The sequence below is a fragment of the Neopsephotus bourkii genome, unplaced genomic scaffold (genome assembly GCF_033783945.1).
Source record: "Neopsephotus bourkii isolate Nb327-2 ecotype Australia unplaced genomic scaffold, CSIRO-AGI_Nbou_v1 NB_1293, whole genome shotgun sequence".
NCBI lineage: Eukaryota > Metazoa > Chordata > Aves > Psittaciformes > Psittacidae > Neopsephotus > Neopsephotus bourkii.
This window is the reverse complement of record NW_026901777.1, coordinates 1,014,510-1,157,498: the sequence shown is the minus strand read 5'-3', so window position 1 is coordinate 1,157,498 and position 142,989 is coordinate 1,014,510. Positions and strand designations below refer to the sequence as shown.

General features: G+C 40.1%; 8 protein-coding genes across 15 annotated transcripts; 4 read left to right on the top strand and 4 right to left on the bottom strand.

Annotated features, from left to right (window-relative positions):
• Nucleotides 1-28,334: 28,334 nt before the first annotated feature.
• Nucleotides 28,335-68,941, bottom strand: SENP7 (SUMO specific peptidase 7). 3 transcript variants are annotated; one of them, XM_061366044.1, is made up of 22 exons: nt 68,898-68,925; nt 58,499-58,696; nt 58,006-58,116; nt 56,789-56,986; nt 52,493-52,608; nt 51,547-51,716; nt 50,228-50,588; nt 49,497-49,654; nt 48,416-48,562; nt 46,908-46,941; nt 45,921-46,094; nt 43,616-43,878; nt 42,390-42,523; nt 41,066-41,182; nt 40,009-40,128; nt 37,691-37,783; nt 36,583-36,794; nt 36,111-36,163; nt 35,754-35,791; nt 35,455-35,523; nt 33,920-34,070; nt 28,335-28,586 (listed from the first exon to the last, which is right to left on the bottom strand). In XM_061366044.1, the coding sequence occupies exons 1-22, from the start codon at nt 68,903-68,905 to the stop codon at nt 28,449-28,451; spliced, it is 3,063 nt and encodes a 1,020-aa protein (XP_061222028.1). In that variant the 5' UTR covers nt 68,906-68,925; the 3' UTR covers nt 28,335-28,448. The 3 variants fall into 3 exon arrangements, with proteins under 3 accessions (XP_061222028.1, XP_061222029.1, XP_061222030.1); XM_061366045.1 differs by lacking the exons at nt 58,006-58,116; nt 58,499-58,696 and having other exon boundaries at nt 68,898-68,941; XM_061366046.1 differs by lacking the exons at nt 56,789-56,986; nt 58,006-58,116; nt 58,499-58,696 and having other exon boundaries at nt 68,898-68,941.
• A 1,634-nt stretch (nt 68,942-70,575) lies between these two features.
• On the top strand, nt 70,576-74,441 carry LOC133219048 (putative protein FAM172B). Its single transcript, XM_061366051.1, is given in 2 exon segments — nt 70,576-70,853; nt 73,129-74,441. Coding segments are annotated over 2 exon segments (1,083 nt in total). The 5' UTR covers nt 70,576-70,820; the 3' UTR covers nt 74,179-74,441.
• Nucleotides 74,442-75,439: 998 nt separating this feature from the next.
• Nucleotides 75,440-76,976, bottom strand: TXNL4B (thioredoxin like 4B). Its single transcript, XM_061366052.1, has 3 exons — nt 76,721-76,976; nt 76,241-76,392; nt 75,440-75,806 (listed from the first exon to the last, which is right to left on the bottom strand). Exons 1-3 carry the CDS (start codon nt 76,850-76,852, stop codon nt 75,641-75,643), a joined length of 450 nt encoding a protein of 149 aa, XP_061222036.1. The 5' UTR covers nt 76,853-76,976; the 3' UTR covers nt 75,440-75,640.
• A 315-nt stretch (nt 76,977-77,291) lies between these two features.
• Nucleotides 77,292-80,438, top strand: TRMT10C (tRNA methyltransferase 10C, mitochondrial RNase P subunit). 4 transcript variants are annotated; one of them, XM_061366050.1, is made up of 2 exons: nt 77,292-77,308; nt 78,526-80,438. In XM_061366050.1, the coding sequence occupies exon 2, from the start codon at nt 78,557-78,559 to the stop codon at nt 79,802-79,804; it is 1,248 nt and encodes a 415-aa protein (XP_061222034.1). In that variant the 5' UTR covers nt 77,292-77,308; nt 78,526-78,556; the 3' UTR covers nt 79,805-80,438. The 4 variants fall into 4 exon arrangements, with proteins under 4 accessions (XP_061222034.1, XP_061222032.1, XP_061222031.1 ...); XM_061366048.1 differs by lacking the exon at nt 77,292-77,308 and adding an exon at nt 77,404-77,491; XM_061366047.1 differs by lacking the exon at nt 77,292-77,308 and adding an exon at nt 77,634-77,812.
• Nucleotides 80,439-86,946: 6,508 nt separating this feature from the next.
• On the top strand, nt 86,947-93,157 carry PCNP (PEST proteolytic signal containing nuclear protein). The gene is made up of 4 exons (XM_061366030.1): nt 86,947-88,392; nt 89,766-89,840; nt 90,346-90,401; nt 91,360-93,157. The coding sequence occupies exons 1-4, from the start codon at nt 88,315-88,317 to the stop codon at nt 91,487-91,489; spliced, it is 339 nt and encodes a 112-aa protein (XP_061222014.1). The 5' UTR covers nt 86,947-88,314; the 3' UTR covers nt 91,490-93,157.
• A 6,132-nt stretch (nt 93,158-99,289) lies between these two features.
• On the bottom strand, nt 99,290-117,107 carry ZBTB11 (zinc finger and BTB domain containing 11). Its single transcript, XM_061366031.1, has 11 exons — nt 116,719-117,107; nt 114,256-114,491; nt 113,365-113,596; nt 111,415-112,217; nt 108,891-109,070; nt 108,173-108,409; nt 107,675-107,819; nt 103,858-103,975; nt 102,485-102,643; nt 101,889-102,064; nt 99,290-100,522 (listed from the first exon to the last, which is right to left on the bottom strand). Exons 1-11 carry the CDS (start codon nt 117,026-117,028, stop codon nt 99,996-99,998), a joined length of 3,123 nt encoding a protein of 1,040 aa, XP_061222015.1. The 5' UTR covers nt 117,029-117,107; the 3' UTR covers nt 99,290-99,995.
• A 3,197-nt stretch (nt 117,108-120,304) lies between these two features.
• RPL24 (ribosomal protein L24) lies at nt 120,305-124,263 on the bottom strand. Its single transcript, XM_061366029.1, has 6 exons — nt 124,195-124,263; nt 123,985-124,060; nt 122,649-122,759; nt 121,448-121,584; nt 120,976-121,039; nt 120,305-120,430 (listed from the first exon to the last, which is right to left on the bottom strand). Exons 1-6 carry the CDS (start codon nt 124,197-124,199, stop codon nt 120,350-120,352), a joined length of 474 nt encoding a protein of 157 aa, XP_061222013.1. The 5' UTR covers nt 124,200-124,263; the 3' UTR covers nt 120,305-120,349.
• Nucleotides 124,264-124,374: 111 nt separating this feature from the next.
• On the top strand, nt 124,375-139,532 carry CEP97 (centrosomal protein 97). Of its 3 annotated transcripts, none has more exons than XM_061366032.1 (12): nt 124,375-124,602; nt 127,871-128,013; nt 128,694-128,852; nt 129,222-129,323; nt 129,906-130,019; nt 131,269-131,435; nt 132,658-132,822; nt 134,571-134,701; nt 135,273-136,026; nt 137,145-137,220; nt 138,276-139,362; nt 139,416-139,532. In XM_061366032.1, the coding sequence occupies exons 1-11, from the start codon at nt 124,548-124,550 to the stop codon at nt 138,990-138,992; spliced, it is 2,583 nt and encodes an 860-aa protein (XP_061222016.1). In that variant the 5' UTR covers nt 124,375-124,547; the 3' UTR covers nt 138,993-139,362; nt 139,416-139,532. The 3 variants fall into 3 exon arrangements, with proteins under 3 accessions (XP_061222016.1, XP_061222017.1, XP_061222018.1); XM_061366034.1 differs by lacking the exon at nt 124,375-124,602 and adding an exon at nt 124,855-125,107; XM_061366033.1 differs by lacking the exon at nt 128,694-128,852.
• Nucleotides 139,533-142,989: the final 3,457 nt, after the last annotated feature.

The window sequence follows — 142,989 nt, the reverse complement described above, 5'->3', positions numbered from 1 at the left end:
TTACCCTCCCAGTTCCCCTCCCCAGACCATCTGCAGCATCATTTGAGAATTCTGAAGTTTTAGAATGGCCTTTTAATGCTGTTGAGACTTGCTTGCTGATTGTGATGGGGATCACCATGTTGGCATGCATACAGAGTGTATTTTGCTCACGACCATTTCGTCTGTTTTCAAAAGTTAAGCAGAGTCAGGTTTGGGTCTTCTCTGGGGTTAAACAATAATATAGGAGAACCAAGGGATTTTCTCCGAGGCTGGACAGTCATGAGCGGCAGGGTGTGTGGGATAGTATGGGCAAGTATCTAGATCAGTGGGCCCCTCCAGTACTTTGGAATTTCACCACCGAACAACTGCAAAATCCAGAAGAATTAGTAAAACACTTAAATGAAGTGTGTGGTCATTCTGGCCATACCAGAGACGGACAAATCATGGCAACGTGCTGGGGCTTAGCCTATGCTTACAGAGCCTTGTTCAATGCTTTCCAGCACCTTCAAAAGGAAAATAATGTCCATGGATCTGAGGGCAAAGCAACAGTCAGCACAGCTACTCCAGCTCCAAGCACTGCAGCTACACCACCCCCAGGGACAAGTACAGTCGTTACTCAAACCACAGTGATAATCACTGCAACTAAACAGAGGACCAATTCGTACCAATATCAGTTGCCCCTGTACACAAAAGAAAAAGCAAAAAAGAGGCAAGAAGGGTGAATCAAGATGAAGAAACAATGTATTCACCACCCGGTCTAGCATCTGATCAGGAGTCATCACCACATGACGAAGAAGAAGAAAAGGTGACTTCTCGACCGCGGACCTCAACCGAGTTACGGAATATGTGAAAAGATTTTACCTATCAACCAGGGGAGCACATCATCACCTGGTTGCTCTGATGTTGGGACAATGGGGCCAAGGGTCATGAACTAGAAGGTACAGAAGCCAAGCAGCTGGGATCACTTGCTAGAGAAGGGGGAATTGACAAAGCAATTGCAAGAGAGAAGAAGTCCCTCAGTCTTTGGAGGCGGCTCTTGGCAGCTGTGAAAGAAAGGTTTCCATACAGGGACAATGTTATGAGTCGTTCAGCCAAGAGGACTACTGCAGACAAAGGCATCCAGTCTTTGAGGGAATCAGCCATCATAGAGATGAACTATCACATCAAGCCGAATAACGGGGATATACCCATAGATCCAGATGAAGCTGAATGTACACGACCCATGTGGTGAAAACTTACACGGAATGCACCGTCATCGTATGCCCATTCATTGGCAACAGTAACTTGGAATGACATAGTACCACTAATAGTGGATGAAAAGGTTCATAAACTCTGCGAGTTCGAAGACAATCTCACCCCTTCCATCATCTCAGCTGTGGAAAAACTGTCCCAGTATCTCAAACAATTGAGGGACTATATATCTGATTTATCCAGCTCCTCACGTGTACACATCTCAGCTATTAACAAAAGGCATCCTACTGTTCGAGAGAGGAGATACAAGAGGTATACGCCATGGGCCACCCTATGGTTTTACCTGCGGGATCACTGAGAAGACATGAGGAAGTGGGATGGAAAACCTACTTCAGTTTTGGAGGAACGGGTCTGTGTGAATTGAAGAGGAGAGCAAGGGCCAAGACTGATCGTCCCATGAGAGCTACAGCTTCAGTCTCTGGTTAGCAGTTTCCCAGGTGGAGTGGAAGAGCTGATTTTACTCCAGCTCCTGTGATAACTAAAAATAATCCCTTTAAACATGACTTAAGTGTCCAATGTTGTGATGACTATTAGAGGGGCCCTGCCTCCAGCCACGTGGAGGTAGGGGACAATCGGATTTGCTGGACTGCGTGGATCAGATGGCCTAGCACATCAGCCCCACAGAAGTATAAGGCTCTAGTAGGTACCAGTGCACAGTGTACCCTGATGCCATCAAGCTGTCAAGGGGTGGAAGCCACCTACATTTCTGGAGTGACAGGAGGATCCCAAGAGTTGACTGTACTGGAGGCTGAAATCAGCCTGACTGGGAGGGAATGGGAAAAGCACCCCATTGTGACTGCTCAGAGGCTCCATGCATGCTTGGCAAAGACTCCCTCAGGAGAGGGTACTTCAAAGACCCAAAAGTGTACTGATGGGATTTTGGTATTGCTGCTTTGGAGACAGAGGAAATTGAACAGCTGACCACTTGCCTGGTCTCTCAGAGGATCCTTCTGTTGTGGGGCTGCTGAAAGTCGAACAACAAGTGCCAATTGCGACCACAACAGTGCACCAGCAGCAATATCACACCAACCGAGACTCCTTGATTACTATCTATCAGCTGATCTGTAGACTGGAGAGTCAGGGAGTGATCAGTAGGACCTGCTCACCCTTTAATAGCCCCATATGGGCAGTGTGAAAGTCTAACGGAGTGTGGAGACTAACAGCAGACTATCGTGGCCTGAATGAAGTCACACCACCATTGAGCACTGCTGTACCGGACATGCTAGAACTTCAGTACCAATTCGAGTCAAAGGCAGCCAAGTGGTATGCCACGATTGATATTGCCAAAGCATTTTTCTCAATTCCTTTGGCAGCATAGTGCAGGCCACAGTTTGCTTTTACTTGGAGGGGCGTCCAGTACACTTGAAACCCACTGCCCAAGGGGTGGAAACATAGCCCTACCATCTGCTATGGAGTGATCCAGACTGCACTGGAACAGGGGCAAGCTCCAGAAGACCTGCAATACATTGATGACATCATCGTGTGGGGCGATACAGCAGAAGAAGTCTTTGAGAAAGGGAGGACAATAATCCAAACCCTGCTGAAAGCTGCTTTTGCCATAAAATGGAGTAAGGTCAAGGGATCTGCATAGGAGATTCAATTTTGGGGAATAAAATGGCAAGATGGGCGTAGACAGATCCCACAGATGTGATCAACAAGATAACAGCAATGTCTCCACCAACTAATAAGAAAGAAACATAAGCTTTCTTGGGTGTTGTGGGGTTCTGTACAATGCACATCCCAAATTACAGTTCAATTGTAAGCCCTCTCTATGATGTGACCCTAAGAAGAATGATTTAAATGGGGCCCTGAGCTACAAAAAGCCTTTGAGCAAATTAAACATGAGATAGTTCATGCAGTAGTCCTTGGACCAGTTCGGACTGGGCCAGATGTAAAAAATGTACTGTACATCGCAGCTGGGGAGAATGGCCCTACCTGGAGCCTCTGGCAGAAAGCTCCAGGGGAGACTCGAGGTCAACCTCTTGGCTTTTGGAGTCGGGGATACAAAGGATCTGAGGCCAGCTATAACCCAACTGAGAAAGAGATACTGGCAGCCTATGAAGGGGTTTGAGCTGCTTTGTGACTGCCACTGAAGCACAGCTCCTCCTGGCACCCTGGTTGTCCGTGCTGGGCTGGATGTTCAAAGGCAGGGTCTCCTCTACACATCATGCAACTGATGCTACATGGAGTAAATGGGCTGCACTAATTACACAATGAGCTCGAATAGGAAATCCCAGTCATCCAGGAATTCTAGAATTCATCATGGACTGGCCAGAGGGCAAAGATTTCAGAATGTCACCAGAGGAGGAGGTGATATGGGTGCTGAAGAGGCCTCACCATATAATCAGCTGTCAGAAAGTGAAAAGCAGTATGCCTTGTTTACTGATGGGTCCTGCTATATTGTGGGAAAGCATCAGAGATGGAAGACAGATGTATGGAGTACTCAACGACAGGTTGCAGAAACTGCTGAAGGAGAGGGTGAATTGAATCGGTTTGCTGAGGTGAAAGCCATCCAGCTGGCCCTGGACATTGCTGAACGAGAAAAGTGGCCAGTACTTTATACTGACTCATGGATGGTGGCAAATGCCCTGTGGGGGTGGTTGCCACAATGGAAGCAGAGCAACTGGCAGCACAGAGGTAAACCCATCTGGGCTGCTGCACTGTGGAAAGATACTGCTGCCAGGGTGCAGAACCTGGTGGTGAAGGTACATCATGCAGATGCCCATGTACCCAAGAGTCGGGCCACTGAGGAGCACCAGAACAACCAACAATTGGATAAAGCTGCTAAGATTGCAGTGGCTCAGATGGACTTAGATTGGCAACATAAAGATGAATTACTTTTGGCCCGGTGGGCCCATGATACTTCAGGCCATCAGGGCAGGGATGCAACATATAGATGGGCCCATGATCGAAGGGTGGACTTAACAATGGACACTATTGCCCAGGTTATTCATGAGTGTGAAACATGATGTGCTGCAATTAAACCATCCAAACGGGTAAAGCCTCTTTGGTATGGAGGATGATGGCTGAAGTATAAATATGGGGAGGCCTGGCAGATTGACTATATCACACTGCCACCAACCCGCCAATGTAAGCGCCATGTGTGGAAGCAACCACCTGATGGCTGGAAAACGTACGCTGTGCCCCACGCCACCGCCCGGAACACCATCCTAGGCCTTGAGAAACAGATTTTGTGGTGACACGGCACCCCAGAGAGAATTGAGTCAGACAATGGGACTCATTTCTGGAATAAACTTATAGACATTTGGGCCAAAGAGCATGGCATTGAGTGAGTATATCGCATCCCCTACCATGCACCAGCCTCTGGGAAAATCGAAAGGTACAATGGGCTGTTAAAAACTACACTGAGAGCAATGGGTGGGGGATATTTCAAGCATTGGGATACACACTTACCAAAGGCCACCTGGTTGGTCAACACCAGAGGATCTGCCAACACGGCTGGCCCAGCCAATTCAGAACTTTTACATATTATAGAGCGGGACAAAGTTCCTGTGGTGCATATGAAGAATTTGCTGGGGAAGACAGTCTGGGTTATTCCTGCTTCAGGTAAAGGCAAACCCACTTGTGGGATTGCTTTTGCTCAGGGACATGGATATACTTGGTGGGTAATGCAGGAAAATGGGGAATTCCGATGTATACCTCAAGGGGATTTCATTTTAGGGGAAAACAGCCAATGGACTCAATTGTATGCTGTTGCCTGCTGTGTAATACTTTTATACCCATCAACCAGATGTCTTCAGGTCACCAGTGACTAGCCCTGACTTCCCTCCAACCATCATCCCAACAGAGAATGAAGTTTGATAGAACCAGACAAGTTCTGCAGTAAGGGAACGATCAGTATCAGCAGGCAACAATCCAATACTGCACATAGCCTCTCCTGCTCTGAAAGACTGGTACAAGAGATGGAGCCTGACATCATGGACCAGATGGACTCAGCAGCTTTATAGGGACTGGTCCATGCACTAAGATAGGAGTGCACTGAGATAAGAGTGATCGTATATTGAAAATGTGGGATCTGAGCATGACATGAATGGTATAGAATAAGGGGTGGATAATGTCCTGGATTTAGCAGTAATAGTCATTTTCCTCTTTCTTGGGAGCTGATGCAGTGCTGTGTTTTGACTTTTGAGCTGGGAACAGAGCTAATAACAATGATGTTTTAGTTTGGCCAAGGACTTTGTGAGCCTCATGCTCTGCCAGGGAGGAGGGGAAGCCGGGAGGAAGCAGAGACAGGACACCTGACCCAAACTGACCAAAGAGGTATTCCATACCACAGCATTTCATGCCCAGGATGTAAGTGGGAGTTACCCAGAAGGACACAGGGTCTTCTGGATCGGACTCATTTTTCAACAGGTGGTATCATATTCTTTTCCATTGTTATTATCTCTTATCATTGTTGTTGTTGGTGGTAGCAGTGGTGATTTGTGTTGTACATTGGTTGCTGGACTGTTCTTATCTCAACCCATGGGAGTTGCATTCTTTCAGTTCTCCTCCCCATCCCTCTGGGAACAGGGAGGGGGGAGCCCCCAGGGGGGCAACACACTAGCCTCGACTGCTTCCAGGCTGGCACCACTCACTGGGAGTGAGTGCACAAGCCGTCTGGCTGGGTTTAAACCACGACAATAAGTAGTAGCTCATGTAATAAATAGTGTTTGTTTATTAGAAAAAGAGACTTCAGTCAGTCAGTCAAGGCAGCTTGCAGGTGCCATTAAAACCAAACCTGGTTATTAGGGACTTTACACATCCTTTTAATACAGGTAGTCTGTACCCAGCAGCTTTACTCACTGGTACTCAAAGGCCATTGACAGCAGAGGTCAGCATAGTCCTGAGAATTTCATAGAGCAACGAAACCGATATGCCCCAGTGATGGGTGCCTTGTCCAGAGCTCTGTCCTAGAGCAGCCTGAGGGGCTGGTTGCACCCACCTTTCCCCAGCCTGGGTCCCAGAACTTAGCCACTATATCTTGTTATTTCCAGATCTTCTATTCAATAACTTACAAGAAGAATTTGTGAGAACCAAACCATAAATGCCAAATGAGTATTCCAATGACCAAGGCCTACAAACACGACATGCTGTCCCTACATATGCATTCTTTTAAAAAAGGCATCAAATTAACACATTCTCATCCAATTTTGTAGTAAGCTAGCAAAGCCTAATTGGCTTTGAACAACAGCCATAGCATAGCTGGCTTATTGCTTAATTCACCTAGTTCAGAACAGATGACTCTCTCTTTATTGCAACTCATATCTTTCGTGAAATAAAATAACTTTAAAGATTGCCACGAGGATGATCAGGGGACTGGAGCACCTCCCATATGAAGACAGGCTGAGAAAGTTGGGGCTGTTCAGCCTGGAGAAGAGAAGGTTGCGTGGAGACCTCATAGCAGCCTTCCAGTATCTGAAGTGGGGATATAGGGATGATGGGGAGGGACTCTTCATTAGGGACTGTAGTGACACTACAAAGGGTAATGGGTTAAAACTTAAACAGGGGAAGTTTAGATTGGATATAAGAAGGAAATTCCTGTTAGGGTGGTGAGGCACTGGAATGGGTTACCCAGGGAGGTTGTGAACACTCCATCCCTGGCAGTGTTCAAGTCCAGGCTGGACAAAGCCTTGGGTGAGATGGTTTAGTGTGAGGTGTCCCTGCCCACGGCAGGGGGGTTGGAACTAGATGATGTTAAGGTCCTTTCCAACCCTAACTATTCTATGATTCTATTAAATACTTTAAATGACTGTTTAAATAACCTGACTTTCCACCATTGATTCTCAGACAAAATCTCCCACTGGGTTCAACAGCTTTGGGAAATAATAGCAGGGTGTTCCCTTTACATTTGATTGCTACATAATGCTGTGAAGCTATTGCAAAAACAGTTAAAACTGTAAATTACAAATGAGTTGCTAACAGAATTATCAGTCACCATTAAAACTGTGAAAATGATGGTCTACAGTGAGTAAGAGGAGAGATAGCAGGGAAAGCTTAGTGAAACAGAAATAGATTTAACCATGTTCAATTCAAAACGAAAGCTAGAAATCCACAAAAAGGTGTCAGAAACAACTTAAGGGTCCAGTTTTTCCAGGAGAAATCATCTCCACAGTAGAGGTAAACTCTCAACATGGAAGTGTTTCTTCAGTGTGTACTAAGCAGTGATATCTAGAAACAAGGTGGAAAACAGGAAAAACAAGGAAGAAGCACGGCTTTGTAAAGGAGCTGATCAGACAAGGATGATGAGGATGAAACATCGATTCTGAGCTCTGCCTGGAAAGAGATGAGACAGGCTTCATGGCTTATCGTTTCTTTGCTGTGCTAGGTGTCAGAGATACTGTAAAGGAAGATTAAGGCTAGAACTGGAGGAGAGTGACCAGGGAGCTTAAGAGATGAAAAGGAGATGAGACATGACTGGGAGAAGTAACTGGAGCTAATTAATCTATTTGCATATGACTGGTGAAGGTTTGGTGGGTTTTGGTGCTTTTTTAAATTGGAGGAGGCTAAAACTTGCAATGCAAAAAAGAAAGAACCAAAGTCAATAGGATAATAATAAGTGTGGGGATAGGAAAGAACGTGAAGGAAATCTGACATAATGGCTCAAAAGAAGGCAACAGAAGAAATTCTTTTTTGCATCCGTGAGGAGGAATCCTAGTCCCTGCCACTGAACAGCTAGTCTGTGCTCTAAACACACACTGAAAGAGAGCTGCCGGTGGGCTGAACAGTCAATGCTGGGTCAACACAATTGCAGGTTTTGTATATTGTCCCAGGAGCTTTTTGCGTTGACTGTTGGTAGGTGAGTACTTCCTGTCACAGTTTTGGGGATTCTTGGAGAAACTGTTTATCTTTTGTTTCTTAGACAAAGCTTTACTATAAGCTCCTTTCCACAGCTAACTCTCAACTGCTGTTTCTCAGCCCCACCAAAAGGCGCACATGCCACAGATCTCCTTCTCACCAGCAACCATTTCCTGAATAAAGAAGTATGAGAGCTGGGACTAGAGCTGGTCTTAAGCTCCATGTGATATCCAGTAAAAAGTGTGTCAAAAGCAAGAGAAATTGATTTTTTTTATTTACATGAGCCTAAGCCATGCTGGAGAGGACATGACAATATCTCTAAGTGTGTAACAGTGATTACCAGGGATTAGAGGAAAAGGTAAGAAGTCAAACCAAGAAAGAAGGCTAATAAAGCGTCATTTAATTACACTGCTCAAAACAGAAACTCCATGCTACCACAAAAAATAACCTGAGAGCAATCATTTTACCAAGTTATTTATAGAGAGATGATTTTCAGATATGCTGAAGCCCTTTTGAGAGAGGCAATATTCATGGTATGCAGCACTTCCAAAAATTGAATTTCATATTGCCATCTACCACAAAGCAACACAGAAAGACACTCTAGAATAAGAGTGCCAGAAGAGGTGGCAGATCAATGTGGCAGTAATAACCAATATATACCAAAGGAAAAGCAGAAATACTTTGATCAGCTGCTGGCTCTAACTTAAATTCTTGAAATTAGCCACAGATGGCTCACAGACACTGGAGAGCAGCAAAGACTAGAAACAAGTGGTATTTAATGAGGCATGTAATGGTGAGACAAAGAACTATGGCCAAACATAGTCAGTAGTAGTGTTAGCAATTAAATCTGCACTCTGACTTATGTATTCAAAAATGCAACATTCTCAAGGTGGCTGACTGGGGGATGGGATAGAAAGCTCTTGCCTTCAGTCTTTGATTCAAATTTGAGTTCAAGCCTTTATTTCAAAAGAAGTCACTCGACAGATTCATGACATTTTTTGTGGAGCACAGTGGTGACAGCACTCAATATCCTTTAACACAGACCAATCTCCCATCAAATCAACCCAAAAACCTTTATCCTTTTATCAACTGTGCTGAAAGCAAAGAGAAGGATGAACAGTCTTTGTCCATAATAGTGCAATGTTGAAGGGAATATATCCATCTACAGGAGAAAGAAAACCTAAATTACACATAAAGCATCTGACTAAATCACCAAACACAAAGCACTTTATCTGATTCTGTGGTAATGCTGAAGGAGCATATACCCAAAAATGCAAAGCAGCAGTGGGAGCTTAGATGCATCATCTTGCTTCCAAGAATTATCTTGATTTCTTTTAATAAACTATCGATCACTGCCAAAATCCTTCATAAATCACTAATACATTTACTGTGAATATATTCACATTATTATTCAAATATTCAATTATTCAAGTGTTATTCACTGTGAGCATTAAAAGGTCACATTAATTTTAATTGTCTCCATCTTTTGTCAAGTCTTCTAAGGACAAAACTACCATCAGACATCACAGAGGCAAACTTTGGCTAGCATCCACCTGTTGAGACTAACATGCAGACTCTGAAAAAAAACCCTCTCTCCATTATCCACAAGAGTTTTCATACTCATCCTCTAGTGCACATTCCTAGCATAGGAGTCCAAAAAAGGCAGAAAGGCAGAATGTCAGCATGTCCATACTCACAAAACATTACTGATTGTATGGGCTCATATATTTAAGAGTTATCATAAGTGTCATAAAAGTACTCATCCATTAATTTGCAAAAATAGAAGACATTGTAATCTTAAGATGATCCATAAATCACCATACATTTTAAGACAGCCTTTTATCCAGAGAAATTAAGATATCTACTGTATATTAGATGTGCACAAAGTTAAGCACTTAATTTTAAAATGCAAACTCCTGAAGAGACATCTTCATGTTTCAGTTGAGATAGGCTTCTTTAGTTTAACTTACTATTCTTTTTATTTGTTTTAAGCTAAAATAAGCTTGTTTCAACTGAAACAGCAGAAAATACATGAAGATATTCAGCAATTTTATATTATTTTACACTTGTACCCTGATCTTAAGCTCTGCAGCTCCCTACAGTGACAATGCTATCAGTTGCCTTCAGAGGACACCAAAGCTTTTTATATTCATAACCACACTTATTTCAGTCAGGCTGCAGCGCACTAAGCATCACAAATCTACGGCAACTTATATCAGTCAGGTAATTCTGCCATTTGTCTTGATAGCATCAGAAATACAGCTGAGAACTTTCTGCTTCAAAGTGCGTTTGGATTAAAGGGATCTCCATGTGCAGTTCAGAGCAGGAAAACTGCTACACACCACAGAGGGGAATGCACCACAGCCTGTCTTATATCACGCTGCCTGTGGCCTTTTCAAGCAAGGAGTCTGGATGTCATCTACTTGTCAGGAACATACCTATTTAAGCCAACATCCTCTTTGTCATCATTGCCTTTCTCTCTATTAGATTAGCTAAAATTTGTTTTTGGAAATGGTCTCAGAACTATGGATCCAAGCACTGGGATACTCATGCCTGTCCATTTTAAGGGCTCTCCATGTTACTGCCCGCGATATGCCAAGTTGCATGTTGCAGTGAGACATTATGCCCTTGCTCATGAAAAAACACTAACCAGCTGCTGAACCCACCTTCACAATCAGATTTCGATGCTCCTCAGACTGACTGAAGTTCATGCCCATTTCAAAGATGCTCATCGCTCCTTCCTCACACAGGCTCATCCAGGTGTGGTATTCTTCACGCTCTGGCAGTCTATCCCAGAACGTCTTGAACACCTCCCAGACTGTTTCCTGACACACTGACAGCACAAGAAAGGTCTGGTGTTAGTACAAAGAGAATGCCTCTATGGCATCGGTGGTCAGGATAGTATTGTCCAAATGTTCTATGGTTTTTAATACATTAATACGTAGAATTCAGTGACTAGACAGCTGCAGCTAAATGTCTAAGGAATTAGAATCATAGAATAGTTAGGGTTGGAAAGGACCTTAAGATCATCTAGTTCCAGCCCCCCTGCCATAGTCAGGGACACCTTGCTCTAAACCAAGGCCTCGTCCAACCTGGCCTTGAACACCACCAGGGATGGAGCATTCACAAGTTCATTGGGCAACCTATTCCAGTGCCTCAACACTCTAACAGGAAAGAATTTCCTCCTTATATGCAATCTAAACTTCCCCTCTATAAGCCTGAACCCGTTACCCCTTGTCCTGTCACTACAGTCCTTAATGAAGAGTCCCTCCCCAGCACCCCTATAGCCCCCCTTCAGATATTGGAAGGCTGCTATGAGGTCTCCACACAGCCTTCTCTTCTCCAGGCTGAACAGCCCCAACTTTCTCAGCCTATCTTTATTCGGGAGGTGCTCCAGTTCCCTGACCATCCTCGTGGCCCTCCTCTGGACTTGTTCCAACAGTTCCATGTCCTTTTTATGTTGAGGACACCAGAACTGCACACAATACTCAAGTGAGGTCTCACAAGACCAGAGTAGAGGAGAAGGAACACTTCCTTTGACCTGCTGGTCACGCTCCTTTTGATGCAGCCCAAGATATGGTTGGCTTTCTGGGCTGCAAGCGCACACTGAAGCCGGCTCATGTTCATTTTCTCATTGACCAGCACCCCCAAGTCCTTCTCCGCAGGTCTCCTCTGAATCTTTTTCCTGCCCAACCTGTACGTGTGCCTGGGATTGCTCCGACTGAGGTGTAGGGCCTTGCATTTGGCATGGTTAAACTTCATGAGGTTGGCATCAGCCCACCTCACAAGGGTGTCAAGGTCCCTCTGAATGGTATTCCTTCCCTCCAACGTATCAACCAAACCACACAGCTTGGTGTCATCAGCAAACTTGCTGAGGGTGCACTCAACCCCACTGTCCATGTCACTGACAAAGATGTTAAACAAGACCAGTCCCAACACCGATCCCTGAGGGACACCACTCATTACTGGTCTCCAGATGGACATTGAGCCATTGACCACAACTCTTTGCGTGTGGCCATCCATCCAGTCCTTTATCCACCAAGTGGTCCATCCATCAAATCAATGTCTCTCCAATTTAGAGACAAGGATGTCGTGTGGGACAGTGTCAAACGCTTCACACAAGTCCAGGTAGATGACATCACAGAATGCAGTGACTAGGCAGCTGCAGCTAAATGTCCTATTTTCCACACTCATACTACTTTCCTTCATGGCTTTTTTACTGAAAAGAGAGCAAGAGAGAGCACACTTGTTGTCTAAAATCCATCAAGAACAACAATATTTTCACTGAGTCAAACTACCCTTGATCAGTGGGTCAAAGTTTCAGAAAACTTAGAAAACCAAAATAGTATGGCAAATGTCCTCAGAGAAAGTAGACCTGAAGCTTAACTTAATAAGAATAATAGCGGCACTGATCAAAGTTTTAGGGACTCAACCAGTAGTAATTCCTTTGGGCTCACCTTTACACAGAACTTAAAGATTCAGAAATTATAATTACATTAGTAATTTGAAAAATGAGGATAACGACCCAATAACATACTAAGAAATAAGTTAATCTTTAACCCTACTATATGTATGCACTGACAAAGAACTAGACATCTCTGACTGAACAGAGTGTGTGTGAATTAAGGGTTAAATTCTCTTGTACTATGCCAGCTGCTTTAACCTCCCAATCCTGCACATGTGCTCTTTGCCAGTCAGAGGAGTTGATCACATAATGCCCAAGGAAGAACCTTCTGTGACCCAGGATAACTGGAAGTAAGGAAGGTTTGTAGGATTTTCCTTGTGTCTTGGAAGAGAAAAACATCAAAAGGAGAACAACTCTAAAAATCACTTGCAGAAAATGCCAGCCTGGAGTAGTGGCAGACAAACCTGCTGTTCAGCCTTAATCAGATTTCAGTATTTATATAGTTTGTATGGTATGTTATACTATATATACTAGTATACAGTTATATACATAGTTCAGCAAAGAAATGCTCTGCATTCAGGATAAGTCCTGACATCGCAAGAAAGACCCTCTGGGAGACTGAACATGAATCTATCTTTAGAAAGTCACTCTCTTCAATCTGCTTAAAAATCAGCTCCAGGCTGCCAAAAAGCAGTACATTACTGCTATTTCTTCTTCATTCTCTGTGTTCTGAATTACAAAATTGGTTAAATGTACTTGCATAAAACTTAACACATAGAACACACATGGAAACATACTTTCATGTAACCAAGAGATGGACATTTTTCTTAAATGCAAAGGCTTTATAAATAACAACCTTAAGGAACTGATTCACAGGCAGTAGCACCCACAAAGCTTGGCTGATTCTGGCACACTTGATTGCACCATACAGAGAAAGCTCTCTTTTCTCCACCCCTAATTTCAGTTTATCAGAGCAGTTGAGGCAATTTCTCCATTGTGAAATTCTGCAGATACACAGATATCTCTCATTTCCATGCCACGCTCCTGACAGTTTTCCTGCATGAAGATAATTAGCCTTGTAGCTCATTTGATATGTATGACTAAAGAAGAATACAGACTTCAAACTCTGCATTATTAACTCTCAGCAGCACATTACTGCTCTAGCACCCCTCCAGCTTCCAGGTAGTTAACTATCTGTAATACACAGTAAAGAGTATTGGAGATGCTTCCAATCAGTTTTGCTTATGCTTCTTTATTAATCAGAAAAAAATAGCCAAAATCACAAGCATCCATCCATCCTCTGACTTTCCGCCTCAAGTTATGCTTGCTTTCTCAGCAGCTAAGGAAGCAAATCTTTGAGGCAGGGACTACATTTCTGTATGACCTCTGCACAGACCTCAGGCAATGAAGCCATAATCCTGCTCTGGATTTCTGGATCCTGCTGGAGTACTAATAAGTTTCCTGAATCAGAATGAGATCTGTAGTATTGTCCTGGGTTCAGCAGTAGCAGTCATTTTTCTCCTTCTTAGTAGCTGGTGCAAGTGCTGTGGTTTTGAATTTCAGCCTGGAAACAGCACTGATAACACTGATATTTTTAGTTGCTGCTCTGTAATGTTTACTCTGGTCAAGGACTTTCTGAGTCGCATGCTCTACCAGGGAGGAGGGGAAGCTGGGAGGAAGCAGACAGGACACCTGACCCAAACTAGCCAAAGAGGTATTCCATACCACAGCACGTCATGCCCAGTGTATAAACTGGGGACAGTTACCCAGAAGGGCTACATCATTGCCAGAGTCAGGCTGTGTATCGGTCAGCGGGTATGTTGTATTCTCTTCCCTTCTTATTTCCCTTATCATTATTATCATTGGTGGTAGCAGCAGTGATTTGTGTTATACGTTAGTTACTGGACTGTTCTTATGTCAACCCATGGGAGTTAGATTCTTTCGATTCTCCTCCCCATCCCTCTGGGAGTGGGATGGGGTGGGGAAGAAGGGGGGTGGGGAGTGAGAGAACAGCTGCGTAATTTTCTGAGTCATGGCTGAGCCTAAACCACGACAAGTATTCTCTCTACCATCACACTCATAAGGGCAGGGCATCCAGGAAAGACTAAATCTAAAATCTAGTTTAAAATCTAGAAGCCTACACTAAAGAATATAATTTGCTTTCATTTCTTTTGGCAGTACTTGTATCCTGCATTCTGATTGATGGATCTTTCAACTGTACAATTGCATTGTACACCAACAATGCTGCAATGACATTATTCCCTGTGGGTGGGGTAAGACTTCAGCAGGCTATCAGTAAGAGTTGAAGCTGTGGCACCAGCTTGCAAACATTGCAGTGGCACTGTCTAAACTCACAGTTTTCAAACAGCAACAGGCAAAGAACTGACTTTCCAGTTGCAAGCAGTAATTGGCAGTAATAATTGAAAGCAATTTTCCTTAATGCTCTTAAATGTTTAATCTCTTATATTAAAATAAATGTGATGAGACAGTTTATTGCCTGAATACAAGCTGCTGTTCTATGAACAGTTGTCCCAGTCAACTCCCAGTAGATTATGGATTTGTTGTGAGTCCTTTCATTTGGAATTAGACACCTCACTGAATTCCAGTCCTAAAGGTGTTGTGCCATCTGTGGCTCAAAGCCCGTTAACCAGACCTAAGCTGTCAGAGCAGGGTCATATTTTCTGTGGAAGGAGGAAAGGAGATTCAGATAAGGAGTCACACTGTGTCCTCTTTAGCCTGTGTCCTATCCAGCCATTTCCATGGCCACGAGCAGTAACAAGCTGAACAACATGGTGCAAATGGCTTCAGTATTCAGAAGGAAAAGGTTGGCCCATTTCTTCCTCCTGATTAGTCTGAGAGTGGTGGCAAGGGAGTTTTTTCAAAGTTTCTTATCAACAGGTTCTGAAGAACTCCCATATAAGAAAAACATGTTTTTCATAACCTGATTATAAACATTCTGAGACTCTGTAGACAAAACTCATTGACATTAAAATGTAAACAATGTTAAACAGCACTTGACTGGAAGCTTCAGTAAATAACTATATTTTACTGTATAAAAATAATTCACTATATTTCATTCTGACTTTCCAGCAACTTGCCAGTATTTAAGCTACATATGCTACCTACATGTGCTGACAATAAATGAAGTAACTTTTGACTAATATTTAAAATAGCATTTTATTTGAACAAAAATAGAAATAAAAGAAAATGAGAGGGGGACTAGAGGGACAAATACAGGAACCAAACAAGTTTACCAGTAAGCTTTTTGAGTAGCAATATAACTTTAAATTTTAAATATAAAATGTTTCAAGTAGATAGGGAATGGAAAAAAGTGCATCATCAGAGCTTACAACAAACTGTCAGGAGCCCAGCAGTTCAGAGTTATGACTGAAGCTGCTAATGTATTCACACTGTTACTATTAAGAAAAAGAAATCTGCTGTACAGACTTTGTGTTATGATTTTTCCAGGAATCAGACTAGCTACAAACCCCTTAAAAGCCAACCCACAGAGCAGCCAGCCCTACCAGGATCAGGAAAGATCTCCTGAGCAGACTCAGCAGTGCAAGCCATGTGCCACCTGAATAACCGATCAGCCCTCAAGGCACGTGCGAAGCCTGTCTTTATGGGTAGATTTCACACCAAACTTTCACTGCCTTGCTGCAGGGATAGCCACAGGCACAGATATATAGGACAGAATTAGCAACATGAAGCCCTGGAGGAGACTGGTTTTGTGATGAGGTCTCTAATCCCTGGAAAACAATACTGATTAAACGCATCAGAAAATCAAGCTGAGAACCTTGAAGCTACACATGGGTGAGAAGGTAAGCTCCTCTAGAAAATTACTTCCTTAATCCCATGGCTGCAGTAATAAATAACCTGTATTTTAGTGTTAACTGGTCTCACTGTTACTCTGCAGTTTTCCTGAGAAGAATTCCAACATTAACAAAATGAAGACTTATGAGATAAAGAGAGGCTCCCTGCTACAGAGATGCAATCGTTCCAGCTCTCTACAGGAAAGGAAGCAGGCATGCAGAAGACATGTAACTGACTGACATGATAAACCAGAAACTCAAACCAAGAACGAGAACCAGACGACTTGTTCTGCAGTTTTTCTCCAAAGAATATTTTGCCTGCATATACAACATTTTGCATGTAGTCTATCTTTAAATGCCTAAGAAATGAGAAGTTATTTAACTCATCACTGAGATAATCATCTTCAAGGTGAGAAAGGAGGTAGGAAAAATTGAAAGATCAGCATGTTTGGCCCATGTGCTTGTGCAAACTTCTACTTAAGCAAGTGTTATAGACACTTAGGTAGCCAAGGTCTTGACTTTTAAAGGTTGTAACAGGTTTAAAAGCCTGCCTCAGAAAGGCAGGTAGTGAGACCATGTCAATCCCAGCATATCTATTCTGGAAGCCAAAAAGCCCAGCCTCTGGGAGCTTATTTGCTTCAAATGAGATGCTTACACACAATTAATATTAATAAATAATAGAGAATATCCTGTAAAGCTCCAGATAAATTGTGGTTTAAGCAAAAAAAAATCCACACAGACAGGCATAAGATTTTTCAGGAACATCTGCAGGAAGTGGTGAAAAATTTCTTTATTTGAAGCTTCCTTCCCTAACAACTTCTCCATTGTTTTCAAAACCTCCTTCAATGATCTGTGATGCAGTGACCTCTCTCGCTGTCTCTCTCTCTGAAATTCTCCTGTATGGCTACCTTTCATGTACCTGGAGTGGATACAGCGTATCTGTGGCTCCTGTGGCCAGATTACCATTCAGTATGCACTTATCTCATGTAAGAGACAATTAGCCTATTACACTCAGTCTGTGCTCAGGGATTTCTGAGGTTAACAGAAGGAGCACCATATGACAGCACTGGGCACCTTGTAGGGGGCAGGGTGGCTTTCTGGCCATTTGTGTAACTGGGCAGTGCTGGAGTTTAATCCCAGTTAAATCCTAGTTAAGAGTTGAAACATGTACAGTGACTAGGAGCACTGAATCAGGCTGAATATTCTATTTTGAGGCAACATGAGACCAACTCCTTCTCCTCTCTAACGATTTCTTCTGAATTGGCTTTCTAGATAGAATATATACTACACTTTCCACAAGAAGCCTTATCAAAAGTCACATGGCTGAGACATCGGTGTCTCAGACTTGACTCTTTTCTGAAAGATTCCTCAGTGAATTCTAATAGCACTGGAAGAACACTATAAAAACAAGAACCTCTGCTGTTTAGTTAATGTGTACATAACATCTATTTTTCTTAGAATTCAAATTGTTCTATGAGAGAGGATTAGTATTATTAGTATTTATTAAACACTATCTGTGGTTGGAGGGACTGAGAGTTTTTATAACATGAGTTTAACCAGAAGGTAATTTTTTAGCTCAGAACAGCTATCATAAGGTAGCTTATGACAGAAAACTAAGTTTCTTGGGTAATAATGTATTTCTCATGACGTGGTATTTTATTATGTTTAAAAGCTTCATCTATTTTTTTTAATTAATGTTCTTTATCAATTACTCATGAAACGTACAGTCACTTACCTCTGAGCCTGAAATATTTCAGATGGTTGGCAATAGCCTGCTCAATAGATTCATCAGGGCAGATCTTAACTCCACTGGGAAACAGAATGGATCGTTTCCTTCTTAACAGCAAATGCTTGTTGACCTGTTCAGCCTCCATGATGCCATTAAGCTTTTTCAACTCAGGAGGCAGAGAAGGGTTTGCCAAGTGCCAGTTACTGAGCTGAGGGGTTGGTAGAACATCTTTAGCTTGTCCTGCTTTTGTAGCTGAATAACCTTCTGCTGTAAAAATTAAAATAACACATAAATTTCTCAGATGAGATAGCGATGCCATCTTATGTATCTTAATGCCATTGCTATGGTCTTTGAAAGACATAACTGCTTTCTTCTCTTAATAAAACCTGTCTGTATGACTGTACTATTATAGACAACCTTAAGCTTTTTACAGCATCCCATCAAATGGCAACACAATCTAAAGCTCTAACCCTTTGACTGCCAAATGCTGTGTGTTTAATTTCCCTTCTGTGATTTGCTTTAAGCCAACGGGACTATACTTGTGAATAAACATGTATTTAGAAGCTTTCAGGACCAGAAATTAAAGAAATTATTAATTTTTATACTTTCTGTCCACATGAAACATTTATACCCCTTGGAAAAAGAAAGCTACTTGAATTGACAGCAGGTACATCTGTCACTACGACATAGATCCCTACACGAGTAGAGCAGCAAAACAAAGGGGGGAAAAGGGCTCATAAGCCTTTTTTAATATTATTATTTAATTTCCTCTTATAATAGTCGTTCCACATCACTCCAGAGGAAACTTTACCTCTGAGAGGAGAATTTGTTTATTTGATTTTAGTCTGACAGTCTAATTCTTTATCCACCACAGCTGGCAGTCAGCTAACCTGAAATCAGTTAATTCAACTTTCTTCTTTTACTTTTTCCCTGGAAATCATGCCTAAAGAAGAATCACAACGAATCATTTATTAGAGAAAGAACAATAATAAGTATATGGCATTTTTCATCCCACAGATTATGGGTTTATTCCGATACTTCAAAGTCAACAGCGCCTTTGATTTTGATGACTGAAGGATAAAGAATGTGGTTGTTTTAATGGTATGTTAGTAGTCAGCTCTAGTGCAGAAGTCCACCATCAGATGGTACATCAGAAGGACAAGAAAACTTTAAAAAGTCAGTAATGCAAAAGCTCAATCTTTACTCAAACTGATACATTTTCAGTGTCCATCAGCAGAAGACAGAATCTCACTTTTTAAGATTTAATACAAAATTATTAGAGAAAATAGTAAAAAAACTTACCAGTATTTAATGTCTCTCAAAGCTGAAAAAACTTGCCTCCTGTGGGTACATTCTACACGCAAAACAACACAAATGTACAATAATACCTCCTGGAAATCACTCCAAGTATTCCATATTTACACTGATATCATGGCATGGTTTTGACCAAACATTTCTCTATAACCCCCTTTGTTATAATTAAAGCAGAGAGGCATTTTTATTTCTACACATCGCCATAGGTAAACTTTGAAAACAAGTATATATATATATGTAAGACTTCTGCATTACCTGTAACTATTTGAAGGTTGCTTTTAATTCCCAGAGCTGGAAGGCAAAAAAAGATTTTCCAAAGGAAACCAAACATACTTGTGTAAAAACAAACAAACAAACAAACAAAAAAATCCAAAACAAGCCCAAACAATATGCACGGAAAAAAAAAAAATCCTTTTCAGCAGAAGAGCTGTGGTATTTAACGTATCCGGGAACCAATCGAAAGCATTGTCCTTTTTGAAAATACCTTGATGTCACATATAATTACGTTTGGAAAAAAACATTAAGTAAAAAAGTCAATCAAGACATCCTGGGCATGTTCTTTTCAAGGACAATATTCCGCTTCAGTGAAGAAGCAAGGAAAGGTGATGGAAGTAAACTTCTTGGAGCTAGCAGATGGACCGAGACAATTTTTTAATTTTAATCTGGCCAGCTAAGCTCTTTACCAGAGCTTGTCATACCATTAAGAGACAGTCCAAGAAGGACAGCACCTTTCACATTTAATTAACCACGTTTTTAAATTGGCCTTTCAATTACGCCCTTTTTTTAAATCACACTGACCACAAAGTGTCAGAGGGAGCACACTAGTCTCAAGTGAAAGGTCTCAGTGTGTTTTATCTTCTGCTTGTATAAATAGATGTATCTAATAAGGCAGTGACTCACTTAAACACTGGTGCTTACGTAGATAATACCAAAGCAACCTTTCTGTAGGACTGTTCCTTCTGGTGACAGAGGTAATAGAGTCCTGCTGCTCAAGTTTGTGCTAAAGGAGAAAATTTTGTGCCGTTACACCACTGTCCCTCACATCCTAGAAGCAGTGTTTCCCCCAGAGATAAAGCCTGGGCAAGCTGCAATTCTTTAATTTCTGTTCATGTGTTATCAGACATAAGTAGCAGGAAGAAATTAGTACAGAAGTACCTGAAGAGATTTTTCAGCTAAGTGCTGCAAAAACGACAGAATGAAGGAAAGAAGCAGCATTCTTAGCTCCCTTCCTGTCCAGGGTCAGCTCATTGTGGAAACGTGTATGGAAGCTGCCTTGCAATGGCAGCCTGCATTCAGACCAGTAGAAAAACCCCATCAGCACTCTCTCCTAGGTGTTGTTACTCAGGACTTGCTGGTTACTGACTTCAGATCACTCTGACCAAACTGCTGATTTGTCTTGAAGCGGCTATTTTTGGTAGAGGTTTTGTGTGAGTATTTCAGAGCTGGATTCCCAAGGCTTTGCCAGTGATGCGGTCTGCAGAGTATTTGCACAGAGCTCCTTAGGTACACAGGACCAACTCATCGCTTCTAGCTGCTCTGCTGAAGTCCCAGCAGTTCAGCTAACACTGGTAATTTCCAGTATTACTCACAGGAGACACAGGAATCAAATAAACGTCCCTTTGTTTTTAGGCTCTGTCTCCTGACATCTAATAGGCTCTTGTTGGTATTTTTCAGTTGGATTTTTTCATTTTCACATATTTTCATTGGGTTTTTTTCCCCACAGGACTACTAAATTAAACTTGAAGTTAACCCACCAGGCTGCTTTAACACCCCCAGTGTTCTCAGAATCAGATATTCTGTATCTATCAAACCAGCTAACTACAATACTAGCAGCAACACCAAGTACAGTACAACACACAGGAGCTGTCCTGATGGTATGAAGCACAGGAACAACATTGCAGTGGTGCCCATAGTGTTTTGAAGTCCTAGTCAGCATCAGGTAGACAGAGGAACTTTCGAGGCTAACATGGGTACCTGTATTACAATCCTGGATTCAACAACACGGACCAGCCTTTACTGTTTTAAACCTCTGCAGAGACTGGTGCTTTCAATACGGTGAATTTTTTTGCTTCTGTTACCCTGCAAAAAAGGAACTGCATCAAGATACGAAAAACTATACATGCTTATAAAGGCAAAGTCTAACTTACCTCAAGAATCATGTCAACTAATCCTTTTAGAGCAATCCTCAGAACACATGGGCTTCATGAAAATTGAAAGCCAATTGAAAGTTTTCCTGGAGAATCCTCATATTTACAACATTGCTGTTTTTTTCATAGGCAAAGAATTCAAATGCATTCAGAATGTGAACAGTAGAAAAACTATCTGCTTTATATCTCTGTCAAATTTTTTCTTTTCTATGGTATGGCTATGTCAGCTTCTGTATGATTACATATTTTAAACATAATTAAAAATAATTAAATAATTCTTCATTTCCAGCAGCCAAATCATATCTGCTTTCAAAAAGTATTCAGGAAATTATATCCTTGATAGGGAAAAAAGGTAAGGATAATCCTAGCGATGTAACATGACAAGATCACATGAGTACCTCCAAAAATAAAAAGGCAACTTTCTGACAATTTGTGTCTGAAAAGGACATGCACTTTCATACTCCAAATGTGATGAGCTGAATTACAGTTCTACACAAGGTAATGGTCACTGAAATTCTGTTATAGAGCACATACTGTCCCAGATAACATAATCATTTTTCAAATTCAACTTCTTAAAAAAGCAAAATCCACTCATCTATAACCAAAAAATGCAAAATAAAGGTATACTTTGGTGAAGATGCCTTTAATGAAGAGCCACATGATGGCAGACACTCCCTGTATTTCACCGTTACCACTTCTTTTTTGTGCTCATGGAAAGGTCCCTGCTAAACCATCTCCCATGGACAAGCAAGGACTGAGACTGCTTAGCCTTCCAGCTGAGCAAATTCAGCCCACCATCACCTGTTGTACCACCACCTCTTCCACCACGTGATACTACTGTATTCAGAGCAGAAAAATCAGGAATTGAGGTCACCCAAATTAACACTAATTGAATACAATTCACTTCCTTGAAACCAAGATTAGAGAGTGTAGGGGGAAAAGCCTTAAAAAGATCGGTTTGCTTTGAAGCATCATGCCGCTCCACCATTTCAGTTAAACAGGGATAAATACATGAAATGGAGGGACAGGATATGTGCAAAAAGGTCCCTGACTCAGTCTGGTGCCTTATACATCCTAAAAGTTATCTTTGGGGAGTTCTAGCAAGGAAAAAAGGAAGCATGAAGGTACTTACAAGTGTAAATTTTTCCACAGACACCTCCTAGCATTCACCACATCTTTGTTAAATGTGAATGGCTGGAAAGGAGTGGGTTATAGCTCATGGGTGAAGGCATTTCCCAAGCTAGTCACTCAGACTGTCAAGACTGTTAGCCTACCTACAGAAAAAAACTGTCAAGCTCTTGAGACAAAAAGCAGCCTTGCTTGCCACAAGAAGCTGTGAACTAGATGTGTGCCTTTATAAGGACTGGAGAACAAATACTCATAGAACCATAGAAGAGTTAGGGTTGGAAAGGACGTTAAGATCATCTAGTTCCAACCCCCTACCATGGGTAGGGACACCTCACACTAAACCATCTCACCCAAAGCTCTGTCCAACCTGGCTTTGAACACTGCCAGGGATGGAGCATTCACAACTTCCTTGGGCAACCCATTCCAGTGCCTCAACACTCTAACAGGAAAGAACTTCCTCCTTATATGCAATCTAAACTTCCCCTCTAAACCCATTATCCCTTGTCCTGTCACTACGGTCCCTAATGAAGAGTCCCTCCCCAGCACCCCTATAGCCCCCCTTCAGATATTGGAAGGCTGCTATGAGGTCTCCACGCAGCCTTCTCTTCTCCAGGCTGAACAGCCCCAACTTTCTCAGCCTATCTTTATTCGGGAGGTGCTCCAGTTCCCTGACCATCCTCGTGGCCCTCCTCTGGACTTGTTCCAACAGTTCCATGTCCTTTTTATGTTGAGGACACCAGAACTGCACACAATACTCAAGTGAGGTCTCACAAGACCAGAGTAGAGGGGCAGGATCACCTCCTTTGACCTGCTGGTCACGCTCCTTTTGATTCAGCCCAGGATACAGTTGGCTTTCTGGGCTGTGAGCGCACACTGCCAGCTCATGTTCATTTTCTCATCGACCAGCACCCCCAAGTTCTTCTCCGCAGGGCTGCTCTGAATCTCTTCCTGCCCAGCCTGTAGCTGTGCCTGAGATTGCTCCGACTGAGGTGTAGGACCTTGCATTTGGCATGGCTAAACTTCATGACGTTGGCATCAGCCCACCTCACAGGTGTGTCAAGGTCCCACTGGATGTTATTCCTTCCCTCCAGTGTATCAACCGAACCACACACCTTGATGTCATCGGCAAACTTGCTGAGGGTGCACTCAACCCCACTGTCCATGTCCCTGACAAAGATGTTGAACTAGACCGGTCCCAACACTGATCCCCGATGGATACCACTTGTTACTGGTCTCCAGGCGGACACTGAGCCATTGACCACAACTCTTTGCATGAGGACATCCAGCAAATTCTTTATCCACTGAGTGATCCATCTATCAAACTGATGTCTCAAATTTAGAGACAAGGATATCATGTGGGACAGTGCTCAATGCTTTGCACAAGTCCAGGTAGATGACGTCAGCTGCTCTACCCGTCCATCAGTTCCATAGCCCCATCACAGAATGCCATCAAATTGCTCTGGCAGGATTTCCCTTAGTGAAGCCATGCTGGCTGCCACGAACCACCTTGTTGTTTTTCATGTGCCTTAGCATGCCTTCCATGAGAATCTGCTCCAAGATTTTGCCAGGCACAGTGGTGAGACTGACTGGTCTGTAGTTCCCTGGGTCATCCATTCTCCTCTTCTTGAAAATGGGGGTTATATTTCCCTTTTTCCCATCATCAGGAATTTCACCTGACTGCCATGATTTTTCAAATATGATGGACAGTGGTTTAGCAACTTCATTTGCCAGCTCCTTCAGGACCTGCGGGTAGATTTTACCAGGTCCCATGGACTTGTGCATGTTCAGGTTCTTAAGATGGCCTCAAACCAGATCCTCACCTACAGCGGGCTAAGGTCTTCATTCTCACAGTCCCTGCATCTCCCTTCCAAGGCTTGGGTGGTGCGGTCAGAGCATTTGCCAGTGAAGACTGAGGCAAAGAAGTCATTAGGAACCTCAGCCTTCTCCAAATCCTTTGTAGCCAGTTCTCCCTATAGCTTCCAGAGGGGGCCTACATTGTCCCTAGTCTTTTATTTGCTACATACCTATAGAATCCCTTCCTGTTACCCTTAACATCCCTAGCCAAGTTTAATTCTAACTGGGCCTTAGCTTTCCTAACCTGGTCCCTAATTTCCCAGACAACATCCCTGCATTCTTCCCAGGCTTGTCCTTTCTTCCACCTTTTATAAGCCTCTTTTTTTCCCCTCGAAGTTTCCTCAGCAGCTCCTTATCCATCCAAGGAGGTCTCCTGGCCCTGCTGCTGCACTTCCTTCTAGTTGGGGTGCAACACTCCTGAGCTTGTAGCAGGTAAACCTTGAATACCCACCAACAGTCTTGGGGCCTCCTGCCCTCTAGGGCTATAACCCATGGAACCTTACTAAGCAGGTTCCTGAAGAGGCCAAAGTCTTGCGGTCCAGGGCAGTGAGCTTGCTGCACACTCTTCTCACTGTCCTGAGGATCTCAATGTTGACCATCTCATGATCGCTGCAACCAAGGCTGCCCTGGAGTGTCACATTTCCAACCAGCCCTTCCCTGTTGGTGAGCACCTCCAGTTGGTCAAGCATGGCACCTCTCCTTGTCGGCTCCTCTGTTACTTGAAGAAGGAAGTTGTCTTTCACACAATCGAGGAACCTCCTAGATTTCTTGTGCCAGGCCATACTGTCCCTCCAACAGATATCAGGATGGCTGAAGTCCCCCATGAGCCCAAGGGCCTGCAAGTGTGAGGCTGTTCCTATCTGTCTATAGAGGGCTTCATCCAGAGAGTCCTCTTGATCAGGCAGACTGTAACAGATCCCCACAGTAATGTCTTCCATAGCTGTTCTCCCTTGAACCCTGACCCACAAACTCTCTGTTACCTGATCACCTCTCCCCAGACAGAGTTCTATATTCTCCAGCCTATCCCTAACAGAAATAGCAACTCCCCCTCCCTGTGTGCCAGGCCTGTCTTTTCTAAAGAGCCTGTAACCTTCTATCCCAACACTCCAGTCACAGGAGCCATCCCACCATGTTTCTGTAATACCTATTGTACCATACCCCCATAGACATGCACACATCTCTAATTCCTCTTGTTTGTTCCCCATACTACGGGCGTTTGTATGGAGGCATCTAAGCCCAGCTCCAAATGAAGCCAGCTCATTGGTTGGAGTGGATGAAATCTCTCTACATCATTCCGAGCACTTATTATAGGTGCTGGCAACTGACTGGGAATGTTGGGATGGAATGATGCCCTCCTCCCCCAACACACCTGGTTTAAAGCATCCTTGACCAGCCTGACAAGCCTCCTACCAAAACGGCGCTTCCCGAGCTCCATCAGCCTCCAGTAGATCTGGCCTCCCAAATTGAGTCCTGTGTTCTAAATGCCCAAACCCCTGACTATGGCACCACTGTTCTAACCAGTTATTAACCTTCCAAATCCTCCTAGCCTTTTTAAGTTCCTCCCCTTTATCCTGAGAGTTGATGAAAAAAAACTATCTGAGCTCCACAGCCCCTAACCACCTCTCTCAGGGTTCTATAGTCCTTCTTAATGTTTTCCGGCCTACTGCTGTCTATGTAACTAACACCCACATGAATGACTAGAAGTGGGTAATAGTCAGTGGGACTTACTAGACCAGGAAGCCTCTCAGCAACATCACTCATCTGAGCCCCTTGTGGGCAACACACCTCTCTTGAGCCTGGGTCTGGCCGACAGATGGGTGCCTCTGATAAAAGGCACTCACTTTGATAGAAATTTGGGTTGAGACACATACTGTACATACACCTTAAAAGCAGTAAACCAGCCTATCTTCTGCTTAGCTCACTGGCTATTTATGGTAGCTGGGAGAAGAATGATAAGAATTACATTCAACAACTTCTGGATATAATTTTAATATCAAATGTATTGGCATTTTCATAGCACATATCTAACAAATCTACAAAGGCAATCCTTTAATGTATAAAACCAATTTAGAAAAGTTTATACACGGATTTTGCTTTTACATACCTATAAACAAGTCAATCTAAAAAAGAACAAATTATGATAAAAACTAACTTTACCATGAGAAAAAGACCAAACTAGTTTTCAAAAGGAAACACCGTAATTATTTATAATTAAAAAGGTGTAGAGAAAGGGCAAACATTTCCACATTTTATTCTTCATCAGACTTACAATAAATACACAAATTTTCCCTGTAAGTAATGATGATGTTGTGATTTAGGTGCTGAAAGCCACAAAAATTCTGGGATGAGAGGGACAGATGGTGTGGGGATAGTGACAAAGTAAAGAATTAAAGTAGAAGCAAAGACAAAAAATATACAGTAGTTGCACTAGGCTGCTCACAGCTATACAGAAGGTAACTGCTCAGCAAATTTTGTTTTAAAATCGTCTCTTCTCTCCAGAATGTTTCCTGGTTTGAGAAACAATGGTGGTGGTTTTCTGGATGACTGTACTGAACCTGAAGTAATAACTGGATTTTCCAAATGCTAGGTTTCAGATTTGTATTGAGGGAAAGTGCCCTGAGAATTCCACAATGCTGTAAAAATGTTCACATCTTTGGATTGCCCTCAATTTTTATTTTTAACCCTCCAGCCTACTTCCAGCTTTAAGAGTTCTGGGTTTGTAAATATGTTTATGACACAGGTGGTTTTGGTGTTATCTGATACATGCTCCTTATGAAGGGTGTGACAATACTTAAGTTTACTTACAATGGGGTGTTCCCCAGTGAGAAAGCATCGTCTTAAAACAGTAACCTTCTATCGCGCAGTAACTACAGAAAAAAAGTGTGCACATAAAAATGTTATTAAAGTTTAACATGATGGCTGTTTGAGGAAAAAACTTCATAAATATATATTAAGACACTAACTTGCGCTACTTTATCAAATCAAGTCTGAGTTCAAACACTCAAATATTCAGACATCTTTACTCAACTCTCCTGAGGAAAGTATAAATCCTGATATCTTATGTGCAAATTATGTATCTTAAAGACATTATGTAGAACAGAATAACCTTTTTGAATTAATTTGCCGTACTTTTCAGTAAAACACCTCAAACTTTTAAGGTTGTTGAGTTACAACCTTCTCACCTCTCTAATGCAAGCGATGCAATAAGATTCATAAAAACAACTCCCCAAATCAAGGTGAATAGGATTAAAAATGTACTGCATACATGTATTGCATTGACAGAAAGATTTCCTCTAAAAACTGCTAAGAAAAAAATAATAAGATATTTTTCATAAATCCACTCTAGACTTTGACAGATTTTAACAGTCATTCTCAAGCAAATGTTTTCCACTCATGAAAATGACTTTTCATGGTGAAAACGCTAGGGAGGAGAAAAAATAAAAATAAAAAAAAAAAAATCAAAACTCATCAACCTCAAATCTTGACACATACAGACTACTTCTGAGAACAGAAACAAAAAAAAAATACGTCTCTAAAGAGAGTCGATATTAGATCCTTAAATAAAACCAATACATTGCATTCACTGTATCTGCATGAGATCCAAAATTAAAAGAGAGTATAGGGTCAAAATCCTGTCTTTAAGCCTGACTTCTATATAATCATCCATGTTCATACAGAACTGTAAAAAGCAAGCTTCAAAAGATTAACATTTTTACCTCCTTGTGGTGCATATGTGTATGCAGCTTTCATATTCCAAGTAAACAATCAATTACCAATCCATATGTATTAGCTTAACTTACATATTTATGCTTTTATCTACAACCTCTCCGCCCCTGCAATTCATTCTATGGCCACACTACCCAAATGAAAAAAAAAAAAAAAAATTAAGTAAGTACACACTGAACAAACAGTTCAGGTTCTTTTGTTTTGTTTTTTAACTTGCAAGGTAGAAAGAGCCCAAATGCTGCTAAGCAGAGTTCTAGGTACTTAATACAGCAATGCTATTTGCCAGGCATGGCTTATTTGATTTATTAGCTGCTGCTGCCACTATGCTGTTGAAAGTGCAGTTGCAAGATCAAGTCCCGAATTTCTTCTCTTTTGCTTCTGATGAGCTGACGAGGGAACCACTTCTCCAGATGCACTGGCTCTTCAAAGTTAACTATGGGATTCTGGTAACAAAAAAGGAATACTTAAAACATGAATTTCCTAAAGCAACTTTTTGAAGAAAATTTCAAATCCTTCCATTACTGCTGAGACCATGGAGGCATAAACAAGTTTTCATGAGACAGTGACAGGCTTCAAAGTCAAATTCCAGTTCCTCCATGGTAATGACATATATACACACCCTTACCAAAAGCTACTTACGATAAACACCAAACAGGTTATCACCACTTCTCTTAAAGATACACTAGTACCTTTATAAGCTCATATTCAAGGCAGGTTGCATGAATTCTGATACAGTTAGACATAATTAGGTATCTAACAAGGGACAGGTGCACTTTGGTCACAACACACACATATACAATTGCACTATAGAATCATAGAATAGTTAGGGTTGGAAAGGACCTTAAGATCACCTAGTTCCAACCCCCCTGCCATGGGCAGGGACACCACACACTAAACCATCTCACTCAAGGCTTTGCCCAAATTGGCTTTGAAGACTGCCAGGGATGGAGCATTCACAACTTCCTTGGGCAACCCATTCCAGTGCCTCACCACCCTAACAGGAAAGAATTTCCTCCTTATATCCAATCTAAACTTCCCCTCTGTAAGTTTTAACCCATTACCCCTTGTCCTGTCACTACAGTCCCTAATGAAGAGTCCCTCCCAGCATCCCTATAGCCCCCCTTCAGATATTGGAAGGCTGCTATGAGGTCTCCACGCAGCATTCTCTTCTCCAGACTGAACAGACACACCTTTCACAGACTGTCTTTATTTGGGAGGTGCTCCAGCCCCCTGATGCTTGTGGTCCTCCTCTGGACTTGTTCCAACAGTTCCATGTCCTTTTTATGTTGAGGACAACAGGTGAGGTCTCACGAGAGCAGAGTAGAGCGGCAGGATCACCTCCTTTGACCTGCTGGTCACGCTCCTTTTTATGCAGCCCAGGATACGGTTGGCTTTCTGGGTTGTGAGTGCACACTGCTGCCTCATGTTCATTTTCTCATCGACCAGCACCCCCAAGTTCTTCTCCACAGGGCTGCTCTGAATCTCTTCTCTGCCCACCCTGTAGCTGTGCCTGGGATTGCTCCGACTCAGGGATAGGACCTTGTACTTGGCATGGTTAAACTTCCTGAGGTTGGTATCAGTTGAGGTCCCTCTGGATGTTATTCCTTCCCTCCAGCGTATCAACCGAACCACTCAGCTTGGTGTCATCAGCAAAATTGCTGAGGGCGCACTCAATCCCACTGTCCATGTCACTGACAAAGATGTTGAACTAGACTGGTCCCAACATTGATCCCTGAGGGACACCATTCGTTACTAGTTTCTAGCCGGACATTGAGCCATTGACCACAACTCTTTGCATGAGGACACACAGCCAGTTCTTTATCCACCGAGTGGTCCATCTATCAAATTGATGTCTCTCAAATTTAGAGACAAGGATGCCGTGTGGGACAGTGTCAAATGCTTTGCACAAGCCCATGTAGATGACATCAACAGCTCTACCCCTCTCAATCAGTTCCATAGCCCCATCATAGAAGGCCATCAAATTGCTCAGGCAGGATTTCCCCTCAGTGAAGCCACACTGGCTGTCACCAACCACCTTGTTGTTTTTCATGTGCCTTAGAAAAATGAATTGGATTTAGCCCCTACCATGGGAGAAACTCTTAAGGCCATACAGCAGGTGAAAACTGGCAAGGCAGCTGGGGTTGACGGACTCCCACCTGAAATATGGAAGCACAGAGGCCAAGCACTTCATGCTAAATTTCATGAGCTAGTTATGTGCTGTTGGGAACAAGGCGAAATACCATCAGACTTTCGTGATGCAATCATCGTCATTCCGTATAAGAAAAAACGTCTCAAGTCAGACTGCTCAAACTACCGTGGTATAACTCTGCTCTCCATTGCTGGTAAAATTCTTGCAAGAATACTATTGAACAGACTAGTACCTGCTATCGCAGAAGAACTTCTACCTGAAAGTCAGTGTGGTTTCAGGGCTAATAGAAGTACCACAGACATGGTATTTGTTCTCAGACAACTGCAAGAAAAGTGTACAGAACAGAATAAGGGGCTATACATAACTTCCATCGACCTCACCAAAGCTTTTGACACTGTCAGCAGAAAGGGCCTGTTGCTGATCTTGGAATGATTAGGTTGTCCCCCCAAGTTCCTCAAAATGATTATTCTGTTACATGAGGATCAGCAAGGCCAAGTCAGGTATGGTGATGCACTCTCTGAGCCTTTCCCAATAACCAGTGGTGTGAAACAAGGTTGCATTCTCGCACCGACTTTATTCACAATCTTCTTCAGCATGATGCTCCAAAGGTCTATGGCAGACCTCAACGAACAAGACGGCATTTATATTTGGTATCATACTAATGGTAGCCTTTTCAATCTAAGGTGACTGAAGGCCCACACTAAGACCCTAAATCATCTTGTCCGTGAACTGCTTTTTGCTGATGATGCCGCCCTTGTTGCCCACACAGAAGCAGCTCTGCAGCGTTTTAACATCTTGCTTTGTGGAGGCGGCTAAGGTTTTTGGGCTGGAAGTCAGCTTGAAGAAGACAGTAGTCCTCTACCAACCTGCACCGCAAGAAGATTATTGCCATCCCCATATTACCATCAGCAAGTCAGAGCTTAAGACAGTTCAGCGGTTCAGCTATCTGGGAAGCATCATTTCCTCGGATGCCACGATCGACAAAGAGATAGACAACAGAATAGCAAAGGCATATAGAGCCTTCAGAAAACTCCATAAAAGAGTCTGGTGCAATAAACACCTGAAGAAAAGTACAAAGATCAGTGTTTATAGAGCAATTGTACTGTCTACTCTTTTATATGGATCTGAATTATGGGCCATCTACTGTCATCACCTGCGATTCCTCGAACACTTTCATCAGCGCTGCCTCTGTACAATTCTAAACATCCATTGGACTGACTATGTGTCTAATGTCACTGTCCTCAAACAGGCAGGGGTCACCAGCATCGAGGCCATATTGCTGAAACTGCAGCTGCGCTGGGCAGGGCACGTCTCTAGAATGAAGGATCACCGCCTCCCCAAGATCGTGTTTTATGGTGAACTTGCCACCGGTAGCCGCAAGAGAGGTGCCCCAAAGAAGAGATGTAAGGACTCCCTGAAACAATACCTTAGCTTCGGCCATATTGACTACCATCAGTGGTCCACCTTGGCCTCCAATCAGGAGACTTGGAGGCACACCATACATAATGCCGTTGACTCCTTTGAGAGCTCACGAAGAACTAGTCTCGAGGAGAAAAGACAATGCAGAAAGAATCGTGCCCCACCTGTACCACCCAAGGAGACCTTCTGCTGTGCTTTTTGTAGCCGGATTTGCCTATCCCACATTGGCCTTCTTAGTCATCAGCATGCTTGTAGTAAGTGTGGGTAAACCCCTTCCCAAATCTTCATTCGTGAAGTCAAGCCATGAAATGAGCATGCCTTCCACGAGAATCTGCTCCAAGATTTTGCCAGGCACAGAGGTGAGACTGACTGGTCTGTGGTTCCCTGGGTCATCCATTTTCCTCTTCTTGAAAATGGGGGTTATATTTTCATTTTTCCAGTCATTGGGAATTTCACCTGACTGCCATGGTTTTTCAAATATGATGGACAGTGGCTTAGCGATTTCATTCACCAGCTTCTTCAGGACACGTGGATGGATTTCATCAGGTCCCATGGACTTGTACACATTCAGGTTTTTAAGATGGTCTCGAACCAGATCCTCTCGTACAGTGGGCCCAAGGTCTTCACTCTCATAGTCCCTGCATCTACCTTCCAAGAATTGGGTGGTGCGGTCAGAGCCTTTGCCAGTGAAGACCGAGGCAAAGAAGTCATTCAGAAATTCAGCCTTCTCCAAATCCTTTGTACCTAGTTCTCCTGAGAGCTTCCAGAGGTGGCCTGTGTTGTCTGTAGTCTGTTTATTTGCTACATACCTATAGAATCCCCTCCTGTTATCCTTAACATCCCTAGCCAAGTTTAATTCTAACCGGGCCTTAGCTTTCCTAACCTGGTCCCCAGCTTCCCGGACAACATCCCTGTACTCTTCCCAGGCTGCCTGTCCTTTCTTCACCTTAAGGGAAGGATCAAGCATACAGCAGATAAATATGCTGAGGTTTTGTTGCCTTATGCATGTGGCTTTCTGTCATGAGCTGGTCTGTCTGATTAGAGACGACAAAGAAGCAAGAACACTGCTAGCAGTTATAGCACGACATAAAGAAGGGGAGAATTCGGTGGTTAAAAGTCCCCTACTGGGATCAGGGTCCTTGAACATGAGGCTGCTTCTAAGCTGTCTGTAAAAGGCCTCATCCACTTGTTCTTCCTGATCAGGTGGCCTACAGTAGATCCCCACTAGTTTGTCACCCGTATTAGTTTGCTCTTTAACGAGCTTTCAATTGGCCCCTCATTCAACCCTAGGCAGAGCTTCACGCATTCCAGCTGCTCTCTCATACTAAGGGCAACTCTATCTCCTCATCCTCCCAGCCTGTCTTTCCTAAAGTGCCTGTATCCACCCATCACAGCACTACAGTCACGTGAGCTATCCCACCATGTCCTGTGATCTCAGCAAGATGACATTTATTTCCCATGCTGTGTGCAGTAGTGTACAAGCACTTTGGAACGGCAATTTGTTCTACTATGGAAGAAAAATCTGTCCACTGCCCAAGGTCCTACACACAGCTTTCGATACTTAGGACTCTCAGACAGACCATGGACCACATGTATAAGCATCAAACCAGCAGAGCTATTCAAAGGACAGAGCAAGAGGACAATGCACTGATTGTAGGGAGGAGGAGTTGGGGACACCGTAAAAACAAGTAACTGAAGTCCGGCATCTGCAATCTTTTAAAGGTATGTGCTGAACAGGAAAGAGTGCTCTGTGAATTTCCTTTGAAGGATTCCACCCTGCCTCTCTCTGCAGAATTTGCTGCCACAGAGCCACTCAATGCAGAAGCTGACCACAGTTTTAGAGGCTACAAGATCAGATGCACAGAAAATATGTCTTAACACCTGTAGACCAAAAATGGGTAAAATAAATATACCCCAAATACATCCACATAGTTAGGGGTATTGAGTGTGTCAATATAAAAGCAACATTAAACTACAAGGTCAGAAATGTCTGCCAACAAACTCAGATAAAAAACTGTTTTCCACTTAAAAGACTCCTGCCATTATGGGTTTTATTGAAGAATGGGTTGTATTTCCTCTTCCTCAAATATCTTTAACACCTTTGAGGCTGAGCATCACAGGCTTTTGTGTCTGGCTATTTCCCTCAGAAACAGGGTTTCTGGGTTTAAGTTCATTTTGAGCAAAAGGGAAGGTAGTTTCCATTTGTACCTCAAAGAAGCTTTCCACATATTGCAGCAAATAGACCCCACAATCACTGCTGTTATCTTGTTTAGGCACTCTGGGATACAGGTCAATCATTGTTGATTTACTGAATTCTCGATGCATTTTTCGTTTAGCTTCCCATTCCACTTCAAGGTACCTACAGAAGATTTTGAAGATGGGATTGAAAGGGTCTAATTTTCAAAGGCAACAAACTTTTCTGCTGACTTTAGTCAGAGTTGCAAAGGCTCAGAGCTTATAAAAAAATCAAACATAACATCTGACTTTAGGGAATAAAAAAATATACACATTAAGTCAGACCTTGTGTTTGATTTTTAAAAGCCCAAAGTCCTTATTAACAAAAATCAGCTCAAGGAAACAAGAGGTCACGAAACCCCTGCATCAGTATCCTTAAACTGTTTCCAGAGTAAAACTGCAAACTGAAGGAATAAGAGGTCTGCTTCCCAAAATACCCTGATCTCACAACTCCACAAATCACCCCTGTTTTCTGACTTTTCATGACATCTCTCTGAACTCCAGTAAACTACCCTCTCTGGAATTTCAATCCCAGGAGCAGCTTAAAGCATGGAACACTAAGTTAATGCATCCCACAGAGATTTAGAAAGAAACAAAAAAATAAATTAATTTTAAAAACTGCATTTTTTTTCCCTCCCAAGACACATACAGTGGGGAGGCTTCTCTAGGGAAAAGTGGCTTCACAAATATTTCTAATTCCCACCTAACCATTACTTTGCGTTTTGAATAATTTACTTTCACCAGAAGGAGGTACTATTTGGTTTACAGATTTTTGTTCCTTTCAGAAAAGTGAATACAACAAAAAACAAAAAGAAAACAAATCTGTTTAGCTTCAAAAAATTTAATATTAGCACCTTTAAAAAATGTGAGTCATTAGAAGTATGTAAAAGCAGTGAAACTTTGAAGACATTCTTCCAATACTTACATACTTATCACATAAAAGACTGAATATGTATTTTACTCTCACGTTTCAAAACAAATACTACTATTCCAATACAACTACACGGACACATCAAGCTTCTAGACAGCTTCAGCCTAGTTTTTACTTTTTTGTACAGATAGGAGTGGATTTAACGCTAATTCTGTAAGCTCCATCAAAAAAAAAGATTACAATCAGCCCTTCGGAAAATTAATTTTCAAAGTATTCATTTTAAACAATCTGGTTTTCTACCCTCAAAAACACCCTCTATTACTGAACCAAAGGGGATTAAAAAAAAAAAAAAAAAAAGCGCCCCAAACTCCCTCTACTTCTTTTTTCTATTTTTTTTTTTTTTTTGTGCAGCTTCAGAAAAACTGTCCACTTTGCAATTTTTTGCATTATATCTGTGCAGCAGAACAAAGACAGGCTTTTCACACAAGCCTTTGTATTACTTTTACAATTTTTTTGTTGTGACTATGGATTTTCCTTTAGCATCAGAAATGTAAACCTTTATAGAAAAAAGTATTTTGAGCATAGAAATATGACCACCAGCATCTCTTGCTAATAAATAGAAAATGTAGTTACTTACTCTCTCAAAACCTGAACTGTTTTCTGCACAGAAGCAGCTTTCAAAGAGTCTAAGATGAGTATACAAGGCCTGGACACAACAAAAACAAACAAACCAACAAATCATTATAGTCTTTCATTACCAACACAACTGAAGCGAATATTTTGTTTGAATACAACTTAACAAGAGCATCAATATCTGAACACATGTGGAAAAAAATCGGAAAGTTCCTACAGCTGTGGCTTTATGACACGTATCTTACTCAAGAATTTCTTAATATAATTTAATGATACAATTTTAGTGTGAAAACAGAGACATACCTTTTACAAATCTGTCTTTTGGAATTGCTTAGGGAGATCTGGGAGAAAACAAAATAAAAGAAATATTAAAAAACCTTCAGCAATTATAAACTCTAATATCTCCATAGACTTAAAGGTAAAGCCAGAGAGGTACCCATTTCAGAAAGGGAGAAACTAAAAAAAAGAATTTTTAAAAACACACGAAAGCATAGCATAAGCAACACAGTTAGACAAAGGAGGACTTTGGGCTAATTCAAAGTGCTTGCACATGCATGGCAGCTGCTGCAAGAAAGATGATGCAAAATCATTTAGTCAATTCTCAGAGCCTTCAGAAATAGAGCAGTACATGTTTCCTCTGTCAGTAGAAAAGATACTTACTTTAGAAATAGCTGAATGCAGGACTGAAGCAGAAGCAGCAATTTCATTGCCACCTAGTTCAAGAGAACAAATTAAAAAGTCTTAAGAAAATATTTTCTACCTGAAATATTTCCATTTTCAAATTCAAGATTATTAGTATTTGAAATACAATAGTGAAGTATAAACTATTTTTGCTTCCCTTCTGAATGTTCAAATAGCAGAGTTACTGAGGGCTTGCCTCCCTGATAGAACTCTCGGAATCCAAGAACTTTCCACTTATGATGGGATTTGAGCCACTGGTTTTACATGTCCCTTCCAGTATTTTCCAGACAACAAGAATGAAGCACAGTCTTTCCTATGCATAGTAGTACAAAACCAAATTACATCCATCTTGACATGAAAGATGTTTTTTTAGACATCTTACACCTCCTTCATGGTTAAGACAACATTAGAACCAGAAGAAAATTATGTCAAGCCATGTAAGATTACCTACCTTCAGAGGATAAATTTTTGTTAACAACCATTTCTTCTTCATCTTTGCAGTTACCAGGAATGGCCAACATTGAACCAGTTCTAGTGTTGTCACTCTCTGACCAAAGTGGAGATTGTTGTGGCTGGTGACATAATAAACTCTGATGGGGACACTCCTCATACAAAGTTTCTTCTAACCAAGGAAAACAGATAACTGCAATGTACCAATGAGACCTGCCCAGCAGTGGAGAGAGGGGGAAAAAATTGTCAAAACAGTGTAACATCTGGTTCTGCAAAGGATATGAGAAGTTTTTATAACATTCAGAGCTCATGGACAACTGTTCTGTGACACATAACCACTGTTGCCATGTTTCTTCATGGCATCTCATACTTATCCTCTAATTCATTTTACTTTGCATTGTGGCATAACAGCAAAATTAAGTATCAATTCCTTAAAAGAAACCCCAAAACAACAAACCCATCACTGGAAGGTGGGGAGAGAGTACTGAAATAATATATGATCCCAGTTTTGAATATAACTGAAGGCAGGGCATGCTTCTAGCCTCATCACTTTCTGCAGCTGTTTTGCACATATAACTCTCAATGACTATTCAGTTTTACCGGAGTTGCCATCTGCAGGTCAGTTATTCAACCAGGCTAGGGTACAGACCTTGCAAGTACTACTCCTAATCCATTAACATTACCAGTTGCTGTGATTTCTTCACAGAAACATTACTTTAGTGCACAGAAATCATTATAATGACACACAAATGATATTAAAAAAATCACATAAGATCATTAGATTTTGAAGATCTCAAAGAACATGTGTGGAATGAGTAATTTTTAAGTCTCTTCAAAAGTTAGATTTTCTATTTAGTCACCTATTTACTGAAAACTGAATCATAGAACTATTCTGTGATTTCTATGATTCTGTGACAAATGCAGTTTTCAGTAAAACAAAAAACAAAGATGCAAAGTTTACTGAAGGTGACTTCAAAAATCATCTTCAAAATCTAATGAACTCATGTGTTAATCTCCAGTGATCTTGAACTTACAGACACAAATCTATCACCACAACATTCAAATATATAAATCTCTAAATATCAGGTGTGAAAAATAAATAGACTTACTCCTCATTCACAGGCACAAAGATATAATCTTTACTGAAGATGTTTATATGACGAGTCCATGTTCTTACTCTTCTGTGTCTTCTCTGTGCCGCTCTGCAGAAACCAAATGACAACTGTTGTTCAGATTTGTTCTTTTGCAGCTAAAGCAAAGCATGGGGATTAGTACTCCTACATCTTCCCCAATCCCTCAATACGTTTCTCACTTACTCTTGAAATTTCCCTGACAGAGAAAAAAAAGAATCTGCACACCGTTAAGCCCACGTGACTAACAAGCCATTTCTGAACCATCTTAAACTCTTCCGGAAAAAAAACAAACCATCCATAGAATTGAAAGGATTTCTTGCAGTTACTTAACCAGTAAGTATTATTTTCTACACAAAATGCAAAAATCTCATCTAAACACCAGCCAGTGTAAAACAGATCTATAGCAACTTACCAACATATATAAATTAAAATTCACAGTACCACTTTGAAGGCCTATCTAAACAACCTTATCTTTTGAAGGAAAAAGCTAAATACAGTCATGCAACACACCTGTAGCAAAGCCAGGACTAAAGCACACTCCCTCCAGTCCTGAGCTTTAGGTGCTGGAGCACATTTCATTTCTAGTCCTACAGACATAACGCATGAGGACAGGTTACTAGGAGAATAATAAAAAATTAAGAAGAAACCTAAATGTGTATTTTCAACTTTCTTAGGCTGCACAAGTTGAAATAGGAATGAACAGTTTATGAAACTTTGCTCCAGTATCATCTGAAAGCAAAATTCACTGTACTCAGGAGATAAACCTATTCCCATTCTGATTCCATCTTGATTGGCAATTAAGAAAGGCAACTTCAGTGCGGATTCAACAGGAGAAAATGAGTAATGGAAAAGCAGTGGGACTCTGCATGGGCCAGCATTAAGTGAAGACTTGCCACAAAAGCTTCTTCTGCTACATGACTCTATAAGCACTGGGAATAGAAAGGGGAAAGCACCTACAGAAAGAGTTCTCATCTACTGCCTAAGCAGCATAAACAAAGGGAAGAAAGGGTCTTTAAGTAGCTACAGCAGATTAAATTAATTACATTTACAACAGTACAGAGCCCAATTTCCCCTACCCATTTATCAAAAAACTCCACAGAAACAAAACACCAAACCACCTGTAATCACCAGGTAAGTATCTAAGCCCAAACAAAAAACCAGAACTTCCAAAGCTATCTCTTGATCTGGAGCAGCTAAAGTCCTTGAAGTATGGGGAATTACGAGTGCCATTCCAGTTCCTTAAGAAGGTTATGGAGAGCCCAGCCTTGCTAGAGGAATCAGATCAAGCCACAACAGCAGCCTTAACATGGATAGTTTTGTTTCCACCTCAGAATATTCAGGGTCAGATGACAGTAAAACAATGGAAGACATTTTCTCAAGCACAGCTCCCTGAATTTTTGAGACATCTTTGAGAACATTACAGAAGTTGCATTCCTTTTCCCCTTAATAGCTTTCAACTAGCAGTGACTGCAACACACACAAGATGGCACACCTCTTTGGGCAGGTGGCCATCAAGTTTGTCAGCAGAACGAAAAACCTGGGGAATAAAAGAAGTTAAAAAAGGATAAAAGAAGAAAAATCACTTCAGGGAGAACTGGGATGAGGGAAATATAACAAAACAAGCAACAACTCTGATAAAATGAATGATGAAAACAGAATGAAAGTTGCTGGCAGATCGTCATTGTAAGTGAAGTGGCAGGGCAAGCTCCACTCTCAAGCACCAGTATAGAGAAGAAATGGAAAGTGTTCTAGAGATTGTTTTTATAGAATCTTAGCTGGAAACGCAAAGCGATACAGGGTTCTTGAGCTGTTAATGATACTTTTTCTGTGAAACTCTCCAATTCCACTGTTCAGAAGTGTTAAAAACCAAATGTGCAAACATGGTGTGTAAAAAATCGTCTTATTAAAACTTCGGACAAGAATTTATTATCAATATGTATAATGAAATATGTGATAAACCTAAACATATTTTTAGAAGTGCAATTTCTTGTAATTATGCATACCTTGCAAAAATGCATATACTAAAAAGATCAAAATACATAAATAATTGTCTGAAAATTCAGATAAGGTTGGAGAAACGTGGTAACATTTTCATTTCCATTCAGTATGAAACACATGCACGTTTAAATGAAAAACATCAATATGCTTAAAATGAGAGTTACATTTAATCACTAGCCCCTTGCACAACAATGATTGCTATTTAATGTGCTAACTAGAAGATGATCTGCAGAACTTCCAAGTGGCATCGACTGACAGCTTATTTCTGCACATAACAGTGTCTAAAATGAACTTACGGAACTTTGAGATCTCCCTCAGAATTTTTTTCTGTCCTGGTCAGGCACTTATAGAAGAAACTGCTAAAAATGTGTGTGCGGTCAGCAAGATGTTTTGGCACCTTTTCCAACAACAGGTATCTACCAAACAAAAAGGAAGGAAATTACTGAATTCCTTTTCTAGAAAGTACCATTACTTTCTGATTAAAAAAAAAAAAACATACCAAACAAAAAAACAAAAAAAAAACACCCCAAAAAATCCCAGAAAACCAACAATCCTCCCCCCCCCCCCCTCCAACCAACTCCACAACTATTTTAATGACTTATCATACTCAGGTTAATAATGCTTCTGAATTTACTTTTAGGGTTAGGTTTCTAGTCTTTGTTATCCTTTAGATAACAAGTTTTAACTGGCTTCTAATTGCTCACAGTTACAGCAGCCATGCTGCATGCCAAGCAAAATGAAACTCTTGCAGACAGCCTTCAAAAGAGCCAGCATTCTGCTTAGGTTTAAGTCAGCACAAAGAAAATAAATCTCAGCTTCAGAGAATTGCTGTCCACCATGCTGGTTCTGGAAAACTTGCTTTCACAACTAACTTTAGGAAGATGGCACAAAGCAGGTATGCCAAGCACAGCTAACTCAAGAAACTTCCACAATTAGCTGCAGTGCTTTCTGCAGGAGTTGTACATCAGAATTCCTGACCTCTTGTGTGGAATAGGAAAGGATGCTTCATTTCATGTGAGCTTAGTAAATAAACTACTAGTATAGACCCTCTACTTTGCTCAGCTGCCTGCTTAAACCTGCTCAGCACTTTCTGTTCTGTGAGGTAACCAAGAGGCTTTTTTCCCCACACTATTCTGTCTGGATATCACAGCCCTTTAGAGGGATAAGAGGAATGAAACTGAAACAATTGAACCTGCTGAAAATATACAGATCTTTACAAGGAGTCCAACTTACAAATTCATCATGCTGTTACTTCTGAAATTATTGTATCATATTTAGAGACCAACATTACAGTAGTTCGAGTCCAGATTAGGTCACATAAAGAAGGGTACAATTAAAGCTGTGATTACTTACTTAAGATAGAAATCAATAATGACATCATTGAGAAACTCTCCATATTCTAAGCACTCTAGGTCTTCTCTTGTGACTCCCAGTCCTCCTTTTGCAGGTGGGGGTGGATAAATAATTAAGCTAGAAAATACAAATCAAAATCATGTTGTAAGAGTGACAAGCTGACATTATTTTTCACATGTAGAAGGTTTTCTAGAAAATGTGTTAAAAGTGGTGATTTTCAAAACTGTTGACTAACTCAAACGTCCTTTCCCATTTCTTATTCCAACGGTTGAGAGTTACAAATTAAATGTGCACCCCAACGCACACTGAAATTTTGAGAAAAGTTTTTTAAAAGATTATTTTTTTACCTTCATCTTGGTTTTCTTTTTTTTTTTTGATAGAAAGTAATTGACAAATGGCTATATAAAATGGAAATAAATTCTAGGGAACATATTCTCGAATAGTATTAATGAACAGTGACTTTTTGTTCATCATGAGTCCAATAGGACTCCCACGTTTCCAAGCAGGAAACTTGGGTTTACGCACCATATGTACTGTTAAGTAGACTGAAACTGCTCAAGTTACCTCTACTACTAGTATTTAAAATATATTTTAAAAGCTGTACATTAACAAATATATTACTTAACTGGAATGACGAAATGAGCAGTTTTGCTGTTGCAGAAACAAAAACAACTGCTATACTGTCAGTGACTGAAGAAGGCAAGAGTTCTTAGGAGCAATTTACTCCAGTAATGTTTGCTGTACTAGAAGCACAAGGGCTAACAGGCTAGTGCACACCAAACTGAGATACGTCAGTACTCTCCTAGTACCTTGCTGCATTACACACCTCTGTGTTCTCATTTTCTGTCTTTAGCTAACCAAGCTCCTGTACTAACTAGTAAATTGTATGACAAACTAGTTATAAATAGAGAGCTAGAAGAATAAAAGAAAACATTGTTTATATTAAAAAAGAAGAAAAAGACTCAGCTGAAGTTTAAAGTTTTGCCATGATATAGACTTAGATGGAAACTCACAGAAGCCATGAGGTCCCTACCCTCCCATTGATGCATCCATGATATGAACTTGTAGTCACAGTTAAGGTATTCTGACTTCTGTGAGATTTTCTGTCATCCTGTAACACATCCATTTTGTCTGTTAACTATTAGGACGGAAACAGGAATAACTACATTCATAGTCGGTGGTATTTTAGATTTCTAGAGCATCTTTAACATAACACTTTCAAATAAACTACAGAATAGTAGTTGAAGCCAAGGTTTTTATTCCAGCAATTTGTTTATTCAATTTGTTATATTTTCATCTTCTCATTTATATGAAATACACATACTTCTTAACTGCTCCAGTTTCTCTTACTTCTTTCCATTCTTCATTCAGGGCAGAGGACAGAGAGATAGAATAGCAACCACTATTCTGCTTATTTGCAAGGACATAACTGGGTCTGGTCACTTTTGGTTTTGATTCCTATCAGAAAAAAATCCAAACAATAATAATAGGAAAAATCATATGTAAATGATTTATGTATGTAATATGTAAAACAGAACACACAATAAACAATCCTGAAGCCCACAGCAATATCCTGCATCACTGAAGAGGAATCCTGCTGGAGAGCAGAAGTGTACACATCACAATTTAGGCAAATATGCCACTAGTCATATAACTAAAAAAGTTATATCCCTTTTAAAAAGATGACAGTTCTTCCTCTGTTCATAACCTCTCTCTAAAATTGTTTAAGTATATTCAGCCAACTGATACAGAATTGGCTTTGGCGAAGAAACTGGACCTGTTGGACCTGAACAGATGGAGAAAAGTATCAGACTGTCTTAATAGGAGCTGTGAATGCTTGGAAGATTTGAAAATCTAGTTCTTTACCAATCTGCCTAAAGATGATGTAGGACATGCTAGCTTGATTTTTAAGTTCCCAGTTTCATAGCCAGATTGATCTATTGTCTCTGTGCTTTTTTCTGATGGGATCAAACATATGTAATTTCTGAAGTGACAAGGATGTGGGGTTGTGTTAAGACAGTACTCCTCAGAGGGAGGTGTATTAACACAGTACCTTGCACAACTCCATCTTTCCAGCACCATTAGGAATTATTTAGCATTTCAAGCTGTGACTGGCCCAGCAGTACACCATCTAGAGGTGCCTGGAATGAGCAAGATGCACAGCTCCTCCTCTGCTGCACCCCTTCACTTCTAGCTCAACTGAAAAAAAAAGCTCCATCATTCCATACTTGATTAATTCCAAAACTGCTGCCCTGGAGACACCACAAGGGCAGAAAATCCCTGCCTGGTTCTAGGCATAATCAACCATGAGCTGACCTAAACCTTCACTATTTGCCACTTACTGACGAGGTCTATACACTATCCCTTTGTGGACACAATCTAGTTTACTGCAAACCTTGCCCCACTGTGCAATAATGAGACAAATAACATGAGAGAAATAACAAACATGATTGATTTCTTTTTTTTTTTTTTAGCTATGGGAAGAAGGTGTATCTAAAATTTACTAAAATGTGTGAATGCCAACAGGTGGTGATGAATCAAACAACTAACCTGAACTGCAGGCTCATAAGCATCTGAGATATTCTGTTTTGGTATACATTGCTTTAGTAGATCCTTACTGTAATTTATAAAAGAGCTCTCTTCAGGAGAAAGGTCCTTAAACAAGGATAGTGCTTCCTTCAAAGACAAAAACTCAAGGAGATCTGGTGCTCTGTTCTTCTTGCTCACACCTGTAATCACTTCAGTCAGTCTGTCTTCTTCCCATTCTGCGAGTGGTTGGGACAGTTCAAGAAATACGAATTCGCTAGATTTAGCTGGAGAGGGAATGCGTATTAACTATTAGGTTGGATGATAAAAACTTGTTTGCAGACCCACAAAGGAGCACTGAGAGACAATGGCAGGAGCAGAAGCCAAAGTAATATGCTGCCAGCTTCCTCTGAGGCCATCAGCCAACCAAAGGCCCACCTCCATAAGCCCAGTGGAGCACAGGAGCACAATGGCCGGTAAGAACCCAAATTAAGGACTGGGAGAAAGGGACACCCAGTCTGGGCCCTTCCTAGGGCTGTCCCCAGAGACCCTGAGGCTCAGGGTCCAGACCTGAAACCCATCAAGACAAGTCAACACCAGATCACCTTTTAGACTAAGGAGAGATTGTGCTGAGGTGTACGGCACACATGATGCAAGACCAGGGAAGAGCATTTTGAGATTGGCCAGGACTTCTTATGGGATATTTAAGGGAAAAACCAAAGGCAGGCATTCAGATGATTTGTAGAGGAACAAGTATGGGAAAATAAGAGGGCTAAAGGCATAAAAAGGACCAGTCGCATATAAATACTTTGCTAGTCATTACACTTGTCTGACATGCCCTGCACATTGATCAGCAGTCTATCCCATCTTCTCATTTAATTTCTTTCTAACCCTCTCCTGGGTGAACTCTCTATTTGAGGATGTGTGGGTGTCTCTGAACACAGCAACTGAACTGCAAGCGAGCACAGCTGCTAGTGGATCAAGCTGAACTAAATGAATAGCTGAAGTGCCTTGGGAGGCAGGAGGGTGAGCAAGTTCCTAAGGGACAGCTCTCACTGTGGGACTCACCATGTACCTCTAAGGATGAGAGCACAGGGGGGGTCAGCTACTGGGACCAGGGGAGCCCTGGCCAGCTATGTGCCTGTGTGTGCATGACAGCTTGTACAAGCAACTGGCAGTGGCTTGTATGTCCAGGTGCCAGCAATGGGAAGACTGGGATCCAGGGCCAGCAACTGAGCAGACAAAGTGTCTTTTAATAGCAAATTTCAATAATGCAATCAAGAATTACAAAATGGTTAGGGTTGGAAAGGTTCCAACCCTATCCATCCCCTCTGCCATGGGCAGGGATGCCTAGACCATGACACCCAAGGCCCTGTTCAACCTGGCCTTGAACACAGCTAGTGACAGAGCATTCACCACTTCTTTGGGCAGCCTGTTCAGTGCCTCACCAGTCTCACAGTAAAGAATTTCCTCCTTGTATCTAGCCTAAATCTCCCCTGTTTAAATTTAAACCCATTAGCCCTTGTCCTGTCACTGCAGTCCCTGATGAAGAGTCGCTCTCTGGCATCCTTGTAGACCCCTTCAGATACTGGAAGGCTGCTATGAAGTCTCCATGCAGCATTCCCTTCTCCAGGCTGAAGAGACACGACTTGCTCAGCCTGTCTTCACACAGGAGGTGCTCCAGCCCCCTGATGGTCCTCATGGCCCTCCTCTGGACTTGCACAAGAGCTCCATGTCCTTCTTATATTGGGGACACCAGAACTGCACACAGTGCTCCAAGTGGGGTCTCATGAGAGCAGAGTAGAGGGGCAGGATCACCTCCTTCAACCTACTGGTCCACTCCTGTTGATGCAGCTCAACAGATGGTTGGCCTTTTGGGCTGCGAGCACTCACTGACGGCTCATGTTAAGTTTCTCATTGATCAACACTCTTAAGTTCTTCTCTGCAGGGTTGCTCTGAATCACTTCTCTGCCCAATCTGTATGCAGTCTTGTCAAAGATCAAATCAACCTTTATCTGCCAATCCTTTCAACCAGCAGGTACTTTTCTCGAGAATTTATTTTAAAGGGGGAAATACTTTATACACAAGCCCAGTTTCAGAGGGCCTCCTCGCACAGATTACAATTGAACCGTGTTACAAGGTCTTTTTGTTAAATAGAAGAGATTGTGAATCACATTGTGGGGTTTTTATTTCCCCAAGTACAACAAGGCATTTTAGAAAAGCTTACAAGCTTTCCTCAGCATTCGGAAACACAGCCGTAAAATAACTGCTTTATTGGTATGCCATATATTCAACCTTTTTATTGCATTTAAGGAAAAAGATTACTTACATGGCTTGCTCATGACTAACTTTCCTAATTGGGTTTCAATCTTTTCTACAAAATCCACAGACAACCAAAGGAAAATTATCGTTGTTGAAGAACAGCCACTGTCACTTCTCCACATACCAAACCTTCTCAGATCCAGAGTATCTACTGTCAGGTTAATATTCTTATTAAGAGCCACTGTAGAAAATAAAGTTTTAAATATCCATATCTTTCATTGTCATAGATAAAGTCATACATGTTATAGTAATTACACACTAAGACGTATGTATTAAAACAGTACTTGTAGATTTTATTCTTGGCATTACATAAATTGTGAGAATCTAATACTTAGATAGGCTATATCAAACTATGTAAGATGAAGTTACAAAATTGCAACACCCAAAGCTAAACATCTAAATGCTATTCTTCATGGAATAAAACATATGGGGTTTTTTGCTCAGGATAATCACAGTTAACGCCTACAAATACAGGAAAATTATTGCAAATCATGACTTCCTATTAGTCAATCCAATTCAGAACTTCTCACCTTCTCAGAACCTTCTTCTATGGGATAGAGAAACCACACATCATCTTTGGAAAATTGACTGAATGAAAATCTACAGTTATATCCGTCTTAGCTTTACTCAATTTACATTATTGTTTAATAAACCTAAGGGTCTAAAATCCTAATCTGAAAAGACTGAGGTTTCACCTCAAAAACATAGTAAATATAGTGATATTTACTATAGTTCAACACTTAATATATGCAGGGATGTGGGAGGAAAGGCCATTAAAACTACAAATTCACCTTAAAAGTGTAAGAAGCTGCTAAGCTATTAATGTTTACAGTATAGACAATAATATTTTTATTTACTGAAAAATGAAATTTTAAAAACTGTCTTTGTGAAGCAAATAAGATTATAAATTACTCATAAGTAAATACAAAGTATTTTAATGCAATACTTTAATGATATAGAGTTAAGAGAAGGCTAAAGAAGAAAATTCTCTTACCCTGAAATGGGATCACAATATACTTGATTGTAAACTGAAATAAGATTAAAAAAAAAATTAAAAAAAATTAGTTTGCTTTCTACAAATTTATTAAAACAAAGTAGAATTGTTAATTATCTGCATATCTTTCCTTACTGATAGCCAAATAAACTGAAAATAACATTGCAGAATCATTTAGGTTGGAAAAGACCCTTAAGATCATAAAGTCCAGCCGTTAGGTAATACTAACAAGCTCAATATGTCTAGTACGAGAATTAATATTGCCTATTTGACACTCCTACTGCAACACATATTGCAGAATCTAAATGACAGCCAAGTAACTTCCAGAGGTGCTGAGCACTGAGAAATAAGCAGAAAGTTGTGAAGCCTACAGGCTTAAGAAGAAAAAAAATCATGAACACTTAGGACAAAAGGAGGTTAAGCACCCCATGATCAAGACCACTACCTACACTATTTGAATCAAGGACACTATACAAACAATCCAACACTGGGGTATATTTTGCTATTTAGATTAACCTTTGAATTAAAGGCCTTTGAAGAGTCTGTTTACACCACTGCTATGTTAAAAAGACTTGGCTAAATAAAGAATGCTTTTCACTTTGACAGAATGTTGTCATACACATTGAGAGGGTTTTTTTACGTTACCACAGTACGCACAAAGTTTTTTTTTCCCATGGAAAATTTTCACTTTCTACCTAAAAGCATTGACTCTAAAAATATTTCAACTCATCACTCCAATTATTCTGGCATATCAATTCCGGAAATTTCCATGAAATGTTGAAATGTTCTCACTGCTGGATGAGAACTACTGCACAAAACTGCTGTTTAGTGCAAAGCTAAAACTATTATTACAATCCAAGATTTCAAAATGTGTTACTGTAAGAAAAAAAAAAAGCAGACATGTTCAAACATGTCTTTTTCTATTGCAATATACAGAATGAGTCTCATCAAAGACCTGTTGGAAGTCCTGCAGCTGGTACCTTATTTGAAGTATATTTCTACACCTTGTGAGTAGCACATTGCCTATGTACTAATGCTTTTAGTATTAGTTTTGTAGGTCTTTAAAAATACAAAATAAGCATTTTTCTGGTTATTATAACCAGAGCAAGGTCAGCACGTAGTATATATTTGAACTCTGATCACTATGGACTACTTTATTCAAGTATCTGTACTATTTCTGAGAAAAGTAATTGGTGATTATTTCAACTGACATTAATTCTAACATGGCCATTATTTTCCATTAAGATTCACTAAAAGCTTCATCAGTATAATTTCTGTTCCAGTACAGCATTTTCACAGAACCTTTATCTCTGAAAACTGGACCCACACATAACCCCAGTTAGCTTTTCAACTGACAGCAATCCAAACATACAAGGTAATGGAGTACATACTCCGTTGTTTAGCCAAAGCAAAACTCAGTGCTTCCACACTAAGTACCACTAGCTTTGCTTAAGTAGAATTTTAATTTTTAAATATTCTCAAAATTTCGCTGTAACAAAACAACTCACCCTAGCAGGACCTGTTGATAGCCAGTTAAATTTCCCGATGTAAAGACTATCAAATTTCACTGCCAACGCTGGGTTTGTCTGTTTTCTAGGTGTGCTTCCAGAAGGTAAACTGATAGGACATTTATCTTCAATTGACTCTGTTATAAACTGGGGGGGGGGGAGAAATAAGAAAATATATGTATTTAGTAAAGGGCTTCAAATGAGATACTTCCCTCTTGAACCTCAGGAATTTTCTTTGCGTGTACTCCCAAAGCCAATTTACATATAAAAATCCCATATTAAAAAGCTGTAAATATTATTACAATACCCTTAAGGGCCTAACAGTATCTTGCTTCACCTCTAAATTTCCCATTGCAAGATATAGCCTGTGCTCTTTACTAATCTAGAGCCAAGTAAAACCTCAAAACACAGCAACAAAAAATACCCTCTTTTGATATCAAAGGTACAGGATCCAATTCAGTGTTTATGATCAAAATGATGCATCTGTATGAAGAGGCAGCAATGGCTCTTCTGGCTTGTTTCAGGATTACGGAAGGCAAGCCAAAGCCAAAATGGGGCAACAACATTTACAGCTAGTTTTAGATTCAGTGCTAGCCACACAGGAATGGGAACTTTACCCTATCTCTGTCTGCTGTCAACAAAAATCCTTGAACTCCATGCACTGAATTAGAGCAGAGGACTGAAAGACAAGAAGAAACTGCAGACTTGAACTTGATCAATATAAAACATTGTGTGAAAAACAAAACCAAAACCCCCTTTAACAGACATACCTTCATCATGTCTACCTCTAGCTCAGGTTAGTATTTGATCCTTCCTGTTTGTAGTATTAAACATTCCCAAATGTTTATTTTCAAACTATGAAATACACTGTATGTTGCAAAAGCACTTAAGCTTCAGATCCAGAGATCTTCTCTGAAGACTGTCCAGAATTCTATCTGTGAATTACTGCAGCTACTGTTTGTTGCTGGGACTAATCGTATCTGCTCTAAGCATTTCACTTTTGTCCTAACACGCAAGAAAAAAATAAACACTGAAGAAATAAAGGGTTGGCATAACAACATATAGGCCAAAACTGGAGTACCTGCTCTGTGTGACTTTCCATCTTTTCTTCCAACTGCTTTGCTGAGAAATTGAAGTCAGACTGTTGGTCTGTTTTTTTACTATCAGTGATATTATCCTGAAGCACCTCAGTGCATTTTGGTTCAGAAGGTCTATCTTCATCATCACTGGAAAGGACAACTAAAGAGGAAAAAAGAAATATGCACATACTTCACAATGCAGACTTCAGAATACTTCATTCACTATAGATTTCAGATGAACAAAAAATTCTCTCTTGTATGTAATATCAGAATAGATTGCTCAAACTAGTCTGTGAGCTTGAAAGCAAACACAAGTACTGCTTTGTATCTTCATTAACACTCTTTACCCAAGATCCTCCAAATTATTCAACTATTAAAAGAAAGAGGTCACAACACAGCTGTTTCAAAGAAGAAAGAGTATTCTTCCCCATTTTAAGCAACATTAAAAATTACAAGCTTAATTTTCCATAGCCACAAAATCAGCTGCAAAATAAGGACTGGAGTTTGAAAATCCTGACGTCTATCCTGTTTCACAAGTACACAACCCTCTACACTTCAGTAGAGGACATTGGCACTAAGCACTGCTCTCTAACCTGCACAATGCATTCTAAACAATATGAACTCCGTCTTCACTCTTTTGTTTCTCATGTTTCAACTAGTCAGTCATACATGAGTTCTCCTGGTACCTAAGTGTACCAGTAGTAATTTTCAGCAGCACAGATACAGTACATACTTGGATCAACTGAAACAAGTTGCCGATTACCCCTGTAGAGTCTGTTCCGCAGCTTGCTGAGGTACTGTGATGTGTCCATCTTTAATTTTCTGATGGTACTAACTTGTGGTGAAGCCACATTCCCACTGATGTCAGACAGCTGTTTCTCTGACAAGTTTCTGGACAGAGACTCTGAGCCAGGTTCCTCCAGGCAGCTGTGAGCAGGTCTTAAGTGGTTGTGGGTGGAAGCATCTTTATAGTCTCTCTCTAATGGCTGGGGAATACCATCTGGCACCAGAATTGCATCAGATCTGCAATCTTGTCCATCCTCACAGAGTGTGCTGACGCCAGGAGGCTGAGTTGAACTTGATTGTTGCTCTTTCTAGAAAACAGGTGTCAGAGACAGGATATATGTTTATTTCTTGACATTTCTATGATGGTTCAGATTAGTGACCACTGAGATTTAGATATGTGCTAGACAAAATAATTATAGCTTAATGTAACTGCATTCAGAGCTCAAGTCAGTAATTTCTCCCCGTATTCCAAAGGCTGTTACATAAGGCATGAGGGCCAACCTTTTAGAAGTCTACTATGACCCTCTTTCAAACTAACCAAGAAACTATTTGTGATTTTTGAGCAGCTCTCACTGTCTTGACACTGGAAGACCAAGCACGAGTGATGCTCATTACCTTGCAAATGTGTGGCTTTGTCAGCTGGGTAAACAGGACTCAGCAACTGTCTGTTTTTAATGGGATTTAAATCAGAAGGTTAGAGATGCCTTTATTATATTCAAATGCTTGAATATAAATCACAGTTTGTACTGGTCTGATTGATTCCCTCGGTCATTTCTTTTTTTTTTTTTTTTCCCCTCCTTCCTTTTAAATCTTAATGACAGATAAGAATAAAACTTTAGGGAAGAATACAACAGAATGAGAAGGTGGGACAAAGATGACATCTGCAAGATTTCCATAACCCCAGGTATACTTTGTAATTTTTTTATCAAAGTCCCTAAGAAGTTCTACGCCATCTGTGAAAGAAGATTCACTTAAGTAGCTAGATGCCTTGTTTCCAAGATTTTTTTACTCCATGCTCCTTGTCTAAAGAAAACACTCATCTCTCGCAACCTCTCTCTTACAACAAGCTTATTCTGATGTTGTGGACAAAAAGAGTTACATATAATTGCTCTTCTTGATGCACCACTGAGCTACTTCCCCTCAGCAGCTATGACAGCATCCCTGGATACCCTAGTTATTAGTACAATTATTTTATTTCAGATGTTGCTACTGTTTCTACTGAATTGTGTGTGCTTGTGTGTACACAAACACACATATGCAACTTACAGATAGCAGAAGTGATTTTTCTGGAATGTGTGCATTACAATCATCAGAAATATGGCCACTAGATCTTCTTTTCCTTTTCTCAGAATCAAAAGAACCCGCCTGCTTCTGACTAAGAGTGGTGCTGTTCATATTTCTGCTCCTCTTTTTCAATTCATCATAGCTCTTGTTTTCTGTGTCAGGAAAAAAAAAAAAAAAAAGTATTTTAATGGGTTACCCTTAAAATCCTTACCATTTCTTCATAAATGTTATGTCTTAAATAAAATGCATGGAAGCAGATACCTTCCACAACAATTACTTCCTTTTTTTAATTGTGCATGGCTGCCAAAATATATTCCCTAAAATAATTCAGGAAAGATTATTATTGCACCATTAGTTAAGGTAAGGGTATAACCAAACTCCTAGCTCCCTTTTGAGTAAAAATTACCACCCCATACTTAACAGTCTTTATCTTCTGCTGGATGCAATATTCTCCATTTCCTGTTCTAAATCTGCAAGTATTACTAACCAGCATAAAAAAAAAACAACAGAAAACTCTCCCTGGAGACTCAGCCTAGAGTTTACCATTTTTCAGCAGTAATACACTGTCATATAGCGTAAACATTTAAAAAAGGTTTACAAACCATTTGAGCATTCTTAATGTATTACATTCTTGAATATAAAAGACCTATAAAATCCGGATTATAATGGTGCACTGAGGCTGCCCTAAGTTTCCTTTTTCTTCCACAGATCTTATTCACCATAGCTTTATTCCTATTTAAAATCAGCTATTCAATATATTTTACCATATCTATGAACAAACTCCATGCATTTTGAGAAAACGCATATACTGCATACAACAGCTATTTTATTTCTGTGCTCTCCTCATAATACTCGACACACACAAAAAAATATTTCTAACACTCTCCAGAATTGATATTTAAATCACAGATTATTACTAACTACAAACCTTTCTTCTGCAGTTCCTGTCTTCTAGAATTGAGGACATTATTTTTTTCTAGTTCTTTAGAAGCCTTGGTCAATTTACAGAGATCATCATCTGTCTTCCTCAGGCAATGTTCAGATCTGTAAAGAGTATTAACTATGACTTATCTTTAATTTTGAAAGAATACTGAATAAAAATCCCAACAGAAACAACCGTTGGTTAGACCACAGACTTCTGCCTTTCTTGTAACCATGTGGAGTGTGGCAAATGAAGTACAAGCCAATTCAGTTCCAGTTGCAGAAATACAGATACTCTAACATTATGAATGAAAAAGATGCTTCTAGAAAGATGTAACGTATGAAAATCTGACATGCCTGACATCAGACACTGAAATATTATTTTGTAAAGCATGACTGCAGCAAGAAAACATAACAAGGAAAAAAGAGAACAATGTCAGTTGAGTGTATCTTTGGCTTTGTCATTAATACAATGGGAATGAGGCAATGTAGAACATTTTTAACTTAGATTTAGAATGGCTTATAGAATCCACTGAGTAGGTTCCTGCAATGAGAAAATATTTTACATAGAAATTCCTGATCACAAGGGCCTGAAACAGCAACTTTGAAGGAGGTGAGAGGGGACAGGACATGAATGAGGAAGAAACAGAAAATGGTTACAGTACCAGAAACTAGGCAAACTACAGGTGTTTAGTTGAGTTTGTAGTTTTATTCTAAGAAGGTTACATAACAAAATAATCAGTTGAGGGGGGTTGGAGTTAATTTTATTAGTTTGGGGCTTCTGGGGGGTTGTTTTTGTTTTGTTGGGTTTTTGTTTGGTTTTTTGGGTTGGCTTTTGTGTTGGTTTTTTTGTTTGGTTGGTCGGGGTGGTTTTTTTTGATTAAGAGAATATACTTGTAAAGAATATTAACTGGATGGAGCTTTGAACAACCTGGTCCAGTAGAAGGTGTCGCTGCCTGTGGCAGAGAGGTTGGAACTAGATGAGCTTTAAGGTCCCTTTCAACCCAAACCGTTCTATGACATTCAGGAGGTAATGATCAACTCAATAGTATGACATCCTCACATTTGAGGTCTGATCTTGTAAACATACTCTTAATTTTTCTGGAGGCTAGTTAGAGCTGACAAAAATCTATGTAACTGGATTTTGGTTTCTAGTGTATGCATTAGGGTAACATTTAGCTGTATGCTTATGTGATACTTTCTCACATGAACTTCATTACATTCAGTATGCAAGATTTCTGAAAATTTATCAGGGTTTCAAGATAAAAGAAACTAACCCTTGTGACCTCCACTTCATTTTCTGTGAGACTTGAAAAATGAAAAAAAAAATAAAGAAGATCTCACAGATAAAGCAATTTAATGTTGCTCTGGAAAATCTGTTTCATTCCTCCTTTTGTCACCTCACTTAATCCAAAGAGATTTTGTGTTCATTGTTTTGTTTTATAATCTGCCTAACTCAGAATGCTGCAGTCTCTAATTTGCAAAAAGATAAACCAATCATCATGATGACTGAAATCACTGACAGCTGAGCTTGGACTCACGAAGAACATCACTGACTACGGGAAAGAACACTCTTGACATCTCAATCTAGACAGCCAAAACTGTTGGACACTTTCTGAATAGGTGCCTGTTCTTCAGTGCCATACCTGTAGATTAGAATACCGGTACTCTTTGGGAATACTGGAAAGGCAAATAAATTCCAAGTCCAATCAAATACAGTGTTCTGACACCATAGCAGTGAACAGTATATAAAAATTATGGAGAAATTACCAAAGAATCGTTAACCGAAGAATCATTAATTGGCCAATATGTAGAACAAGTATTTGGTAAGTGTTATTATTCATTCTGTATGTTGAGCAAGTCATAGTCTTCCATAGATCAGGCAGCTCTAGTTCTGAAATAACCTCACTACAGAAAACTGGATTTTGGAACCCACATTTCTCTCTCAACTTACATATTTGTACGCATAACAGCTACCTAGATTTGACTACCTTAAAAGGACATACAAAACCATTATGTGCTTTTTAGCATTTGTTTTACAGCAACATCACAATTCAGGCATTTCATCAACAGCAAACATTTCAATAAGAATGTTTCAGCTAATAGACTTCCATGAATATATTTACTTTATACACAAATTCTGCACATTTTATTTTCACTTCTAATCTTTGCTGATAACTCAGTTTAAAATGCACTTAACAGATATATGCGTAACCTTAGAATCTATATCACTATTTACTAAAGTGTTCTTAACAGCCATAAGAAACAACACTTTAAACCCTCAAATTTCTTAACATTTAAAACCCGCTTCAAATTCATTAGTTATATTGGTAAGTCAGTGGTGACTTAAATGCATTTTACACTCAGTTGCAATGAATGAGCAATGCAAAATCCACCAATTCTGTAATACCAAAAGCAAAAAAAAGGAAACAGGGAATTTGCAGTAAGTTCTACTGGACAGAGAAAGATTAAATTATTACCACCCTGTTCTGATCACACACAATTCTTTAATCTTAAATTCCATAATACAAAACTGGCACAATTTTCAGTAAAACAGAGCATGCATTCTAGCTACTCTGACAATACAGAAGAATCTCTGTATGACCATGCGCATACATATGTCTAATGCATATAAGGGGAAGCTTTTACTCTCCTCTGAAAGAAGAGATACCAAAAGAATCAGTGCCAAGACCTTAGTTACAGACAGGTGACGAAGATTAAGTCATGTCTTTGTTGAAACAATTCCTAAATTCACCATTTCCTATATGGTATCTATTACAACTTGCAGTAACGTGCTGGTCACTGGGGATGGGTGGAAAATCCTGCTAATGACAAACTTCTTACTTTATATACTAGAAAAGCACAGGAACAAGGTATTAATCCTTCAAACAAAAAATTACTCCAAATCTAAAGCAAGTTGGAATTACACCAACTACTAAAAAAATTTGACTAATTGACTAGTTCAAACCATTCTTGTGCTTAACATAAAACTCAACAGCCAACCTTCAGACATGAGCTTGAAAACATATGCAACATTTCCTCAGATTTAGGGGGCTACATACATGAGTTCATGCTTTCCTCTTGAACAATGCATTACCTCCCATCATCCAGAACACCATTAAGTGGAAAAATTGGTTATTAACATTATATATCTTAAAGACTTTGTAGTAAAACAAAGAAAAAAAAAGAAAAAACAAATCAACCAACCAACCAAATAACCAAACAAACAAAAACATCAAAACCCACAACAATTCAAACAAATTCCTCCCACTTTAGTCAGCCCAAAGTTATAAATATTTATTAGCAACAAATATAAAACTTCTAAAATGAGAGTCTACTGAACTGTTCTAAATCCCTCATTTAAATTGCAGCTTTGTCACATTAATTTAAGCAGCAACGGGGATCCCAATAGGAAAAAAGAAAAGAAAAAAAGGAGAAAAAGAAAGGAATTCTCACTAATTTAGGTCCTCTAAAATGTTCTTGTATCAGAATGAAGAATATGATTTGCTTTTCTCAAGAATTTTTAAGATTTATTTAACCCAGCATCTGTTGATTATTGCTACCCTCACAAATAATTCTTCCTTTCCTTCCTCTTCCTATTTTCTTCCCTCAAATTTCTTGCTATTTCTTCCTGTGGATACCTTGCTGTTGAGCAAAGAGCTATAAAAGACAAGAGCTTACTCTGTATTCAACTGCCATCTTAGACTGAAATAAGCATTATACAATTCTAATATCTTATTTCTGCTACTTTTATATGCCAAGCCTTACTCTGATGCTCAATCAACTTAAACGTAGGAAGAAAAGAGGAAAAGTAGATGTTACACAATAAAAGGACACACAGCCCTTAAACAATGGCACTCTGAGACTGAGACCTCTGGTGGATCTGTGTGAAAATAAATGAACTATCACAGAGAGGAATATGTAAAAATTTTGCAAAAGAAGCTATTTGAAATCATGCTGGAACATATTAACAGCAACAGGAAAGCAAGATTTTGGTTCTGGACACAAACCCAACTTAAATGCATTTGAATTACTTGGCCATCTCCATGGATCAAAATACTGATCTATTGTAAACAGAAATTCATTACAAGAGAAGCAGACTATTAACATCAAGTACAGCAAATCAGAACAAATGGAATGTTAAAACTGCTCATTGGAGCAGCATGTTAGTTGTTAGTTTGCACTTAGGAAATTGATCTCCTGATTCAAGCCAAGAATATAACAAAACTTGTTTCAGAGAAATTATTTTCCATTGTGAATTTATGTCATTTCAGGAAAACTGGCAAAATCAGCAGTAACATACCTTTCAGATAGAAAAGAACTTTCATGAGGAGAATTTAATATCTGACATGTCTGTAGGCTGGCAACAGATGATGAGGGTAGTTGACCCGACTGTAATTTATCAGCAGCAGATAAATTTGCATCAATTATTACATGGCTGTCAATGTATTTTCTTCCAACTTCCGTCCTCAGGACATTCGTCAAGATAACTTTCGGTTGCCTGCCACATATATAACAGTAAATCATAAATACTGCACTGCAATCTAGAGAAAGAAACTTCGTAATCATCAAACATAATTATTTGCAGTCCCTTAGAGACAAAACAAAATTCTACCAAGGAACTTAAATCCAACGTAAGCAGATAAACACACAGAAAAAAAAAAAGGCAACAAGAGACTAGGGTAAGAAAAACTAGCCATATAATTTCACCTTAGCCAGGTACAATTCATACTGCACATAGTCTCTAACGCATAATTTAAGTATTGTTTAAAAACTGAGAAATGTTTATCTCTAGCTTTCACGCATACTTATCTATACGCATTTATTAGAACTATGGAGAAAACAGTCTTGATTTTCCTCTGAACAAGAAGCCTCCAGTAAAATACACTGAATTTTCTCAAGCACTTACACAAAAAGGTAGCATTAGATTTTGTTCACCTCTTCAACTTTCAGATGGCATTCTACAGTATAGCAATAGCAAGGCTCAGAAAAACAAGCAAGGGTTAAAGAAGACAAGCATCAACAATAAGTTAACCAGAAATATGAAGATGCAACTGCTCACTTTAGCACACATATATAATAGCAGCACAACTTATTTTACATAATGCCGCTGCAGCCAGCTTGTTGTACAGCTCTTGATTTACACATTCTGCATAAGGATGTAACATCACAGCCTTTTTTGAATCTGTTGTAAACAAAACTGTTGTTTGGGTATTGACTCTGTAATTCTTCTGTCTTGTATATTCACACACAAAACACACTCCAGCACAGACTGTGTGATGTCTGGAGAGCATTCAGATCTCCTCTTGCACTGAGATGTAAATTTGCTTTAAATCAGGAAAAAATCTTACAGACAAGATGTTGCAGAGGCACACACATGATAACCAATAAGGATAATGATTGAGAAGAAAGGTCTAATATAGAACACTAGTGTAGCCTGGATGTAACCTCCAATAAAGGAAGTCCCTAAACTGCTACCATTAGGAGCTCAGAGAGAAAACTCACTCACGGTAGCCATACTTTTGCCTGGTATCTGCAATTTGGCCACTGTGTGGAGGGGAGAAGGAGAGTACTGAACTCGATATGCTTTTTTTCTGACCATTTATGTCAGTTTTACTATTTACATGGAGTCTGAAACAGTAACAGTAAAAATACACTTTGATAACTTCTCTGAGAAAAAAGACAATTTAACACAAGTGTATCCTTTTCACAAGATAAAAAAAATAATAATAATAATTTGAGAACTTAATGGCTAAATCAGAATTAATTGGTCTTGTTAGTACATGACCACCTAGAAGCCTTTCTATAACAGGGCACACTACAGCATGCCTGGCACCATCTCTCTCAATGATTATCAAAAGGAACCAGTCCGAGGGAATTGAATCAAGTCAGATGACATGAGAATGAAAATATGGTTCATGAACAAGACATCTGTGGTACAAAGAACACTTTCTCATGAAAAAACAACTGCAAGGAAAATTATTTTTATTGACACAAGGTAAAGACAACATACCTTCTAGACAGAAAAAGGCTTTGGAGAGTAGGGTTTAAAATTTGCCAAATCTTTATGCTAGCAGCAGATGATGAGGCTGGTTGATCTGACAGCAGCTTGCCAGCATCAGAAAAATTAGCACCAGTTTTAGGCTGCATCTTTGTGTATTTTCGTCCTATTTTTGTCCTCAGGACATTCGTCAAGATAACTTTGGGTTGCCTGCCATTTAATAATAAATTAATAATAGGGTGCTGAGAACTGCTAAAGTCACACGGATTCAACAACATTTTTCTACAAGTTTACTGTCTCTGTATCAGACCTTGTATCTTCACCAGAATTATGTTCACTTCTCTGACAATTTACAAAATGGTTCTCTTTGGAGAAGAGGAAACACAAACATCTCTTGATCAGGACAGCCTTCCAAGGTTTTTTTCTTGTGGCATCAATGACTAACACATCCATATGTGATTCTGAAGAGGTAAATGTTCAGTGCAGACACATGGAAATCTTGGTGCATCTTTTTATTGCAAAATGTTAAAAATGGTGTCACTATGGTATTACAAACTGTCCTGAAAGTGTACACTTGAGCATTTGCAGGATATGGAAACAAGGACTCATATTGTAGCATCATATTTGGTAATCATGATAAATATTGGTTCCCATATCACAAATTAGCTTATGTTCTTCTTGTGGAAGAATCAAGAAGCTAATACATCCTCTTAGTTCTGAAGCTCCAACTAATTTTTATTGAATTTTGGTGAAGAAACAGCATACAATTATAAATTACAAAGTTAGTAAAAACTCACTACACTATTGAAGTTCTTCAAACAAGTATTCATACTTTGCTGATACTGTTAGACTGGTACTCAAGTCTTTGCATAAAGAATTAATTGTGCAGCATGACCAGTAATTTGGAAAGTTTCCTTATAAATTGGTAAGCATTATATATCATAGATAATTTGTAAGGATTGACTTTATTTTCAGATGAGACCTGGAATTGTTTTTGCAGGGCTGGTCCTAAGCAGACACTGAAGTTCAGGCTCATTTGACGATTTTAAAAAATTACTGAGGCAAAAAATTGCTTTTTTGGATTGTATGCTTTGCTTTACAAACTAAATTGTTCATACTGCAGAGCAAGAATCCTTCCTTTATAGGTACAGAAAACCTTTTACTACTCACATAGTTCTTATATGCATGCTACAGCGACATTTATTAAGCAAATTGCTGTTACTCTTCAGTGGATTGAAAGCAGTGCAAGCAACTTGCCAGAAATTACATTTGTCCCACAGACATGCTGCATTCAGCTCAACAACACGGTTATGTGGTACCTTGTGGTAAACAAATGTAAGTATGGCATAAAAACTGCTGGAGAACAGCAGGATATACCTAAACCTAAAAAAAAATAAAAATAAATCTGGAACCACATTACTAGTGAAACACACTGAACTTGTGGAAGACGTTTAACATCATCATTTATTTTGCTCTTTCATTAGTTGCTGCATGGTGAGATTTCTTTTCCTGTTCACTTTCTATGTTAACAAGACACATAACCCCTCACTGAACTTGAAAAGACAGCAAGGTTCCTATGCGTAGCTTGGACAACCTGCATGTACGATATGAATGCTGGTCAATCTTACTAGATCTCTGTACCACTTAATACCTTAACACGCATGCAATTAGCTGCTTCCTCTTTGAGCTCTGCTATGCATATCCTAGACCAGTGGTCTTCAAATTTCATTTTTTTTAATCATACATCTCTATCACTAAGTATATTTTGAGCATATAGCTTCAGTATGTTAAATTTTTATATAGATGTATTAATAATATACATTAGGAAATAAATAGAAATTTTTAAAAGGATGCAATAAAGATTAAGTAAACTACCCATTAATTGTGCAAAATATATTTCCTTCCTGCATCCCAATGGATTGTCTTGCGCACACCACACCTTGGAGACCACTGTCTAGACAAAGGACAATAAATCTAAATGGTTCCCATTCAAAGCTAAGTAACTTGAGTTTAAGTGAAGGCAGTTTCCTCTAATCTCCTTGACTTCTTTTAGAAGTTTTCCAAAGAAAAAATAAGTGGCAAAGACATAAAACTTTGCTTCAAAATAAAAACAAAAAGCTGAGGGATTACTAAAAAAAAAAAAAACGAACAAAAAACCCCAAAACCCCACAAAAACAAACCAAAAAAGCCCACACAAAAGACCCCAACCTGAATAAAGACAATCTGATGCCAAGAATCTGGACAGAGGTGAAAGTGTTATATAACAGATTGGCCCTAATTAGCTGTTGGGGGAAAAAAAATAAAGTAATCCAGGGTTTCTGAACTGACTCTATGAAGGCAATGAGAAGCCACACGTAAAAGAACAGTCGCATTAGATGACTGATCCAAACTACAGAATTGCTTCAGATTTAGGCAGTCAGGAAAAGGCAGGTATCCATTTGTTCTTTTACCTATACCTGTTACTCTGTAATAACTAAATCCAAAATTCAGCTACATAAGAACCTCTTAGACCATTAAGAAAACTTGCAATTAGTAAAACAGTTAAAGGCTATTACAAGGTGAAAGTCATTAAGTCATGCAAATTCATCTTGGGACACTAGACATTTCAAGGCCAGGCTGGACGAGGCCTTGGGTAATATGGTTTAGAGTGAGGTGTCCCTGCCCATGGCAGGGGGGTTGGAACTTGATGATCTTAAGGTCCTTTCCAACCCTAACGATTCTAGGATTCTATGATTTACACTTCTGCTTTAATTTCCTCTTTAAAGATAAGGCCCAAACTACTTCAGAGGTCCAGTTACTAAAGAGCTATAGTGGAAAGACATTCTGTCTTTTGGGGTACCAGAAAAGATGAAGCAATGAAAAACTAAGCCACATATTTCTCCTCTTCCTCAAGAAGGACTCAGAATTACAGATCAAACTTTGAAGTATTTAAATGGCACTTTTCCAATTTTCTTCCAAATACAAAATGGTTGCAGAAGTGGGCCATACTAATACAAAGATGTGAATCGAACTTTCTTCTTCAAAAGAAACGAAAGAAAACCAGAAACATTTTAGAATTATTCCTTTAGAGTACTAAGAGATAACAAAAATGTGTTATTCTCTATGGAATACTTCCGTTCTCCTACCTAGAATCATGCTGAGCCTAATAGTTTATTTTCCAAATAAACTAAATCATTTCAGTTTTCCTTGTTCCACCTCATAGAAATGCTAGACATTTTTTTTTCTATTTGTCAAACACAAGGTGCCATAATGAAATTTCACTAAATTTAGAGTGAACCTGAAAGGTAATTAGTCCAGTGGGAACATACATGGTTACAGACTCTATTTTAATTGCGTGATTGGGACTTGTAAAGACAACATAAAAAAAGATTCCAAACTGTAGGGACTTTAACAACACCATTATGACAGAGAAAGCCCAAAGGAGGAGTTAAAGGAGTCAGAAACAAAATTTCCAGTGAAACTGGATTTCATTACATATAGTTTGTTGGCCACCTTGGAAACTCAGGTCTGACATTCTTCGCCCACACTCACATCAGCATAGACCTTGGCAAGCTTCAGGGCTGAACGTTATTCAGTTTATTTGATTGTTATTAGGTACAGAATTTGTAATGTTTTCCACTCCCTTGCTTTAAATGGATTTATACATTTAGCAAGTATTTTATACATTAAGCAAGTATCCTTGTAAAAATGATCTTAGAATTAAAAAAAAAAAAAGACAACCCCCAAAAACACACGTGCAACTAGCTTTGCACTGGAAATCTGCGCAAGGAGAGAAACTTTTAAAAAACAAGAAAGAAAACCATGTACAACTGGCTATTCTTAAAAATGTCACTGCCAGGCTAAGGCATCACTTCTTATGTGGCATTAGTTTTTGACTGAAGACCTTGACAGGACAACTGGTTATGACCTGATCTTCAGAGCTTTACAGTGGCATCAGAGCTTTCAACAGTTTCCCTTTCTAAAGGGGGAATGGTATCTGGCAGCATTTCTTGAAAAATTCTGTCATTAAGACTGAGCATAAAATAGATTCAGGAAAAATATCTACAATTGAACCAACCTGTACATATGTAAACAATGGCTGAGACAGAGATCCCTGAATTACCTGTTAAATTGTCCACTTGAATAAAGTGAGCAAGTAATGCAAAAGACACTTCAAAAGACACAAATTGGTGTCAAGCAGAAAAAAAAAGGCAAGTAAAGTATACATTAAAAGCAAGTCCCACCAGCAGACCCAGCAAGTAAACTGCACAAAATTAAGACTGGAGGCATCTTGGTGAAGAAAAAACAAAGGTTCCTAAAGCAAGCACCCATCATATCACTTCTTATCTACCTCCACAAAACTGAAAAAAATACCTAAGCAAAGGTAATGAAAACATATATGGCAAGGATGAAGCAGATGGGGGAAAAAAAAAAAAAATAAAAAATGCTATTAGCTGCTCCTGCCAAGTCTATCACAGGGAAAAAAACCCAAGTATTGTCCTACCTTCCAAAGCAAGGGACCAAAAGCTATTAATTGTACCCCTTTGGGGAAAATGTTTGACCTCTAATATAGATGAAACATGCTTCCCTAATCATTTGAGATTAGCTCCTATCAAAAAAGGATACTGTTTTTGAAACAACAGAAGTCAATAGCAACTAGTAAATTAAGTAAATTAAGACTTATTTACTGCTTTTCATTGCAAATGAAAAAAGGAACAGAGAAACTTTTGCATTTGAAATATTCTCAACATGCTACTTCACCTTTCCTCTTCTGAGCACTGTTACCAGTTCTGACTTTTGCTCAACAAACACCACCTCTTCAGAACCTGTGTGCTCTTTCTACTTATTAGGAAACAAGATCAGTGTGCTGATCTGACTTAATGAGAAACACTGAGTACTCATGTGGAAAACTTTGAACAAGTTTTTTTTGCGTATGGTAAATTAAGTTCATTTTACAAAGTACCTTCAGCTAGTCTGTAAGCATACATCCCTTTCTGAGGAAGTGAAAATGCACAGGTTTGATATCTGAATGTTAACTGTCTTTTTACAGTCTAAATCATCTCTCACTAATGTGCTAGTAAGAATTTTGGTTAAAATGATGGAACATCTACGAATGCTACTTGAAATTCTCTCCTCTTAACATACGTAACAGATCCAAAAGTAACTCAGTGTTGAAAGGTCAGTTCAAAGCTTACTGAAAGGCCTTCAGAGATTCACATCAGGTATCAACCATTTCACAGCTTAATTAAAATTCAGGAAACTGCAATTAACACAGCTTTTATACTTGGCTAGGTTGAGCCACTCCCTCAATCAAAATTACTGAGAGAAGCATTTTGAAGTAACTACATGTTAACTAATAGCTATGCCTCTAAGGAGGTATGAAACATAAATTCAGAATCTTTTATAACTTCAACTCTTCCCTGCAACAGTTGGAAGCATTCTGAATATAAACATCAGGCTTAACAATGACTATTCATAGGTTGCAAAATACCAAATTCAGTGTCAATCATTTACTGTCATTAAGTATTTTCATTACCTGTGTATTTTGTTTTCAACAGCCTCTTAATAGGAAATCACTTATGATCAAGTAATCTTCCAATCAGAAAATGGACAGAGAATGCATACTCTTCTTTGTTTAGAGTTGAATGATTTGTGGAATAAAAAATCGCTTCATTAAGATAAATATAATTCATTTATTCACAAAGTCATTATATTTCGTAGCTGTTAATGAATCTAGTTCTACATTTTCATTTCTATTTGTCAATGTAGTTGACACTTGGCTTCAAAATTTTCTCAGATAAACAATTACTTAGTTGACAGCTTCACAGAAGATGATTTTGACTAATTTGTCATCCTCTCAAAGTAACTGAGATACCTGCTCTTGGCAACAAAGTATAAAGAAGTGGCATATCAGCAGTCTTATTTACTCACTTAGGTGTCTTGACTGTAACAAGGTGAAAGACATCTAGCTTTTTATGGCCTTCCCCTACCAATCATCATATTGCTCTGATTGCTGTTTATTTGTTTTTAAGAGGTGGCAAAGCCAGGTTAACATCGGTGGACTACAGAGCAAAAAGTGACAGGGAAAAGATAATCTGGCAAACTTCTTAAATATCCTAAATACTTAGGGCTAGAATGATAATTTACACTTAGTAACGAACACCTTTCAGTATTCCCATCAGGTCAAAAAGCACTAATTCCTCTAGTAACTGTTGCACTAACATTCCAATGTAGCAGCCTTGTGTTATGTTAAAACAAAGAAAAAGTTACAGATGCCATTAAATCACTGAAACATGATTCTCTAAAGGTTGAGAAAACCATCTGTGAGACACAATTAGCTAGAGAGCAGATACCCATCTTCAAGAAAGATCAGGAAACTCTTAATATACATAGAACCAATTTTAAGATGACTTCTTACCCAATAAATTCTTCATCATTAGAGCTGTGTCTGTTGCAGTCCTTTTGCTTTTTTCCTTTTATGTAATACTTTCTGTTGCTGGCACTTAATGTGCACTGAAATAAAACAAATAAAACTGGCAGGTTCCAATTTGTCAAAATAGGTGTTACACTAAAAAGAGGGAACAATGCCAGACACTGAAACAATGCAACTGATGCAAATAAGCAGAGCCACAAAGAGCATATACAACAACTTTGGGAATAATTAGTTTGCTTGATTTAAAGCACCCACATACCACCTGACCTTGAATGGAACTTTCTTCTCCTAAACAAAATTGACAATACAGAACATTTCAATTATATCCCTATTTAAACAAGAGCTATCCTGAACAGGGACTTAAGTATTAGGCCTGTTTTACATAATCACAAATATGCAAGATAAATGCATGGAATTAAACAAAGCGGAGGTTAACCAGATTAGTTACATTCCACTCAAAGATATAAAATTCAGATAAGGAAAAGCAATTTGAATATTTGGTACTTCAGTGGCAAAAACTACAACAGCAAGACTTAGGTTTTTTTTCAAATTCTCTTACCTTATCAGAATGTATTCACATTTTTCAAATTAAGTGAAGCCCCACTAAGCCATATAGTTATTTCTGCAATTCCAGAAACTTATCTCCCTCTGCCATTACCTCCTAAACATTCCTCACTTTTTTTCAGTTGAAAATTATGCCAGTCAGGCTGAAAACAAACTTATTTTCATTTCTGTTGAAGAAAAAGCATCTGAAAAATTTATGCCCATGCATAATTTACAGTGAGGACTGAAAGGCGCATCCCAAGTCAATCTTTTCCCTGTCATATAAGGACTGACTCTAATGGAAAATACCCTCATTACTACAACAGCTGGGAGCAAGAAATTCTTTGAAGGTGCTCTCACCTCCTCCCACCTTCAAACATTATCTAGTACACCTCATAGCACTTAGTCTTTGAACGTTAGAAACCTATATGCCCAAATCACTAAAAGCTGCACAAAATCTCTATGACAACATGGAGCAAACTCCAGCAACACTAAATACAACTAGAACATGCTTTATGGATAAACCAGCAATATTTATTTTAATTATGATACTTCATGAGCAATTTTTTTTTTTTAAGTATAAGACTAGCCAGTGTTTAAAGCATACAAAGCCCTCTATTACATGGGAAAATCTGAAACATATAGACACAGATAGGAAAAATGAGAAATGGAAAATTAGACAGTATATGCAAAACAAGGAAAAAGATTACTTCCTTTTTTTCCCAGTTCACCAGGTCTAATCACTGTTTTTATAGAGGCAGAAATTCCATGCAAGTGCTGCCTGGCTCCACCTAAAAGGCTGTTCCTTGTAACCACAGGAGACTTATTTCCAGCTTTAAAACCTGACTGTAATTGGATGCTCTGCTCACTTAAAGTATTAAAAGTACAGAACCACACAATGGGTTTGTATTGCAACATGCTCAAAGGACCAGGCCTACCAAGAGACCTGGATCACATTATCACCACTATCATAAATCAAAAAAATTCCTAACTTCCCTCACTAGGTTTTTGATACTCCTCTGTAAGGGAGCCTCTTTGTCTATTCCATGATTCTGAAATCACTAAAACCTACAACAACCAGCAACTCTCAATGCTGAGCTGAAGGAGTCAAGAGTAGCAAAATACTTTTCCAACACTTAGCATTTTAAAAATGTTTACTGCATCTAGAACAGATTTATAGAATCAAATATTCGTTTCCATAAGTGACTGAGACGATAAAGACATATATGATATACAAACGATAAATGCCATATAAGTACTTTTACAGTCTTTTGGTCTTAATACTGAAATCAGCTACTTCTGTCACCTAAAATTCTGTCAAATGTCATACTTCCTATTTTCTCTTAATGTTTAAGCTCTTAGATAAAAATAATGATTAATCAAAAACTCAATGTAAAAAATATTTCCATACCGTAACAGGAAGTTTGATAAGTGAGCTAAATATAACCTAAAAATTCAGAAGACATCTAACTAACTTTTTATATATATATGTAATATATATATATAACTACATATATCTAAAACATATATATATTTGCCTTGAAATTTGTAATTTTCAAGATAATTTTGGGTCAGCTGAAGACCAACTCTCTTTTTAATTATTTAATTCTGCAGTACAACACTAAGACTCCTGTAACTGTATGCTTGCAGGCAGACTTCAGATCTACACACTTGTCTCTTTCCAAGACAGTCTGGGTCAGATATTGATCACAAGGCAACATTCAGTATTGAAAAAAATCCATCCTGCAAAACAGAACCAAAACCCCACACAACATTCGCCTATGGACTTCATACTTCAAAGAACTTCTCTTTATGTCTTTTAAAGGGTAGTCCCAATGGTGGGAGTCTGTGAACCTTGCCAAAGGGGACTGAACTTGGGCATCCTCTGATTTGGTTTTTGTTCTCTTCGTTGGTGTACGAAACTGAAAACAGATGATGCTGCACACAAGATGAAACTAAATTATCCACTGGTATTGTGAGCTGACATAGTGCCATGTACAAAGTTTTCTTAACTGTCAGGCAAATTCACCAACTTGCAAGGGAAGCACTGACCTGTAACTTTAATTTACATGCATGGCTCATCGATGCTTTATCCCTAAATCATGTGCTGAACAACATGAGGAGCTAGCTTTAACACATGAACTGTTTGAATAAGTTCTTATTTCAGTAACTTCACAACTTCAAAGGAGTGCCCAAAAGGTGACAACCAATCTACTGGCACTGACCATTTCTTAGTTCCCTCTGATTTGTTTTCACTCTAATCATCTCATCTTAAAAAATTATAAAGAGAAGACAAAGTAACTGAATGCCATGATGAATGTCACATCAGGCATGTCCTAAAAAAAAATTAAAAAAAAAAAAAAAGGAGAAATCAGGATGAAGAGCAAACATATAAGAGTACAAGTATTTTGATATGATAGCTAATCATAAATACACTATGTTCTCAAAATTGTATCAACAATGGTATCACCTACTGTCATTGCCAACCTTTGCAAAAACAGAACCAGCATTTCAAAAGTAAGGGGTTCCACTATGAGCTTCCTCAGAATACATTTATCCAAAATTTTAACATGTGTTTAAAGTTACAGAGGTTCAGATGACCTCTCTAAAAACATAACAGAAAACACTGAGAACAGATAACACTGAGAAAGGTCAGACACACAAAAGACACATACAGATGGACAGACAGAAAGGGATAAAAAAGCACAAGATACATTCATCAGCAAAATTCCCACTGTACAGTATCTTCCTAGTGCCTGCAATTAATTTACGGAACAAACATGAAGTCAAGAGGTAACCAACAGAGGTCTGTATGTATTGTAAGTGCAATTTACACAGTTGCCTCAGCTTTCCCCTTATAGAAAGGGACCACCCCAACACATACATGTGCATATATGCACTTAGAATCCTCATCTCAACCAGTAGTACTTTTCTGAAAGCTCCCACTTGTAGGAACAAAGGTCAGAAAACACACACAAAAAAGGTGCTGGAAACAGCTGATTTCTAGAACACTAGACAGTCCAAACCTTACCTGATCTAACCAGTTGCTGTGCCTACAGTTTTCCACCAAGCTTTCACTGCTAGAAACCACTACTAATAGGGATATTTTAGAAAAATTAAAAAAAAAAAACAAAAAAAAAAAACCACAAAAAAATCAAAACCTAAACACTAGCGTAAGAAGTCTGAATACGTCTGTGCAGATAATAATGTTATGCAGCTCCTCCACTTTTAATTCTTTAGATGTTAGTTTAGGTCTTAAAGTGTTCTCAAAACCACACATTCAACAGTAGACATTACTACTGACTGCTACCAGCATAAAGCATTTCTCTTGAAAGAGTGCGCCAACAACGCAAAAGCTGGACCACTGGAGAATGAATTTGGTTGTGCGAATACATCAGAACAGCCTAAGACACCAACAGCCCCAAAGTAAATTGCTGCAAATTATACAACACTTACACTGACATTACTTGAGGATGCTGTTTTTCCTTCCATAATTTTCTCTACTGAAAAAGAAAAAATATAAATAAGCTTAGCAATTTTTTATTTATTCAGAGGGAAGCAGGACCACAGTAGCAGGTACTAAGCAAGAACATGAAATTAATTTTTGAGCAAGCTAGTACAAAGAAATTCATTCATAGAATAATTTCTGTTGGAAAGGACCTTAAAGGTCATCTAGTCCAACCCCCTGCTACTGGTAGGGGCACTTTCCACTGGACCAGGTTGCTCAAAGGCCCATCCAGCCTAGCCTTGAACACTACCAGCTTCTCTGGGCTATTTGTGCCAGTACCTTTTCACCCTCATCGTAAAAAATTTCTTCCTTATATCAAACATAAATCTATGTTCTCTCAGTTTAAAACCACTGTCCCCTGCTCTGCCACTACAAGCCCTGGAAAAAAAGTCAGCCACAATACAAGAGAAACATATGACTAGGAAGTTCATATACTTTTACTCAGCTCAGCTATTTTTCAGCTCTCAGCCTCATCCCCCTGGTGTGGGGAACAGCAACAACTACAGCCTGTTAAAGGAAAGCCAAAGCACTGCCTATCTGGACACCTGTAAAGTGAAGAAACTGACAAGCGACGGCCCTCTGACAGCCCTGGGGGGAAGCAGAGGCCGCATCCAGGGGCGGCACCACCCGGGCTGTCAACGTAGGAGACCGCCCCACCGCGCCAGTGGCTGCCGCCGGGCCGAGAAGTGGGACAAAAGGGGTCTGCCGGACACCCCCGCTTCCTCAGCTTCCCCACCGCTTCCCCAGCTTCCTCCTCACCCAGGCGTCGGCGTTTCCTGCTAGGTAGGGGACAAGCTGTTCACTAACAAGCGGCCAAGTACTGATGGCCAGCAACTCCGCTGCCTCCTCAGCCTTCTCACAAAGAAGCAGCAATGCCGCCACTCCACCTTCCCTCTCCGGTGTATCGCAGCTCACCCTCCCCCGCCTGCCGGCTTTACCAGCCCGCGATAAAAACCCTGTCCAGGACGGACGGCCAGCCAGCACAGATGCTGTCAGCCAGCTTTATTTCTGCTTTACCTCCATCTCAGCACCTAGAAAACAAACACCCATACTACTCACCAGCGCAGCTGGTCTTGTTTATGCAGGCCCCGCCACCGTCACTGCCTGCGCAGCTTCTCCGGGTACTTCCGGGCTGAGCACCACCTCCGCCCGGTTCGGTAGAGCCGCCCGCCCGCCCGCTGCTCCGCCCAGTAACGGCGGTAACCGGCGCCCCCTCACTCGGATCCGCCCTGAGGTGCTCCCCGCGCTCCCCTCATGAGCTCCGTCGCTCAGCCGTATCCCGCCAGCTCTCGCTCCCCAACCCCTCCCACCCTTCTTCTCCTCAGGATAAGGTTCGCCTCGCTTCCCCCCACCCCCTCCAGCTTTTAACTACTTTGCGTTTAGTTCGCTATTAAGCCTCTGAGGGAGAAAAATGTAATCCACGTGGAGTAAATGATAGTGTTACGCTATGGGAGTCTTCCTGCAGCCAAGTGGAGACCAAGACCCATCTGTTGGGTTTTGGTTGGTGGTTTTGGGTTTGTTTGTCTGTTTTCAGGGTAGCTTCAGAATTGTTATTTTTTCTTGTAACTTTGAGTTTTCCTTTTGTTTTGCCTTTATTATTAAGTAATGGGAAGCTGTCCCTGACTGTTTTTGACAACTTTTCAGTTTCACACCCTTAGTTGTAACTTATGGTCAGATGCGAAGTATGAGATGTTACCTTGGAACTTGGAACTGTCTGAACGGCTTTAAGATGACCTTAACTATCAGCAACTGATACATTTTATAAATATGCCCATAATAAAGTACATAAAGTAACAAAACCTGAACTAAAATGGTTTATTTTCTTTCACACAGAACTGTCTAGAACCTCAGGGTGAAAAAGATTTCCATCTATGATGATGACAGATTTTACAGAAGAGCATACGGTAATGTTAGGCTTCACTACAGTGGTTTTAAATTTAAAATCTTATGAAGATTTAAATTTGGTTTTAAATTTAAAATCTTATGTCCTGAAGTAGTGTTTGGAATATGCCAATTGCTGTAACAAACACTAGCTGAGTATACAGCGGAAGCATTTTACACTCCAACCAGAAAAGTAGGAGGCGTTTTTCCTCCACACTCAGTAATTTTTTAAAAATCAAAATAGCAATTGTAAAGACTGCCAGAATAAACACCCTTACACATTTATGTATACATACACATTATATGTGTATCTATATGTATATATATATGTATATATATGTGTACCTATACACATTTATGTGTAGATAGTGAAGGACAAGCAGCAGTCAACACTGACTTAGAATGCAGATTTATAAAAAAAACCACCCAAAAGTAAATTCATTATGCAGCATTTAGAGTACCTGTAGAGCATCTAGAGCAATCTGTAACTGCTGCTTTTCAGTTCTGTAAATGGTATTATTTCAACAAAATCAGTCCTCCAGACTAAAAAGTAGGTGAGTCTAAGGTGCTATTCAAGTGAATTCTTTAGTGATAAACTACTATAAATTACTTCAAAACTTTTAAGTTCACATCCTGAAGGCAATTTTAGGAAGGGAAGTCATATCTATGCCTGATGTAACACTCTTGTTTGTTCCCGCCTCCTGAAATCCTCATAAAACTTTCACAATGCTGTGTAATTTCTTCAAGTAGATGTTCAATATTACATACACAGAATTTAATTTGTAATCATGTATCCTTGTTTTGGTTTGGAACTGAAAAAGCAATGTTGCTGAAGTAAGAGCGTAGTAACTTCCTGTTCATAGTATGTTGGGAAACTAGTTTCTAACCTTTAAGGGGTGAGAAAAGGGCCCTGAGAAGTGCTGGACAGCATACCATTCCATGGGGAAACTGCATTTATCTTTTCCCACTTGTTATGGAATGCTTCCTCTGTGCTTCAGTTTTATCCACAGACATCTTTTGTTAAATCGTGTCCACTTTTCTACTTTATTGCATAGGGAAAACAACATGAATTCAGGTAGCTTCTTCTCTACTAAATATGATCTCTTTTGTGTAAATTGCCTGTATTTCAGTGGTATAGCAAACAGACTGTCTCTCCCATCTCCTTTGTGTCTTTCATGCCTTCCCGCAGAAAGAAAAATCATAGATGAACACATGCACTTGTAACTTCCTTGTGCTGTTTCCATTCCAAGAAACTGGCAAGACCGTAAATGGTTTAGCTACCATAGAATCTGATTTTTTTCCCCTTTTCTATATGTAGTTATTTTATGAGATAAAAAAGGAGAAGGTACTATTTTCTAGCCTACTCTCTATTAATCAGAAGACAGGAATGACCTTGGAGAGATGACAATATCTCTGCCCCAATGGAGACTGCTCCAAAGGAAACCTGAATCCCGTGCAGGAGTTGGTTTCCAACTCAAGTTGCTTACATGAAAATCTTCAGATTTTCACTTGCTGTCCTCATAACCAGCTTTGCTGATATAGTGAGTTTACCGTTGTTTACTGTGTTCTAAAAACCTCGTTATTTCAGTAAGAAAAATTAAAAGGTATATAGTAGCTTGTACCAATGTCTTTGCCAAATATAACTTCATATAAACCATTGGCCAAAAAAAAAAAAAAACCACCAAAAAACACCCGAACCTGTGCTAAGATGATAAATTAATTTTTAATATTGTTATAATTACAGGAATTTGATTCTTACAAACATCTGCTGTTAGGAAAAAGTCCTACAGAACCACAACATGTTTACCATTCTACAGCCAGTGACAGTATGATGAAGACTTATACAGAAAATAGGAGTAAATGCTTAATTTTTGAGTTGCACGGAAACCACTTCTGGGTATAATTCTTATCAGTTTATCAGTCATGTAAGCTGAAAAATGATCTTAGCTCGAACTAGAGATCTCAGTCTAATCTCATGAAAGTTTGCTGCATGGACTTTATCTTCTTTTGTTCCTGCATCATTGTGGCTAGCTTATTCTGTCATCCATTGTACAACTTCAATGTGGCAAGTAACTGAAGAGACTATTATTAATGTACTGCTGTTGGAGTCTAGTAACTGAAATCTGTGAGAGCCTTTACAAGCAGCTGGTTTACTACAGCCTACCAAGAAATAGCCAGTATCAATAAGTATTTTGTTTGTAACCACTTTCAAATCTGAATTCTTATACAATAGGTTTTCCTTATATAGGTGTCATAGGAGGTCTATCACTATAGTAACATAGTCTTCTTAATTTGTAGTGGTTACAAAGAAAGCACAAACTAAGCTTGAGGAACCTAATAGAGGGGTCAGAGTATCAAGAGGAACTGAAGTATGACTTCAACAAAAAAGGGGAACTGAGGCATCTGGATACAAATGAGTCCTTTGTTTTCAATTATTACAAGAATGCACATGAGCAGAATCATAAACGCTATCAAGTTTTGGGACACCCGATTACCCAATATGTTTATGAGCTCCTGGAAAGAGTCTGCATGCTGCAGAAAGTTTATATTCCTACCAATGCTACAGAGGATGAACCAAGAAATTTCTTTTTTATGAGTGAGAATGCACTAACAAGTTCCTTTAGCCTAACTGTCCTTCTTCAAGACCGTGGAGTGTTCCGTGCAGGACAGTGGGGGCAAAGGGTAATTATCAGCGAAGGCCTGGGGCATGGAACACAGACACCATTCATCAAAATGGCCCTTGAAAGCCATAGGGGGGTCATTGTACTGAATCCCAATGACAACTTCGTTGATTTGGAGACTGAAAAGGAGAGGTTAAGTTTGTCTACCAGTCAAGAGGCACTGACTTCAATGGAGTCTACCTGGTGGGTCCCCAAGAGGGGCAGCTGCAACCCTGAGGAGCATACCATGTACATATGGGATCACTTCATTTCAAAGAGTGCAGCCAAGAATGTGGCCTTCATTGCCCATGGCTATGGTGGCTTGGTGTTTGTTGACTTGCTAGTGCAGTGAAAAGGGGAAGTAATGAGTAAAGTGTACTCTGTGGCATTCATTGACTCCATGCATAACGTGTGGCACCAGACTAGAAGTGATCCACAACTACAAGAATGGATACAGAAACACTGCTGTGAATGGGTGTCAAACAGTAAGCCTCTAGATAAAGCTATGGGTTCTGTCATGAAACTGAACTGTCGTACTGTCTCTCCTGGGACAGAAAAGTATGGTTTAGCCCCCTCCTGCTGCTTACATTCCATCTTCACGTACCTGAAGAGCACTCTGAAAGCCAAGATTGCAACAGCTTCTAGACAGTCACCTATTGCAACTAGAAGCAGAACAAGTAAGAAGTGAGGCAATAAAGGTATATTGATTTGGTTTTGATAGTGGTCTCTTCCTTACATAACTGCCCCTGCACCTTTCAGTCATCTAAAGACCCTCATCTCACTGTGGAGCAACTTACAGTTCTAAGTTTGAAGCTAGTTTGTTTCTTTTTGAGAAATACACAAATCCAAGTTAACTATCAGGAAATAAGTTCATTGTTGAAAGCTGTAAGCCACAACCCTTCAGTTAGCCTGTGAAATTTAAGTCATGCAAAATAAAGATGTTAAGGTATAGCAACTCTCATCTCTATCATTTAAAAGAATAAACATTCTGCAGTTATGTCTGCATAATCAGATTAGACTATCAGGAAAACGCTTGCATAAGTACATAGCTTTCATTAAAAGGACAAATCTGGAATACCAAAAGCATGTAAAAGATCTATTTCCTTCTCACTATAGAGTGTTTAAAATCTTTCAAGAACCTGAACATCCACCTTCCTTCTTGAAACACTTTACTGATAAGTTGAACAATACTTCAGGGAACTACATACTACCACCAACTAAAAAAAAAAAAAAAAAAAAAACCAACCAAATAAACCAGTGAGATTACTGGGCATGAGCTGCTATAGAAACACAACACTAGCAACCTGCTATTACCAAGCTGATACAAAAGGACATTGCTGTTTTCCCTCAGCTGTTTAATATTATACAGAGGTGGGAAATAAGAGACAGTTTTTAAGTGTCCATACTCCAGGTTTGCAATTTATACATACAGAAGGTCAAATAACCTTTAAAGTGAATGTAAACAAAATTGTTATTCTGAATTTCCAGTTTAATCCTGTGGGAACTGAAAGTATTCAGTGGCTGAAAAAGAGCTCTGATGGATGATAAAACCTTGTCCTACACCTTCAGTTCTCAGCCAGAAACCCCAAAATGTTTAACAGTAACACTGGGTATCACAGTGTGTAAACTTCTCTTTTGTGTTCATATCCATTTCAGATTTCAGTCACCTCTAATCCTGTTTGAAAAAGCTTCTATCCCATTGTCCAGTAATGGGGAAAAGTGTAAAAGTCAGCTGAATGCTCTTGAGAGTAAGCATAGCTTTTTAATAAAGATAAGTTTACTGCTACAGTATCTGATTGAAAATGTACTAACTAGATGATTAATAGACTATGTGGTGGCTTAGTTCACTTAAAGCTGTACTGCAGATGCCATCATCAAGGATGCATACAATCTGCCTGTTTTGTAGGTGCTAGTCAGCATGCAACTCAAAGAATAGTCACTTGTGTGAGTTCTAAACATGAATGTGTAGCTTTATTCACGAGAGAAGTATGAGGTGACAGAATGTCTGTTTTCAGAACGAGACCAATATGATCCGTCAACGTAAACATTCAAACTGTCCCACGGTGCCAGAGGTGGCTAAACAGGCTTGAAGAAAAAATGGGTTCCAGAACATTCACTATTTCCAGAATTCTTTATCTCAGGTTAACCCATTAAATTCCTTGGTAGAGAAGGTCATATTTAGGAATGTTATTGGGATCAATGGGACTTCTCACAATGAGTTTTCCATGCATTGCACCACGGTAAATCACTTCAATCAGATCTATAAAGTCTTGCTTTGTTTTGAAGCTTCCTACAAATTTGGTATGATCTGGAGACCTAAAGGTAAGCATAAGACAAAGGTAGAATTGTAATGCTAAAGTGTTCAAAGCAAAAACACCTAACAAGAAGATGTACAGTGGCATCAGGGGCTCTGATGTGGTCATTCTGAAAGAATGAACAGCACTGGTAATGGCATAGCCAAATCAGGAGTATACTGTCACCACTAAAGTCCAAAAAGGTGCAGTGTCATGCCCAAGACTTTAATCATACTATATTTTACAGTCAGGCATGTTTCACAGCTGGCATCTACTTAATGCACCAGCATTTGAAATTGAAAATAAATCTTTCTGGCTTCCTACAGCATTCTCAGTGCAGATGCTAGTATAACAGCATTACAATTTTCAAACGTTACCTTCCCCTGACACGGTAATATAGAGAAAGACTAATAATTCTGAAACTTATAATAGATAATGCCTGGTAGGATAACATACCCATAATCAACCTTCATGTGTTGTCCATTGAAGAAAAATACAGTAGATGGGATATAACTGATGTCAAAATACTGGGTGTACACTGGAACCTTGTTCACATCCACCAGGTAAATCACTGCCATTTTACTTAGGTCGTGAGCTGTCTTTGCAAGCTGAAAAGAGTGGGAAAATTCGATGACAGACAGACTGAGACACAAGAGGAAAAGGGTGGCAAGCTTTACAAAACCCATTTCTCTTACATCTTACCAGCTTAATCAGAGCTAGAGTATCATCCCTTACCTACTTCAAGAACTTTGTACACCCGCTACATCAATGTTTTCTTAATTTTCAAATAGCTTTATGAATATAGTATTATCTCAGATTTGTTGTGAAAATTTTCATGAGACACCATATTAGCCAAAAGTAACATATCACAGTCACTTGTATGCAACAGTGAAGTTTTACGGAACTAGTAACGTTTAAAAAAAAAATATCTCTTACAATATCATCGAGCTGCAGGCAGACAGCATCGTTATCTCTTCCAAACCGGAGAACCAAAACCTTCTCAGCCACGATTTTTATTGCCTGATCCACTTCCCTCTTACAGGTCAATTTGGGCAGCACAAAACTCATCCCGACAGGCCACAGCTACAACCGAAAACCCTACCTGAAAGGAAAAAAATCCAAACCCAAAACAAACAAAAACCCCGTGAAAAATAAGTGAAACCTTTCTATGCTCTTTTAAAAAAGAGAAATTCCTGACCACCCCATCAGGCTGACAACCCGTCGGGCTCAGGCGTTCGCCTGACGTCCCAGCCCAGCATGGCGGCTGGCCCTGAATCTACGCCAGACCCCGCAGCAGGGCCCGAAGGCTCCCTGTGGAGCCCCTGTACCGTCCTTTCCCGCCAGCCCGGGCCTGTCCAAAGGATCACCATACTCCGCAGGGCCTCGCGCTGTGGGAAAGAGGAGAGAGAGCCGGAACCTTAGGGTGCAGCAGCGGAACGCCGGGGACAGCCAACAACCGCACCCGAGAGAGAATGAACGGAGGACTGGGCCCTCCCCGCGCACGCGTAGGCTGCTCCCCGTGAGGTAAGCGCGACATGGCGGAGTGGTTGGTCCTGCCGTAAGACCGCCGTTAGCCGCGTCCGATCGCCTGTTCCTTCCCTTCCTTCCCTTCCTTCCCTTCCTTCCCTTCCTTCCCTTCCTTCCCTCCCTTCCCACGCGGGACGAGACGGACGCCAGGCGGCTGGAGCGCAGCCGCAGCTCTGGCAGGTGCGGGCGCAGCCGCTGGAGGAGGAGGCCTCTCTCGCCACGTGTTTCTCGCCACCGAGGGTTAAGGACGAGAGACCCGCGGGTCTGGGGTGCTTGAGGTACCCCGTTCTGCGCCCCGCAGGTGATCATGGGAGCGCCCCTTCGCTTCCCTGACCTGTCGTGCCGTGCTACCCACCCCAGATGTCCCCGGCGGGCGCTGGTCAGGCGTGCGGGCGCACCACGGGGAGCGGGGCGCGCCGGGGAGTGCTGTGGTGCGTACGCGGTGCTTGGAGGTGTCGCCAAGCCTGTTGCGGTTCGGTTCAGCTGTGGGCTGGTTTGCAAGTTGTTACGGTTGTTTATTCTCCACCTCCTGGTTAACTGTCCCTAAGATCAGGTCTGATTTGGTTCATAGTGCGGTGTGAATGCAGGCACTGCTGAGGGAGCCGGGAACAAGGGTCTCGCAGGACGTATGAGTGCCTTCAGTGTCAGTAGCATTAGTAGTTTCAGTGACCTGCACTGTGGAAAAGCAAACGAGGAAGAACCTTGGCGCAAGTTTGCAAATAAAGCTTTTCCAAAATACAACGGTAGAAGCTAAAATGTGATTTTCTGTGAGACAGGATTGTTCCAGAAAATGTTACAAAATGAAGCACCTTGTGCATTTTCATAGTTAGGTAAACTAGGCCCGCACCTTGGAACTATGTATTTTCGGTCTCCATGCAGCGTTTTGATTGTGAAGGGGTTTAGGGGTTTATTTGTCAGATGATACAGATAATTTAAATAGATCTCAGACAATACTTAAAGGTTGGTTGACCACATTTTGAATTGCAGTAAGTGTTGCTGTTACAAGCAGCAGAGCTGACTATGTCTATTTGCAGCAGTGCCACAGACGCTGTTTTTATGTAGAAAACGGTAGAAAAGCAATAGTGGAAGTAGGAATTTCTGGTATTTCCCAAGAAGTTGCTGTCTGTCAGTCTTACTAAGGATGAAGATCTATGTGTGGTGGTGCTTTTTCTGATTTCTGACAAGATTTTTCCCCTCTTACTGTTGTTTTGCAGATGAGCATTTGAACACAGCACATGTCTAAGTATGCAGTCTGCCAATTTGCTTCTGAAAAAAATGGTAAGAAGTTCTGTCTTCCCGTTTGCTGCACAACATGGGATGAAAAAGGATTTGTTTCCACTCAGTAGAACTCTGAGTTTATCACTTTGCCTGAAGCAGGACAATTCATGCAATCCCTCAGAAAAACTAGATTTAGATGCGTGGAAGAAGGTAATGAAATCTGGGTTGCAAGAAGAAGTCAATGAGACGGTCTCTGAGTGTAAGGAGCCTGCCACTTTGGCTGCTGCACGTGAGATGCTGGAGATGTGGAGATTAGCTGGCAAATCAGTTCCAGAATATATCACTGAAGAACAACTGAAAACCTTTATGGAATGTACTTCCAAGTCAGCTCAAAAGAAATATTTAAAATATTTGCATCTCAAAGAACTTCACAAGAAAAATGACAAAAGAAAGATGGAAGAGAAAAGGGAAAGGAGGCTAGAAGCACAAGAGCAAGCTTCAGAAACTGGTATGACCAAAAAGAATTCATTCATATGTTTGTGGGCCAACTGTATGGACAAAGTATGCAATTGGAGGGCTGCACAGTCGATGGTCTTTGGACAGCCACTAGTATTTGACATGTCCTTTGAAAAAGATATGTCTGTCCGAGAAGTGGCAAATACAGTGAAACAGATAGTACTGAGTGAAAGTACCAATCGAAGATCTATCGATCCGTTCCACATCCACTTCTGTAACTTCAAAGACAATAGCCTCTATCATAAGGAATTTATCAAGCATTACAGGGAGGCATGGGGCAAACTGCTTATCACTGTGACAGACCATTGCTACACAGAAGTCTTTCCAAAGGAAAAGCTTATCTATCTGACTGCTGATTCTCCCAAAGTAATGAAAACATTTGATCACAGTAAAATCTATATTGTGGGGTCAATGGTTGACAGGAACATAAAAACAGGGGTCTCTTTAGCACGAGCAAAGCGACTGGGGCTGGAGACTGCGGCCCTTCCGTTAGAGAAGTACTTGCTCTGGAATACTGGTGCGAAAAATCTCACACTGGATCAAATGATGCACATTTTATTAACCTTGAAGGACACCGGAGACTGGCAGAAGGCTCTCAAATTTGTTCCGAAAAGGAAATACTGTGGCTTTGTAAACAAGCCTGTACACGAACTGAAAAAAACCTTAAGCCTGATCAACACTCTTAAACTTGGAAAGAGGCAGGAAGAAGTACGAAAGCAATTTGCAAAGAACTACTTTAAGAAGCAGACACAGAAGTAGAATGATGGGGAAGAGAATGCTTTTTGGTTTTGTTTTTTTAACAGGCAAACTGTGCCCTTGAATGCTCTGATTTCTCAGGACTTCTGAAACTCTATTCAGCTCTTTATCTCCAAACATGCCTTTGGTTAAGTTTGAAAGGGCTGTAGTTAGTAGGCTTTTTTTTTTTTTTTAATTACTTTGGTATTCCAGCTGTTTAAATGTATTCACATGTTTGAAATTCTGTAAGAGAAATTACCTGATCTGTTCTAAAATCTGCTCTGTACAAAGAAAATCAGTCTGTTCAGCTGGACCGCGCTGGGACAAAGGTGAATCAGAAGGTGGTTCTTCAGAGAATGTCTCGGTGCTCTGGGTTTGCCGTGGATGGAAGCTACTCACAGGTGAACCTTATTCTGAAAGGCTGGTGAAGACAAAAGACATTTTTCTCCATTACTTCCTGAAGCCTCTTTTGGTGTGCAGATGAATTCACTTTTGACAGCTGAACTAAAACAATTGAAACCTAGCATGAGTTTGGGAGTTGCACAGCTTGTTTCTGGGGGTTCTGTCTGGCATGAATGAAGTCTCTGGTGAGGGGGTGAGTCAAATATCTTGACCCTACCCAAATAAAAAAAAAAAGACATACCTTTGTGTAAGACTTTTATCCATGAGTGCCTGTTTTCAGTCCATGTAATACAGATTTCCCAAAGCACTGAGCTTATGAGATGATAAACAGTCTTATTATGAAATACATAGAGGAGCAGAGAGCCTTTAGTACTCCTCACAGCAGAAAATGTGTTGATGGCTGTCTCTGTGAAGATCTGCATTCAGGATGCAGAGCTACAATGGACATGCTGTTCAATACAGTTCTTTGTGCTGTCTGTAGAACACGGAGGGGATTTTTTTTTATGGGTGCTTAAATGTTTTTTGAATTAGTCTGACTGCCCTGATGCTTGAAGTTAATGATAGCAGGTGGTGGGGATTGTCCTGAAAATTTGAAGAGTAGACCTGAAATACATGAGAGGTTGGTGGTGATCCACTCCGTCTCACCTCTTGCTACACAGGGTTGTGTGGAGGGGGTGGAAGGCAGAGGACGTGCTACCCCAGTATTGCTCATCACCACCTGTTAAGCTCAGGGCCCTCTAGACACAGAAAGCCCCTGGCTTGGAGAAAGACCCACTTCCTTTGAGCTGTACGTGGTTGGGTAGTATGCAAAGCTACACCCCAATGTAGTGCTTCAGATGCTGCTAGGTGTGGCCTCCCCACTCCCTGCAGAACCCTGGGTACAAGGACCAGCCACCTTTCTCGGGCAGCCTATTTTCCTCACAGGAAGAAGAGACAACATGGAGGCATGCTGCTAGAGCATGCCTTCTGTTACTCCATAACTACAGCCACTACTGATCTTTGAACAGATTAGTGCTTTGGGGAGGAGGAAAATGCTGCCATTGCTCACTGTAGTTCGTGCTGTTTTCAGGCCTTATCAAGAGGAGGGAGGCTGGTATTGATTTGAGAGAAAATATCTGGCCCTCTGGTTGCATGCCTGCCTTATACTGATAACCCCGTGGGCCCTGTCCATCTATAAGTCTCTATATACAGTTAAATATTGACTCAGAGAAATCTCCATCAGCTTGCCAACAAAGTCAACGAGCAGGTATTCTTTATTGCAGCGCTGGGAGACACGGGGGATTGCTCCTCCTAGCGTATCTCTGCCGAATTGCTAATCAATCAGTCCTCGTATAGTCACTAAGCATACACATTCATTATGTACATGCATACTCATGAGGTTACTTTATCTTGCTTTGCGGAGGCGGTTGAGGTTTTTGGGCTGGAAGTCAGCTTGAAGAAGACAGTAGTCCTCTACCAACCTGCACCGCAAGAAGATTATTGCCATCCCCATATTACCATCAGCAAGTCAGAGCTTAAGACAGTTCAGCGGTTCAGCTATCTGGGAAGCATCATTTCCTCGGATGCCACGATCGACAAAGAGATAGACAACAGAATAGCAAAGGCATATAGAGCCTTCAGAAAACTCCATAAAAGAGTCTGGTGCAATAAACACCTGAAGAAAAGTACAAAGATCAGTGTCGATAGAGCCATTGTATTGTCTACTCTTTTATATGGGTCTGAATCATGGGCCATCTACCACCATCACCTGCAACTCCTCGAACACTTTCATCAGCGCTGCCTCTGTACAATTCTAAACATCCATTGGACTGACTATGTGTCTAATGTCACTGTCCTCAAACAGGCAGGGGTCACCAGCATCGAGGCCATATTGCTGAAATTGCAGCTGTGGTAGGCAGGGCACGTCTCTGGGATGAAGGACCACCGCCTCCCCAAGATTGTTTTACGGTGAACTTGCCACCAGTAGCCGCAAGACAGGTGCCCCAAAGAAGAGATATAAGGACTCCCTGAAACAATACCTTAGCCTCGGCCATATTGACTACCATCAGTGGTCCATCTTGGCCTCCAATCAGGAGACTTAGAGGCACACCATACATAATGCTGCTGACTCCTTTGAGAGCTCACGAGGAACTAGTCTCGAGGAGAAAAGACAACACAGGAAGAATCGTGCCCCACCTGTACCACCCAAGGAGACCTTCTGCTGTGCTTTTTGTAGCCGGATTTGCCTATCCCACACTGGCCTTCTTAGTCATCAGTGCACTTGTAGTAAGCGTGGGTAAAGCCCTTCCCAAGTCTTCGTTCGCGAAGTCAAGCCATGATGATGATGATGATGATGATGATGATGATGATGATATTCTCCTAGAAGGTTTCTCCCGCATGTGCACAAAAATGTGGTAGTGGTCTTTAGGGGTCGTTTATTTCTTCGAACAATCTTAATTACTTTGCTGTTCCTTGAACTTTCGTCCTGGCAGCCTCTGAAGCATGCACAGTAGATAAATGCTTATGCCAGCTTTATATTAGTTTAGTACCACCACTGACATAATTGAATGATTTCTCCCCATCCTTCTACTTATCAGGTAACTCAGATACAACTCATCCTGAACAGCTGCTAGTTTGTTTTGCTTACCATAAATTTTGTGTAAGGTTACTGATAGCGGAATAGACTCCACAACTTGGTTAAAGTTGTAAAGTAGGTATGCTTTATTCAGCTGAAGACGCACGGGGGATTGGTCCTCCAAAAGGCATGCGTGCCTCAGTGCCGTTTTCCTTTTACATTTATCCTGTAAAGTCATACATAGGTATTAGGTCGCACAATACGCCTATACATATTCATATTCTATCCCCACTTCGTATTACAATGAGCTAAAAGGCGCTCCACACATGCGCAGTGCCTCCTGGTGGTCTTGGGCAGGGGTCTTCAGATGAAGTAAGTAGTCATCCTCTTGTGGGTAGGAGTCTTCAAGATGAAGTAAACGAGTCTTCCTCAGGCTTGAACTTTTTACCTCTGGTCCTCACGCATGCTCTTTAGGAGCTGGATGGGTCTGGTCCATGTCTAGCTGGTTTAATGGGCTATTCCCTTCGCTAGGAAGCCTTATCTTAGTACTGTCTGATAAGGCAACTGCTGGGCTTGTCAAGCCAGCCATGATTTAAGCAGTACTCCTTGTACAACCCCCCATTCTCCTCACTAGGAGGTTTTGTTCTGGTATTTGTCTGATAAGACATCTGCTGAGCTCGTTAAACCAGCTATGGCTTAAGCAGTACGCCCCTGTACATTTTGACAACCCCCCTGTACATTTTGTCTAACCCCCTTGTACACAATAGGCCACATCAGTTTCAGTTACAAAGTCCTAGAACTACGTCAACTACGATAATTTATTTTCTACAAGGATGATCACTAAGCAGAATTATTTTACTTACTTATAATAGATTATATTTCAGCCTATATTTCTTTATTTCAATACCCCTTTAACTCAGACTCAGCAGGCGCCGCACCCGCTCCCGCGTTCTCGCTTTTCCTGCCGGCGGAGAAAGCGCAACTTCCGTCTGTGTCATTCCAGCTGCGCGTTGGAGGGTGGGGCCGGTGGGAGGGGGCAGTGGGGACCGCCGCGGCGGTGCGAGTGCGCTTGCGCAGCGCGGGAGGCGGAGGCGGGGAAAATGGCGGACGGCGGAGCTGAGGGGGCGAAGGCGAATCGGCAGCAGCCCGCAGGAGGTGAACATGTAGTGCCTCTCGCCGCGTACCTGCGGGGTGGGCGGGTGCCCGGGCTGGTTCCCCAGGGGTGGGGGAATCCTGGTATGGGCCTGGGGCGGACAATAGCGGGTAGAGGGGGTGGCCCGGCCTCAGGGGGCTACGCTGGGGGAAAAGCTAAGGATTGGCCCTGCCCTCCCACAGGCTTGAGGATTAGCCTGAGCCGTAGAGGATCTTTTTAGAAAAGGGGATGGTTCCTCCTTGCCTTATTTCTTTCCTTCCGAAAAATAAATTAAAAATAAAATAAAGATACACGGAGTACTTACGCCGTGTATTGAGAGAAATCTGGTTATTGCTGTTGGCAAGGATGAAAACAACGCCTTAAGGACCAGCGTTTAGCAGCTGTGGTACCTTTTAAAAATGAGTACGGTGAATATTTCTTATTTGTGTCGTTTTAAGCATCTTGCTTTTTTTGCTTGGCATCAATGTGCAAGTTTTCTGTTTGGTTTTATAGTATTTATACTATGACTGCACATTCCTGTCATTTTCCATATGACTTACTATGAGATCTGGAATTTTTGATAATGTTTCTTTCCTTCCTTTCCCCAACTTAAAATCTAAATTGCAAATATTAAGGGTTTGGGGGGGGTTTATTGTTTTGGTTTAGAATGTTTAGGGCTTGCAAGGACCTTAAGATCAGGGTAACCTGTTCCAGTGCCTCACCACCCTCACAGTAAAGAACTTTTTCCTTATATCTAAGCTGAACTTCCCCTGTTTGAACCCATTACCCGTTATCCTGTCACTGCAGTCCCTCATAAAGAGTCCCTCTCTGTCATCCTTGTAGCTCCCTTCAGGTACTGGAAGGCTGCTATGAGGTCTCTGCAGCCTTCTCTTCTCCAGGCTGAACAGAACCAATTTTCTTAGCCTGTCTTTGTATGGGAGGTGCGGGGCATCATCCTCATGCCCCTTCTCTGGGTTTTGTTTGTTTTGGGTTTTTAAGTATATCTGTAGGCGGAGAGAGCATCTGATCTGTTGAAAACTTAAAACAGGATTGTGTATCGATTAGTATAGGCTCAACAGTTAATGTTATTTTTTATAATCACTAAAACATGAACAATAATACTAATTTTTTTGTAGTTTCTTGACTTTTGGTTCTCTCTTGGCTTTAATGGGGTTTTTTATATGTGTTCTTTTCAATTTTATTTTTTTTTATTAGTAATACAGCAACTGGACAGTATCATTATGTCAGTTACCCATACCACTTTGTCTGCTTTTTTGGTGTGCTGGAACATGGTCTTAATGAATTCTGGTCCATTAGATCTAAGGAGGGATACTTACTCCCTGATGATTCTGGAAAGCAATTTAGAGTGTTTAACGTAGACCCCACTGATCTTGGCAAAAGCCAAAGTTAACTTAGTTGTGGCTGGTTTGTTCCTGCTGCCACCAGTGGTCACACTCCATGGGGCACTGTCAGTCTTTGCCACTTAAATCACCTAGACAGTGAAAGTTGTCCCCTGTTGTGGTTTAACTCAACCAAACAGCTTGTTAACTCACTCCCCCCCCTTCTTGCCCTCCCCCTACTCTTGGAGGGACGGAGAGGAGAATCAAAAAGAATGCAACTCCCACGGGTTGAGATAAGAACAGTTTAGTAACTAAGGTATAACACAGATCACTACTGCTGCCACCAATAATAGTAATGATAAAGGAAATAACAAGGGAAGAGAATACAACACCCCATCACCAGGCGACCAATAACTTGCCCCCCAGCCCGATCAAGCACCGACCGATACCTCCTCCAACCCTGCAGTCCACTCTCTCTAGCCCCCTTCCGGGTCACTCTCCCAGTTACATCCAGGGCATGACGTGCTGTGGTATGGAATACCTCTTTGGTCAGTTTGGGTCAGGTGTCCTGTCTCTGCTTCCTCCCAGCTTCCCTCCTCCCTGGCAGAGCATGAGGCCCACAAAGTCCTTGGCCAAACCAAAACATCATTGTTTTTCAGCTCCGTTCCCAGCTGAAAGTCAAAACACAGCACTGCACCAGTTACCAAGAAGGAGAAAAATGACTGCTACTGCTGAACCCAGGACATCCCCTTACATAGTTTTATTGAAACTCATCTGTGAAGTAGGACAGCTTCTTATTGCCATGATCCATGGAAAGAGCACTTAGTCAGACTAGTTTTTAAATAGTACTGGTGTTTTCCACAGGTAAAGCATCACCTCCTTAACATCTCTAGGAAATTATAAAGAAGCCTTAATGTCTTGAAAATACATATGCATTGGCATGGGAGATGCCTGATTAATGGGTAATACAGGCCTGCTTTTCTGTTCCCTGCAGAAATAGAACGGCACAATGACTCTCTCCCCACGTAACCCCAATTGTCCTATGCCCTTTATAGCTCCTTCAGCAAGTATTTTTCTCAGCAGTCTGCAGTTTGTCCTAAGTGGAGCCTGATAGAAGTAACGTTCAGAATGCAGTGGAGATAGGAGCTGGTTTTGAAAGAGAAGCTATTTATTATTTTGGTAAGAAAACAGATGCGGGTAGATTGTATTTGGCTTCATCTCGGGCTTAGCAATATTCTGGAATTTGCAGCCGAACAAGTAAGCTGTAGTTTAACTAGCTTCAAACTAGCATTAGCATAGGAACCTCCACTGGTACAGTGTGCCCTGAGATATGGGCTGCTGTTATTTTATCTTATGAAAAAGATGACTTTTAGGCCCACTCTCCCAGTGCCTCTAAGGGCAGTGAATCGTCTACCTGCCCTTGAATCACCTTAGAGTCTCTAGTGCTGTAGGCTGGACTTGCAATTGAATATTCTTTTAATGTGATTTAATGGACTGCAGACTGCTGTTTTGGAAACTGTGCTAAGAAAACAACCAGTACCCAAGATCACTTGTGTAAATTTTGCTTTTTTCTTTCTTCCTTTGTTTGGCACTTTTATATCAATATTTTCTGTGACAGATTTCTAGTGGTGCAGATGAGTACCATTTTTTAATAGTGAAATTGATTGCAGGCTGGATTTTGGGTGGTTTGTTTTGGTTTTGTGTTTTGTTGGAGTTTTTACTGTGATCTGCTATGTTTCCAAAGGTGATTAATCAGTCTTCGTTCAAATCACTTCTTATGTTGCTAGCTGGTAGAGTGAGGTAGAAAGGTTATATTCTGTTGCTTATGATTTGGGAAATAGTAGAAAAGTATGTATAGATGGTGTCCCAAGTTTTTCTTTCTCCTCTTGTTTGTTTCCTTTTTTTTTTTCTCAGAGCTACAATCTTGTTGACCCTGAGTTCAGACTAGCTACTCTCCTACTGCTCTATCTTACTAAGTAGGTTTTTGCTGTTAGAAAGCAGCACAAAGAGCTTTCTTCCCTGATGGTCTGAATTTGCTGTGCATGGAGGGTCCTCTTCTCCACTTGGTACAACGGGGAACGGGTACTAGCTCCAGTTTTTCTTAGACTGATAGCATGAGCACTTGTCTGTCCATTCCCCACTGCATTTAACCCCCTTCTGCTACTGCAATGATTTGCTTATTGCAGCAGCAGAGAAATGTAGCATTTGCTATGTTTAGAATGAGTTTACTGGGGACACCTTTGTCCCTTGGTGTAGCTGAAGCCAAGTGTATAGGAATGAAAACATGATTTGAGTGGTGTTTTTTTTTTCTCTGTGGATCATTTTTCAGCTGCTATGTTTTCCATGACTTTAAACAAAACCAGAAAAGATGAAATCTATATATATGTTTTTCTAGTGCTGATTCCCTCCTCAAACAGAGCTTGGCAGATATATTACAGATGAGATGCGGACAAGCAGTGACTTGAAACATGACTGAGAAATCCGGCCTCACTGTAGTCACTTCCATGATTTTAGAGTTGTGCCAGACAAGCCTAGAGACTGGCATGGACATGTTTTTTTATAAATTCAGTAGAATTAATTGTAGCTTAGATTATCTACTCTAGATTTGGAATTGGGATTCCAATTATGAAAGCTTATCTATGGTAACTTAAACCCTAAAAAGATTTAGTCATCTACCTTTAATTTACTACGTGAACTTTGACTTCCATACTAAATAAAGAGATGGTGCTTCAAGATTGTTTTCCTGGCTCATACACAAGAAATTCTTTACAAGTAGTGGAGTATTTGCAGTTTCTTCTTCTCTTTGTGTTTTGCTGTCCACTAGATGTACATTGGTGGAAACTGCTGTCACTAAAAACACCTTACCTATTGCACCCAAAATATAATGCTTTTTGAGGTTGCTGCTCCCATCAATCTGCTCAGTAAAAATAGCTCATCTTGGTAAGTTGTTTCGACTTCACCAGGACCTGAAGAAGAGGCAGAAAAACCTGTGAAAACTAAGACTGTTTCTTCCAGTAATGGAGGAGAAAGTTCGAGTCGCAGCGCAGAGAAACGGGCAGCTAATGAAGAAGCTGAAGACTTCACCACAAAGCCTGCTCCTGCCAAAATGTCCAAGTTTGGATTTTCCATAGGCAGTCAGACAACCAAGAAGGCATCTGCAATATCCATCAAACTGGGAGCAAATGTAAGTTATCTGAGGGTTTTTAATTTTAGTGAAACTGAGGCAAAAGGGGATGCTTCCTTGCAAAAGGAAAACCTTGAATTACACGAGGTTAACTTGGGTAACATTTAAGAAAGCATTGCCGGGCCAGCTGTTCATGCCTGTGTAAGTATTTCAAGACAATTAATACCAGGTCATTTGTCTCAGGAAGCATAAGACTTGATTGAAATAAACTGTAGATCTTTGACCGTACAGAATAATCTTGTAATGAGATTTGATAGGTCTGGAATAATTTCCTGTGGGAAATGAGCAGGCTTGTTAAACTATACAGGCTACTTTGAAATGAGTGCTGGGAGCTTCATTGCATAGCCTGCTTAAAGCTACAGGAAAACTAGTACTTTCCTATGTGGTTTAATAAGCCATCTTCCACTCCATAGATCTTTGGGGAGGTATAGTTTATGTTTCATGACTTTGCCTGTTCTTTACAAGGTTAGTGTGATTCATTTATACTCTATGCAAGAGATGAGGCTTTGTTACATAGGTTTCTAAGAATTCTGATCCCCTTTATTGTCCAGTGGAAGTTATCTTTGCACTTGTTTGGGTATGAATCTGATGCATGTTACTATCGAAGTAGTCCTCTGCTAGCTTGGGCAAGGACAAGTCAGATGCTGCTTCTCTGTTTAGTACAGTTAATTTACACTTCCCACATAGCGCTGTGATGGATATGTTATAGATACTTGTCTGGATGAAATTCAGACTGTAATTATGAAAGGCTTGCACCTGCAATGCCAGCATTTTAGAGATCTGCAGAAAATGAAGAGAATGTTCTGTTACTTTGATACGGGCGGGAACTGCAGACTGGCACATTCAGGGGTCTGAGTGCAAACGGGTCAGCTCAGACTTCAGAAAAATGGACAAAGCTGCCTTCTCTGAGCCACTGACTTGTTTTAAGCAGGAAAGCTGTTATCTTGTTAAAAGACGAAATATTTATCTTCCTGGAATTGATGGATAAGAATACTCCAAAAGAATAATGGAAACAGTGACATAGTGAAATTCTGAATATCACAACTTACTCGGGTTCTGATTTAGTTGCTCATGTCAAGCTCCAGTGGCTGCATATGCCTGCAGTGTGCAAGAAAGTTACGGCTTGCTTATGGGAAATTGTAATGAGAGGGCTCAGTCTGCTGTTCAGAGTGTCTCTCCCAAATAGCAGCTGTTTTCCTTTTTCATTAGGGAGAAAATGTTATCTGCTTGTTTCTATATTGTTATCTGCCTGTTTCTATAACAAAAACACTTCCTCTTCCCCTGCTGTTGCGTATTTCAGTGAAGATGTTGACTTCATTTTACTAAAATACCAAGGGTAGCTTACTTTACCTTTGCACTGTTTTTTTTTTCAGAAGCCTAAAGAGCCTATTCCAACCCTTGCTCCAAAAACCCTTTCCGTAGCAGCAGCTTTCAATGAAGATGAAGATGTGAGTAATAAATCAGTGATCAACACAACTTAAAGTACCGTTGGTGTGGGTTAGAGCTTGTCGGAGAGAGTGGATCATTTAAGGTTCTTTACATACATGTCAGGGATTTTCAACCCAGAAACATCTCCTGTGTTTCACTTTAAGAATATACAACTTTGTAGCTCTGCACTGGCTCAAGAAATCATTAAAGTGTTCATAAGTTTTCCCTGAAAATGAGGTGCCCACATAATTTGAATTAACGGTTGCTTTCTTTGGACTTAATAAAAAGGGAGGGTGAAGAAAAGTTGTGCTGCTTCTGTTTTGCTTAATATGTTATTGTCATGTTACTGATCCTTCTTACACAGAGGTGAGCAAAGGAACTTGTATTTCTTTATGTCAAACCTCTGTTTTGTCCTAAGTCATTTTGCTTTTCCATAGGGCTGTACTCTGTACTTTATCTTGTCAGGCATTTGAAATGTTCAAAAGGTAGTGCCCAGCCACACTTTAATCTCCTTTCTGTCTGTAGAGTGAACCTGAAGAAATGCCTCCAGAAGCTAAGATGCGCATGAAGAATATTGGAAGGTAGGTCAGCTTTTAACTGTGGTTTTGGGAAAGGGTGAGTGCATAAAAATACCTCCTGCAGCATGGATCAGATCTTGCAGATGGCTTAGAAATATAGGAAGGTCGACTAAGATCAGAAAGGTTTTCTCAAGAAGCAAGAAAATGTTAATACAGTTATTTTCAAATGTTCCGCTGTAGGTTAAGGTAGCACATTTACATTTGCACTTTGAATCCTATTTGCCTTCTTTTTGAGGAGGAGAGTGTTTCTATATTAAATAGAAGTTTGTGTTCTTCTTGGAAAGGTAATGGGTGGGAGTTCCTGCTCGCTGCTAAACTTTGTCTCCTAGTTGCCTGTTTTATAAATTGCCTTGAAGTAGGATAGTCTGGTCAGATTTTTAAACTTCTGTGCAAGGGGAAGATCAGAATCATCTCTTTCAGAGAAACAAAGAATAACTTGTTTGCTTTTAACACAAATCAATGTAATTCTTCTGCTTGTCTGTTTATTTTAGGATTGCTCCTATAGTCTCAAATTTTTGGTATTTTCAGAGGAGGCTTCACTTAAGTTAGGGATGAATTTTGAGCATGTATATTTTAAAGGTGTTTATCATGACGGATTGCTTTTAAAATCAGTCCCCTGGAGGTTCACTGCTGTTCAGTGGGATTTCTTTTCTCCTTGAGCAATTTTGAATCCTTGATTTTGTAGTGCTTTCAACAAATTCTTCAGAACCAGCAGCAGTTACTGCCCCTCCCACTTCCTCTGCTGGCCCATCGTTTTGCTCTGTCTTGATGTGCCACATAAAGATCAGTTCTGTGGCCAAATTATAGGTGCTAATAGAGAGGACTCCTCATGTAAGGGAAATAAATGCATGGTAGTTTCTGGTGGCAGGTTGGACCTGAAATTGGTGGTTTCAGTGTCATGTTGCACAAACTGCTATAGTTGAGCTGACTGTCTTAACTGATCTTGTTTTACTTTCTACAGGGATACACCAACCTCAGCAGGACCAAATTCCTTCAACAAAGGAAAGCATGGGTTTTCTGACAACCAGAAGCTATGGGAACGAAATATAAAATCTCATCTTGGAAATGTCCATGACCAAGAAAATAACTAAATGATGTGGATTGAGAGTTGGGTGTTTAGGGGGAGGGGAGGGTGTAATGTTAAAGGAACAGTTTCCTTTTTTAAGAATGTTATAAGACTATCTTTGGAGCCACTTTTTTAAGAGTTTGAGTGGTACACTAATAAATGAGTTTGAAATTAGAGGTAATTTATGTTTTGTATACAGATTTCAAGGCCTTTGCTAATTTTGTAGTTCCATGTGATTAGTTTCAAAAGGTTACAGATAATAAAGAAACTGGAGTGGTACCTTTTTAAGATTTTTTTTAATTTTTTTTATTCTATTTTTCTGGTTTTGGTCAATGAGTAGTTAAGGTGGATGAAAAAGGTTACTGTCTCTTTAATCAGGTTAACATTGAATCCTTTTGCATTCTCACTTCTGGCTCCCTCTTTATAACAAGAGAAGCAGTTGACTCTGCAGTACTTCTAAAGAGAGTCAGCGTTGTCTTGTTGTAGAAGTGTTAGTGGACTATTAATTTGAATATAAACTTATGCAGGAAATAGAACCTGGATTTTTTCCTCCCTGCAGTCACCTTTTGTTGTGTCTCTGCAAACTAGGAATTATGTTGCTCTGAGTGGCTCTGGTAACTAAGCTCTAATTTTAAGACTTCATGTAGGATGTGTTACCTTCTGTGGCCTGTTTCATCCTCAGGATATGGGTCTTGTCTGTATATTAGATACAGTTTGTAAAGAATATTCACTACAAAGGTAAATCAGTATTTTCAGTGTGCTCCTCTTAAATCGTTAGCCTCAAGTAGTACTTGTTAGCATTTCAATGTGGTACACAAAAGCCACCACCAAAAAGACAAGCTAATGTACATTAAGCTTCACGTTTGGTTGAAATATTTTTCTTTCTTTAAGATGCCTAGAAGGAATAAAAGCCACACCAAAATCGGTAACTCACTGCTTAAGTATGAAAAAATGAAAAGATGCACTTTCCCTGTCTTGCCATTTGAAAAAAAATGCCTTGATGCTGGTGACCACAGTGGACACTATCAGGTTAGAGAAGATTACTGTATTTGCATTCCTAAAGCTTCTAACAAGAGTCAACTTCAGAACTGAAGCTCAGCCTTTTCCTACCCACCTGCCTTTTGTAGCAATTGTCAACGATGACATTAGTTTGCTCAGTTTAATTTCCTACCTGTCATACTGCAGAATGGTGCTGTAGGATTTCAGACCTAATAACAAGTGTATAAATTTCAGTCTAATTTAGATTGTATATTAAAACATTTTACAAGCAGAACTAGTTAAACGGAAAGTTACCAACAGCAATAACAACCCCTTCTCTCCAAACAAGCATATGGTTCTTTTTTAATTCAAATACCTGATAGTGTCAGCTACTAAATTAATTCCAGCCTGGAACTGGTCATGAAATTCAAAATGTTAATTTCTTTCATCCTCCCTTTAAAAACTTTCATAATGCTAAAGTTGAACCTGCGAGTGCAGAAAGGAAAATGCATCTTGAAGTGTATTTTTTACTTTTAGTATTATTATTTTAGGAAAGCTCTGACCATTTAGACTTTTGAGTTTGTAAGTTCTAAAACATATTTTTTTGTATTTTTGTATTGTACGTGTAATCTTTTTTCTTTTGAAGTCTGATGCAGTTGAATACCTGTAACTATTTTCTTTTAAAGCCTTGTTATAAACGTAACATAAAAATGTATACTTTTTTTTTTTTTTCAGAGCAGAAATCTTTGGTTTATTTAGAACAAAAACAACACTCTCAAAACTGACTTTCAGGACTTCCAAAACTGATTTGAGCATTACTGGAACTAGGCAAGGCAAAATGAAGCATTTTACTTTTCACTTCTTTTTATCACCTGTGGTTATGTTTGTCAAAATAAATCCCTTTAAGATAGTGGTAATTCACAGTGAATAACTGTTTTATCTTGCTCCTTAGTAGTTGCTTGATGCTGTCTTGGTCACTTGTATTAGGAAAAAGCAAAACGAAACTGAGTAACAATAAGAGGAGGACTGAGACCTGTTCGTTCTTAGTCAGCCTACTGCCACCATCTTCCACATCTTTGGCTGAAGTAGACATTCCTGTTAACATAATTTCCTGGTGCTTCAAAATCCTTTATGAAGTTGCTAGACAGAGAAGCAGACATGCTAGGAAATGCCTTCCGTGCAAGTGAGAGAGCAAAAGTTATATTTATCTTGCTTACTGCCATGGTCAATAAATAATCCTAGGCCTTGTGAGAGACTGTGGCAGCTTCTACATCTCAATAGGGATCCTGTTTCAGTGCGTGAGTTCTGTTCCTCAGTGCTTCATGAAGAAAATCCATCAGGATGGCCTCAGTCCACTCAGGACCAAGTGTCTCACAAGCTAATTTTGTAGCTACAGGGATGTCTGCTGGTGTTTAATGTCTGATGCTTGCAGGAAAGAACTGATCAGAGAAGTGTCATCAAGGCACATGCTAGCTAGAACTCACTTGAAGTTTCAGGCTTTTGTTATAGTAACCATGGATTTTGCATGAAGGTAGTCTTGTATTATTTTTTTTTCTAAGATGACTCGAAAATTCTAAACCTCAGGGTAGGCTGCTTGGTTTAGCTGTCTTAAGTGCTTCCAGGAGATCTGCTGAGACCTTTACCTGTTTAGCACAGCAAGGTATGTGTATATCTAGCAGTGGTTGAAATGTCTGCCCGTTTAACTTGTGCAGGTTTACCTCAGAAGACTTACGCTTTCTTAGCACTAAAGCTTTGCTTAGCATCTGAGCAGCTTGCAAAACATCCAAGATACTAGATGAAGATGTAAGTAGTTAGGCAGTAACCTTCTCTGTGTTACCGTGTAGCTAGGCTGCTTTTGAGCCTGCTGGGCTGTGAATGGAGCCAAACTCCATGCTAACTATATTAAAATAATGTAAGTAAATAATCCCTGAACCAGTGCTGCCAGCCACTAATGGCAGTGTTTCAAACACTCCTGGGTGGAGCCCCTTGCACACTTCATTTCATTCATTTAAAAGTGTAGGGGGTACACTACAGATTTTCCAGGTGAGTATTTTATCAGCAGGAAGAAGTTCCCAACCAGCCTATCTGCAAAATAACTGGTGGATGCTGTTATAATTTCATGGGCTTACTCACCTGTCATAGATGACCTGAATACTATTGGTATTCAGCCAACTTTGACATAACCAACTAGTGTCCTAATGTGACCAGCACAGCAGCAGCCACAGCTGCCTTCAGGCCTGTTGTACTTCCATCTCTGCCTCTGCCAGCTTTGTGGAACACCCTTTGTCAGAACTGACGTGACTGTGCCCAGGGGGTGGCTTTACCAAAGCTGGCTTTGTGAGGAGATACAGAGGACACATCAAGTTTCAAGAAAATGATGGCTTCTGCTTTCTGAAGAGCCAAGCAGGTTTTAAACTACAGGCAATCACTGTTGTAACTAGAACTCTTTCTAGGTTGCCATGAGATAAATCTGGAAAAGCAATAGACTATCCAAAAGGCTTTTTATCTTTGTAGTTAGTAGCCTTAGAACGTTTTCTGCATGAAGAGGTTGGGTCGTTTTAATTCATTATAAGGTTACAAACTGAGGAATGCTGAGTAGTTCTAAAATCACCACAATTTGTCTTATTTCCTCTGCCAAGAGATACTAAAATGCTGTAAGAATTGGACAATTAATTTAGTTTTTACTTTATCCTGTTAACACCTCGTTTCCTCTGGTTTTATTAACAAATGGATCTCTTACTGTTCTCTAATTTTGATCTGTTGGCATCTTAATAACTAAGTAGTGCTTAATTAGGAGAGCTGCTGTGTTTAATAATGTGGATCCATTGCGTCAGGGTAGATGCATTATTACCCATAGGAGTAAAAGCATGGAGCATAAACTGTTACACTTGAACTCTGTGCTCAGTGTGTTACATTTTGGGTTATGAACTTCCATTTAAAAGACTGAAGTCCTGGGAGTCCAAGCAAGGTTTAGGTACCAAAGCAAACCAACCCTTAAACTCTGCAGCATGTGCTTTTTGTGGTACACACACGTATATGACAGCTACTCTTTAGGCCAGGAGGAGCAGGGAAGCATGGCAGTGACTCTCACAGCCAGCAATCACAGTATGGATTTTTTGATTCAGTGGCACATAGTGAGGTCTTAAAAGCCTTTGCTATGCTTGTGACTTAGTTCTTAAATTTGGTTCCTGGGATTTAATTTCTCAGTGAGACAGATGGACAAATGAAGTGTTTATGGTTCTGTAGTAGGAGCTCAGCTGAAACTTTTTAACATGAGCCTGTGTTTGTTTTCCTTGCAGGACAAGTTTATTAACCTAAGGTAATGGAAGTCATAATAAAAACGTAACTATCTCTCCTTTCCTCCCCCAGCTTCCCATAAGCTGTAAACACAGCAGTTGCATTATGAAGTGTTGGCTGATGCCCAGTAGCTTGTTTGAAAATCATAATTCTGCCTTTGCTTTTGTGAAAGGAGTGTGGGGTAGCCATTCATGTCCAAATGGACATCAACCCCCGCTGTACAGAGTTGTAGGCACTGAACAGAGCAGCGTAGCACAAAGAGTAATTGCAAAACTAGCATGGATCTTAGGCTGTGCTTTGTTTTTCTTACTCAGATGCATGCTTAAGATGGTCATGTTCACATATAAAATTTAGGGCTGCAACAGGAAGATCTTGGGCTACAGTACATATAAAAGCAGTGAGTAAGTTTAATACTGATATTACTGTCTGTAAGGCAGGGTGCTTTACCCAAGACAAGAAATACTGCTCTCATCACAGAACTTCCTCATGCAGGTGCAAGATAAACTGTTGTTTTCTGAAAAGTCCTTTCAAAGTCACTCTGGACCTGTAAGCTTGCAGCCTCTTGCCTTCTAAAAATGGAATGCTTCTGCTCGAGAACAGGTCTCTAGTAAAGGCTTGAGTTTGCTACAACAGCGCTAGGTTCCCACCATGTGGTCAGCAGCAGCTGCAAGACTGGCCCTTGTTATCAGATGTATACATACTTCTGGTGCTGTAGAAATTCATGGCTCTTCCTTTATGGTCCTGTCTCTAGTGGAAACAAAGTGGGGGAAATTATCCACACTTCCCTTTTTGCTGTTTTTCATCTGTAGGTGCATTGGTGTTGAGAACAGTTGTTCAGTGGTAGGCTACATTAGTTCTTCAGCACCCAACCTTTTGAAACCCCTGGTTTTATTTAATTACACATTTCCCACTTAGCTTGGTTACCTCTGTGGCTAAAACACTCCCAGCATTTCCCCTAGGAATCAGAATGAGCCACAAAACAGTTATCAGCCTTTCTGCAACAACGACCTTACCTTAAAGTTGCTCTAACAGCAAACAAAAAAGCACAGGACACTGTTACTTCCCCTGCCTGGAGACAGCTGTACGGCTCATCTTTCATTGAGGAGAACGATGCTGGAGGACAACTTCTAGGCCACAGCTCCTGCCTGCTCAAATATCCATCCCAAGATAAGTGCTGTATGATGGTTGCTTGGGGGTGACAGACTTGTGCAGAAATCCAAGCCAAGAGAAATAACATGCAAACCAAACTAAACTGGGTATAGCTGGGTAGCAGGGTCACATCCTCTACTAAGAGGTCTGGCAGCCAAAGTGATTTCAGGATGTGTTTGGTTAACACATGCTCTTGTATAGCCATGGTCTGACACAATTTAGGAGGGCAGCATGTTTCCTTTCCTCATACAAGTTAATGGTTTGAACCTTAAGCAAAAATTGAAAAGTAGGTGGTAATGTAACTGTTCAGACATTATCTACGTAAATGCTTGAGAAGTAAATAATTTTGTAACACTTTTCCTGCCAAAAAAAATTGCTTGAAAGAGTAATTCATAGCAAAACTCTATTTATTTAATGACTTAGAAATAACCATAACTTTATACATCTAACACTAAATAAAAACAGCAGAATGTACAAATCAAATTCATTATGTACAGGAATTCACCAGGAATACTTTATAAATGGACACTTCACATGAACTTTATTTTTTTTTAAATAAATAATGTTAATTGCGTATTTGCAGCCTGACTTTAGAGAGATTGCAGAAGAGTAGAGAATATCTTAACTTACAAACTGAAGTTCAAAGGAAAACATAAGGCAACTTCACACGGACTGGAACAGCAAAGCGAAGAGTGACACTCCCTACTTACCTCATGCTGTTCTGAAAGGGTAAGGCACACTGTGCTAGGAAAGGGGTGCCGCAACAGTCAGCTTTGACATTCCTGGCTGAGCTTAGGAAACAAGCTTAGTTGTGATTTGTTTGGTTATTACAGTTGTCAAATGGCAGGCCATCACATCAGTTAAAAAAGCTTTTTTACACTAGGTAAACAAGGTTGTGAAATTCAGATTCACTTCAGCTTCTTCCATAGGTTGGGCAAATAAATAAATGCACCAAAAATTCCATTAAGGTGCCAGTAATATTCCTTTTGTAAGGTAACACAGTAAATATACAAATAACGTTCCAGCACTTTTTGCAGCTATTCTTCCTTGAACATTTCCTCACTTCAGTAATACATAATTATTTGTAAGATACAAACACTGAAATAAGCTTTGAAGTTTACCTAGTGCTCTTTTAAATGTTTTCATAATGGCAGTAGTTTAATTTAAGCAGGATGGCTGTCTCCAGATTCTTGTGCATACAAAAATCCAAGAGTCGGAGCTAGCAGTATTTGCATTTTATTATTAAAGTAATCATTTTAATTTTACTCCATTAGGTAATTAGAAAAGAACACAATTGTCAAGGGCTGCAGAATGCATAAATAACTACTTCTCTGCAGGAAGACTGCGACCTTTGAAATGGTCATCTACAGATTAATTCATATTCCAGACAGGAACTTCAGCTGCATATTGCTTAAAAAGTTTTCAACAACTGCTTATCTACATGCTTGCAAAGTATAAAAAGTACAGTCCATTCTGTAATTTAGTAGACAGGTACTGAAATAGTTACGTAAGATGAAAGGTAGAAATACTAATTCAAATGAGGTGGTTGCTTCCTCATAGGGTTTGCTTCACTTTTGTTCAGTGTATCCATTTCATGGGTAGAAGAGTTATATGCATGTTCATCCTGCAGTATCACAGGCTTCTGGCTCCTTGGGTACCTTGCTGCTGTCAAAGCTGCAAAACATCTGATAATACTATAGACCAAGAACAAGTTAAAAACTACACTTGTTTGTTCATGTGCATAGCACCTTCAGTTACCCTGACAGATATGCTGTTTGCTTAAACATCCAAGCAACCAGCAATGAAGGAATCTGTACACCCTGTACAGATTTAGATGTGCATTTATGTGGTATTTAGATGTGCACTGTTGTGGTATTCAATCAGGGGCATTTAAACTTGTGCCAAGCAAGGCTGTGTTTCATGCTTATTCACAGGAACACCCAGTGAGGATTTTTCCATCTATGTGATGTAGCACTGGGTAATTAGCTTGTCCTAGAAGTATTTTCTTACAGCAGCAGCAATAAGGTCTTCTGGACACTGGTAATCTTGAGACAAATTTGATTTTTATCCCGTATTAGCATTTTCATAGTTCTCTATCCTGATACTTCTACGTATTCCATTTGGGAATTAGCAGGGCTCCTCCTGTCAGTACAAGATGTGAATATAAATATACCAAAGAAGTCCAGGTAGGAACCATTAGACCTTTTTAATTTGAGAGTCTCTATATTAAATATAATGCAAAATCAGAAACATCCATCATTAGATTGTGCCCTCTGGATACCTACAACAATGCAGGTGATAATTTCATTTATGCAACCAGGTGCCATTAAACTGAACATGGTTATGCACAGAGGCTGAAGTGTAAGCACCTCGCTCACAAATAAAAAGCAGTTCAATTCTCTAAGCAGTGTCGCTGCAGCAGGCTGTCCTCTGGTCAATGGAAACTCAGTCTGTCCCAGAAAACCACTTCCTCAGGCTTCAGTAGACCCCTGCCCAGTATCTGCAAAACATCATACTGAACTTTGGACCTGCCACCCACAACCTGGAATTTAAATAAGTTCTTCAAAACTGGGATTCACATTGCCACTGGTGCATCTACCCAAAGGAAAGCCTTGGATTTTCTGTATGTTGCATGAAGCTCACACTGCATGAAGCATTCTGCCATCCCTGTGTCTTGGGGAGTAAACAGACAGCATCCAATACAGGCAATATGCTCACAAACTTCATGAAATGCACATAAAAACAGTAGTAGAAAAAAAAGACACCAGTAACTGTACATTTCTAATATTCAGTCCAGGCTCTTTAAATGTTTTTTCATTTTTTTAAAGTTTCAGCATGGTACTTACTCCATGACACAGAAAACATTATTTTTATTTTCATACTTACAGCAAGTGTAGAAATCCTAGCTTTTCAGAGCCTTGGCTCATGCTGAAGCATCTTAACATTTTCCCCATAATATATGGTGTGGTATTTCATCACCAAGATGTTCAGCACTGGGGAGTAACCACTTGAAAACAGGCCTCATAGTAAGCCTTGGATAACAAGTTAATTACTTGTCTCTTACAGATGGTAAGACCTCACCCTTCTTGCTCTCTTGTACACTATATTCAGTCTGTCTTTGTAACATGGGCCACTTCCACTTCTACAGTTTTGATGCCCTGCATCGCTTCAGCCATTTTCTGTCCTTGCTGTTGTGCTAGTACATAATTTACCACCTGCATGATGCTTTGGTCAGAAAGAGTAGAGACTGATGTGCATTCCTCGGTAGCTGCAACTGCTTCGATGGCTTCGAGTGTCTCTCCTGTCACTACCACAGCCTCAATCTCACTACCACCAACACTGATCTCAGTTTCTTGTTCCTGCGTGTCTGCTGCCAAAATGCTGATGGCATGCTCCACCTGTGTCCCCTGGTTATGAAACTGAAGGGTATCTTTTTCCAGCATGATTTTGCAGGGTACATAGTCCCTATGAAACTTGGTCATGTGCTTCCGTAGTGTCCGGGCATCTATGTAAGCTTCATTGCACACTGGGCAGACATACGGTCGCTCCCCGGTATGCGTCCTCACGTGGCGCTTCAGCGAACGTGCATCTGCCCAGGCTACTCCGCAGGTGAGGCATTCAAATGGTTTCACACCTGCTCTCAAAGGGAAAGCAAGGAAAAACCCACTGTCAGAAGTTCATAAAAATATGAGTGTTGGTAAGAAGCAACAGGAAAACAGCAGCATAAAAGGATGGAAGAAATCCTTTCACTTTTTTCATGTAAGCGGGAGATCTTGTTTGTCATTTCTACGCTACAATATAATGCAAACACAAAATCTTACATTCAGTGAAAAAATTTTCCACAAGTGCTCTGCTCAATCTAACCTTTTACTTCTAAAAAATTTCTCTTTTCAAAATTCTTTTTAGTGCAGCTTCTCACCTATTTTAAGTGCATACCACTTAATGAAATTCTAGCTATTTTTTGCTAGTGATGGCTTTCTGAAAATCATGTTTTACTTCATGGAATTTGGCACTTAGATTTACAGAACCAAAAGGTGACTAGAAATGTTTCTATAACCTCTCATCAAACACCAGCACTTTAGTTTTTTCCACCTATAGTTTTTTCCCCTCCTCTTCCACAGCATGTATGTTCAGATACTGCACCTGATACTTGTATAATTTTATTCTCCCTTATCAGGTCTGAGCTCTGTGGTCTGCAGTATCTAACAAGGTATGTGGGTGGTGACAAACTATTTCAGTGATGGCTTTTCCTCTATAACAGTTAATGTGGACTTAGGCTAGGTATCTATTACAGGACACTCTCTGTTTAGGAACAAACACAAAATCTCTATTTCAATAGCGAGACAGCTATTAGATTTACTCATAACAGCTCCTTAAAAGGACACGTTCTTCATAAAAGTGTTGGGTTTTTTTCCCTGAGATGGGAGCGTATCTAGACTTCCAACACAGCTAGAACAACCAAATACTCAAATATCATACTTCACATCTAAATTAAAAATGCACTTTTTTTTTTTTAAATTATCAAATGTTTTCATATTTTCCTCAAACATCACATAGTTTGCTGCTTCTTATAAATCAAGAAGTTGGCCAGTTTCCAACAGTGGTCCTTTTGTTAAATTCAGGCCAATCATTCTGCTGTTTGAAGAATATTTTACTAGCTATGTGCACCTTTTAAACTGGGGAATGTTTTACTCATCCAATTCTTTGCCAGATATACATCTTTTAATCACTTCTAAAAAAGTTCCTCTTAAAGTTCTAAGGACTAATTGTCACTGTCCCTCTGTGCAACTGCAGCTTTAGGAAGATCCCAACTTCTGGGAATCACTGGAAGCAAGTTAACTAGCCAGGATAAGCATAGAACTGTTAAGAGCTGCTTTAAATCTGTTAGAACTTCCATGGTTCTTGCAACACAAGACATACATAGACTACAAGAAACAATTACCCCTTTCTCCATGTTTTCAGGGAATGGGGGATGTCATGGCTACTTGTTTTCTATATACCTTCATGATTGTTCATGTGTCTCCTATATTCCCGGAGCTGCGTGAATTTTCTTCCACAATGCTCACAAACTCGTTCCAGATTTTGTTTTGCTCTTCCTTTTTTACCATGTGTGGCTTTCTTTACATGTCTTCTGTACAAAGCTTTCTCATAAAATTCTTTACCACATACATTACACCTAAAAAGTGTTGAGAAATCTATTGAAACCATTATGCTATGCTTATGTTATGCTTTTTAAAATGCACTTTAATTATAGTAGACAAAGTTTAATAGGAACACTGTCCCATTAAATTAATGTTCCGTAATTAGAAATAATCTTGCTGGATGGAGCTACAGCCACAAAGCTTCCACTTACCATTCTAGAAAAGTGAGATCACGTATAAAGCATTTCTAACTTTATTATATTTACTCTCTTACAATTTCATATGTATTAGTTCTAGGACTGTACCAGCAGGTTAATAGTTGGACCAAGACCCCAGTCAACATCAATCAATTGGTACTTTAACAAAGGACTGGAAGTTCCTTGTTGACTGGCTGTAGTTCCGTATAACTTCATACTGATTAGTATATTTCAGTTGTTAAATGAATTTCCTCTTACCTATAAGGGTCTGTGACAGAATGAGACTTGACATGAGAATACCAGTCTTTCTTCCAGCTGTAACATTTTCCACAGAACTGGCACTGAAATGGCTTCACACCTAAGTGTTTGTTCATATGCTGCCGAAGATCTCGGGCTTCATAGAAACTCTTTTCACACCTGTAACAGTAAAGGTTTTAGCATCCCATATAAGGTAGATCTTGGTGATCCTGATTTCAAAGGCACTGGAACCCTCTTCTTTAATGGCAACTGAAGCCATTGAGAAGACAACACTGATTGCATCATCAGCATGATCTCTTTCCAAACTATGGAAAATTAAAAGGAACAGCAGCTTATCTGAAAGTGTAGAATATAACTTTAGGACTCCCAAAACACTTCTGTCTTTTACAGGTAACCACATTCTTCATGTTATTTTTATGAGGAATAATGAAAGGCAAACCAAGTGGAAGACATCAGGAATTTGTGTTATACGGTTCTCATAAATTCCTATGGTAGCAGCTGTTTCTTCCCTTAACCAGTGCGGATTAATTCTTGATAAAGATAATTGGGATCTGTTGTTTGAAATGCTCAAAATTATTTTTTAAGAAGTTAAAAAACAAACTCAGAATCCTACAAGCAAGCATCCAAAACTAGTGATGCTCATTCTTTAGCTTGCTGCTTGCATACATCTAAATCCAGGTGAACTACTAGTTTTCCTTCATTTCTACCTTGACATAGTACAAATATGTGAAATTACAAATCACTAGCTCATCTTGGTATGGAAACTACAGAGGTCAGTCAAATCAAAGACATGCTTTCTCCCTTTGAAAGAAGTTCTGTTCTTCAGACATAGTTGCCTCCTTTGCCTCTTCATCACGTAACACTATATAGCACTGATGGATGCAGTTATGATCAAGCTAACTGCAGCTGTCAGTGAGTCTTAATTTATGCTGTTTGCTAAAGAAGTGTAAATTGCAGGACATGATATTTAGACTGCACAGGAAATTTTCAAATTAAACTGAAACCAGCTATCACATTAAAAGGTGACAAGAACCCTTCTCTCAATAGCCTTTTGCCTATGAGCTTACCTCCCTATCTGTCCAACACAGGAGCTTTAAAATCACATCACTACTGATTACAGCTACAAGTGCAAACACACTCATTAGAAAACAACTGTATAAAACTAGAGCTATGTAACAGTTAAAAAAAAAAAAAAAAGGCAGTTCATGTAGTAACAAAAGTGAATCTTTTTTATATTATGCTTTAAAAGTCTTACTCCAGCCCAGTGAACACTTTCATGCTACAACAAGGAGCCGCTTTTAATCTTTAACATTAGTGGGATCATTAATAGCAAGAAAAAAATAACCCACCAAAAATACCACCAACCAACTTACTGAGTACACTGATATCCACGAACTTCAGGCTTTGGCTGGTGTTTCTTTATATGTTTACTAAGTCCTGATGCCCTGTGAAAAGATTTTCCACAGATGGAGCAAAGATACTTGGATTCGCCTAACAAAAACAAAACAAAACATGTTAAAAAGACAGGCCTCCATATCGTCAGAGTGCTTTGCGAGACTGTTTTTTCTTCTCATATAATTTCTCTTAAGTACCCATGTTACAAAGATATACTGGTTTAATTACACACATATGGAATTTTTAAGTGCATTTTGTATGTGCCAATGTAATACACAGAGGGGGAAGCAGCACCTCTAAATTAGAATCATAGAATCACAGAATCGCTAAGGTTGGAAAGGACCTTAAAAATCATCTAGTTCCAACCCCCTGACGTGGAGGGGGTTGAACACCAACCTGGCCTTGAACACGGCCAGGGATGGAGCATTCACAACTTCCTTGGGCAACTCATTCCAGTGCCTCACCACTACAGTAATGAACTTCTTCCTTATATCCAATCTAAACTTCACCTGTGTCCTATCACTACAGTCCCCAATGAAGAGTCCCTCCCCAGCATCCCTATAGCCCCCCCTTCAGATAATGGAAGGCTGCTATGAGGTCTCCATGCAGCCTTCTCCAGGCTGAAGACACAACTTTCTCAGACTGTTCTCATACGGGAGGGGCTCCAGTCCCCTAATCATCCTCGTGGCCCCCCTCTGGACTTCTTCCAACAGTTCCATGTCCTTTTTATGTTGAGGACATCAGAACTGCACACAATACTCCAAGTGAGGTCTCACGAGAGCAGAGTAGAAGGCCAGGATCACCTCCTTTGACCTGCTGGTCACGCTCCTTTTGATGCAGCCCAGGATATGGTTGGCTTTCAGGGCTACAAGCTCACACTGCTGGCTCATGTTAAGTTTCTCATAGACCAACACCCCAAAGTCCTTCTCCACAGGTCTGCTCTGAATCTGTTCTCTGCCCAATCTGTAGCTGTGCCTGGGATTATTCCAACCAGGTGTAAGGACCTTGTACTTGACATGGTTAAACTTCATGAGGTTGGCATCAGCCCACGTCACAAGCGTGTCAAGGTCCCTCTGGATGGCATTCCTTCCCTCCAGCGTATCAACCGAACCACACAGCTTGGTGTCATCAGCAAACTTGCTGAGAGTGCACTCAATCCCACTGTCCATGTCAGCGATGAAGGTGTCGAATAAAACCAGTCCCAACACTAATCCCTGGGGGACACCACTTATTACTGTTCTCCAGGATGACGTTGAGCCATTGACCGCAACTCTTTGCATGAGGACATCCAGCAAGTTCTTTAACCACCGAGTGGTCCATCTATCAAACTGATGTCTCTCCAATTTAGACACAAGGATGTCGTGTGGAACAGTGTTGAACGCTTTGCACAAGCCCAGGTAGATGACATCAGCTGCTCTACCCCTGTCCATCAGTTCTGTAGCCCCATCATAGAAGGCCATCAAATTGCTCTGGCAGGATTTCCCCTTAGGGAAGCCATGCTGGCTGCCACGAACCACCTTGTTGTTTTTCATGTGCCTTAGCATGCCTTCCATGAGAATCTGCTGCAAGATTTTGCCAGGCACAGTGGTGAGACTGACTGGTCTGTAGTTCCCTGGGTCATCCATTTTCCCCTTCCTGAAAATGGAGGTTATATTTCCCTTTTTCCGGTCATCGGGAATTTCACCTGACTGCCATGATTTTTCAAATGTGATGGACAGTCGTTTAGCAACTTCATTTGCCAGCTCCTTCAGGACCTGCAGGTGGATTTTACCAGGTCCCATGGACTTGTGCATGTTCAGGTTCTTAAGATGGCCTCAAACCAGATCCTCACCTACAGCGGGCTAAGGTCTTCATTCTCACAGTCCCTGCACCTCCCTTGCAAGGCTTGGGTGGTGCAGTCAGAGCATTTGCCAGTGAAGATTAAGGCAAAGTAGCCATTAGGAACCTCAGCCTTCTCCAAATCCTTTGTAGCCAGTTCTCCCTGTATCTTCCAGAGGGGGCCTACACTGTCCCTAGTCTTTTATTTGCTACATACCTATAGAATCCCTTCCTGTTACCCTTAACATCCCTAGCCAAGTTTAATTCTAACTGGGCCTTAGCTTTCCTAACCTGGTCCCTAATTTCCCAGACAACATCCCTGCATTCTTCCCAGGCTTGTCCTTTCTTCCACCTTTTATAAGCCTCTTTTTTTCCCCTCGAAGTTTCCTCAGCAGCTCCTTATCCATCCAAGGAGGTCTCCTGGCCCTGCTGCTGCACTTCCTTCTAGTTGGGGTGCAACACTCCTGAGCTTGTAGCAGGTAAACCTTGAATACCAACCAACAGTCTTGGGGCCTCCTGCCCTCTAGGGCTATAACCCATGGAACCTTACTAAGCAGGTTCCTGAAGAGGCCAAAGTCTTGCGGTCCAGGGCAGTGAGCTTGCTGCACACTCTTCTCACTGTCCTGAGGATCTCAATGTTGACCATCTCATGATCGCTGCAACCAAGGCTGCCCTGGAGTGTCACATTTCCAACCAGCCCTTCCCTGTTGGTGAGCACCTCCAGTTGGTCAAGCATGGCACCTCTCCTTGTCGGCTCCTCTGTTACTTGAAGAAGGAAGTTGTCTTTCACACAATCGAGGAACCTCCTAGATTTCTTGTGCCAGGCCATACTGTCCCTCCAACAGATATCAGGATGGCTGAAGTCCCCCATGAGCCCAAGGGCCTGCAAGTGTGAGGCTGTTCTTATCTGTCTATAGAGCGCTTCATCCAGAGAGTCCCTAACGTCAATAGCAACTTCCCTTACCCATCTGCCAGGTCTGTTTTTTCTATAGAGCCTGTAACCTTCTATTCCAACACTCCAGTCATAGGAGCCATCCCACCATGTTTCTGTGATACCTATTGTATCTTATCCCCCATAGACATGCACACATCTCTAATTCCTCTTGTTTGTTCCCCATGCTACAGGCAATTACTTTACTGCAAATTTTAACTACAGGTATAACCTTGCAGCTACCAAATTACTCGTGTGTACAGCCTAAAAAAATGCCCTCTTGTGTGGAAGAAAACCCAACTGCCTGTGTTCATATAATATGCAACTTCTCCAGCAATGCAGTATTGGTTATGGATGGCCTGCATCCTGAATTTGTGGCACAACACCTTAAGTTTTCTGCTACAACTCATCTATTTCAGAATGCTAAGTACTTATATAAATTCCTTCATTTCTGGAACAAATTATCTTAAGAAAAAGTCTCTTACTGTTAATTCTGCCCAACTCAGGTTAGCAAGAAACACAGACATTTCCTACATATACAACTTCAAAACTCTGCTTGTATTAAATTATTGTCATCTTTCACATGCTAAGATCTTTCAAGGTACCAGGCTTGATAAAATTTCAGTATTAGTACAGCAAATCTCATAAAATATATATGGAGATTCTCAGAGATTAAACTTGGCATGTTTTCCTCTGAAAGGATGGGCTGAAAGTAAGCGCTCCAGAATACTCCGGCCTGTTGCCTATCTTTGTCTGATTGAAATGACAGGGGCATTTAATATGTACATAAAAACATAGGGACAGACCAACCATGATTCCCTGTTCTTGCGCAGAGTATCTGCATAATAACATTAAGCTACGGTAAAGTAAGCCAGAAAACAAATGTAACTTGATCACTTACCTTTATTTCAGCTGTCTGACCAGTAAAAGGACAAACTACTATTTATTTTTTTCAAACAGTTCCTTTGTCACTGAAGAGCAATGTTAAAGTTCAGCAGCATGCAATAACCAACCAAAGTAGAAGGGTCTTCTTTCTCATCACTTACCTGTATGAATGCTCATGTGCTCCTGAAGACTTCTTTTTGTGACAAAAGACTTTTCACACAAGTCGCATTTAAACTGTTTCTGTACTTCATGGAGAGCCAAGTGCATTTTTAATCCATGCTTATATGTAAAGGTCTTTCCGCAAACCTAAAAAAAAATTAAAAAAAAAATCATCCATATCCAGTGGAATAGGATGGAAAAAAAAAAAAAACACCCCACACCAAACAAACACGTTTGGTAATAGGTGTTTAAACACAACCAAACATTCTGTATTTCTTGGGAATCAGGACAGTCAAACCTATGATTTTGCACCAGATTTTGCAGACACTCTTCTAGATACAAAATTATGAACTTTATTCATTCAATTTCATTCAATAATTTTTATCAGGAATGCATTCTGAAGTTACCTAAATCAATCTAAATCTTAGGACACAGTGTCAATACTAAAATAGCAAGAAAACATTACTGATCTGATCAGAGTAAAAGGACTTTCTCATTACCTTGCACGCATGTGGTTTTACACCTGTATGTTTGAGCATATGTATTCTGAGAGAATAGAGCTTAGGTAGAGTTCTCCCACATATATCACATATAAACTGCCGTTTAGTTCTCCCTTTCACAGAAGACATGACTGTCTCTTCTACACTGGAAGCTGCAGTGTTCACTTCAGTCTTCCGAGTGTGCCGGACAAGATGTGCTCGCAGTGAGGCACCATACTGGAATTCTTTCTTGCACAACTGTGAAGAAAATATCACAACTTTACTTCACATTTAATATTCAAAAATTATTAAAACAGGTATTCAAAGGTTTTAAGTATATTAACACAATCAGCTAGGCTTATGACCTGACTCCAACTGGCATTTTATCTCAGGTTAATTAATAGTTGTAATGGCTACTGACAGAACCACTGATTGCTTCCCAGGGAGGCTAACTTCTAGGCTAATCTAAACACAGTTGTATATTTACTGGTGAGGTTAAAAGTAATGCCCACACCAGCACTGTCTTGAGCAGCAAGCATACTCATACGGTGCTGTCAGGCCATCTGGCTGCACCACATTTTACCCCACCCCATGAAAATCAGGGCCACATCCATCTCTTAAATCTGTGAGGAAAATAAATACAGGCATCAAAACAATACAAGAAAAATAATCACTAATGTTGTTACTGAATGAATTTTTATAAAGAGGGAGGTTTATAAACAAGAAAGCTCCAACTTACTGGACATTTATAATCTTTAGATCTTTCATGTTTCAGTGTGTGCATTATAAGTGCATAGCGCCGCTGGAACACCATTCCACACTCAGAGCATCTGTGCTGAGCTTCTACTTCATTATTTTCCATAGTGTCTCTTTTGGGCTGTTTCATTTTTTTCCCTCTTTGTACCAGCTTCATAGCAACCTATGTTGGAAAAACATAAACCCTGAATGAACTTTATTACACTATTTCATACTTTCTCTGCAAATTAGTACTGAATGCTGATGTTTCTGTGCGTTACTATAACTGCATCTGGTTTTGCTCAGTTTACTTAGTTACTAGAAAGTTATCCTGTTTAAGTTCACACAGAACTACAGATCTCATGGTGGGTGAAAAGTTGGTCTTGTTTTGAAACCATGAACTGATTATAATTATAGACAGACAGGTAACTAACTATTCATCCCTGAGTAACTGCTAAGTGAGAGCTAAGTTACAGATTTACTACAAAGTACTGTCACAATGTTATCTATCAAACTTTTCCAACCCTTTCCTAAACTTCCCTTTTCAGCATCTATATTTGCTTTACTACAAAAGTCATCAGATTAAAAAATGTGGCCTAATTAATTTTTACCAGCTAGCAAAAACTGAGTTATTAAGAACCTGTAAGAAAAATGCAGTATTTAAGCAAAGTTCCTCTAGTTTAGAGCATCTCAGCTTTACCAGTGGTTTGTGGGTTTGTTAGGCAGTATTGTTAGTGCTACCTGGAGCTGTTAATCTTGCTTTCCTTTGTAGAAATTTGCTGTCAACTTCTTTAAAAGTCAAACTGTATGTGACCAGGCTGAAATTTCCTGTATCAGGTATCTTCCCTTCAAGTTTCTGAGAACAAGGCAAGGGAAAAAAGTACAAGTATCCTCATTTCCTCTTCCTGTTCTCTCAACAAATAAGATATTTAACAGTTTTTGCAAACATTCTAGCCCTTCAGCCCTTCCATGTATCTCAAAGCCAAACTGAAACTTAACACAGGGGCAACATCTTAATTTTTTTGTTTGTTTAATTTTGCTGTTGCTCTGAAAACTGATACAAACTTGCTAAATTGTAAAGCCACAGAATAAATTTTGTTCACCAGATGATTAGTAAGAGCTTGGAAAATAATCTGTTCATACAAAGCATATTTCATCCAAAATATCTCCATGCCAACTGCAATTACTGTAATTCAGAAGTTAGCAGCATTTTTCCTACAGCCTCTCTTTCCTGTTACTCTCCCAGCATCAAAACTGGGAGCGTCTCCTTCCCAGTACTTATATGACATCCAGCGCCATGGAGGGGGAGTTGAGGGATACATGAGACAAAAATGTTAAGAGCTATAAAATAAGTTAGGAAAGCAGAAACCTAGTCCTGAGTTCCTAATTTTGAGCAATTAGGTAAATCAATTTCTTTTTTTCCATAGGCAGCCACTGTCTGCACTTCTCATCTGTCGAGGGGTCAGATTTAAAAACCGCAAAGTTGAGGTTAAGGCAGACATTCCCTCTCTCAAAACAGGAAAAAGCTTTGTCCTTCTCCAACAACCATATATAGGTTGCTCAACTACTTTGCTTGTGCTCATTTTAACATCTGGGTTTTAACTTGTCCATCTGTGAAAGTAGCCTAATATTTACAAGGGTGTTGTAATGATAAAGAACTACCCTCCTGGTGGGGACTAGTGGCTCTAGTATGTAAGTGTCTCACAGAACACCCCTGGAAATTAACACTTCAGATTTAGAAATTTAGCTGACATGCAGGAAGACAAAAGGTACTGTCACAAAAGTGGATGTATTAATGCTCAGTGAGATGACGTCAGCTGCTCATTGGCATTAGAAAAGGAAAAACTCCTGAAAGGAAAAGACTAAGACCATCACTTAATTTAAAACCCCCCAAAATAACAACAACAAACCCCACTTCCTCCCCCCCAGAAAAAACCTTCTTCAATTACTAAACACTTAATATGTCCAAGTGCTAGAGTTTATAATATCAGTGCTCTCTGAACATTTTTTAACTGACCACAATCCAAAGGACTACATTAATGTGACTCATGACTAAGTTTTAAGATCTAATTAGGATGTCAATTTTTCATCCCCAATGCTCTGTTTTCAAGTCTTAATAGAACTCACAGGTCTACTTTTCTAATAGGTCTCATTTTTCTAATAGGCAAATACATTTGTCTACAACTGACATACGCACATGCTAATTAAGAATTAAATTTCCAAATTATTGCAGAATTTTAGGGAGAAGATACACCTTCTGTCCAACCAAGCTGTGGGAAAATACTCAAGCTGAGCTAAGGTCACTGAGCATTCGAAAGATCTTTAATATGGAAAGAATTTTGGCGCCAATGTTTGGTCTGGTTCAGGGTTCTTCTTGTTTTGCAAAACTGTCACATCTTGGAAGTTACTTTCGTTTTTTAGTAATGTTAATTGCTCTATAAAGAAAAACATTTCCCAGAGAGTGCTTGGAAACAGCAAAATCCTTTCAGACTGGTCTTGAATCAAAGGCCTGAAAACAGATAGAATACCTGCTGTATTGCAGATTTAGGATTTGCCTTTCTATTTTGGAGTTTCTTTTCAATTCCTTTATGCAATCTGATATAGCCCCCTTCAGTAACAGAACGCTGACGTAGCTTGCTTTTGTAAGTATCATCTTGGCTTTCTGGTTGTAAATCTAAGATGCTCTGTTCTTTACTTTGACTGCCATATGTCTGCTTGAGTGTTTCTGAGGAGTCTTCAGAATCCGTGTCCACATTTGCTTTACCACTTTCATTTTGATCTGCATCGATTTCCATTAGACTTTGTGTGTCCGTGACTTCCACAGCCGATGGCTCCGCCTCTACAAAAGACACGGTGCTGTTTGCAATGCTCTCCAGCAACTGTATCTTGACATAATTTTCAGTTGTTTCACACTGCTCCACAGGTTTTGGAAGATCATCTGGAGTGGCCTTTGCAGGCTCTGGGGGCAGGAGGTCAGGCTGGGGTGCTGCTGCCTCCTCTGTTCCAGCAGAGGAAGAAGCTCTGTTCACAGCTACTGGCACCTCACTGGCTGTGAGCTCAGGTTGCTCAGCACCATCCATGAGCTGCATTTCAACTTCAGTGTGCTCTGCTAAGTTTTGCATTGACTCTACTGTTTGAATACCTCCCTTTTGGTACACTGTAATTTGCTTCTCTTCCATCTGTTTGTGCACATTTTCACAGATTTCGAGGACTTCTGACATGAAGAGGTGCCGGGCAAGCATGGCAACTTCTGCCATACTACAGAAATCAAAGGTTAGTTCTGAAGTATAAGCAAATTCCAAAAGAGGGAGGAAACTGGACTTGCAGAACCCTACAAGCAATAAAACAAGAGATTAGAACAAACACTGATGACCCCGAATTACATCAAAATATCCCATGAAGGACACAACAATTCATCTTCGATATGGTTAAGATGAAATTTAGAGTGAAACACCCTTGGCAAGTAACATTGAAGCCTCTCCACTGGGACTCAATTAATAGTAATTTACACAAAAGCATCCTTGTAGTGTATTTTCTATGTGGAAGTAAGCTTAGACAACTTCTCCAGTAAGTAGAACGGAGGTTCTATAAAATTCTCTAGAAGAGTGTTTCAAGATGCTGGGAGAGCCACAATATAACCCTAATTTAACCCAATTCTTTCTGGATATGCTACATTCAGAAAGTACTCAAGACTCAAGCAACAACTGGCATGGCAGAAAAATAAGACAAGAAAGAGACTAATGAGAAAAAAAAATATATGGATTTATAGACAGAAATGCTTAAAAACAAGCATTTGGCATAACTTTCCACAGTTCTGTAAACTGTAAATCAGATATTTAATTCGGGGTACCTTCTGGACAATCATGCTAGATATCTATTGTTCATGCATGTCTGTTGTTCATGTAGACACAGTTAAGAAGCTAATGGAAAAGCAATGCAGTAGGCATATGTTCTGTACAGTATTCTTCATTACTACAAAGCTATTTTTAAAATATTTATTTTAGGATGGTCTCCTACCTTGAAGGTACCAGAAGGTCTGAGAAATAAGCAGAAACATGTATAATAGTGTTTTACAGACACAGAAAACAATTTAGTATTTGCACAGCTAAAGATTTCTCCAAGAAGCTAGTCAAGATGCCCTCTTGATGTATTCATGCATTTGACTATGTTCCCTTTTTTAATGTTTGTGACTATACAAGGAGGAAACACACCTAAGCAATGTAAAAATCAATTCGAAACTTCTCAGAAATTTTAAGATGAAATCCCAATGTCCATCTAACATGGAAGATCAGATTACGCAAAACCAGAGTAACTGCTTTAGCATTAAAACACACACAAAATACTTTGAGATCAAAAGCGAGAAAAAGGCAAAATAAAATACGTGGCTGTCTTGAACACGCAAAAAAAGACTGAATCAAATACCACACCCCTTACTTAGGATATTATGATTTCTAGCTTCAAAACCCACAACAATTCACCTGACAGATCCACTACAGCTTCATGACTCGTGACAGCTCCCTTTTCAATGAACAGCTCTCGGAAGTACTCGCTGCTGGCTGCCAAGACAGATTTGTGAGCTTTGTACTCCTCTCCTTCAATCAGCAGAGTCACATCACAGAACTGATTGGAAAGCCTCTGTTGATTCAGTTGGTTTAAGACTGACAGACAATGTCTGGAAGATGACTGCTTCACAAGGCCCTTACTGTCAACCTGTCGTAAACAACATTATGAGAACTTAATTACATTTGGACTGTGCCTTTTTAAGCATTCACACTGAAACACATAAAAGGTTTATTTTCTGCAATCGTACAGTCGTTTCAAGCCTGTATAATATACATCTTAACTTTACCATTATTTTCTTTCTTTAAATGCATCAAGGTTTACCCTCCCTCCAAACACAGTTAAAAAACAACTGGAAAAATTGGAAAACATGGATACTCAAACAGTTCTTTGACCATATTTTTCCATGCTGCAATCTGAAATTGTTTCTAGATTCAAAGGTCTTTACATGTATATGAACCCTCAGTGATCAACAGAAATTGTATATATACATATAGCATCATTTATTAAGGAACAGATATAGATTCCATGAGAATCTTGTATGTGATGCTTTACTACTTTTACTTTTGGAATTCATTTTCCCTTGGGTCCCATACATAATAGAAGTCAGGGTGATTTTATTTTCTAAAGATGACATACTGTAATTAATTTCATATATACCAGTAATCCATTCCTACATATTGAGTATCTCTGGCAAAATCTGTCATCTTATTATTACAAAATTATCACAACAATTGAAAATAAGTATGTGACTAGGAACGCATTAACAACCATCTTACATACATTCAGATGTAAACAATGGTACTTACAAATACAAGTTCATGCTTTGCTATTGGCTTCTTCTTCACAGGCTTTGGGGATGCAGCTGGAATTGATGCCACATTACTCAATCTATCATCTGTTTCATTACTGTCTTCCTGAGATTTTGCATCCAGTCCTAGTTCCTCCAGAATTTCAGAAGGATCTGACAGAGATCTAGACCGATCTAGCCTTTCCTGGCACTTGCTGCATTCTTTAATGTAATCTTTAACCTGTTTAAGAATACCTAAGAAAAATTAATAGAGCTTAATTAAGCTTCTGGTCTTCATTCGTTTACCTTAAACATAAAATTAAATATGTGATTAGCAAAACAGTACTACACACTTACTGAGAAAAAACAAATCAGTCACCTACCCTTCTCCTTCTCTCACTTTTTACCAGTTCTGCTTCTCTCACACCATTGTATGTTATTGCATGTCACTACTGTAATCCATTATTAGTTTGAGCTAGAACATTTAAAACATCAGTATATCAAGCAGACTCTTAGAAAGAATTTTAAGGCTACAAAAAAATATTTGTATTTATACAGCCACCCTAAGAATCCCAAGGCAATGAAAGCTGTAACCTAGCCCACACATAGTCCATACACAGGCATTTAGTCCACACAAGTGTACCTCAGCTTGTCCTTACTGAAGGGGACAAGAACTGGAAGACTTTTGTAAAATCAGAATAAACTGTAGTATATGCAGTTATACATATTAACACCAACTTAAATCGCTTGCTTATGGTTTTAGGATTTAAATAAATTAATTTCCCACTAGTACTTTAGCTGGAGAAACTAAATAATTTTAGATACTCAATAGTTCTTAAGCTCAGGGTCCTCTTCTAGGTACCAAAGAATTTTTAGTGTACAGCTTTCAATCCAAATTTTTTTTTTTTTTCACTAGAATAATATAAGAGCATACATAACAACAGCTATGCCTCTATAGTTCAAAATGTAGCATAGCTCTAAAACTTGGCTGACATACAGAGTTAAAGTTGCCCTGCTCACATCTTTTCAGAGCAGGAAATGCACTATCGTTACATACATATCTCTATAAGGATCAGGAAAATGCAGACTTCAGGCAACGCAAGATATTCCAACCCAAGAAACATTCATGGCCATTTCAAATACTTTTATGTTTCTTTGATTTTATCTGAAATCGGGATTAGTTCTCAGGTCAGAAGATCTCCGGTCTTTACAAATCCAACACCCTTCCTGGCCACTGAGTCACACTCCAGCCCATTCCTTCCCAATTACAGAGCAGACAGACACAACAGACTGTCACTCACCTGAGGTTGATAACTGGGTCAAAGCTACTGTTCATTAGTAGCAGAAGAGTAGTATAATGGCAGGACAAATCAGTGTTTCATATGAGAGACAGGTAAGAAATGTAACATTTGAACTGAAAGCAGGCAATGAATTTTAGTATCTTCAGTGCAAGCGAAATAAGAGACTACAGGTTGTGCAAACAAAAGTAGCCAATAAGATCACAAGATGAAGAATACAGAATATGGAATGCCCTCTTCTGATGAAAAGATATACTGAGGTCCATTTAGGAACTTTCCAGCACAGGGTAACAGTAGATGCTAGATCAGCCCAATACTAGGCAGACAGTAAGAAACCAGATAAAGGTAAGGAGGCCACCATTCAGAATGGATGTCTTTGAAACACCAAATTCTTTTTCACATTGAAGATTTTCAAGTCAATGAGATCTGTAGAGGAAAGATGGGCTGCAGCTAGACCAAAAAGCTTCCAAATTAAGATAGTGAAAACTAAAGCTGAAATGACAGACTTGCTAACTGATGGATGAAAAAAAAAAAAAAAAAAAAGGCAGAAGAAGAGAAGCAGCACAAACAGAAACTGGGCCCTGAGCAACTGAAACAACAGGGTATTTGTTTAATGGATACACAAGACTAAAAGCAGAACATCACATCCAGAGAGAATACAGATACCAAGTCACTGGCTCAGCCAAAAGACGACCCCGACTGGGAATTGTTGCTGTTCGTGTACTATTATTTCTAACAGGTCAGGAACCAACTGAGAATTAAGTCTTTTCAGCTTCTCATTGGAAGAAAGTGACAAATATAACAAGAGCCAGGGCTACAAACCACCACTGGATGCCCTGCTATTTAAATGTGCACAGCATCCACATGGTAGCAGGAAAAGGTATTACGAAGTTAAAAGCTCAATTAACTGGGTCACCCTAGTTAACCTGCTAAATAAGAAGCCACAGGACAATGTGCTGACCAAGGTGTAATTTATACAGCGAGGCAAGACCTTCCTGTTCAGGACTGACTCGCGGTCGCAGCCTAGGTCACGAGATGTTTCAAGGCACCAAACAGCGACAGTCCCCTACTGCCTTCCCTAGGGAGCACACGCAGACATACCCTCTCCACAAGCCCAGCTCCTAGTAACCCTGGCTCCACCAGCCGCCTCTTCCGGCCTCTACTGGACTCCCCCCGCCGCTCACCTCGCCACCAGTACTTCTGCGAGAGCCCCTGCCAGGTCTGCAGGCGGGTCCGGTGGGAGCCGTCGGGAGCCAGGTGCGCGGCGCGGATGAGGCGGGCGCGGCGCTCGGCCTGTAGCACCACCTCGAGCTCGGCGAAGCGCTGCTGGTCCCGTTGCCGCCGCTGGTAGTACAAGGTGCCGCCGCGCACCACGTAGCAGGCTGCCGCCTTACGGATCTTGCGCTTGGCGTTGCCCTCCGTGCCCGGCGCGTAAGGTTCCCGTTCGTTGGTCAGGTACCGGAGTATGGCCAGGTAGCTCTCCTCGCTGGACATGGCGGGGCAGGGGGAGACGGGGGAGTGAAAGGGGCAGCCTCAGCGCCGGTTTTCCCGCTGACCGCCAGGCAAGGGCAAGGCGCTCGCCACCAGGACGAAGGTGGCTGCGGGACAGGGCGCGCCCGTGTCAGTCACAAGCAGGGGTCCTGTGGAGGGGAAGAAGCGTCGGCACTTGCCGGGGGTTCGGCAGGGTCGTCTCCCTAGGCAGGGAAGAGCATGCGCTGCCAGGGGAACGGAGGATTGGGACCTCCTGCGCCTCCGCGGGCCCCTCGCCCAGGCGTCGGAAGGCCTGTCCGGCGGGAGCCGGGCCCCGGGGGGAACTGGAATTTCGCGGCCAGCGGCTGCAGGTAGGAGTGAGAAGCCCGAACAGCAACAGCAACGGAAAGACAAAATGGCTGCTGCACAAGAGGAAGTGACGTCAGAATCCCGCGCGTATAGGAAGGGGCGGGAGCTCAGGGAAGGAGCAGCTGGTAGGGGGAACGAAGCCACCATCTTGGGACCGGGAGGGGAAGGTTTAGGATCGGCCATCTTAGAGCTGAGCAAAACCTGTGAGAGCGGGCATGGCCGTGGTATCAGGACCTGGGGCTATTAAGTGAATACTTGAACAGCGCTAGCTCCGAAATAAGCAGGTTCAAAATCGCGTTGGGAGTACGAGAGACGGGAAATTATAGTGATTTTACATTGTAGTGTGAGCATTCTCAGGAGCAGCACAACCGGTGACCAGCTGCATGAGCATGGGCAGAGTGGCACAGCAGTACATATCGGTGCGTCGAGTGTGCTCCTTTTTGATTTGTAAAACTGAAGAGTAGCTGCTGTTTTTCCTTGTCCAAATCCCGACCTAATTTTTACATCCGTAATGAGAGACATGAATCGCAGGATGCCTGCACCCAGCCAGAAGCATAGCCAACAGTGACTTTCCCTCTGTGCTTAGTGCTTGCAAGACAGTTTCTGGAGTACTGCAATACCCCCGCAAGTACAAAGATACTGACTGGATGGAGCGACTCCAGCAGAAGGTTACAAAGGCTATCGGGATGAGAGCACGAGGGAATTAAGAGAGGCTGAGGAGCAGGCCTTTCAGCCTTAAAAAGGGAAGGTTTTGTGAGGACCTTGCTGCTGTCCACAGCTACATCACCAGAGGTTACAGAGATGGTGGAAGCAAACTCTTGTCAGTTACATAGCCATTGTCACAGGCACAGGTTAGAACACGTGAAATTAAGAGGTTTTTATCTTTAGTTTTAAACTGTGGTGATTGTCAAATACTAGAACCGGCTGCCGTAAGAGGTTGTGGAACCTCTGTCTTTGGAGTTGGTCATGGCTCAGCTGGATACTCAGCTGAGCAACCTGATCTAAATAGACATGCTTTGAGAAAAGAGTTGGACCAGATGACCTCTGTAGATCCTTTGCAACCTTAATTATTATGTGCACCTATGAAAAATCTGTATTCCATTTTTTGTGATTAACAGGGGATCAGTTGCATTGCATTAGGTAAACGATTAATTTCAGTGTTAATTCATGGCATTACATATGTGTTTGAGCTGAACAATGTGCAGTTACATGAGGTTAATGCCCTGCTCTCAACGGCCTGTCTCACTCTGTTGAAGCATAGCTTGTGAGAGGAGTAACCTTATGGGCTGTTACTCTTTACTCTGTCCCACCATATGAGTCAGAACTCATGAATAGCAAGGAAGAGTAACCTTAAGAATATTTCTGTGCAGTAACACCAGGCAGCCAAAGCCTGCAAATCTCAAAGCATCAGCATTTACTGATTTATTAATTTGTCATAGCTGAGAATTTTTATATATCATTCATGGTACTTCCAGATCGTTAGTAAAAACTCATCTTCCCTTTCAGCTTTTTAGCTGAAAATTTTCGCAAGCATGCATGCAAAATATCATGTTTTATACAAGGTCTTGATACAAACAGGATTTTATATAATTGTCACCAGCACAGGTAACTTTCAGTGTTTTTAGTATCAGTTTTAAATTATTAAAAATTATTTAAATGATTATAAATATTAATTTCCCTACAACAAGCAATTTTCCTTCCCTTCTTGCCACCTCCAGTTTGAAGTTTAAAAGCTTTCAATTTAATTCTGAACATGAGTAGCTCCTACCCTTTTTTTTTTTTCAAACAGCAAAAAGCATAATTGTTTGGAAGATAATTGTGCAAATGCTACTAATGTAATCAAACTCAGTCCATTTTAAATGGGTTGCAACCTTCATCCAGACCCAGATCTATTTTAATAAACCCAAAAAAAAGTATGATATAACTCAAAATAGAACCCATAATCCAAAACCATTGTTTCTGAAGCCCAGATACAGGAAGCAAAACTGTGAATTGGTCAGCTACTTTCTTGACTAGTGTAGAAAGAGAACAAAGCAAGCCCTTAAAGCTCTTTGACGCCAAGAGGCACTAAGATGTGCATCAATAAACTGAGAAGTAGCTGATCCAAAAAACAATGTTTGTTTTCCCTTTGCTGCCAGTCAAGAGGACACTGCTGTACCACAGTAATTACTGTGCATCAAAACTACAACAAAGCCCGGGCACACTAACTACTGTAAATACTAAAGCAGAGATACATACTTTATGTGAAAAACTGAAGAAATGCCCGTTCCCTCTAGGGGTGGGGAATTACCAAGGCAAGCCCTATCTGCATTTATAAAGTTAAATATGAACCTAAATGGGCTTGAATTATATACCATCCGCTGCATTGAAAGCTCATTCAGCTTTCACAGATGTCACCTTCCTGACAACAGCCTCCACCACGCAATCATTTTGTTGCTTCCTGACCCAGGAGCTGCATCTGAACCTCTGCACATAAAAGCCATGCAGTTTGTGAAGCCACCAATTCCCCTTTTTCAACCTAGTCCTTCTCCGACCCTCCCCACCATCTTGCCACATGTTTCACAAATGTGTTATCCTTTTCAAGTCATAGATGGTACTGCTTCATGTCCCATTTAGCTGGCATCTCTGCGCTTAGAAACCACTTTTTATGCCATTTGTCATAGATATAGATTAACTTGTACTTATGTGCCATTTTGTCCTTCAGGCAACAACAGCTTCTTGCACATCAACTCTACCTTCCCTGCCACTTGAGTTATTCATGAAAGACTCAAGAAACATGTGCTGATACAGCACACTGTCTAAACCCCAGGTGTTTTACTGCAACGTTTTCCAGTCTGCAAAACCAGACATGGGTATATCACACATGAATTCTCTTCAGTATATCTCACACAGTTGTGTGTGAGACACACAGACTACATGGCACAAGTTACCAACGTCAGTCAGGTATTTATTCAGAAAGACTAACAGTTCAGCAAATTAGCGCTTTCCACCAACACGGGGAGCAGAAACCTTCACTGGTTTCACAATCTTCTGCTTAGGTGCTGCCTTTGTAGGAGCCTGTTGTAAAAAAAAGAGAAAGAGAAGCAATTTACTGGCAGTCCTGTAAGTGTCCCTGTGTATTTTAAGATTCTTGACAGATTTAACAATTTAAATCAAATCAGGTTACAATTACCATTTACCAGATTATAATCCTGTTAACAGATGGTTACACACATACCACTAAGCTTACAGCATGTACAATGCCAACATATGGCATTAATTAATAAGAATGAAATAGCTGCTAGCTTTTATCAATATTATTACCAAGTTCCTATACAGTGAAGACATCACTTCCAGACAAGAGTTTAGCTATCAAAAATCTCTCACATACAGTAAATTTTGTTTTGGTTTTGCTATAATATTTACTTATTCTGTAAAAAAGGTTCACTGTTAAGATGTTTTTGCAGTGCAAAAGCTTGGTCGAAGGCTTCCAGGTCAAAACAAGTGAACAAATGCTTCTTCCAAACACAAATGGACATGTCCAGTTAAGTGCTGCACCAGACTGTTGTGTAACAACACAGCCTGTTTGGTTTCATGATTTCAGTCCACCTATTGCATCTTACCTTTGCAGCAGAAACAGCAGTTTTCTTGGTTGCTTGCTTGGCTTTCTTGGCTTCTTTTGCAGCCCTGTCAATGCACAGAAAAAGATGACAACTGTCCATGTATGCCAGTCACTGTTTCATTATCTCAGCACTGTATGAACTCCCCATGATCAAGAAATGAATTATATCAGGTTTATCCTCCACATTCAGTACTCTCTAGGGTGCACAGACAGCAGAAATGTGACCAAAGTGGTATTTTCGCAAAGTGAGAGGGCAAGAAGAGACCCTTCTCTGGTGCTACTATCTCCTGCTGAGACTACTCGGCATTACCTCCAAATATATTTATTGAAAAACAAACAAACAAAACCTCAAACAAACAAGCCACAAGAAAAGTTCTAAAACATGGAGTTCGTCTACGATATAACTCTTGTATGAAAAATATTAATAATCTTTGAAAATGCTGGGATAGCTCCACTTATCTGTGATTTCTTACCTAATAGCTTGTTCCCTCTGTGCCTTTCGTACTTCAGGCTTCTGATTTCGCTTAGCCATAATCTCAGCTAAAGATGCACCAGTGATGGCTCTCTGAAACTTCACAGCACGACGTGTGCGCTTCTTTTGTATCTCTTCCTAAAATGGCAGAAGATTAAGACAATTAGTGTAACAAAACATTAAATAAAAGGCTAAAGACAGAAACAAGCTACTATTAAGACAGAAGCTATTACAGAACTGTAGAAGAATTTTATGCCTTACTTTGGAGATAACAGATTTCTTGATTCGCCAAAGAAGATGAAGAACTAAAGAAAAACAATGTATTGTCCTTTGCAAAGTATATTTTAAAAAGTATTTTGGACAAATGCTAGAGGTTCAGCCTTCTGTCACTTCCAGAACAACAAAAAAAATGGGGGGGTGGGGAGGAAGGAAGGAGAGGAGTGGGTAGGTAAAGTCTACTTTGATGGAATCTTCTGAAGGGAAGACACTTCCTGCCTGTTTCAAGTGGGATCACAGTGCTGGGCAGCAGTGAAAGCCATCAAGCTTCCTTCTCCAAACAAACTGGTAAAAAACACTGACTTGTAACACATATGTAGGCCTTTCTAAATGCTCTTTTGTGATGCAAGTTTAAACAAGAGAACAAGAGCACTGAACACACCTCATGCTACATGCCTTATTAATTTATCTTGTCATGCAGTGACAACTACACAGGTCAGACCTCCTACTAAGTTATAGCCCAAAGTTTTCAAGAAAGGTATGTGAAAAGTTCCCCCACCTTTTAACCCCCTGATCAGGTCTCTATGCCTTACCACCATTCTTGAAGCTTACAACTCCCAGCTTTCAAAAAGTCTACATACTGAATAGCATTACCTGCCTATCTAAAACTATTTTTTAAAAACATATACTATACATACAATTTTTAAGATCTACTGAGCCTACTGTGGTTCCAAGCGGCCCCTTGAAGTGACACAATACACATATAACACTTGCCAAAGTGGTTAGCTTTCAAACATAAAGCACATTATAAAGTCATGTAAATGCACTCATATTTTTGTAGCTACTGGCCAGTATTCATCCTGGTTGTAAGGGTCATGCCTCTGCTAAAGAGCAGCATACCATGTTACCTCTATTTTAACAATCCAGTAACCAAAGCTTTTGGTGGGAAACTTCTAATGGAGTGCCATTAGCCTGAGTACACTTACTGACTGTCCCTTCTTGTGTTTCCGCCTGTACAGAACAGTCCAGTTGATTTGGCGGGGATTTCTCTTAGAAAGGAATGCAGACTCACATTTTGCATTCAAGAACTGAAAAACCTAGGAAAGCAAAGTACTGTATGAGCTTTGTTTCTGAGCATGGTTTACATTAACAGATGAAGTAATTCATTGATTCAGTGTTTTCAACAACAGTGCTTTTGTGTTTCTATATACAATTAAATATTTTAAAAATAATAATAAAGTTTGGAATTTTGTTCTGTTCAGCAAACTGATCTCTTACAAGGCATTCTGAAGCAGCTTAATTTTTCTGAGGAAAGCTTAAATTACAGCTGCAATCTGCTGATAGCCAAATCCCACATAGAATCATAGAATGGTTAGAGCTGGAAAAGACCTTAAGATCATCAAGTTCCAACCCCTATGCCATGGACAGAGATGCCTCACGCCAGACTGTCACCCAAGGCTCTCTCTCCAACCTGGCCTTGAAGACTGCCAGGGATTTACCACTTCTTTGGGCAATCTGTTCCAGTGCCTCACATCATACTTTTCAAATGTTTGTCCTCAAATAACTGTGAATCAAAACTCGGCCTAAAGAACACACAGTGACCAATACTCCACTCAATTCCTTCTGGCCTAGAATAGTAGGCTGATTTGTTATTAACTACACAATGTCAAAATACCAAATTCCCAAGAAAGCACCTGAAAATTCAGTCTATTTACTTAGCTGTCATTTCCCAGGAGATTCTGTACAGCAAGACAACTGTACTAGGATATCCAAAACCCAAATCCTCCCTTTGGAAGTATAAATAGTGTATTTGTGTTTCTGACAGCCCTTGTATGTATGAGTTATGAGAGCCTGAAAGGGCTCTCCTCCCTATTTAATCCCAATGGTCTGTACCCAACTTATCTGCAAATACAGCTGTTTGCTTCAGCAAATCTCAGTGCTAGACGAAGTATGTCCAAATAGCATTTCCTACAGAACTTCAGTACTTTAGACCAGATGCTTCAAGACACCCTTCCCAAACCACAACCTAAAACCAGACTCAAGAATCCCGTACGGCTCTCCCGCGGACCAAGTCTGACAGCAATCGTGACACCTAGACACTGACGGATGCTACAGCAACGCCACCGGACACCCCGGACAAGAGAATTCCCCGCTGCGCGTTAAATGCGAGGACTCCGCCTCCCTTAGCACCGCACCGGCCTCTCAGACCTAGCACTCTCTCTTCCCATAGCCCGCTCCTGCTCGGCTCTGCCACCCGGTATCACAGCTGCCTCCTCCTCGCGGCGCGCGCACTCCGGTCTCCCCGGCTGCTCCATGCCTTACCTTGCCGTCGGTGCGAGCATAGCGGCGCCCATGGCCGGGGTAGATCTTGTATCCGCTGAAACTGCACAGCTCGACCCTGCGCAGGAAAGAAAAGTTAGGGGAGACCGCGAGTTAGCCCAGGTGGAAGGCACAGCCCTCCGGCGGCCTCTCCGCGGCGGACAGCCACAGATGGCCCCGGATAGAGCGACAGGAAGACGCCACGGCTCTTACTTCATGATGGCACCAGCTTCCACGCGAGCGACAGCAGCAGGAAAGAGAAAGAGAGGATGATGGGAAACTGCATTCCGTGCGTAGCGCGCTGCACGCCGGGAGGGCCACCCCCGCGCAGGACCTGACGGGAGTGAGGCAGGCGGCAATCACCAGCTGGAGGAGGGGGCAGGGGGTTATTTTGGGCTCTTACACTGCCCGGATTTCCACTAGCTGGTTAAAATCCTGCCGGGCAGCTCCATAGACGGGACTTTCTGCCCTACTTTGAATAAAAGACTCATCATTCCCATTGCGGAACAAGACAGCCAATCAGCGCCTGGCGCTTGTTTCCCTGGCGGTGTTGGCAAGTGGGAAGTATGGCGTCCACAGGGGTTGTGGCGAAGACTGGAGCTGTCTCGCCGGTTGGAGGGGGTAAGGGAAGCCCCGAAGGCAGTGAACGTAGTGGGAGCTGTGCGGCGCGATTCAAGGCGCTGGTGACCGTCCGGGCGTTGCGGCGGCGGGGGTCTGTTTGGGTCTCGTTGTGTGTTGTCGAGGGGCGGGGGAGCGCAGCGCACACTGGGAGATGTAGTGCGGGCAGCGCCGTGCGCGGGTCTCAGGGTAAAAGCTCCCGAAGACCTTGCAGCCCGGGTGGTGAGCTGTGGTGGTGGAGATAGTGGGTAGCTCGCTAGCCTTCTCGTCGCTCTCCGCCTTCCTCCCCGCTTGTGTCTGGGCACCTGAGGTCTCCAAGGGGGGCTGGAAGCGGCCAGGATAGCGACGTGCGAGGAGAGTGGCACTTAGGCAGCCCATCCTGAGAAACGGGGAAAGTAGTCTGGCAGTGCGTTTGGCTCTGAGCATTGGCGGGAGTGTCGCGGAGAGGCTGTCCGAACCGATGAGGCCCGGGCCGATGAGAAGGGGTTTGCCCTCAGCCTAGTAGAAGGTAGGCCAGAGGTTGAAATAAGGCCCCTTTTTCCTATAGCGGAGGGCAGGGAGGTTGTGCATTGTCTTGCTTTCTGCCTCTGCCTGAAAGGACGGTGCGTTATAGTAACACAAATCTGGCTTTGAAAGCTGAGTGAGTGAGCAGAGGCCTGAGTAAAAATTGTGAGCTTCTGAGATCTGTTAATGTATCTAGCTATCTAGCAGACAAACAAGTAGCAAGCAATTCTGAAATATTTTCTTGTGTACTGAGAGCCTGTTAAGAAAATCTCATTCCCAACGTATTATACCACTGAGGCTTTATAGTATGAAATTGTATTAACTTTCTTAAGATATATACGTATATATATAGTTCACACTATATACTGAATAGTCATGCTTAAGCAAGCAAAGCAAAGCACCCTTCTCATTGTAGGGACAGATGCCCCTGAAATAGGCAAACATGCTTCTCTGAATCATAAGAGGTCCCCACAAAGGTTAAAGGATACCCCTAGACAACCAAGATAGTGCCAGCATCCTAGCTTCTCTTAACACCTCTGTGAAACCCTCCTGTTGTCTGGCATTGTAGATAAGTAACTATAGCAAGACTGACTACTAGGATGTCTAGGTCAATAGAGAAGTAGGTGGATAATGATGCCATAGAAATACAGTTTCTTTGGAGATGGTTGTGTGTACGTGTTAAGTAGCATTTAGTCAAATCATGTACCTGAATGCTTGAAAGGTATAAGACCCATATATATGTAGAGCCATATTCGAGGTGATCCAATTTGAACAAATAAAAGGATTACTCATGCAATTCTATACCATGGGTCCTATCTTCTCCCCACAGTTGTCATGGGCCAGTTGTGAATTTTCATAACAAGCCCTTGGATGAATGGGCAGGTGCAAAATTTCCCTCTTTAGTTGAAGTGACCAAAGGGTGGCAGAGGTGGCTACTTCACTGAAAAACATGCAATACCTTCTCCCAGAAGGTGCAGGCCCAGGAGTGTGGCTTGTTTCTGACACTGTGGGCTCTGCATTGCCGCTCTTCAGAGCTCTTTGATGGCTGTAGTTTTAGGAAGCAATGAAAGCTTAATAAATGTCAGAGATTCTTCTTAGAAAAGTAGACTCTCCAGTTGACAAAGCGGTATTCAAAAAATGTTTGTCTGCATCTGAGGCGTAACTAAACCCTAAAAGGCTGCAAACTGTAACAATATTAATATATAGTGCCTGTTAGGGTAAGGACACTATTCTGGAACATGCTGCTGAAAAAGGCAGCATTATTTATGGACTAGATAATAAGAGAAGAGCAAGCACTAGAATGGCGTGTGTAAAACTCAGCAGAAGCTTAATATAGGAAAATCGTTACTAGCAGGTGTCACTGTAGGTACCCAGTGGTTCAAGTTCCCTGTAGATGGCTTTTTTCTTTTATTTTTAACTTCTGTAGTAACAGTTATTGCATGGAACATCTTAATTTTGTGTTTCATTAATTAAATGATAAGCTAGCCTATTTACAATTTGCTCCTGCCCAAATGTCACCAGCAGTATAGTATGACATATGCATGAGTCTTTGTTCTGGCTTTTTGCTAGGTACTTTGCTGAAATATGCGACACTGAGCCTATTGATACAATTTTGGGATGCAAGTTTTAAAATCCCAAGGTGATATGCACTCAAAGATTTAACCAGTGAAGTCGTGGGGTGGAACCTTTGTGTCTGAATTAGATATATTTCCTACCCAATAAGATAAGGTAGTTAAATACTTAGGTATTTGCAGCAGCCAAACTGCTAAAAAGGAGCATGTCTTAACATACCTGTTAGGAAATTTTAAAGAGAGGGTTGAGTCTTAAGTCTCTTTCTTTTCTGAAGCATCCAACTGCAGACAACATAGAGGTGTTAGTTTTGGTTTCACAGGCTGAAACTTCTGCTTTGAGTTGGCACCTAGAGTGCACTTTATTAAAAAAAATATTAATTTGGGCTAATAATGATTTTCCTTTGAAATATAGAGGGTGAAAAAGAAAAGTCTGCAGGTTTTTATTCAGTGATCTACCTGTTTAAGGACTTGTTTGTGATAAGGTTTTTTCTTCTGGCTGTGTGCCATCACGTAGGTATTTCACATTTACAAGCGCCCTAATCTTCAAATACTGTAGCAGGGTGTTTGATGAAACTCTGCAGAAAGGGGGTTTGTAGGTTTGCATCCTCATCAGGTTTCCCCACATTCTGCTTGATGAAAGGATGGATGCTGCTTACCCTCTTCTCAGACCCTTCCTTTTTTTGTTTAGTGACTGGATGTTTTGTTCTTTGTGCAGGATGTGGGCTAGACATGTTCTGGGTTTGCTTAAAAGCAGGAATTCAGATAGAGTGCCTACACATAGCTAGGTAGTTGTAAAACTGCTTAGAACTTGAAAGCTTTGAAGAATTTAAGGATCTAGTTGTAAAACTACTTAGAACTTGAAAGCTTTGAAGAATTTAAGGATCAAGGATCACACCTGTAAATTTAGTTACTGAAATGTTGCTCTTCTTCCCACTTTGGAAGATCTGTCACTGCCTTTCGCAGAATTCTTTATTGGGAACCTAGAATGCATATCTTTCAGTAACTGTCACTTAGTCTGCTGTGTTTTGCATGACATAATTTGCTTTGGTTTTACATTTAAAAGAAAGTTAATTTGTATTTGCAAATTAGTTGCATGTATTATAAAACAAATCTAATTATCTTCCTTTGCATTTTCTGTACATGTTCTCAGATATAAAATGTTGACTTTGGGTCTTTATTTTTGTTTTTATTCTAAGGTTTGGTAGTCAACTGGTCAGGTCAAGGATTGCAAAAACTGGGTCCAACATTACCCTGTGATGCTGATACTCACAGTCTGATTCTGGACAAAAACCAGATAATTAAATTAGAACACTTGGAGAAATGCAGGAATTTGATGCAGGTCAGTGTTATTTGATTTGAGTTTGCTATGAAATAATGGTGCTGTGATGCTAATTAAAATACTTCTGCTTCAAGGTCATATTTTGCAATTAAAAATTAGCACTACTGTCTTTGTAGGAGAATAAGTAGTGGCTTAGTAAAATACAAAGCTTTGTTTTCAGTGTAGCTGTACAGTTGATAGTGGGAGAAGCTGTCACCTAGGTAACTAAAAAATGAACTAAATAAATCTGAATTGGGGGTGTTGGTGCCACTTAGAAAGTCACCGATAACCCAAATTTTTATACTACTTAGCTTTTGAATACCTGAGTTTGTAACCTTAAATAAAAGTGAAGCGGAAGGGATCTGTGTAGTTTTGCTAACGTATCAATCCATGTAGGCCCTGATGTTGCTAGTTCTTTATTTTAAGACCAGCATCAGCCCATTTAATTTCACGAGCATATTAGTGATAAGGGTGTTAAGCCTCTGCATGGTGTTTGCAAAGATCAGAGTATTAACCACTGTGGCAAAGCTGTAAAAGTCCATGTTAATTATTACAAAGTGCCTCCATGTAGACTAGAAGTGTATGCTTAGGTTGAAGAAGTTTGTGGTAGATTAGATTTTTTACCACTAAAAATAAAAGCCTTTTATCTCTGTGCAGTTAAATAGTTTAAACTGTTTTTTTATTTGTGTGTCAATCTGCAGCTCTCGGTAGCCAACAACCGGTTGGTGCGAATGATGGGTGTTGCAAAACTGACTAATCTCCGAGTGCTAAACTTGCCTCATAATAGCATTGGGTATATGGAAGGACTGAAGGATTTGGTGCACCTAGAATGGCTGAACTTGGCAGGAAATAACCTTAAGGTAAAATATTTAGTCTTTTGCATTTTTCAGAATCTAGTGTTGTAGAAATTTGGAAAATGCTACGAAGAATTGGAACAGATGTTGATGTTTTGCATCTACTGGTTTATGAAATAGAAGAGGCAGCTTTTGGACAAGAATTGTTTAGGAACAAAATAAAAGGTTTGATGTCAAAATTAATGAGAATTGGGAAATAGTCCCCCAGATAGAAAAAGAATTACTGTCTTTAAAATGAAACTGTGTAAAAATTCAGTTTTCATTTTGGGTTACTTATCTGGTGATTTTTGGCTTTCAAAATAATTTATAACTGTTGTTTAATTTAACTGTTACTTAAAAGACAGTTACTGTAATTGACTTCTTTTTTTTTCATAGGCCATTGAACAGATCAATTCCTGTCTGTCTCTTCAGCATCTTGATTTGTCAGACAACAATATAGCTCAATTAGGTGATCTCTCCAAGCTGAAGTTGCTGAAGGTAGGTGCTATTTTATCTCTGGGTTTGTTACATTCTTTGCATGAAGAAATTTGCCATGAAAATTGCTGCCTTTTAAAGTATTCATTATTCAAACACTAGTTCTCAAGACATTTTAATTAATCACTATAATTTCCAGAGGGAGTCATATAAGAATTCTTTTCCTTGTTTTCAAGTTGCAGGAGCTGATGGGTTTTTGTTTTGTTTTGTTTTGTTTTTCTATAATTACTTTTAATGGTTTTGGTAAAGATAACAGAGTGAGATCTTGTTCCTAGCTCTTGGCTCTCTTGTCTCATGTCATGAATCAAGACAAAACATACTGTTAACTCCTTCAGCACAAACACTGTAGAGAAAAAATGTTTCAAATTTTTTTTTTTTCCTGTGACGGTACTTCTGCTTTTTGAAATAAGGAGTTTTTTCTTTCATTATGTAAAACATAAAAATCAGTTTTCCCTTGCTGAAATAAACAAAAATAACTTTGATGATACCAGAAAGCCTTAATTATAGTTCTTTTGTGTTTATTGTGCAGATATTGTCTGAACTGTGATCAAACATACATTTCATCACCATATTTTTATTTTACAGACTTTGTTGCTGCATGGAAATATTATAACTTCACTTCGCACTGCCCCTGTTTGTCTGCCTCAGAATCTGACTGTTTTTTCTTTGGCAGAAAATGAAATCAGAGACTTAAATGAGGTAAGATATAGAAGATATCACTTTGCCTTTAAGTAGACTGAAAGGAGGTATTGTGATAATTCTGTTTCAGATGTAATTGAAAATAAGCTCTCTTTTGAAAGAAACAACCCATGTTGATAGAAGTAACTTTTAATAGTTTATATGTGATAACAATACTAACATTAGCTGCCTTTGAATTTAAAAAATTATCCTATAAAGATAAGTTTTAAAATTTATCCTGTAAAGAAAATTTGCTTTTTTTCTTTCATGATTTTATATTATTCAAGGTTGTCAGAAGTATACTTTAAGGGATAAATTCACAGATTGCTTTTCATGATGAAGATTGAAAGCTGAACTGATTAACTGCTGCAGAGGGCTTCTGCAGCTGCTGTGTTTAAAACAGGTGTTTGAGATGTCCCTATTGCAACTGAATGATTTTGTGTCCATGTCTTATTTTGTCTATTTCTCAAACACTGTATGAGAGAAACAAATTCTGCCTGTGATTTTTGTCTTTATTGTTTTGGGGTGGCTTTTTTATTTTTGTTTGTTTGTTTTTTAATATAAGTAGCAGCCAAAACTATCAGTTGGAATTCCAAGCTGGAAGAAAAGTCTTATTTTGGTGAAATGTCTCCTCTTCAAAACATAAGTGTTTCTCCAGCTTTTAGCCTTGCAATTTTTTTTGTCAAAATCTCAATGCCTGTTGCAGTAGACTGGAATCGTAGAAATAATATACTTTTCTGTACATAAACACCCATTCCCAGATTTTAAGAGAAGCTAGTGGTTAAAGGAGAATTAATGGGAAAATGGCAGTAATGGATAGAAGGTCCTTTGAAGACTGTAGAATCCTAGAATGGTTTGGGTTGGAAGGGGCCTTAAAGATCATCCAGTTTCAACCCCTCCCATGGGCAGGGACACCTTCCACTAGACCAGGTTGCTCAAAGCCCCATTCAGCCTGGCCTTGAACACTTCCAGGGATGGGGCATCAACAGCTTCTCTGAATAACCTGTTCCAGTGACACACCAACTTCATAGTGAAGAATTTCTTCAGTATATCTCATCTAAATCCCTCTTCCAGTTTAAAGCCGCTCGCTGTTCCTTGTCTTGTCACTGCATGCCCTTGTAAAAAGATGTTCAAAAGGGAATGCGATTGTCAGAGTATTTGTAGTTATGTTGTTTTGTGCGAGATGTCTAGCTGTTACTAGGAGAAATGTAATAAATTCTGTAAATATTTAATGATTCTATTCAGTTAAAAAATGTCTTGTTCTCTTAAGGTTTCCTTCCTGACCTCTCTCCGTCAGTTGGAACAGTTGTCAATTATGAACAATCCTTGTGTGATGGCCACACCTTCTATCCCTGGCTTTGACTACAGGCCATATATTGTCAGCTGGTGTCTGAACCTTAAAGTTCTAGATGGATATGTGATTTCTCAGAAGGAAAGGTGATACAATAGTATCAAATCTCAAAAATTATTAAATAAAGTTTGGCTAAACTGAAATGCTATTTTTATGTAATAAAAAGTGGAAAAGTGCTAGTGATTTGAAATTGTTTGTCTTGCTAAGGGCCATATGAGATACAGGCCAATGAAAATTTAGCAAAAGCTACAATGTTTCAAATATTGCACTGGAATTATTATGCAAGATCTCATATTTATGTAACTAGATGTATGAAGTTAAGCTTTTGTTTTGTTACTCAACTCACAAGTAGTACTTTCGCAGAGCAAAACTGTGGCAGCAATTTATCAATGGTCAGTTACCGCCTTCCAGCTTCTTTGACTTTGCAGAATGAGACAACAGGTAGATGTGAAAGTATTACCTTGGAGGAAGCTCAACACACCCTTTTATAAAGGGCCTTATTTGCATCTGCGTTTCTGGACTTGGCATTTTTTGTATCAATTAGTAAAATATTACTTAGCTTGAATCACTTGTTAGTGTAATCATTGTGGTCATTGTATCACTATATCTGTGGGACACTAGGGACGTCTTCCTGAAGTTCTTGACATCAGAACAGTCCAAGCATAAATATCCAGTATAAATACAGTCTGATTCTAGTCCAATACGTTAACATATTGCAGGACATTTAATGTCTTCTTTTTTTACCTGTTACTAAAATAAAAAGCTGCCTTTTTGGTCGAAGTTAGATGAGTTCTGTTTCCCCATAACCTTCTCAAAAAGGTGCCTGTAAGAATTCCAGATATTTATTTTTTTTCATGACTAAGGAGATTTTCATAATAACTGTGTTATACATAGATGTATTAAATGTTCTAGGGCTGAAGAGCCTTTAATTTACAAGCAGGTTTCAATTGTTGAATACTTTTGGTAAGACTTGCTCTCTGTGCCTATTCTGCATGCTTGTGTGAACTTTTCTGTGAGAGCTTTGCTGATTAATTCATTGACACAAGTGTATTTTCAGTGTGTGAAGGTGACAAGCAGATAAAGCAGAGACTACACAGTTTTGGTCAGTTGTTTGTTTCATCAGTGCTCATGTAAAGGAATTGTTCATTGTCCTGTAATGAAATTCTCAGTTCCTCTGGGCTTATATTCTAAGTTTTGATTAGATTTGTAGATTAGCATGTAAGTACCCACTAGAAGAACAGTAATCAAAGGAAAATTAGTGATTTTATGCCATACATTAATGGTGACTGTTTTCCCACTTCCTAACAGTTTGAAAGCAGAATGGCTCTACAGTCAAGGTAAAGGAAGATCATACCGACCTGGGCAGCATGTTCAGCTAGTCCAGTATTTGGCTATTGTTTGTCCTCTTATATCTACATATGGTCTCCAGACTGAAGAGGATGCCAAACTGGAAAAAGTACTGAGTAAGCAAAGGTGAGAACTTCTTGTTTCCCTCTCGTTAGAGAACTTAAGTGAGAATATAGTGATATATCTCATGTTTTAGATATAATTAGATGTACATGTAAGTATTTCAAAGCAACAGTGAGGGCTGAAGAGGAGTAATAGCAGTATAGGAGGTGTCCTAGAGGGGAATGAGAGGCAAGACAGCAGTGGCAGGAGTGTTTCTTGCATGCTGGGCCATCTAGGGGCAAATTCTCTGTATTTTTTAGTCTGTTCTCTGTAGGACATTGAAGGTCTTTTGTGTTAATTTTACCACAGCCCTGTCTACTGAGAGGTGGGTTTTTTTCCCCACAGAGAAAGTAAGGAAAACCTCAAAAAGAGCTTAGATTAACTTCATTTTAGTTTTAAATGAAGATTACTGTGGTAAACTCATGTATTAGCCACTTCTTTTGTTGTTAGTCTGTTCTTTCTTAGTTTTAAAGTTAAGGTTGTTCTTTGAGGGACACTGTTCCCAGTGGTGCATATCACAATATCTGTATCTGGCATCTCAGGTCTGTCAGCAGAGGCCTTTGTAGAGCCTGTTGGTTCTGCCAGCAGCAGCTGTTCTGCTAAAGTCTGTGCAAGTAGATAAGGAGAGTTACTGTGGTGCACTTTCCTCCTATGAAGACTAATTGGGTGAACTAATTGGGATTAAAAGCCAGAAAACATAACAATACACATATCCCAGGTCCCCAGGACCTGTTGACAAAGCCTTTCTGCAAAAAGATCAGAGCAGAAGGCTCGGCTCAGTAGGCCATGTAAGTTGCACGGTGGGGTTAGAAAGCTGGGCAGGAGAAGTGTTGTAAGCAGAAGGGCGGTATCTCATGAAATGGGCTGGAAACTTGGGAGGGTCTGGAAGGAGCTACTACATGCCTTTTTAGTGTAGATTGATTTCCAAGAGGAAATTGTAGTCCTATTTGGGTATTTCAGAGGAGAAGGTACAATAAAAGCATATTGACATTGAAATTTTCAGTTAAGTGCTCTGACGTTGATATGATGTTTCTGGGGAAAATGCAGGAAGCTGACTTGCAAAATAGAATTCTTTAAAAATTAAAACAACCCCAACAAACAAAAATCCCCTCACCAAAACACAACCCCTTAAAATCCCCAGTACATAAATATATATAATTGTGCACACATGTGATTTACAAGGCATTTTGACTGTCTGACCTCTGCCTCATGATCTTTGAATTTACCTGTGCTGAAACAACCTGTGGTTTTTTTCAGTTTGTAAAAGCTGGAGTTATGTTTGTGTCAAGGCTGATTTGTATTAGTATTTTGTCTCTTTGATAACAGGGACATGATTTCCTTGTTCAGTCATTTTCAAATGTAAAACACACTCCCTCCATTCCTCAAACTCCTCTATACATACAAGTATAAGGTTTCCTGCAGCAGACAGTTAAAATATCTGCATATCTTTCTGGTGTATAGAAATACTTCCTCATTTTCAGTCTACAGTCAGAATTGCATGTTTGATTCTTTTTTTTTTTTTTTTTTTTATTTTTAATACATGTACATGTAATGAAGAAAAAGGGGCAGGAAGAAGAACAGGAACAGTCTGTGCAATCCCTAGTTTGTGAGTAGTCCTGTTAGTGTCTTGTAGGGATCTGTATAACGAGCCTGTTGGTTAGAATGGTTTGATCACTTATTTCCTTCAAAGTAGCTGAAAGTTTCTTTTAGATGTTTTCTGTATCCTAAAACTTTAAAAGAAATACAAAAATCTGTTGGAACTCTGTGCTTAGGTTTCACCAGAGGCAGTTGAAGCATCAAAACCAAAATGAAGGACTACCTACATCTACTCCCAACAAAACACCACCAGTCACTCATGAGCACAGCAGTCCAGTCAAGCCACCACAGATAGTTCTTGAAAGAGGTAAGAAGCTAATCTGTAGCTGTGAGCTAATGTGTGGAAAAATTGTTTGGGGGTTTGTTGGTTTTTTTTTTTGTTTGTTTTTGTTTTTTTGTAACATAGATAATAGAAGAGAATTTCCAATCAAAGGCCTGTTACTAGTCTAGTGAGTTTTGGAGACTTTCAACTCAAGTTATACTTTGTTTTCTAAAAATACATGTTTATTCATGTCTTGAATGTCTTTCACCTAATAATCTTACTAGACTGTTAGTAAGATTTTTAAGTGAAAAAAACAAGCCAGTAAACTAAAGAGATTACTTTGACTGTTACATCTGATAAAAGTATAATTTCTTGGGGAGGGTTGCCAATTTGTGCAATTTACTATACCCAGCATTTGCAAAGTTTGTGGGTGTTAACTGTGATAAGCAGTTATTATTTTTGTTCTACAGAAATAATGCTTATTACTGCTGGCATTTTAGATCTTATACACCCAGGTTCAAACTATCTAAACCAAATTGTGAATCCCTGTGAATTAAATGAAGATATGTTATTGAAATACTATGACACTTTTGAATATGGATTTCTGCTTATCTAGAACCTATGATCCAGAAGAATTCTTGGGTTGGACCAAGTGCAAGTGATGATCATTCCTATGCAGTAAAGAACACTTCTGTTCTTGAAAGAAGCTTTTGCAAGGAGCTATACCTCAAAGATGTACAGATTGATGAAGACAAATTAAACAGCAGCCTTTTATCATCGGAGTCTACTTTCATGCCAGTTGCTTCAGGATTGTCTCCAGTGACCCCTGCTTCAGACCTGAAGCTAGATGGAATCAGTCTGGGTTTAGAAGATGGTGGTAGTACAGTGATTGTATGTGTGAAGGATGTTAATAGCAGAGAAACGGATAACAAGCAAGAAGCTTCATGTGTTACAAGAGAGCACTCTAACAGAGCAATGGGAAGTGTGGAAATTCAAGAGAATGTCAAAGAGAGTGTTCTGTTGCCTTCTAATCCAGTAACAGGTAGCCTGACTGCTAATACTAGCAACTGTTCAGCATCCTCTGGAGACCACTTTCTACACAGTCACCCCAGCACCTCAGTAGGTGCTGAACCAGGAGTTACAACTCTCTGTCCTGACCAGATGACAGGGAAAAGTTCTGATTCATTAGCTGTTGTTGATCAAAGTGCAGCTGAACTGCAAAGAATGACTAAAGCAGCTACCAAGCTTCAAGCCTGCTGGAGAGGATTTTACACAAGGAACTATCATCTCCAAGCAAAGGAAGTGCGCTCTGAAATTCGACTAAACAGAATGCAGGAGCACATCATTTGCTTAACTGATGAAATAGAAAAGTAAGTTGAGGTCATGGTGTGTATTTTCAAATCTGAATGGATATGACCAGTGTTCCAGGATATTTCAGAACAGGTATAAATGTGTCTTGATATAACTACTCACAGTAGAACCTAGCATTAGTAATATAAAACTGTGATTATAGTAGAGGATTGCTTCCTGTAAGAAAAGCACAGTTACGCACATAGCTGTTCATATTCGCAAAGTGCCTTCTATGAGTGGGTTGGGTTAGAATGCATTTTTTTTCTATTCCTCTAATAGTAGGCCTTGCATGTTTCACTGCATAACCAAAATAGAAATTGCTAAGTGTGATGTTTTTTTTTTCACTTGTCTCCTAGCAATTACACTCTATAAATGAAGCATCTGTATTGAGGGTCATTGCTCTGTTACTGCTGAAAAGAATTTTCTCTGCTTTGCATGATACAATTTTAAAATGTGATTCTATGCTTGGTTCTGGTTTTGTGGTTTGTTTTGTTGGGTTTTTGTTGTTTATTTGTTTGTTTTGTGGTTTGGTGGGATTTTCTGTTTGGTTTGGTTTGTTGGTTTTTTTTTTTATCCTGTGAAACCACATTTGGAGGAGGTCATTATCAAAGTTCCTCATTTTGCAAGACCTAGATTGCAGATTTGGTTAATATATTTCTGGATTAGACCAGAAGCTGACAGTCTGACAGGCTCATTTTCTTTAATATCACAAGCCACAAAAATTCTGTGAATCAAATTGAGCCTGTGAACTTCTAAAAACTCTCAATGCGTACACATTTAGGGAGAACATAATTTGAACTGAAGGAGCACTACTTTTTTTTTTTTTTGGTTGTGGGGGGGAGAGTTGTGGAGGAAAAAAAGAAGAGCTCTGGTTCAGTTTATAAAAATACACTTAAAGTGTTGGCAAGTTGATAAATATGCTGCAGCAAAAGGAAGCAGAATCTTAACTCTGAAAAAGAAACTTGAAGTCAGCAGCTGGATATTGATGACAAGGCAGACTGCAGTAATGCCTTAATGTTAGGCTCTGTTGTATCTTTCAAAAGTGCAGCTATGTAAGTAGGCATTTTTAGGTGTTCTTATCTTGTTGCTGAAATGTTGCTTATTTAAGCTGCATAAATTTGAATGTGTGTTCTTGCAGACTGAGAAAAGAGAAAGAGGAAGACAAGATTCAGAGGCTTGTACAGGATGAAGCTGTCAGATTTCTTTGGAACCAGGTAGAGAGTTTTATTTGTCTTATTTTTCTGCTTACATAAGAATTTGAAAAGCATTATTTTATACTGTAGATCCTGAAGAGATAGTCAATGTGGTTCTTTTTGTCCAGTGATAACTTGGGTGGCTTATTGGAAGGCACTTGATGTGTTGTTTGCTATATTGGTGTTCTTGGGGAAAATAACACTCAGAACTATTAGTGATGGAAGTTTTGTTACAGAAGGCTGAATTGTAGCCTTGTGGGAGGAGGAGGACAAAATGCAAGGGAAGCTAAACAAATGTAGCAGAAATGCAAAGAATGCTGTGACTGCTAGATGCCTAAGGCAAATGAAATGGTGTCAAGCTATGTTGCTTATGAGCAACTCATTTCTAAAGTAGAAAGGTTATTAATACGTTTTCTAATATGCTATTATTTCAAATATAAGACTATTTTCTTAAGCATGGTTTTTATCATTAAGGTTCCCCATCCTTTCTGTTTTTAAGAGCAGACTCCTTTTTCTTCAGGTTCTTGAAATGGGGGGCTTTTGTGCTCTGTCAGTTTTGGGCATTTAGGGTTAAAAGTCTTCCTTCTTTAACAGTGGGAAGACCTCATAGCAACCTTCCAGTTTTTGAAGGGGGCCTACAAGGATGCTGAACAGGGACTCTTCATAAGGAGCTGTAGTGATAGGAGAAGGGGTAACAGGTTTAAACTTAAAACAGGGGACATTTAGGTTAGATATAAGGAAAAAGTTCTTTACTGTGAGAGTGGGGAGGTACTGGAACAGGTTGTGCAAAGAAGTGGTACAAGCTCCATCCCTGGAGCGTTCAAGGCCAGGTTGGACAGAGCCTTGGGTGACATGGTCTAGGGTGAGACGTCCCTGCCTGTGGCAGGGGGGTTGGAACTAGGTGATCTTAAGGTCCTTTCCAACCCAAACCACTGATTCTGTATTTTTCACTGAAGTGAAAATATAGTTCACTTGGTCTTAAATCTTATACTACTTTGTTGCTGACTGCAAGAAATACTTTAAAAATCAAAATACTTAGTTGCATTTCATAATGAAATTCTTTCTCTACTTCACAGGTTAAATCCCTTCAACAATGGCAGCTTTCAGTGACACAAAATTTAGGTGCCACTTGGCAACCTGGGATCCCGTCAGCCAGTATTTTCTGTCCCTCTGAACCATCTATTCAATCATCCACACTTCAGCAAGAAACCCCAGCAAATGTTAGTTCTGCTTGGTTAGTTCCAGCTAATGACGTTCTTCAAGAAAAGTCTTTTTTGCAATTCCCAGATTCTGGTTTTCATTCTTCTGCAGCTGATCAGGCTCATACTGGTGACTTGTGTAGCTCTGAAAAGAGTTTAACAGAAGGGACTGAGAGCTCTCTTTCAGTGGACACTGTCAAACAATGTGGCAATTCTGTTTCAGCATGTTTGTCAGGTGTGGAGCATGGCCATGTGGAATGTGGGGCAAGTAAAGAGAGCTCTACTGGTGAGCAGGACAACAGACTAATACAAGAGTATTTGGAATCTGTTCAGCAGCTGGAAGAGGATGAGGAAGGGACAAATTGCAATGATGAAACAGAGGGTAGATGGCTACAAATCACTGTTCCAGCAGAAAGCCAAGATTCTTCATCTGACACTGTCTTTACAGATCTCCCTCAGGATACATCTTCCCCTGTCCAAGGTGAAATCAGTCAGACACCAGACAGCTGCAAACGGAATTCAGGAATGGTAGAAGGGAAGCAAATGGACTGCGATTCTTCATTCCAGATGCTGCATGTTGGAATAGCTGTATAATAGGCTCAGTTTCACAAAGGACTAGGGATTCCATTTCACTTTCCTTTTCTTTTTCCCATTTGTACAAAACCTACTTTTTGTGTGCTATTTCAGAGTTTGCTTCATGTTATTAATTTATGTTTTAGTTAGTATTTTATTAATGTTGCTGAGGACTGACTCTTACTATGCTAACCTGAAATCAGCAAAGTTCTCAGTGACAATCATTTTGCACTTTATTTTCAAACATAAAACTGATATCCTAATAACTGGCTTCCATTAAATTAATTCTGAAGGTTGGAGGTGGGGGTAGTGTTTCCTGTAAATTCTCATTAGTGAATGTGTTGAATTTTTTCTGAAGTACAGGACTGAGTGCTTACTTTGCTAAGAGAATGTGTTGAATTTTTTCTGAAGTAGAGGACTGAGTGCTTACTTTGCTAAGAGAAGGAAACAAAATAGGAAGAAACAGAGTCAATGGAGTCAATATAGGCACTGTGTGTGTGTATGGATACAACCTGGTGATAAAGATGAAAGCAGTTGCATTTCAGACTTTTTTTGACTTTAGCAAGAGTAGTTTGGTCAGTGTTTCAAAGATTCATTCCATGAAACCAGTGTCCATGTCAGTGACTTCTTATTGTCACTTAGTTGAAACCGCTGGCTAGGAATTAGGTCATTTACATACATACTAAAACAAGGACTACAGGAGGTAAGACCTTGGGGATGTTTGCCCTGGGGTTAAATTTCCCTGCTTTCTCAGGTGAGACTCATAGTGGTACCAGTAGCAGCTTTTACTAAATAAAGAATTTCAAAAGGACATGTGATTTGAGAACATCATATCCAAGACTGCACTGCTGGGTTACAGTAGCAGACTTGGTAACATATGTTTTGCTTCCACAAGAATGCTAATGTCATTGTGGGATCTGGATCTGCATGGCTTTCAGGACACTAGTGTGTTTGATGGATCACAACTACTTCTACCTACAGGTATAAATATGGCAAATGGCATGGCTTGAACTATTTCTTGACATCTATGTTGAGTGTTATTTTCTCTGTATTTCTGTTACTTGATATTGTAACTAGATGTGGTTAAAGAGTTGTGTTTCTTCCCTGTTGGCAAATGCGCTAAGTTACCTATATTATGCTTTCCATTTAAACACTGGGAAAAGCAATAGGCTTTGTACCTTGCCTAGCCATTGCTATCTTCGTTTCAGGGTTTTTTTAATAGAAAAAGATCAGGTATCTCAGTGTACCGAAGAAGTGTCAAGGGAAATCTGTTTTGCAGTGTAATTTGTGATGGACACTAGTAAAATAAGAGGTGATGTTCTGACTTCTAGGGGTCAGTTCAGTTTGCTAATACTGCATTTTGCAATGTGTACTGGAAGGCCAGTGTTTCATTAGTTTGCTAATGCTCACTTCTTTGATATAAAGGCACATGCATATTCTAATTCTCTGAATCCACAGGTTAACTTCTTGGTGCTATGGTGTAATTAAAATAAACTAGTGCTGTTTTAAAGTGACTTTTATGGCTGTGATACTATGTAAAGTAACTTAATTTTTTGTAAAAGCTTTGGTTGCTTGTCTGTTTTAGGTTCTGAGCTGAAATTTACCACTACTCATGAGTTTGGCTTAAGGCCTCAAAATAGCCTTTATTTAGAATATAAATAATGTATTGGACTTGTACCAACTATCTGACAAGTGGTGAAATTCACCTTGGAAGAGTAAAGCTTGCCTTTGTATATAGAGTAGCCATCAGCTCTTCTTCTCCATCCCCAAAACAGTAAGGTCTAGAGCACTGACTTCCCTAAAGAGCTGTCACTGCAGTCAAGCTGACATTCAACTGTACCTTGCATAAGTGTTTAAGAAAAACAGACAGCTGAGCTGTTAGGTTCTTAATGTGCTCTCTAACTCAGTCTAGTTACAACATGTTTGTAGCATAACCATATTCATAATTAGATCTTAGAACATTAGTGTGCTTGTGTATTAAAAGTGGTACAGGTGCATTAATGTATAGCAACATCTAAGTAATTGTTCAAAGAAGCATGTAGTCTACATGATAATACCCTTGTCCTCTGAAGGTTCCCAGCTTGTATTTTAATCTGCCATGCTTGAAGATGCCTGCAGTTCATAGGAATTGGCTCAAAAAAATCTCATGTAAACCTTTAAGGAGACTTTATTTTGGGTTTTGAAAGAGAAATTATTTCTGTCTGTAAAACAGGCCTCTTTGGGGCAGTGGTCAGGTGTAATAAACCAGTAAGTTCTTTTTCGTGGCATAGTGCTCTATTAGCACGTGCAAGAATTGGCAGAAATTAGACCACTGTCTGGATAAAAATGTTTCACTTACTGAGGGACCATGTGTATTTTGCTATTTTGTGTTATTGTCGCTTTTGTTTCAGAATTAGAGGAGATACAACTTTAATTTTGGAGATGTCTAAGGGGGAAAACTTGGTAAAACTTAATTTTTTGTGGAAGCCGTAGATGTTTCTTGATATTTCCTCTTTTGTTAAGGGTGTGCATACATAAACACAAGATGACTTATTTTAGCTGATGACTAAGTCAACTGTTGGCTTTTTTTAACTTGTAACCGTCATATCCAAAAGTGATTTTTATGAAGGTACAGCAAAATGTGTACAAACATATAATTAGCTTTACCATACGCCTTTGGGGAAGCTGTGCAATATGATTTTCTGATGTTCTGAAACCTTGAATGTATAGAAGATGAGTTGCTGAAATATACAGAAATCATAAAGAATTATGAAGTTTGGTAGTAGTTTTTACAGGGTTACATATAATTATTTTGTATATACACAAAACATTTTCATCCTGACCATTAAAATACATTCAGGGAAAGATATAATGGGTGTTAGCGTGGAAGAATAAGGAATCAAACTGGATGGGTATTTAAAAATGGCTTTTTCATTATTTTTTTTTTTCCCAGTCTGTTTTGAGCTCTCAAATCATGATATGGAAATATCATAGTTTAATATATGGCTTAACACTTATTCTTCATTGTCCATATAAGTTTTCTTAATCAGTGTATGTAATATTCTTCTACCTGGATAGGGATGCCAAGGCTCCCTTTGGAGATAATGGAAATTTCATAAAGGAATTAGAAGACCTATCATATGAAAATCCATGTCTGAAATTTTCCTCTTTTAATATGTCTTTCAGCATTTTCCTTTTGCAAGGCTTCATATTCATCTGAAGACTGTACTTTGCAGAAGGAAAGCTTGTTTTTTGTATTTTTGTCAAGGGTTGGTGCAAGAGATTTCTAATGGTTATTTCTCAAGCAATGTTGTCAGCTCTGCTGTGAGTACAGTTGAAACACTTATTTAATTCTCTTCAGAAAAATCAGCTAAATATAGCTCAGATTAACTATTTAAACTGTGCCATGCAAATAGTTTTGCCCCAGATAAGGTGGTTGGCACATGCAATCCTTTTTCAGCTAGTCTATGGCAGAAATTGCTTTTGCTTTATTTCCTAAAGGTAAGGACCTGGAGGAAGGTGGAAATGCATTTATGTGTTTTCAGGTTTAGTCTGTGATGGTAATACCAGCTGCTTTATGATTGCTATTTCAGTTTTCTCCCAATTATTTTTATAGTTTATACATTTTAGTCTTTCATGTAATGAAGAATGCATTTTTTCTACTGCATGCAATATAAATATTTGATAGATGCTGTTCTAGATGATATTTGGAAAGGTATAATAATATTATGAAAGCAGGCCTGTTCACATTTTGTATTTCACATTTACGTTAAGGTACTTTGTTTATATTATCTGCTCTGTGTTAGGTAACTTCATTACAAAAGAATACCACAGAGCAATGCCTTATTAACAACAGCAAGTAAACTTCTCTTTCTGCCTCTTCCATGAGCTGAGCTTAATGGTCACAACTGGTTGTAGTACCAAAATATGTCATTTAAATGAATGGGAAACTTAACTTCTGAATGTAAGCAACAACTGTAATGTGGTGTTTGTGTTTTGGTGGGGTTGGTTTTTTTTTGGTTGTGTTTTGTTTTGGTGG

Coding starts and splice junctions, on each gene's coding strand:
- SENP7 (XM_061366044.1), bottom strand. Junction 56,987..58,005: donor ATTGCAGATACCAGGCAAAA/GTATGGCTACCG, acceptor TATATGTGGCAG/GCAACCGAAAGTTATCTTGA. Junction 48,563..49,496: donor TGGAAAGTCACACAGAGCAG/GTACTCCAGTTT, acceptor CCCCCCCCCCAG/TTTATAACAGAGTCAATTGA.
- TXNL4B (XM_061366052.1), bottom strand. CDS start 76,852: ATGAGTTTTGTGCTGCCCAAATTGACCTGTAAGAGGGAAGTGGATCAG. Junction 76,393..76,720: donor GCCTGCAGCTCGATGATATT/GTAAGAGATATT, acceptor CACTCTTTTCAG/CTTGCAAAGACAGCTCACGA. Junction 75,807..76,240: donor CACATGAAGGTTGATTATGG/GTATGTTATCCT, acceptor GCTTACCTTTAG/GTCTCCAGATCATACCAAAT.
- TRMT10C (XM_061366050.1), top strand. CDS start 78,557: ATGCAGTCTGCCAATTTGCTTCTGAAAAAAATGGTAAGAAGTTCTGTC.
- PCNP (XM_061366030.1), top strand. CDS start 88,315: ATGTCCAAGTTTGGATTTTCCATAGGCAGTCAGACAACCAAGAAGGCA. Junction 89,841..90,345: donor CTTTCAATGAAGATGAAGAT/GTGAGTAATAAA, acceptor TTCTGTCTGTAG/AGTGAACCTGAAGAAATGCC. Junction 90,402..91,359: donor CGCATGAAGAATATTGGAAG/GTAGGTCAGCTT, acceptor TACTTTCTACAG/GGATACACCAACCTCAGCAG.
- ZBTB11 (XM_061366031.1), bottom strand. CDS start 117,028: ATGTCCAGCGAGGAGAGCTACCTGGCCATACTCCGGTACCTGACCAAC. Junction 103,976..107,674: donor GCACATGAGCATTCATACAG/GTAAGTGATGAG, acceptor TGTTTTTGTTAG/GCGAATCCAAGTATCTTTGC. Junction 102,065..102,484: donor TCTGTCACAGACCCTTATAG/GTAAGAGGAAAT, acceptor AACACTTTTTAG/GTGTAATGTATGTGGTAAAG.
- RPL24 (XM_061366029.1), bottom strand. Junction 122,760..123,984: donor ATGCTCGCACCGACGGCAAG/GTAAGGCATGGA, acceptor TTGCTTTCCTAG/GTTTTTCAGTTCTTGAATGC. Junction 121,040..121,447: donor CAGAGGGAACAAGCTATTAG/GTAAGAAATCAC, acceptor GTGCATTGACAG/GGCTGCAAAAGAAGCCAAGA.
- CEP97 (XM_061366032.1), top strand. CDS start 124,548: ATGGCGTCCACAGGGGTTGTGGCGAAGACTGGAGCTGTCTCGCCGGTT. Junction 131,436..132,657: donor GTGATTTCTCAGAAGGAAAG/GTGATACAATAG, acceptor ACTTCCTAACAG/TTTGAAAGCAGAATGGCTCT. Junction 136,027..137,144: donor TTAACTGATGAAATAGAAAA/GTAAGTTGAGGT, acceptor GTGTTCTTGCAG/ACTGAGAAAAGAGAAAGAGG.